Source organism: Arachis hypogaea, chromosome 4 (genome assembly GCF_003086295.3).
Source record: "Arachis hypogaea cultivar Tifrunner chromosome 4, arahy.Tifrunner.gnm2.J5K5, whole genome shotgun sequence".
In the NCBI taxonomy this organism is placed as follows: Eukaryota; Viridiplantae; Streptophyta; class Magnoliopsida; order Fabales; family Fabaceae; genus Arachis; species Arachis hypogaea.
Genome location: NC_092039.1, coordinates 122,700,793 through 122,844,971, shown reverse-complemented (window position 1 = coordinate 122,844,971; position 144,179 = coordinate 122,700,793). Strand labels below are relative to the sequence as shown.

At 31.5% G+C, this 144,179-nt stretch overlaps 13 protein-coding genes, 2 long non-coding RNA genes and 1 pseudogene across 23 annotated transcripts; 6 read left to right on the top strand and 10 right to left on the bottom strand.

Moving 5' to 3' along the window:
* The first annotated feature begins 26,366 nt into the window (after positions 1-26,366).
* Positions 26,367-32,641, top strand: LOC112797769 (wax ester synthase/diacylglycerol acyltransferase 11). 2 transcript variants are annotated; one of them, XM_025840851.3, is made up of 5 exons: positions 26,367-26,641; positions 27,209-27,778; positions 28,671-29,024; positions 30,655-30,792; positions 32,269-32,641. In XM_025840851.3, exons 1-5 carry the CDS (start codon positions 26,444-26,446, stop codon positions 32,425-32,427), a joined length of 1,419 nt encoding a protein of 472 aa, XP_025696636.1. In that variant the 5' UTR covers positions 26,367-26,443; the 3' UTR covers positions 32,428-32,641. The 2 variants fall into 2 exon arrangements, with proteins under 2 accessions (XP_025696636.1, XP_072092283.1); XM_072236182.1 differs by lacking the exons at positions 30,655-30,792; positions 32,269-32,641 and adding an exon at positions 29,936-30,535.
* Positions 28,553-36,142, bottom strand: LOC112797770 (uncharacterized). Of its 3 annotated transcripts, none has more exons than XR_003199865.3 (6): positions 35,880-36,142; positions 35,298-35,608; positions 35,147-35,225; positions 34,891-35,062; positions 33,410-33,600; positions 28,553-28,875 (listed from the first exon to the last, which is right to left on the bottom strand). It is a non-coding gene; the product is annotated as an uncharacterized lncRNA (long non-coding RNA). The 3 variants fall into 3 exon arrangements; XR_011881502.1 differs by having other exon boundaries at positions 35,298-35,604; XR_003199867.3 differs by lacking the exon at positions 28,553-28,875 and adding an exon at positions 32,755-33,085.
* Positions 36,143-49,152: 13,010 nt separating this feature from the next.
* Positions 49,153-54,321, top strand: LOC112797768 (wax ester synthase/diacylglycerol acyltransferase 4). Its single transcript, XM_025840850.3, has 5 exons — positions 49,153-49,415; positions 49,981-50,550; positions 51,444-51,797; positions 52,705-52,842; positions 53,940-54,321. The coding sequence occupies exons 1-5, from the start codon at positions 49,218-49,220 to the stop codon at positions 54,099-54,101; spliced, it is 1,422 nt and encodes a 473-aa protein (XP_025696635.1). The 5' UTR covers positions 49,153-49,217; the 3' UTR covers positions 54,102-54,321.
* Positions 54,322-55,054: 733 nt separating this feature from the next.
* LOC112797767 (uncharacterized) lies at positions 55,055-60,405 on the bottom strand. Its single transcript, XM_025840849.3, has 5 exons — positions 60,000-60,405; positions 59,852-59,901; positions 56,724-56,847; positions 56,365-56,472; positions 55,055-55,886 (listed from the first exon to the last, which is right to left on the bottom strand). The coding sequence occupies exons 1-5, from the start codon at positions 60,175-60,177 to the stop codon at positions 55,267-55,269; spliced, it is 1,080 nt and encodes a 359-aa protein (XP_025696634.1). The 5' UTR covers positions 60,178-60,405; the 3' UTR covers positions 55,055-55,266.
* A 1,770-nt stretch (positions 60,406-62,175) lies between these two features.
* On the bottom strand, positions 62,176-66,197 carry LOC112797766 (uncharacterized). Its single transcript, XM_025840848.3, has 4 exons — positions 66,027-66,197; positions 64,429-64,901; positions 63,373-63,979; positions 62,176-62,714 (listed from the first exon to the last, which is right to left on the bottom strand). The coding sequence occupies exons 1-4, from the start codon at positions 66,168-66,170 to the stop codon at positions 62,250-62,252; spliced, it is 1,689 nt and encodes a 562-aa protein (XP_025696633.1). The 5' UTR covers positions 66,171-66,197; the 3' UTR covers positions 62,176-62,249.
* A 1,526-nt stretch (positions 66,198-67,723) lies between these two features.
* LOC114924045 (uncharacterized) lies at positions 67,724-72,440 on the bottom strand (annotated as a pseudogene).
* A 251-nt stretch (positions 72,441-72,691) lies between these two features.
* On the bottom strand, positions 72,692-75,037 carry LOC114927600 (uncharacterized). The gene is made up of 2 exons (XM_072234580.1): positions 73,282-75,037; positions 72,692-73,182 (listed from the first exon to the last, which is right to left on the bottom strand). Exons 1-2 carry the CDS (start codon positions 75,035-75,037, stop codon positions 72,692-72,694), a joined length of 2,247 nt encoding a protein of 748 aa, XP_072090681.1.
* A 654-nt stretch (positions 75,038-75,691) lies between these two features.
* On the bottom strand, positions 75,692-94,408 carry LOC112797764 (uncharacterized). 2 transcript variants are annotated; one of them, XM_025840843.3, is made up of 6 exons: positions 94,197-94,408; positions 93,308-93,789; positions 84,281-84,887; positions 81,751-83,676; positions 81,132-81,613; positions 75,692-76,942 (listed from the first exon to the last, which is right to left on the bottom strand). In XM_025840843.3, the coding sequence occupies exons 1-4, from the start codon at positions 94,281-94,283 to the stop codon at positions 83,209-83,211; spliced, it is 1,644 nt and encodes a 547-aa protein (XP_025696628.1). In that variant the 5' UTR covers positions 94,284-94,408; the 3' UTR covers positions 75,692-76,942; positions 81,132-81,613; positions 81,751-83,208. The 2 variants fall into 2 exon arrangements, with proteins under 2 accessions (XP_025696628.1, XP_025696629.1); XM_025840844.2 differs by having other exon boundaries at positions 81,751-83,673; positions 94,197-94,407.
* LOC112795372 (uncharacterized) lies at positions 76,492-81,840 on the bottom strand. The gene is made up of 3 exons (XM_072234579.1): positions 81,751-81,840; positions 81,132-81,613; positions 76,492-76,942 (listed from the first exon to the last, which is right to left on the bottom strand). The coding sequence occupies exons 1-3, from the start codon at positions 81,838-81,840 to the stop codon at positions 76,492-76,494; spliced, it is 1,023 nt and encodes a 340-aa protein (XP_072090680.1).
* A 4,580-nt stretch (positions 94,409-98,988) lies between the features above and the next one.
* On the bottom strand, positions 98,989-101,259 carry LOC140184504 (uncharacterized). Its single transcript, XR_011881499.1, has 4 exons — positions 101,088-101,259; positions 100,942-100,996; positions 100,725-100,853; positions 98,989-99,263 (listed from the first exon to the last, which is right to left on the bottom strand). It is a non-coding gene; the product is annotated as an uncharacterized lncRNA (long non-coding RNA).
* A 5,821-nt stretch (positions 101,260-107,080) lies between these two features.
* LOC112797765 (uncharacterized) lies at positions 107,081-109,125 on the bottom strand. Its single transcript, XM_025840845.2, has 2 exons — positions 109,087-109,125; positions 107,081-108,731 (listed from the first exon to the last, which is right to left on the bottom strand). Exon 2 carries the CDS (start codon positions 108,701-108,703, stop codon positions 107,234-107,236), a length of 1,470 nt encoding a protein of 489 aa, XP_025696630.1. The 5' UTR covers positions 108,704-108,731; positions 109,087-109,125; the 3' UTR covers positions 107,081-107,233.
* A 268-nt stretch (positions 109,126-109,393) lies between these two features.
* LOC112797763 (thioredoxin-like fold domain-containing protein MRL7 homolog, chloroplastic) lies at positions 109,394-114,983 on the top strand. Of its 4 annotated transcripts, none has more exons than XM_072236180.1 (7): positions 109,394-109,740; positions 111,940-112,933; positions 113,030-113,114; positions 113,210-113,321; positions 113,572-113,808; positions 114,320-114,381; positions 114,654-114,983. In XM_072236180.1, the coding sequence occupies exons 2-5, from the start codon at positions 112,035-112,037 to the stop codon at positions 113,676-113,678; spliced, it is 1,203 nt and encodes a 400-aa protein (XP_072092281.1). In that variant the 5' UTR covers positions 109,394-109,740; positions 111,940-112,034; the 3' UTR covers positions 113,679-113,808; positions 114,320-114,381; positions 114,654-114,983. The 4 variants fall into 4 exon arrangements, with proteins under 4 accessions (XP_072092281.1, XP_072092280.1, XP_072092282.1 ...); XM_072236181.1 differs by lacking the exon at positions 109,394-109,740 and adding an exon at positions 110,247-110,402; XM_072236179.1 differs by lacking the exon at positions 114,320-114,381.
* Positions 114,984-118,071: 3,088 nt separating this feature from the next.
* On the top strand, positions 118,072-128,128 carry LOC112795370 (uncharacterized). The gene is made up of 4 exons (XM_072234578.1): positions 118,072-118,701; positions 119,095-121,205; positions 121,545-121,625; positions 127,642-128,128. Exons 2-4 carry the CDS (start codon positions 119,548-119,550, stop codon positions 128,126-128,128), a joined length of 2,226 nt encoding a protein of 741 aa, XP_072090679.1. The 5' UTR covers positions 118,072-118,701; positions 119,095-119,547.
* A 227-nt stretch (positions 128,129-128,355) lies between these two features.
* Positions 128,356-129,981, top strand: LOC112797762 (uncharacterized). Its single transcript, XM_029298004.2, has 2 exons — positions 128,356-128,891; positions 129,514-129,981. The coding sequence occupies exons 1-2, from the start codon at positions 128,376-128,378 to the stop codon at positions 129,979-129,981; spliced, it is 984 nt and encodes a 327-aa protein (XP_029153837.1). The 5' UTR covers positions 128,356-128,375.
* A 3,997-nt stretch (positions 129,982-133,978) lies between these two features.
* On the top strand, positions 133,979-138,990 carry LOC112797760 (translation factor GUF1 homolog, mitochondrial). 2 transcript variants are annotated; one of them, XM_025840838.3, is made up of 12 exons: positions 133,979-134,392; positions 134,829-135,579; positions 136,000-136,156; positions 136,274-136,328; positions 136,544-136,611; positions 136,684-136,788; positions 136,871-136,942; positions 137,488-137,601; positions 137,780-137,920; positions 138,003-138,062; positions 138,260-138,461; positions 138,666-138,990. In XM_025840838.3, the coding sequence occupies exons 1-11, from the start codon at positions 134,063-134,065 to the stop codon at positions 138,423-138,425; spliced, it is 2,019 nt and encodes a 672-aa protein (XP_025696623.1). In that variant the 5' UTR covers positions 133,979-134,062; the 3' UTR covers positions 138,426-138,461; positions 138,666-138,990. The 2 variants fall into 2 exon arrangements, with proteins under 2 accessions (XP_025696623.1, XP_025696624.1); XM_025840839.3 differs by having other exon boundaries at positions 133,980-134,392; positions 138,670-138,990.
* A 46-nt stretch (positions 138,991-139,036) lies between these two features.
* Positions 139,037-141,576, bottom strand: LOC112797761 (WRKY transcription factor 72A). Its single transcript, XM_025840840.3, has 4 exons — positions 141,445-141,576; positions 140,690-141,160; positions 140,497-140,610; positions 139,037-140,112 (listed from the first exon to the last, which is right to left on the bottom strand). The coding sequence occupies exons 1-4, from the start codon at positions 141,493-141,495 to the stop codon at positions 139,387-139,389; spliced, it is 1,362 nt and encodes a 453-aa protein (XP_025696625.1). The 5' UTR covers positions 141,496-141,576; the 3' UTR covers positions 139,037-139,386.
* Positions 141,577-144,179: the final 2,603 nt, after the last annotated feature.

Here is a 144,179-nt window from a genome sequence, read left to right as displayed (position 1 = left end):
ACTCAAGTAACACAAGTAATTGGTGCCTATGCAAGAGAAGTATTTCTCTGGATATATTTCCTATGTACCCTTTTAAAAGGATACTTTTATTGTGGAACTATAAATTAACGTGAATGTTTTTTACTGGTACATTGTTAAAAAGATGTTGTGTAGTGCTACAGAAAAAATTAGAGGAATTTGATCGAAACCGATAAATTCATGAACAAAAGAGAAGGATAAGATCGATACTCTAATAAATAATAAGAATAAACTACCAAAACTGACCCTGAAAGATTTAAATGCTTACAAATCTTACCACGAAAGAGAGGAAACTAATTTGTAATCCCGTATACGCAGTCGAACGGTAGCAGCAGTCTTTTTGGGTCTGCAAGTTCATGGATGAAGGGTGAGAGTGAGAGCAAAGTTGATGGCAAATGCAACTGTGGTATGGACGTGGTTCTCCTTGAGTTTGGCACAGCTACTAATTCTGGGAGATGGGTTATTAGTTGTCCTCAATGGAAGGTGCGTACAAGGTTAATCTATTTTTTTTCATGGTGCTGGGGTTTTGTTGATACCTAGGATTTATGTTGTTTTCATTTGCAGACAAAGGATTGCCAATACTTTGTATGAATTGAAGGAGAATGGATAGGGTTGGCCAAAGCTCTAATCGGAGCAAAGAAAGATGACATCCATGGCACTGGAAATGCGAATGTGACGAGAAGGATATGAAGATTGTGATGAAGCTAGGTAGTGTTACAGGGAGAATTCATTCTATTGGATTGTGGCTTGCATTTCTATCGGTGGAGTTTTTGTTGTGTTTTACCATGATTTTGCTCTTATTTCAGGATGTAGTTGAGGCTTTCTAGGTTTAGGAATGAATGTTCTTGGGGATGGGTGTGTCTGGGTTTGGAGGCTGAGTATGTGTTGTTGGTAACAGTGTTTCTTTCTTGATATATGTACCCCTGTTCGATTTTAAAATTGACAGATGTAGACTTAGATGGTCATATATTTTCCTATTTGTACCCTTATTTTAATTGTACTGTGACATCGATGCAGTTTTCATGATATAACCTGGAATACGCAAATACAGATAGGGGAACGATAGTCAGAACTTAAGTAAACTACAGTACGTATAGACCATTATCACTCCCTAGACTAATTATTCAACAAGAGACAGTTCAAACCTGTGATGCAGTATTTGAAGCATTATCATTGGAGGCCTCTGCTTCCGCTGCTTCCAACGTCTCCTCCCAGTACATCTCTTCTTGTAGTTCATCATCTTCATCTATATCCATTGGTGCTCCTTGAGGTGGTGGCCCTCTGTTACTTGCCATAGCATTTTTCTTAACTTCACAAGTCTTTGCATTATGACCCGTCTACAAATGAACAGGAGGATGATTATTAATTATGATTATCCCAAAAAATTTGAATACAAATTAAGCAAATTACCTTTAGGCACTATTTGCAAGTGATCTGGCCATATTTTCTCTTTGTTCTGTATGGATCAGGATTGGTTGCAAGTGCATCTGACCTTGGGTCTCTTTTGTTTAGGACTATGGGCTGGTCTTTTATACACAGGTGGTAAAATTGGAGCCATATTAACCTTTTCCCAAAACTCTTGGCTTAGAACAAGTTGGATCAGATACTCATAGCAACAGTTAACCAATTATGTCCATAATCCTCTAGTCTACGATTTTAGTAGGCTAGTGCAGCACAGGCATACTTGCATGGCAATCCAATCAATTGTCAAAAGTGACATGTACAAGTTCTTCTACCCAGGTGGACACTCACCTTTGATGGCAAGCACTGCACTTCGAAGACATCACCATTGTCATCTCCAGTAGGAATCGAACGCCACTTGTTACTCTCTCTTTCCAGTCTACTCTGCTGCACTGGTGTTATCCTGCACCTCATATATAACACATATATTTTATAAGGTATATAGTGAAGGAACCTCATATGTAACACATATATTTTATAAGGTATATAGTGAAGGAAGTGAGAGTTGAACCCACAACCTCTCTTATATAATGACTTACAATAAGTGAAAAACCACTAAAACTAGTTAGTTAATTTAATAATTTAAAGCATTAGTTTTTTATTTTTTATGTTATTAATATGTATAAAATTCGAAATGATTGAATTTTATATTTATTTTAAAAAAATTTGATATTTTTACGGGTAGAGTAGGATAGAGTAGGATTTAGAATTTTTGGATGCGGGTAGGGTTAGGATTGAGAGATTCTCAACCCGTTGGTAGAATATGGTAGAATTTTAATAAAATTTTCAACTCGCGAGTAGGGTCCAAACCCTACCCTACCCTACCCATTCCCGGCCCTAATTAACTCTAAATCATTTAACAATACCATGTTATTAAATATTACATAGGTAATCATTATAAAAATCAAACAAGTTTGTCTCCAAGATAGTAAAAAATTTTTGATTAATTATCAAAACAATTTTAATATTATTAGTGTATGAAAAATATATTTTTTTTGAACTAATATTGATTTCAATTAATGTTATGCACGCCATAACACAAACTTAATGAACATATGGGTTTATTATTATTATTAGAGGTTTAATTAGCTTTAATGAGTACAGATCCATCTTCAAAGGCACCATATTCCCACATCTTATATCACCCACAAAGTGGGCTATATGTGAAAGCTGATCAAAACTACAATCAAATTGAACTTGGTGATTGTAAAAAAGCAAGTGGGTGGAATCAAGAGGGAGAAGATCAAATTGAATGGAGATCATTGTTTGAAATCTCTTGGAACAGAAGGTGATCCTGCTGTTGTCTCATCTGATTGTTCATCAAGTGACTTAAGTAGTTCTTGGAAGTTCATATCTGATTCTGGTTTGCATTTACAACACAACAATACTGGATTGTGCTTAGACAAAGATAGAAACTCATCAATATTAGTCACAAATAAATGCATTTGTGTTGGAGATGATACTGGGTGTTTGGATAATCCCCAGAGTCAATGGTTTCAATTGGTTCCAACAAATGTTGAATAAATATGTTGTTTTTATCATAATTATATGTTGTCATAGAGGCCATTATGTGGAGAAAATTATCATCCTCCATTGGACGTTAGTGTTTTATTCATATTTATAAAAAATGAATACATTCATTCTCTTATCATTTATTAAATGAAAGGAAAAGTCTAGGGGCAGCAGTTTTAATTTCACACCAATCTCACACCATCAAATTATCATTGATGGCTAATTGATGGCTAATAATCACAAAAATTGCTAGCCCTAGCATTGCTCTAAATGAAAATAGCATAAAGTTAGGAAGTCATTATTTGACCACTTTAGAGGGAGTCTAATCCACGATGATAAAGATTTTGTAAGAAAAACAATATCCAACATTTCAATAAAGGAAAATTTTATGGTGAGGACGCCGAAAATAAGCATGTGATATTGACGCTACGTTTTAAATTTAGATGCTAATGCATATAAGTTTTATTGATTGTGAAGCAATTCTGAATTTTTTTCGTTTTTATTTCATTCTTCGCAAGTGAGATTAATGATATTGATTTATGATTAAGTGTTCATATATGAGGCATATTTGGGTCGGATAAAAGAATTTATGTAATGGGCTAAAGTGGAAGAGATGCTTTTTATAGAGTGTAGACTTTAATAGCCATCATTATTTGAAATAAAAGAGAAGGAAAGACTGTGGAAAAATAAAATTTATTTAGGTTGGATAATATAATTTTTTATTGTACAAGATATAATAGGCACAAAAATATAAATGATGAATAAAAGAGGGGGAAATAAAGATTAGAATTTTAAGTTAAATAATTGAAAAGAGTAAATAATAAACTTAACTATCTTTTTTAACATGTTATTTTTTTTAATATCACGCATATATAAGTTGATGCAGTTTATGTTAAGTAAAATGAGAATATTTTACCTTTTTAACTTATTATAAATGTATTTTAAAAAATCTGTAAAACTTGTATCTTATCATATATAAACATGTTATAATATTATATTTATATTGTCTATTATATACAACTGTTAAGGTGAAAATTATTCACATTTTACTATTAATAAACAATATCCAATATAACTATGAAAAAATATTAATATTAATATTCATATACTTTGTGCATAAATTTATGACACAAATAAATTTTATGGCAATATAATTTAATTCTATATTTACACCAAATAAATAAATTTAAATTTAAAAAGCTAAAAATTTAGCTTTTTAATTAATGAATATTTTGAATCTAATTATATTAAAATGATTATTATTATTATTATTTTGTAATATTTTATAACGGTAGTTGGTTTAATCTATTATATATTATCAAAATTAATTTGGGATACTTAGTAATAAGGCTAGTATGTCATGTTTGTAAAAATGTTTTTAAAATATTCTTTTCAATATTAAATCAAATCAATTATAATAAATAAATTATCAAACGAATTGATTTAATCAATTCATATAATTGAATAATTTTTAGATAGTATTTATTTTTATAATTTTAGTTAGAATAATAGAAAAATTTATTTTGGTTAAAAGTCAAAATTAATAATACTAATCGTCTCATAACTATAGTTAATTTATTTATCATATTGAGTTAGATTTTAATTAAGTTGGATAACAATAATAAGCACGTACTCTAAGATACTCCATTATTCGTTTTTAATTTTAAATTTTGTATTTATTCATATGACTAATTTATTCTTTTTAGATATTTTTTCTCTATCTCAATTTTATTTTTTTCACTAAGATAAGATTCAGATCACACTTTCATCAAGAAGCTATAAAATTATTTTATTCAGAACCAGCCGATCAAGATGACAACACCTCCTGAAGTTTGAATCTGAATATAAGGCATCAGACAGATGAAAGTGTAGTTCAAGATGCACAGCCGCTTATGCTTATTGTATCGCTGGATTCGCATCACAATGACTTTTGGAAATTCCACAACATCTTGAATTACACTTTCGTCTATCCACATTCAGATTCGAAATTCAGTCAGTAGCGAGGTATTATCATTTTTTATTGAAATCGTGGTTTGGATCTTATTTTAGCGAAAAAAATAAGATTAAGATAAAAGAAGAAGACTTAAATAAAATAAAATTGTCATATGAACATATATAAAATCTAAAATTGAAAATTATCAATGGAGTACTTCAGAGTACGTATCTATTGTTGTTATCTACTAGTTATAGCTATTAAAAAATTAAATTTGCTAAAATTTAACTCGATATGGTAAATATTAATAAGTTATAGTTCAAATAGCATAGTCTTTTTATACTCAATTAAAAGGTTGAGTTCGAATTTCCTATTTTTAGTAAAAAAAAAATTCAATATGGTAACTAAAGTTACAAAAATGAATATTATCCAAAAATTATTCAACTATATGAATGGATTAAATCAATAAATTTTATAATTTATTTATTATAATTGATTTCATTTAATAATCAAAAAGAATAAATTTAAAAATACTTTCACAAGCATGATATGATGGCTTTATTTTAATAATATATAATAAATTAAATCAACCACTATTATAAAATATTATAAAATAATAATAATAATCATTTTAATATAATTAAGTTCAAAATATTCATTAATTAAAAAACTAAATTTTTTACTTTTTAAATTCAAATTTATTTATTTGATGTAAATATAAAATTAAATTATATCACCATAAAAATTATTTGTCATAAATCTATACACAAAATATATAAATATTAATATTAACATTCTTTTTGTTTTTTCACGGTCACAGTGAATATAAACAATTCTCACCTCCATGATTACATATAATAGACAATATAAATATAATATTATAATATAATTTTATACGATAAAATACAAATTTTGCACAATTTTTTAAATACATTCATAATAAATAAATAAAAAAAGCAAAATATTCTCATTTTATTTAATATAAACTACATCAACTTGTATGTACGTGATATTGTATGTACATGATATTAGAAAAAACCAACATGTTAAAAAAGATAGTTAAATTTATTATTTATTCTTTTATTATTTTTTAAACTTAAAAGTTTGATCTTCATTTTTCTCTTCTTTTAATCATCATCTATATTTTTGTGTCTATTATATCTTGTACAATAAAAAATTATATTGTCCAACGAAAACAAATTTTATTTTTTAACTATGTCTTCTCTCTTTTATTCTAAATAATAACTACTATTGAAGTCTAAACTCTAAAAACAAAATCCCTTCCACTCTAACTCACCACCTAAGGGTGTTTATTACAGTACGATGATAAATTCATACGTACCGATATAATAAAAATGTGGACAAGTTAGAATAAGACATGTGGATTATGTTTTCCACGTCAATAATTAATTTTTTTTTTTAAATATAAATTATATCAATACTTTTACTAAATCACCCTTATACCTTAAAAAAAATAAAAAATAAATTTTATTTAATTTTAATAAAAAGACTTAAATATCTTTTTCTTTTCATTTGGACAAAAATCACCTTAATCCTTTTAATTTAATCAAAATTCAATTAACTTTAGTTTATAATTTTATATCTGAATTAATTTAAAAATTAAAACAAAAATACATTTCATTATTCATATACACTACAAAATTATTTTATTTCTGATGAACCCTAATCTAATTTCTCCTTCCCTATTGATACCCAGAAAAAAACAAAAAATTCTAAAGAGTAACCTCACCCTAATTCCCTACCAGACAGCCGCATTCTATAATCATCCTCTCCCTTTCTCGTAGCCGCGCCTCCTCCCCGTCGGTATTCACGCATAGCAGCACGCACCAGCAGCCGCTAGCCGTTCTCCGTCTTTCTCCTCTCCTTCTGGACAAAGAAGAAGAAGAACCCAGTTCCTCCAGCAAAGATTTTTTCTGACGGCACCGTCGGCTCCGTCGCCGCTGCAGCTCACGGCACCGCTCTCGTCGTGTACTTGCATTTCTTTGCCAACATCATCCAGGTTCCTCAGCAAAGACTTTTTCCCTGTTAATTTATCAAATAATTTCTCACATTCTTCGTGCAACCTCTGCAAAATATTGAATTGCAAGATAATTTCTCATTCTCATGTTAACAACGACATTATTAATACTAATACCAGTATATGGTCCCAGCTCAAACACCCCTATTATATTTTCTATGCACCACTTGTGTTTGTGAAAATGGGGTAGTGAAAATCATCCTCATTTGAAACTTGTGTTTTGGGGGGCATGTTTGGTTTGGTGGGGTGAAGCTTATGTGAAGTTTTTTTTTTTAAAGTTGTTTATGAAGGAGTAGAAAAAGAGGTTCTTTTTTGGGTGGTTTATGTTTAAAAACGTAGAGAGTGGTGTAGCATTAATGGCTTTCTTAGAAGAAAAGGTTAAAACTTGTGGTGTTGGTGTTGTTGCGGGGTGAAACTCTAGTTGCTGGGATGAAGCACCTCAAGGAAATGCAAGAGCACTCTGTTTTGTAATCTTTGTTTTATCTTTTCACTTAATCTTTTCCTATTAATTAATCATGGATGGTTAATTATATGGTTTCATCATTCATCAAGCTTAATATTTCACCCTTAACCTTTTTTGCCTTCTTTTTATGATGATGGTAATTTCAGGGGTGAGAAAGACTTTGAATTCAGAACTGTGGCATGCTTGTGCTGGCCCTTTTGTCTCTTTGCCTCAAGTGGAAATTCTTGTTTATTACTTACCCCAGGGACATAGTGAGGAGGTACATCTCTTCTTCTGATAGCAAATGTGTGAATGTTTTTTTCTATAGCAAATGTGTATCCATTTTAAACATGGGTTAGGGTTGAGTATAATGAGTCTAGTACTATGATTAAGTCATTAACAGAATAGAGTTAGAATGGTAAATCGTATTAACCTTTTGCTTTTAAGTAATTTACACAATTTACACAACTGAGTTGATCGACAAGAAGACAAATGTTGAAAGCTTACCAGGTTCAGAGTTAGTCTTCTCTTAATCCAATAGTGACAGGCATAATTGTCTAGCACAGTTCACTCGATATAGATAAAAGTTATAGTGCAGTAGACATGTTAGCCAGATGATCTCTGCTTGTCCAGCCTATGCTAAATCCTCCGTCTCATTTCTGAAGATTCCAATTGTAGAGTTAATCATCTCATTTGATTAGATGAATGGTTGCAGGTTTTGGAGCAAAGAAAAGGAGGGCTCAAAGCGACCACATAGCGAAAATTGCTTTACCAGATTTGGTCAAGTATTTTGATGTGCCAATTGTAGAAGTTTTAAGAAATCTGAATATTAGGATTACAGTTCTCAAGAGAAAGTGCAGATGGTGAAGATGGCATGGTGATTAAGATGGATGGAGAGCTATGGCAATCTCTAGAGTCTTGTTTTGTTTCCATTATTCTTGCGTTGTCGTCTGCAGATCAGGCAAAGGTTTTAACTGAATGGTTGGAAAATGAGTGTATTCGGTATCCGGACCTAACTGAGGCATTTGAAGTACAGTGCTATAGGTCTAAGGTAGCTAAGAGAAGATTGTCATTGCTAGGGGATGATCATGCCATGACCAACTCCATTTGAAAATTTCACAGATTCGGTTTCTTTCTAATGAACTACTTAGAACTGCTTATCCAAAGATTCCTATCCTAGTCAAGTCAAGGCATTTAGAAGAGAATATGAACCCTTTTTTTCGGCTTGTGAATGAAAATTTTGGTAGTAGCCATCTAAATCTGATCATCTCCATTCACTACAACAGTTCAATGTAAATTATATTGTAGATTTTGTAAAATGTTAGTTTTAACTATAAAATTTAGAAAATGTATTATAAGATGATTGATTCAAAGAGTAAACAAAATCTCTATGCATGATGATAGTAGACTGGTCTCACTTGGTATATTCTAATTACAATGGAGCATGCTCAAATCAGTTATTGTTGTAAAGTTGTTGAGTATTTTACATCATATGGAAGGTTCTGAATAGTAGACTGCCGAAACAAAGTATCATAGTGCTGCATTATGAAGCATTTTTGTTTCTTAAATACAGATATATGAATCTCATTCTCCGCACACGCTCTAAACAAATAGATTAGGCACTTCAATGGCTGGAGAATTATGCAGAAAATATATATATATTACACCATATCATATCAATCGAGGAAAATATTTAATTTGGTATCTTTTATCAAAGTAAACTTTTATGACATTGCCCATATCTATCCTACCTTTAACAAGTTACAAAAATAATATACAACCTCATCCAACAATACACTCTCTCAAATCCTAAAGCTATACCTAAAGTAAGAACTCAAATGGTTCTATGCAAGGTATGAACTATAAAACCTATGCTAAAGTAAAGAATAATATTCCTCCTAATTCTTGAAAGCAATATGAAAACACCTAATTCTAATCAAAATCGGCTGCTATCTTGATTCATCTTTCTTCTTCAGATCAACAATATCTGACTCAGGCGTGATGGATCCTTTGTTGGATTTGGCTCAAAATGGCACAGATAAAGGAAAAAGGAAGGCAGCACAATTGCTAGAACGCATGAGCATGTTCCTTGAACAGTAGAGTCAAAATGAACTGAACCTACATGGTCTCTCTCAGAACTTTCATCAAACACCCTCCACGCAAGCTCAATTTTCCCACACCTAAAATACATTTTAACCAAACAGACCTTAATATATAAATTAGCATCAAAACAGACCTGAAAAATTAATCAATTAGCTCCAGTTGATAAAACTAAACAGCTATGGTTAAAGCACGAATATATCGAATTAACACCAAAACCATAGGATATGTCACATGCAAATCAAATCTGATAAATCAGAGAAAAATTAACGGAAAAAGAAAGAATGAGATGATTCTGAAAAACAAAGCACTAAGAAAGAAGGAGAGTTTTGGAGAGAGAAATTGAGAAGTATTGAAGATAACCAGAGGGAAATTAGAGCTGAACCCAAACACTGCCGTCTTGGCTGAGGATTCCTGCGGAGGAGAGGTGGTTGCCTTCAAGTTGTTCTAGCACCTGCAAAAAAACAGACAACAAAGAAAAAATATCCATAATCACTTATCTTCATGTATGATTATAGTTTAAACTAACTTCATGTAAGCTAATTAAAAAGAAAACACACCATCCAATAAGCACAAATACTTATATTTGTATGGACTTACTTTTGGCTCTCAATTATACGTACACAAGCAAGAATAAATTCACAGAATAACTCTAAAATTTCATATGCCTCCCATATATTTTGTTCTCGAATGATATGCTCCACTTATTTAAATCAATGCAATCAAAAATACAGCAAAGAAAATGCAGAGTGAGCTAAGATAGAATAAAATTAACAAGCAATATGAAACACTAAATAATTACCCGAATTCTAGCAATTGCCTCTTGGCCATCCTGAAAGAATTGGGAAGCATTTGCTTCAATTGCGTATCTCTCGTTTTGCAGCAGCTTAATGCGTGTCATCAACAGATTAAGACATGTTTTACTACATCTTCAAAAGTCAAATAAACTCCTTGGTCTTATTATTATTTCAATCTATGCCGTGGTGGTTGCAAATTGCAATGAGAAATGATATGTGGGAATTAAGTGAGAATGTGACTTAAAAAGAAAATGAGGCAAAAAGTGTTAATTGGTTGCCTTTAATTTTGGTACAAGAGACAAGCAATTGATGACAAGGAAAATAAATAAATAAATAAAAATAAAGTGAAGGTTAAAGAATCAAGCTATTCCGATTCATATTTAATTCTGCAACTCTCACATCCACACACAAGGCACAAAATTAAAACTACTACTAAAAGGGAAGCTTCATGTCATGGCTGGGTATATGTACATAACACCCTCTTTTTTTTTGTTTTTTTTTTAAAAAGTACGTATATCTTCTTAAAATAATATAGTAGTACATGCTATATAGTCACAAAATGCATTCTAAACTAGGAATAAGTTTATATCATTGACAATATGTGCATCGGTGAAGCTAGGAATTTACCAAGAAAAAACATGGATGAGAATTGCAGAAACAAAATGATAAGTTGATAACTATCATATAGAAACATACTCTAGTAAACAACCAAAACAATATAAATTACAAACAGTATCTATGGTCGGTATATAAGCTATATATCATATCAAATATATATATAATCTGTACATGGGTGATTAATAAAAAAGTAATTTTAGGAAAAAAAACATGGATGAGAACTGCAGAAACAATTTGTTTACATCATTGTTAATCATAGATGAGAACTTATCACTTTTTTTTATTAATCAATTTCTGTATCATAGGATAATTATCAATATTTGCAGGATTATTTTTTTTAGCAGACTAATCTTTCGAGGATTAAAATAGTGATATACTTGAGAAAAATTCAGCTTTGTGCTAAAACAAAATCTCCGTAGAAAGGTCTCATCCATAAATTACTTCAAGTTATAGAAAAATACTGCCTAACACTATAACAGTAGGAGATAATATCAGGTCATTTTAATATGAACACACGTGTAAATTGTGTAAATTACTTAAAAGCAAAAGCTTAATACGATTTACCATTCTAACTCTATTCTGTTAATGACTTAATCATAGTACTAGACTCATTATACTCAACCCTAACCCATGTTTAAAATGGATACACATTTGCTATAGAAAAAAACATTCACACATTTGCTATCAGAAGAAGAGATGTACCTCCTCACTATGTCCCTGGGGTAAGTAATAAACAAGAATTTCCACTTGAGGCAAAGAGACAAAAGGGCCAGCACAAGCATGCCACAGTTCTGAATTCAAAGTCTTTCTCACCCCTGAAATTACCATCATCATAAAAAGAAGGCAAAAAAGGTTAAGGGTGAAATATTAAGCTTGATGAATGATGAAACCATATAATTAACCATCCATGATTAATTAATAGGAAAAGATTAAGTGAAAAGATAAAACAAAGATTACAAAACAGAGTGCTCTTGCATTTCCTTGAGGTGCTTCATCCCAGCAACTAGAGTTTCACCCCGCAACAACACCAACACCACAAGTTTTAACCTTTTCTTCTAAGAAAGCCATTAATGCTACACCACTCTCTACGTTTTTAAACATAAACCACCCAAAAAAGAACCTCTTTTTCTACTCCTTCATAAACAACTTTAAAAAAAAACTTCACATAAGCTTCACCCCACCAAACCAAACATGCCCCCCAAAACACAAGTTTCAAATGAGGATGATTTTCACTACCCCATTTTCACAAACACAAGTGGTGCATAGAAAATATAATAGGGGTGTTTGAGCTGGGACCATATACTGGTATTAGTATTAATAATGTCGTTGTTAACATGAGAATGAGAAATTATCTTGCAATTCAATATTTTGCAGAGGTTGCACGAAGAATGTGAGAAATTATTTGATAAATTAACAGGGAAAAAGTCTTTGCTGAGGAACCTGGATGATGTTGGCAAAGAAATGCAAGTACACGACGAGAGCGGTGCCGTGAGCTGCAGCGGCGACGGAGCCGACGGTGCCGTCAGAAAAAATCTTTGCTGGAGGAACTGGGTTCTTCTTCTTCTTTGTCCAGAAGGAGAGGAGAAAGACGGAGAACGGCTAGCGGCTGCTGGTGCGTGCTGCTATGCGTGAATACCGACGGGGAGGAGGCGCGGCTACGAGAAAGGGAGAGGATGATGATAGAATGCGGCTGTCTGGTAGGGAATTAGGGTGAGGTTACTCTTTAGAATTTTTTGTTTTTTTCTGGGTATCAATAGGGAAGGAGAAATTAGATTAGGGTTCATCAGAAGTAAAATAATTTTGTAGTGTATATGAATAATGAAATGTATTTTTGTTTTAATTTTTAAATTAATTCAGATATAAAATTATAAACTAAAGTTAATTGAATTTTGATTAAATTAAAAGGATTAGGGTGATTTTTGTCCAAATGAAAAGAAAAAGATATTTAAGTCTTTTTATTAAAATTAAATAAAATTTATTTTTTATTTTTATTAAGGTATAAGGGTGATTTAGTAAAAGTATTGATATAATTTATATTTAAAAAAAGAAAAATTAATTATTGACGTGGAAAACATAATCCACATGTCTTATTCTAATTTGTCCACATTTTTATTATATCGGTACGTATGAATTTATCATCGTACCGTAGCAAACACCCAAAAAAAATCCCTTCCACTCTAACTCACCACCTAAGTTCTTTTAACTAGCCTAAATATGTCTCATACATGAATATTTTTTTGTATTATTTTTTTTCTGATGTTACCTATATATGAATACTATATCACGAATTAATATCATTAATCTCACATTCTCACTTGTCAAAAAAGAAAAACGAAAACTCCAAATTACTCCACAATCAATGAAACTTACATGTGTTACAGTCTAAAATTGACACGTAATATTAATATCACATGCTTATTTTCGGTGTTCTCAAAAAAAAAAATTTAAATTTAAATTTTTTATTTATCAGTTAAATTTTTTAATTTTTATTTTTTTTATCCTAACTTTTAATCTAAACTATCAACTAGGTTTCAGTTTGACTAATTGATTTCTGCCGATTTTATCAATTCTAAAACGTTTTTTATAGTTCTTTAAGCGAATCAAACCGCAATTTTCATTAATTTTTATGACTGATCGATTCGAATTTATTTTTAGAACCCTTTATTTATTTATAACATATCTGTCACACATTTAAATATTGTAATTTTTTTCAATTTTTTATATATATTTTGTTAAAAATATGACCATTCATGTTAATTTAATTTTTTTTTAACTTAAATTTTTGAATTAGTGGTTTCACCATATGATATTAAAATTCTATGTTTAATTTTTGATTAATCCCAAAAATAAAAAAAATTGTATAAGACAAATAAAAAAAAAGACCATGTAAAAATAATACAAATACAAAAGAAATTCTTGCTTAAAAAAAATATTAAAAATATAATCAATTGTGATATTTTTTTCTGTTTAAATTTTTGGAATAAATAATTTTATGATACGTTTCCGTAACTTTCAAATCCAATTTTTTTTTGGTTAGATAAATCCAAGTACTTATAACTAGTCATAGGATTATTGGCGCTCATGTTAATTTCCAAAAGCTTTCACACAAAAGGAAGCACTTAAACAAACTACTCTAAATAAAAACCATGAGCAGCGCATTGTCACGGTAAATTTTTAGAAGGTTAGATTTAACAGTGTTTGTATAGTTTTCTGGAGTGTTTGAGAATACTCTAGATGGTTCCGGAACGTTCTAGAATGTCCTAGAAGGTTTCGAAATACTCTAGAAGGTTCTAGAAGACTCTGGAAGGTCATAGAGTATTCTAGAAGAGTATAGATGTATATAGAAGTATAAAAAGTGGTATGGAATAATCTAGAAACATTTAGAGAGTTGTGGTAGGATAGATATTTGTAAAGAAGGTTTTGGATGATTAATCTGAACCGTTGATTAGATTTAATCCTAACCATCCATTGAGGAGGTGGATGGCTATAAATAGGGGTAAGAGTTAGAGTTTGGGGGTGTGTGAATCATTTGTAACAAACACTTGAGCAATAAAGTGTTCTTTCCACCAAAGCTTCCTTTCTCTTGTGTTCTCTTGTGTTCTTAGCTTTCTTGCTAAGTATTGAGGGTTAGGCTGACTTGGTCTTAGCTCAAGAGGTTGAGTAAGTCCGAGTGCCGGCACGGTAGCGTTGGAGTGTGTCCAAGGCCGTGACAACTTGGTATCCGAGCAAGGTTCGAGAGGGAGCACAAGTGGTTTGTGGGTATGGCTTCAAATATCACCATGGAGCATGTTGAGTCACAAAGGGGAAGGGATACTATTCCTTCTCAATGGGGAGGCAAGAAGGTACGTTCTTCAAGTGAGCCTAGAGGTAAGGACTCTAACTTCTTAGAAGAAAGAGTTTCTATGTTGGAAAATCTTCTATCCTCTATGGATGAGCGGTTCCAAAGGATAGAACATGACAAGGAGACCCTCGAGGCTCACGTGTTAGGAGAACTAGATGCTTTCAAAGAAAGCATGCTCCAAATCGAAGAGAAGCTTGAGAATTCCTTGAAGTTATTTGAGGAAGTTCGAGTTTGGTTCGAGGAGGCGAAATCTCGACCAACCATTATAAGGGAGACGACAAAGATTGATCTCCCCAAGCCAAAGGAGTTCAAGGGTGTAAGGGACGCTCGCGAGGTGGAGAACTTCCTATGGCAAATGGAGAGGTACTTCGAAGGCCAAGGGGTGGTCGAAGAAGCAATAAAGGTACGCACTGTAGCTCTCTACCTTTCTGATAATGCTACTTTGTGGTGGAGGAGAAAGTGTGTAGATATGGAGAAGGGTACTTGCAACATAACCACATGGGAAGATTTCAAAAGGGAGTTGAAAAGACAATTCTTCCCTGAAAATGTGGTTTATGAAGCAAGGAAGAAGTTGAGGGAGTTGAAGCACAAGAGTACAATTAGTGACTACGTAAAGGAGTTCACTACTCTCACGCTTCAAATCCCCAACTTAGCATCAGAGGATGCATTGTTCTTCTTCATTGATGGACTCCAACCTTGGGCAAAGCAAGAACTACAAAGAAGGAATGTTAAGGATGTCGATGAGGCCATCGTGGTGGCTGAATCACTCACTGAGTATCATAGGGGAGACTCTAAACCCAAGTCTTCCTCCAAGCCTAGTTCTGCTAAAGGTGGGGGAGACAAGGGGAAGAGTTTCTCAATCAAGAAGAAAGGAAAATACTCTTCAAAGAAAGAGTACGAGGAAAAGAAGAAGGCTTTCATGCCCAAAGGAGGATGCTTCGTGTGCAAGGGACCACACCAAATGAAGGATTGTCCCAAGTTAGGGACTTTGGCATCTATCGTTGAGGAACGAGAAGCTCAAACTCAAGTAACTGAGTGTGTTGGATCTATCCAACACATAAATGCTGTGAAGACCAAAGAGGCAAGCACTGCAGAAAAGAAAGGCTTGATGTATGTCAAAGCCTTTATCAATGAAAAACCTGTCATGGCTATGATCGACACTGGTGCTACACACAACTTCATCACGCCTGATGAAGCAAGGAGGCTTGGGTTGAAGATCACCGAAAAGAATGGTTGGTTCAAACCCGTGAATACCAAGGGTGAATCCCTTAATGGAGTAGCAAAAAGGGTTGAGATGACTCTTGGTTCTTGGAAGGGCCTTGTGGATTTCTCAGTAGCACCCATGGACGATTTTAAAATAGTCATCGGACTCGATTTGCAAAGGAAAGCAAATATAATACCTATGCCATACTACGACGTAGTATGCGTCATGGAAAAAGGGTCTCCATGCATGGTCCCTACAATCTCAAAAGTTGGAGGAATCCCGATGCTCTCAACCATGCAACTCAAGAAAGATTTCAAGAAGGAGAAGATGATGTCTTTGCTACAAGAGGAGTCAACGTCTAAAGGAGAAGTTGTTCCCCCTAAAATCAAGGAAGTCCTTGAAGAAAATAAGGATGTGATGCCTCTTGAGTTGCCAAAACAACTACCACCTATGAGGAAGGTGGACCACAAGATTGAATACAAGTCAGGCAAGACTAATGTGGCAGCAGATGCGCTGAGTCACAAAGATGAGTTGGCGGCCATTTCTATGGGTATGGTTGAAGGAGATATTCTGCATACCATCAAGGAAGGGTTGCATCACGATCCATTAGCCAAGAAGTTGGTGGAGTTGGCTAGAGAAGGTAAGACCAAAAGATTTTGGTTAGAAAACAACCTTCTCTACACAAAAGGGAGAAGACGATACGTTCCTAAATGGAAAAATCTGAGAAGGAAGTTGGTAAGAGAATGCCACGACACCAAGTGGGCTGGTCACCAAGGTCAGCGAAGGACCTTAGCACTCATTGAATCTTCTTATTATTGGCCTCAAATGAGAGATGAAGTAGAGAGCTATGTGAAGACTTGTCTTGTGTGCCAACAAGATAAGATTGAAAATAAGACACCAAGTGGGTTGTTGGAACCTCTGCCTCCATCAGAGCGACCGTGGGAAAGTGTCTCTCTAGATTTCATCTCTGCCTTACCGAAGTCCGAGGGGTTTGGATCTATTCTCGTGGTAGTGGATCGATTTTCGAAGTATGCTACCTTTATACCTGCCCCTACTGACTGCACTGCAGAGGAAGCAGCACGACTATTCTTCAAGAATGTGGTGAAGTACTGGGGATTGCCTAAGAGCATCATTAGTGATCGAGATCCACGCTTCACAGGACGACTATGGACAGAGCTGTTCAAACTCCTTGGGTCGGAGCTTCATTTCTCAACAAGCTTCCATCCTCAAACCGATGGGCAGACTGAGAGAGTGAATGCCTCACTCGAGTGTTACTTGAGGCATTTTGTAAGCGCTAATCAGAAGGACTGGACAAAACTCCTCGACATTGCTCAGTTCTCATACAATTTGCAAAGGAGCGAGTCCACAGGGAAGAGCCCGTTCGAGATTGTGACTGGACAACAGCCGCTTACACCTCACTCTCTTTCTTCTTCCTACTCAGGGAAGAGCCCTGGAGCTTATCATATGATTAAGTCTTGGGAAGAACAAGCAGATGTCACTCGTTCTTACCTTGACAAAGCTGCAAAGAGGATGAAGAAATGGGCTGATAAGAAGAGGAGGCATGCAAGCTATCAAGTGGGAGACAAGGTAATGATTAAACTTCTTCCACAACAATTCAAAGCCTTTCGCAAGGTTCATAAGGGCTTAATTCGCAAATACGAAGGGCCATTTGAGATCATTGGACGTGTTGGGGAGGTTGCTTACAAAGTACAACTCCCTCCCTCTATGAAAATCCACCCGGTCTTCCATGTGAGTATGCTTAAACCATATCATGAAGACCAAGATGAACCGAGTAGAGGTGACTCGAGTCGTGCTCCGCCTGTGGTGATTAGATCCTTCGATAAAGAAATCGAAGAGATCTTAGCTAATCGCGTTGTGAGACGAAGAGGGGTACCACCAAGTATTCAATATTTGATCAAGTGGAAAGGGCTCCCGATAACTGAAGCTAGTTGGGAAGCTCGTGAAGATCTGTGGCAATTCCAAGAACACCTAGAGCGCTATCATGAACAGAACGCGACGAGGACGTCTGCGCATTAGGTGGGGGAGAATGTCACGGTAAATTTTTAGAAGGTTAGATTTAACAGTGTTTGTATAGTTTTCTGGAGTGTTTGAGAATACTCTAGATGGTTCCGGAACGTTCTAGAATGTCCTAGAAGGTTTCGAAATACTCTAGAAGGTTCTAGAAGACTCTGGAAGGTCATAGAATATTCTAGAAGAGTATAGATGTATATAGAAGTATAAAAAGTGGTATGGAATAATCTAGAAACATTTAGAGAGTTGTGGTAGGATAGATATTTGTAAAGAAGGTTCTGGATGATTAATCTGAACCGTTGATTAGATTTAATCCTAACCATCCATTGAGGAGGTGGATGGCTATAAATAGGGGTAAGAGTTAGAGTTTGGGGGTGTGTGAATCATTTGTAACAAACACTTGAGCAATAAAGTGTTCTTTCCACCAAAGCTTCCTTTCTCTTGTGTTCTCTTGTGTTCTTAGTTTTCTTGCTAAGTATTGAGAGTTAGGCTGACTTAGTCTTAGCTCAAGAGGTTGAGTAAGTCCAAGTGCCAGCACGGTAGCGTTGGAGTGTGTCCAAGGCCGTGACAGCATGCACATGTAGCTTCTAACAAAATCATCAATCGTTGTCTACAAAAGTTTTTTTTCCTATACGTACTATATCTTGGCAATATCTTTTCTCAACTAAAAGGGTGAAAGAATCCTATTGCTTACCTGGCATGTCGACAAAACAGAGAGATTCACATCAAGGACGGATAGTGTTGTTAATTCACTATTATTATCATATTTTTTGTGTTTTGGTTACAATAAATAATTAAATACTACCTAGCAGGATATTTTGGGTCCTCTAGCATTTAATATAATAGGGTATTGCTTTATTTTGGTATTAGAAAAAGTAGTTTATTAGGTAGCACAGCAACCCAACAAAACTTCGGACAAAACAAATTTGGACGATTGTTGAATTTTATTACATGAATTAATTAAGATAATTAAGATTTTAAAAATAGTTATATAATATTTAAACAATTTTTAATCCTAAGTAGTTATACTAAGACAATGGACAAAAAAAGAAACATTAATAAAAATATAAAATGTGTTTTATTATTTGAATTTTGTTATATCATCTTTTAGAGTCATATATATATATATATATATATATATATATATATATATATATATATATATATATATATATATATATATATATATATATCTCGAGAAAATTATATACAACTCATCATAATTTTATCAAACTAGTAAATATCATAAAAGATTTTTATTCTAATAAAATAATTTAATATGATGAGTTATTACTTCTAAAAAGAAGGGACGTAAGAAGATGTGAAAATGATTTAATCTAATTAGATTTGATTTTGTCTGAATTAGGTCAATAAAAATGATCGGTCCAATATGTAAAACATTTTGATTGTCACAAAATAAAAAAAGAAGGCGAGCACAAGATACATTAAAGAACTTCAGCAAATTAAGAATCCATAAGTGTTCACAGGTGGTGTTAGCAAGAGCGTGATATTTGATTTCGATCGAAGACCGAGCAATAGTGATTTATTTTTTAGTATTTCATAATACTAAAGAATTCCAAAAAAAATAGCCAGTTAAAAACCTACGTGTATCCGGACAATCGATCTAATCTGAATCGTTAAAACTACAAATTTAGAGATTAGAACTTCGAAAAAAAAAAGTCCCCTGCTAAGACTACTGGTCTTAAGATGCCGAAGGACACGGACAGTTGCTATGTAATGAGTTTGAGTTGGTGTAGCCGTGCAACTAAAAATTAACTAAGTTGATGAGTTGCATAAGTAATATCTGGATGAGTAAAGATTAAATAAATCAAGAGACTAACAAAGCGACGATAAACAAAAAGATCTAAGGCTCCGTTTGGTTGATGTATAGAATGAGACATAGACACAAAGACACAGACATTAAAGACATAAATATAAAATATTTGTGTCTATGTATTGTGTTTGGTAAAAATAATGAACAAGACACAAATATTTGAAAAAGACTGAATTACCCTTCATTTAACCATAATTTTGCTAACACCACTGCACACCCATCACCTTAAACGCTACATATCATTACTATTAAATTTTTATTTCTTTCCATTTTTTTTTCTAATATCATCTCAAATTATCATTTAAATATTAAATATACAATTTTTTTTTAAAAAATAGAAAACCAAAACCTAAATTTATCAAAGATTAATTAAAATTCAAATAAATAAAAAATTAAATGTATAATTTTTTTTGAAAAAAACAGGAGAACAAATTTGATTATAAAATCTAAAAGAGGAAGTAAAAAAAGAAATATTTTAAGAAATAAGAGGATAAATTTTGAAAATTTAAAAATTGAATAAGGGTAAAAGAGTAAAAAATTAGTGTCTCATAAGTTGTGTCTCAGTGTCTCATCAAATTGGAGGTACATAAATTTAGTGTCTCCGTATCCATCCGTGTCCTCCCATATCCATCAAAAATCTGTGTCTTACCAAACCAAACAGCATACATGTGTCACCGTGTCCATATCATTGAGACATGGACATCAACCAAATACTACCTAAAAGAAGAAGACTGTCATATTGAAAAAGTTTAATTGCACTATCTTAAAAACACTAATGGGCTTAGCTTCTAAAAGACCAAAATGAGTCCAAAGGTTTAAGTAGTATTTATGCTTTGAAAGTGCAATTTTTTTACTAGAGTGAGCCACCTCAATACCCAAAAATATTTTAAAATTTTAAAGTCTTTAATTCTAAAATAAAAGTCTAAGGTCCGTTTAATGGCAGTCATAAATAGAATTTTCAGTAACCACAATATTATCAATATATATTAACAAAATAGTAAATACATACTTCTCTATCCACAATTTTAATAAATAGACTATAATCGAAAACAATCAGTTCATGCCCACAAGAAAGAAGATGAATGAAAATATTTTCATACCACGTTCACCTAGACTGACACAACTCATACAAAGATTTATAGAGACGACTGAATTAAAAGACTAGAAGAGAGGTCCGATGGCAGCTCTATGTATACCAATTCGAATAAATCATTATGGAAGAAGAATGCATTATATATTGATATCTAGCTACTGAATTGGCAATTGTTTAATAGAAGCTAAAGCCAAAACTATGTGGACAGTGACTGGTTTGACAACCGGTAAAAATATCTCCAAAAAATTACCTCTTTAGTCTGTGTGAAATCTTTGGCCACCAAAGGTGTTTTGTATCTTTCAATTGAGCCATTTAGACGACATTTGATTTTATACACCCATCGACAGTCTATGGGTTTTACTTTTGAGGAACACTGTAACACCATTATTATTAGAATGTCATGCTTCTGGTTGCATCACTCTAATAGCGAGAATATTACGACAATTTTTAAATATATTTTTACATATAGTAAGAACCTTTAATTGATAATCGCATTGACTTTTTTTTTTTGAAAAATCAGAATATATATGTATGTGTATATATATGTACAAAATCATATCGCAAAACCACAGCTCCTATCCCTCTTTATAAAATTATAATAATAATAGTAAAGGCGAGGAAAAATATCTAAGATAATACAGTCATAAAGCACAACCCAACATGCACATAATTCTCTTCATAAATTTTTTCGTCCGTTTCTTAAAAAAGATAAAGATGTAAAAGATGAAAATCTAATCACACGGTCTCGCTAGTAAAATTTTAGGATTGTTATAGAAGAATATACATATATGATAAAAAATCTATTTAATAATAATGATCATTACTCATCTTATAAACCTTTTTCTTCGATTTAAATTTATTCCATTCTTAAATCATCTAATTCCTTACTCATTAAATTCTCTAACCTCAATCCTAATTTTAAAGTCATGTGATTATCCATTTAAAATCAAAATCATCAATCACGCCACCACAAGTCAATATGCATATCAAATTTTTATCAACTTATTAATATATAACTTATCAAATTACAACCTCCATCCCAAATAATTACGGTATCTACCTCAAATATAATCAAACCACGACCTCTAATCCAAAACATAATCAAATCACAGACCTAATCCCAACGAGTTTTTCATCTTTTTGGATTCATCATATCACTGACTTCAGCACTTTTTCAACGTTTCGTATATCCAAACTAATTTTTCATTTTTTTTCTTAAAGCGAATTTATCATGTAGCAAAATTATTGAACCAACAACACATACTGAAACTATCTTAATAATTTTATTATATCCCTAATTGCCACTCTTCCCAAACTCTAGTATCAAATAATTACTATTTTTTACCTTTTAGTTAATTAAGGTGTCATTATTTATTTATCTATTGAAATTCTTGTATTTCGTTTGGATTATTGTAATTCTTGACTATCATGAAAAGCTAAGGTCAAAATTATAAAATTCATGAATATGTTATCTCGTTTTTTAATTGGAATGGATTTATTGAGAAAGTCTAGAGGGTCAACAATTTTGTTAAAATTTAACTAGCATTTAACCATCAAAATAAAATAAATAATCCTGCATTATTGGATGTAATCTCCCACCGTTAAACACACTTATAATGATTAATTGATAGCTATATATTACAATTTCTGCTAGCTCCCTAGCACTCCTCGGATTTATTTTTACATAATGTTAATTATTTAGTTTGTTGTGTGCATGCTTTGAAAATTAATAATAATTAAACTAGGCCTGCTACTTATTTCTTTCTCTTAGATTTGTATGTAATTATATTATATAATTTTTAATTATGTTTGCGTGGGATAAGGTAATCATGAAACTTTGACCAATGTATCTTGCAGCTCGGATTGTTTGTTGACCATAATTCATGAACCCAGTTACCATAAGGAACATATCGTGAATATCTATGAAATAGTTTTTTTGTTTCTTTCTCTTGTTTGCGACAAGTTACAAATCTAGAGGATCCATATTTTATAGTGAAAATAGTTGAGACGAAGTTGTTAATAATAGATTGCCGAGAGAAATAGGTAAAAGAAATTTCCACCCAAGATTTAATAATTGGTCCATTCTTAGCCTAGGCAAAGTTAATGATATAATTATTTATGTTGTCTTTTTTTATTAGTTTAAATTTTTGAGATAAATAATTTTATAACATGAGAATTCTGTGTTTAAAAGATCAAGAGTTTGATCTTTGATAAATTCCAAAAAAAAATAGCATAAAAAGAAGACTCTTGCTTGAAAGAGAATATTAAAGATATAATTATTTATGTTATTTTTTTATTAATTTAAATTTTGGGATGAATTGTTTTATTTTATTACATATGCTAGATGTAGTTCCATGATATTTTCTAACTCGATAGATCAATAATTAATCCGTTATCCGTCGTAAATTTAAATTTTATTTAAAAATTTACTCTTGACACAATAAATTGTTACATACACAAGACAAAATTTAAACTTAATTGTAGTTATATAATAATTTGTAACCATGCCACTAACATCCTTGTGGCTCATATCTCGGTGCGTTACGTTGAAGTCTTGAATTCGGGTGTAGTATATTAAAAGATTTAGATCCTCTAAATTTTAAATTTTATTTTAGAAAATAAAATATGATTATTATCATTTATTTTATAAGTAGGATAAAAAAAATATAAAAAAATATTTAATCATAAAAAATCTTACTTTATTCTTTAAAGTAAAAATATAAAATTTAAAAGATCTAAATTTCATATTAAAAATTTAAAATGCATCGTGATCTTTTATTTCAACTAAAGCTTCATCTGCAATTAGGATTAACTTTTTTTTTGTACACTGAAACTTTTTTGTCCGCAACTAGGATTAATTAATTATTAGAACTAAATATCCCGTTGTTTGTTGGCATGTATTTAGGGCAGTGGGAGTGCACGATTCATGGTTTCTGAATATTTATTTTTTTGGATTGGTGAATATTTTTATTTTGGGTTTGCACCAGGGTATCTATCGGGCTGGAAGTCTAATAATTAATCTTTCGGATATTGCAGAGGCAAAGTGGGCGACCCTTCCAAGCAAGTAAGCTCCATTTCCATCCTCCAGTGAGTATCGAACCTGAAAGAGACGGTTAAAGAATACAGACTCTCATCCATCTGTGCCAACTTGCGTTGGTCGGTGAATATTTTTATTAGAACTACGTTTATGTAACAAGTATGTTAGTGGGCCGGACATGGGCTTGAAAGAAATTAATCTAAGTTTGTAATATTGATATATCATTCATAAAGTAATTAATCATATATATAAAAAAAGGTGATGTATGAAACGAATAAACGATTGAATTTATTATTATTTAGCAATATACATGTCGTTCAAGCGTTTTGTGGTTGTATAAATGGTCAGGTTTTGTTATTTAATTTTGGTGGTTAATAGTTGGCTAACAATTAATAGTGTGACTGCCATGGATGGGGCTGTAGTGATTGTTGAACCTAATACCAGGTGTATATTATTGTTAATTCCCAATTGTCAATTGTATGTATGTCATCCTTTCAGCCATGAATTGAAAGGAAAAAATAAAGCATCCACAAAATAATTATTTTATTTTACTATTTAACTATATATATCAGCTCAACGCGCAACCCTAAACTTTTTGAGTTTCTGATTTCCATATATTCCAAACGTAGGTAAATGAATGCGTATGAAAGCGAGTATTTTGACTTTGACAAAGACTGCTACATGTGTTGAACAAATTAAGAACCGGCCATAATGAAAATAATAATAGAATAAAAAAATATTATAAATATACACTAAAAATCAGTCATTAAATAAATTATTATATATTTATATTATATATATCTGGTCGATTTTAATTTCGTAGGTCTGAGTCAGAATTTGTTATTTATATTTTAAAATTCTAATCCATATGTGTATATTTTAAATTTTTTTTTGGAAACTTGCTTATTCATCTATGCGTAATTTTTGTGAGTGATATATTTTTTGTTTCGTTTTTTATTAACTTCTCGAAGTTATAACTTTTTTCAGTTATATTATATTAATAATTTTTATTTTTAGAAGTTGTAGCATTTCACTGTCCCTAATTTATATCCTAAACGTAAAATTCTGTGTAGTAGAGTATTACATTATGTTTATTCATTTAATAACTTTTTTCACACTTAATACAGTTAATTAATAGAATAAATATAAAAAAATTAACTTTTAATTAGTTAATACTAAAATTTTGTTTTTAAATTTAAAATTTAAAATTAAAATTAAGATTTAAAATTTAAAATTTAAAAAATAGTAAATATTAACTAAAAGGAGTTGCTAATAATAATAATAATAATAATAATAATAATAATTTACCTTGTGTCTTAAAAGTATATTCTAAGAATATCACAATCAAAATATTTTAAATTTTTTATGTATTTTATATATTAAAAATATAAAATACTATTTTTAATAATTTTTAATAAAATATTTTTTATAATAATTTTAATGTTTATTTTTAGAACACATTTTAATAACTAAAAAATATTATGTGAAATGAAAAAAGTAACAAAAACGTAACTTTTTTTAAGTAAAGACACGTGATAAAGTTATTAATTAAAATTTTTTTGTAAAAAAATAAAAAAATTTAAATTTTTAATATATTTATTGTGTATTTATTAAAATAAATTATTTAAATTTTTTTATTAATAATGATCTTTTTATTTATTCTGTTTGAAAAAAAAAAAGTCAAAACTCATATAAGAGAGAAAATCATAAAAATGCACAGATCGAGGCTGAAATTGGCCGACAGTTTAATTGCGTACTATTGGCGGTTTGAAAAATGCACGTAACCCAAATTGCATTAAAGGCTTTTCGCACACAAAACTTGATAACGTCTGAACTACTTTTTAAAATTTTATTAAATATAAAAACAGGTTCAAACCGTATCAAAATGCAATAAATAATAGCACATTGATTTAATTGAGTAAAGGTTGCCAACTTACCATTATTGAAATGCGCATATGAAAGTGTTTCTACACCTAAAATAATTTTGAGTATATTATTATTATTATTATTATTATTATTATTATTATTATTATTAAAAAACTAAGAAATTTATATCAAAGCTTACTATTTTTTCTACTATTGTTATTGAAACCCTTTAAAAATAAAAATAAAAATAAAATAAAAATTTACAGAGGCTTGAGTGTTGAACAGTAAAACCTTTCTTGTAACTAAATTGACACCTAAATTTCTGGTGACTTTAGTTGATCCGTCACGCTTAAACGTGTTCATAGCAAGAAAAACGACCAGCAATTCAATTTTTATTACTTAAATAATAACCGCCTTGCTGTCACAAAGTAATTGAGCCACGTGTCTTTCTTTTTTGACTTATCCTCACCTTACCTTAATTATTTCCTCATATACATCCCATAACGCACTATACTATATATAGTAGTTGCATTTCCTCTCAAACTCATGTCCCAATTAGCACTTTATCAGCATATAATAAAGTGGTTTTAATTTGGAATAGCAAATATAATTATTGTTATGGAATATCATGAAATAATAGAGGAGGGAGTAGAACCAGTTAGTCCTGTAGGACAATATTTCAACAGCTCTGCACTATGCATATACATTATTGGAGTTATAGAATTTGAAGTTCCAATTCATGGTTTGCTAATGCAGGCTATGTCTCTTCTCAAACATGTTTTTCTTCCCATCAATCCACGCTTCTCCTCCATCATGGTAAGAAACAAACACATTGCTAGCACTTTAGTTTTTGTTTAAATTTTTAAATTTTAAAAAATATTATTCATATCATAATATCTAGTCTTTTTCACTAGTTCGATTTCTATTGGACTTTTTTTCCTAATAAAAATAAATTTTATGAAAAAGGTTGACCAAAATATTCTTATTTTATTTTTATTTTATTTTCAAAATATTGATAATTTTTTGTTGACTCTCTCTCTCTCTATATATATATATATATATTAAAAAAATTCAAAATATTCATAAAACATTAGTATTTCAGTAATTTTAACCATTAGTTCGTTTCAATTAATATTATATATATTTTATAATTGAAACTAACCGCGTTGTTTTAGAAATATTTAAAATTCTTTTTGATTAATTTGTTTATTTATATTGTCGTCACTAAGAAAACTCGCTAATTTGCGACGATTTTTGACTTTCATTAAATGTATATATTTGTGTCATACTATTTAATTGCGGCGGTTTTTTAAGAAATATATTGTGACAGTTTTTTTTTTTTTCAAATTTTAACATTGACACATATCTTATATATGTTTCAAGGTGCAAAACAAAAAAGGAGAGAAAAGATGGAAGAAAGTTGATATAAACTTGAAAGAACATGTGAGAACCCCAATATTCCCAAAAACACTAGAATCAAATGACAAGTGGTTTCAAGATTACTTATCAAGAATATCAATGGAGGAATTACCACAAAGCAAGCCCTTATGGGAAGTTCACATAGTGAATAGCCCTACAAGTGATGCGCATGGGAGTGTGATATTCAAGCTTCACCATGCACTTGGAGATGGCTACTCTCTAATGGGTGCACTTCTATCATGTCTTCAAAGAGCTGATGACCCTTCTCTTCCTTTGTCTTTTCCAACTCTCAAGCCTTCAAACCAAGAATCTAAGTCCACCAAGGGAATTTGTTCAAGCTTTTCTTGGTTGCTGTCTTCGGCATTTTACACCGTGGCAGATTTTGGATGGAGCATGTTGAAGAGTAGCATCATTAATGATGAAAAGACACCAATTAGATCTGGGAATGTTGGTGTTGAGTTTCAACCGATTTCTATATCAACCATGGCTTTCTCTATCCATCAAGTCTCGGATATCAAGTCTAGGCTTGGAGTGGTAAGACCATTATGACAATTGTTTATTAACTAGATTAATTTAACTAATTTAATTACTTTAAGAATCACACCTTCAATTAATGATAAAAAAAATAATGATGAATACATTGGCACTATATATGACACAAGATAAGAACGGATAACATTTTTTGGATCAGACTTGTTAACATGTACCTTAAAATCCCCAATGAATTATAGCTCGAATGGCATAATCTCTTCATACTCATCTAAAAGGTCGCGAATTCAAATCTCCTTATCTTTAGTGAAAAAAAAACATATACCTTAACATCATATTTTAAAAGCATTATAAAAAAATAAATATTTTATTAAAAATTATTAAAAGATGAGTGTTAAGAAATCAGCAGATTTTGTAATTTATAGTCATCAATTATTAGTCATCATTAATATTTTTAATTGTGAGAAATTACATTTAATAGTGTGAAATTACTCATTTTTCTTTTGTTAATTATGTATTGGCCAAATTTTAATAAAAATGCTGACCTCCTAAACTTTCACTTATCAAAAATATAAACACCTCTTTACTTTGAGATTGAGTAAGTTTAATTCAATTTTTAAAAGTTAATTTATGAAATAAGAAATATCTCACTCTTATAAACTATCTAAAAATAAAGGTACAAAATTTATATTACATATCTTTTATGTCTAAAAACGATCATCTGAAATATAAACGTGTAACTTAATAATATTTGTTTTATTCTGATTTTGTCATAATAATACAATTTTTTTAAAATATTTGACTGACAAAAGAAAGTACATTAATAGTTATATTTTTAATAAAATATATAAAAAAATTAAAAATTTATTATTATATTATTATATCATTAGTGATCCTTTTTGGTTGTTTAATATATATGTTTGTATACAAAGTGCAGACAATAAACGACGTAGTAACTGGAATAGTGTTCTATGGGACAAGATTGTATATGGAACAAATGAACTCCAAATCAAAGACAGCAGAATCCACTGCATTGGTGTTACTGAATACAAGAAACATTGAAGGATACCAATCAATCAATGATATGCTCAACACCAAAGCCAAGGCTCCTTGGGGCAACAAAATTTCCTTCCTGCATGTTCCTATTCCCAAATTAAAACAAAGTAGAAGCTCAAATCCTTTAGAGTTTATTTGGGAAGCACATAACATAATCAAGAGAAAGAAACAATCTTTAGCTGTTCCTCTCACCAGCACACTATTGGAAATGGAGGGTAAATTCAGAGGGCAAGAGGTAATTTGCAACATTATTATATATTTGGCTAATTAAACTAATTAATTTTGATCATGATGATAAGTTTTTGTACATAGAATTCTGATATCATGTTATAAAACCACTCATCTCAAAAATTTACTGATGAGAGAAATTAACATTAATGGTTATATCTCTAACAATAACAATATTTAAAAGTTTTTATTCTTCTAATATATTTAATGCATAGATATTTATAAACTTATTACTAAACTTTTTATGATAATATTGTTAAAAGAACATTTTTATTAGTAAGACCCTGAAATTTTTTAAATAAAAAGTAACCTAGCTGTAAAAATGGAGATATAGATTATCTCATCACAATATCTCATGTGCTTGTCTAATATACCAAATACGGATTCATGGGACAATATCAAATTTAAAGTATAAACCTTAATATTAATAAAGTATTCTCTAATATAATATGGTTTATTGGTTGGTCAAAGTTGTTGTATGGAGTAGAGTAATAACTAATTAAAAACGTTCAAGGAATCATGGGACATACGTACACAATAAAAGTATAAACCTTATTAATAATAGGAAAAATAACCATTTGTACCCATAAACTTTACGAATGCTGACAAAAATACCCATTAAAAAAGAAAACTAATGTTGTATTTATCAAAAATGGATTCCGTATGACAAAAGTACCTAAATCCAAAATTTATGTTGACTTTTTAATAAAATACCAGAATTACCCCCACCATTATCTTCAACCCCTCCTCTCTTCTTTCCCAAATCTCAAACATCTCAATTGCCTAAAAATCATAATCTCAATACCTAAAAATTCCAAATTATCATTTTTCTAATCCTAATCTCAATACTCCTTTTAACAAATTTCGACCCTCTCTTTATTATTTTCATCAATTTTGCCACTTGTTTGGAATAAGAAGAGACAAAGAACAACAACACAAACAAGAAAATTCAAACTATGGAGACCTCAGAAGCATGAAATTCTCTTCATCTTCTTCTACTACTTCTGCTGCTCAGAGAAATTCAAGTAATTCTAGAGTTCTGTGTCACAATCCAGCTACCATTCCACCAAACATTTTTCCAGCTGAAGCAGCTTGGTTGCAATCTTTCTCCAATGAGACAGAGAAGGAGCAGAACAAGCATGCCATAGCTGTGGCAGCAACACAAGCTGCAGTTGCAGTGGTTAGGCTCACCAGCCATGGAAAAGGTACCATGCTTGGTACTGGACATGAGATTTGTCGTAAAATTGATAAAAAGAATAAATAGAGGGTTAAAATTTGCTGAAAGGGGTATTGAGATTAGGGTTGAAAAAATGATAATTTGGAATTTTTAGGTATTGAGATTAGGGTTTTTAGAAAATGGAGGTGTTTGAGATTTGGGAAAGAAGAGAGGAGGGGTTGAAGATAATGATGAGGGTAATTCTAGAATTTTATTAAAAAGTCAACATAAATTTCGGATTTGGGTACTTTTGTCGTACGAAATTCATCTTTGATGAATATAACGTTAATTTTCTTCTTTAATGGATACTTTTGTCAGCGTTCATAAAGTTCATGGTACAAATGGTTATTTTTCCTTAATAATATTATTAATCTTTTATGGATGTTTTAATGGTTTTGGTTGACCAATAATGTTGTTGTAGGCAGTAGCTAAACACATTTATGGGACATTATCAAATTCAAGTGCGGTTATTTCAAACTTAGTTGGACCACTACAACAAATGGCTTTAGCTAATCATCCTGTCAAAGGCTTGTATTTTACTCTTGCTGGTGGACCTGAGGTATACTGTTAATTAATTAATTAATTAATTAATTAATTAATTAATTAAAGCCCATTCTTATTATTACCTATCTATAAAGTACAGACGCTTTATTGAGTTGTATGTCTATGTATGTCTATGTATTGGACACATTTCAAATAATATGGTCTACTGTATCTAACTGTGTCTTAATAAAAAATAAAAAATAAAAAAAATTTGGATACGTTTGAACATACTTAAATATCATCACATGTCAATGTGTTCACAGGGACGGATATAAGGGGGACGAGTGACGGCCTCGGCCCCCAACTTTTTTTAAGAGTAATAAATTATTATGTATAATTTAATTTTTTTTTAAAAATATTTAGTATTTAGTCTAGTATAAATAAAAATTCAGTCTAATTTAAATATTAATAATTTTTAATATCTAAAAAGTAAGTAACAATATTAAAGAAATCTGAAAAAGATATTATTACTAATATTTTTTAATTAAATAAAAAATTTCAAATATCATAAAGTGAATTCTTTTTTTTTTGTAGTCATCTTTTTTTATTCATTTGGTATTAATTCTCTCTGTTTCAACTACTACAATTAAGAGATCTTTTTCAACTATGAATATTGTGAAAAATAACTTAGAAACAAAATAAAAGATGAATTTCTTGATAATTTTCTTTTAATTATATTGAAAAGAAAATTACTGAAAAATTTTACACAAATTCCATTATCGGTGAATTTTATGATATGAAGAATCGACTATTTCGTTAGTAAAAAGTATGCATATATTTCTTTTTACTTTAAAATATATTCTCTGTCAATATATTTTTGTAACACATCTTATATTATATAATTTTTTTACATAATTTTTAATATTATATGTGTTATTGGTCTCCCCCATAATATCATTTCTGGATCTGTCCATGTGTATCCAGCCTTATTCTTATCATGTATTCTTAAAATAAATTTAGAAATAACTTAGTATATATTATTATTTATTAAAACAAAAAATATTTTAAATATTTTATATAATTAAAATAAAATGTTAAAATTAATTAAAAAATTAATTTATATTTTAATATTAATAAAATGTCACAATATCATTACGATTTATTTAAAAAAAACTTTATATTTATATATATGCGTATCCTTGTATTTTATAAAATTTTAAAATTCGTGTGTCGACGTATCTCGTGTTATATCGTGTTCTGTATCTGTGTTATATCAGTATCCGTGTACCATAGTTACCTATTGATCCTATGAGAAATTTAAAGCTGTGTATTAGAATAAATAAATTTAATTAATTTTGTTGAATGTAATAGAATTGGAAGACATGTTAAGAAGGCATTTTCACTTATATTCTTACCTTTTTTATTATCTTATTTAAACATTCTTTTTTTGGACATCAACGTAAGACACAATTTAGGACTTATATATATGTTAATAAAAAATAGATACACTTTTTTGTTTTTAATTTTTTATTTTTAAATTTGTGGTGTTCAGAGTCTTGTCATTTCAATTATGAGTTATATGGGAGTGCTAAGAGTTACCTTCAAGACCGAAAAAGATTTTATAGATGAACAAAAATTGAAGTCATGCATGCAAAGTGCATTTCAGAAGATACTCAAAGCAGCAAAGGAAATTTCCGACAAAACCAGATAGTTCCTCAGAATGAAGGTTATTAAAATTTATTGTATTTAGTTAGAATTATTGGAATTATTTTTTATGTCGCCTTAATTATTTTATTATTCCGTAAATGAGTTGAAAGTTAGTAAAAAAACAAGCCCACTCTTAATATAATGTTTATCTTAATTTGTTTGAGATTTAATTAAATGTATATCATTTGTTTGTTTTTTTAATCTTACTAAATTCTTTATATTTTGGGTCAGAATGTTTTTGGGGGTTAACCCGTTTGATATGATCTGTTTATTTTCTTGGGTTGAAGTTTGATATGATCTTGACTTCTTTAGAGATTATAAACCCATTAACAAGATTCCGAAGCCCAAATTAATTGATGAGCATTGCTCTCTTTTACTTTACATACACGTTCTCTCAAACCATATTATAATGGACTCAGCGTTACGGAGTTGGGCCTTTTCCGGTTTGACTTTTATTTTTTGATAAAGATATTAACAAAATTAAGTAAAAAAAATTATAGAAACTAATTTGGGTTAGTCAAGTAGTCAGCTCACTTATCCTCTCAAGCAAGTGTCGAAGATTTGAATTCCACCTTATGCATGCAACAACCTATTGGTCAGCGATAGACTCTTGAATTGAGCTCAAATCCGTGATAGATTAGTCCTTGTCAGGCTGAAGGATACTATGGGTAAACAAAAAACAAAAAATTATAGAAAACTAGTTGCCAAAAAAATAATATGAAAAGCATGTATGTGTCATCTGTTATGCATTTTGGATAATAGGGCCAAGTTGTAATGTTGAGAAGTTGCCAATGATGAATATCGCTTTTAACACTTCAATAATATTATAGTTTGAATCAGTCTCAATTTATACTTATTATTTTTCTTTTAATAAATAATAGAATGATCAATTCTACTACTCACATAAGCAAAAGATGAGTAGAACAACAATAACAAATCAAAATCATCATAATTATAACAAATAATAGAGTTAAAAGAAAATTAACCTTGTTCAGAGTGTGCTCTAGAAGCTTCTCTGCTGCAAGTAATTTTGAAACTCTTATCAACAGCGGAGAGTGAAACACACTTTGAAAATTACTTTGTGCAGTAGTTAGAAACCGACACCAAACAACGTCGCTTCCTGCACCAGAACCTTCTTCATTGAAGAGCCTCTAAACACTTTAGGTTTCAAATAAATCTGCATAAAAACAGCGCGATTTCAGTTCCAAAAACTCTCTCTATAGTGTAATTGTATAGTGGCTTCAAATTTCCAATTTTAGAAGCAGAACATAGATGCTAGTAGCATGCAAAGAGCATAGTGGAGATCATTATGAACACCTTAGTGTTTGTTTGTTTTAATCTATACATGCGCCTAAGTCCCTCTTGTTTCATGATTCCAATTCCAAGAATAGAAAGCAGGATCCATGACCAATTCATTCCCCTAATAATGATAATGACCCTTTTTTCATTTATATACCTTAACCGTCAAATTCCTAGAGAATTATGGTATTGTTAGGGACATCCAGGAATGTTTAAGACTTGTTTAAAGTTCATGAGTTATCTGAAAAGAAAAATTAATTTAAAGTGTTAACTGGTAAACTTAAAAGTGGAGATCACGTGTAGAACAGACCAAAAAAGAGAAAATGATGACAACCACTTGGCATCTATTTATTAGGATTCATCCAAAACCTTGTAACTAGATTAGTCTACGAATCTTCGCTTTAAAAGGAACATGCATAGGGAAGGGGTTCAATTATGGTTTAGAGGCTTATGGAATTTTCTCTTAACTCGTAGTGAAGCTTGCCTGATTCATTTCAACTCACATGATTGCCCTTTAAATTCAACTAACTAAAGCCGGTTTGAGAAAAAAGAGGTACATGGGTGATCAATCGTGAGAAAAAGGGGAGGAAAAAAACAAAAATGTACAATCGATTGAGAATTAGAGAATCTGAAAAATTAATTCAATCGAATGAGATCAACATGCTCTTTTGATCACTCAAACCACTCAACCTTGTTTCTCAATTCCACACTCATCACAACATGCGAAAAGTACTCGAGATGTCTATATAATAAGCAAGTGTATACTTTGATTAGAATTATTTTTTACAATTATTTACAATCTGGTCTCATTACTTAAGAGAAAAAATAACAGAGCAATCCATTCTTGCTGATCATATACAGATGTATGTATACTCTTATTAGAATTATCTTTTTACAAGATAAAATTAAAATCTGCTAGTTAATTAAGATCAATTAGCTATCTAGCTAGTCAAATCTCAAGTGTTCAAATAGTTAAAGTTATGACAAAAACATAAAAATGAATAGCCAGCTGAGCTTGCTCATAGTAGAACAAGTCGCATGAATCAAATTCCTAACTCTAAACAGCAACAATTAACCCAAGTTAGTAGAAGATATAGACAAACTCTTGTTCAGAATTCTGAACCAAGAATGTAAACAAGAAGGAAAGATCAGTTATTAAAGAACGAACCAGTGAAAGGGGAGAGGCCGCGATAGCTCAACTTGGCGCACAATGGAGGACGGTGGAACTGTTTCACGCACGATTGATGAGAAGCTCAACTTCTACGCCGGTGAGAGAAGCATGGATGGCAGCTGGGTGGGTTTCTGGAATTGTTGGCAGAAGCTTGAAAAATTGGGGGTTTCTGCAAAATTGGGGCGGGGGGTCGATTAATGGTTGTAACATGACAAGGGGGAATGGACAAATTGAATTATGATCAGATCCTCACCTGGATGGGTTCTTCCGCTGATGAATCGGGGCTCTGCTCCTGCTCGTTTGGCGCGCTACCAAAAACAACTCGCGGGTTTCTGAACAATTGGGGGGAATCAATTGCTGGAAGTACGAAAAAGGGAAAATTGAAACAATGAATTGAAACTTACCTAGCGGCATTTCTTGAAGTGGTCGCCAGGTATGTTGCGGAACGAGGGGTGGGCGTGTTTCGCGCCTCTGCTCCTGCTTCTCTTCGAGCCAAGAAGACATGCCAAAACGAGGAGGCTTGAAGATATATATCCCAAATGAGCGGCGATTTTCACTACCCAACCGCTATCCAGGGGTGTTTTGGAGCTTCTGCCAAACCGCCACTCACCTTTGCCGCTATCCTTCGAATGAGCGGCGATTATGGCCAAGGCCACTATTTAGTCGCTGCTATCCTCCGCCTCTGCCGTAGTGGGTGTAGAAGATGAGAACCTAACTACACTGTCTTATTAGTGGAGTTTTAAGATTGTTATAGAAGGATATACATATATAATAAAAAATTCATTTAACAATAGTGATCATTACTCATCTTATGAATTTTTTTCTCCAATTTAAATTTATTTTATTTTTGAATCCATCTAATCCCTTACTCATTAATTCTTTAACTTCAATCTTTATTTTAAAGTTATGTGATTATCCATTTAAAATCAAAATCATCAATCATACCACCACAAATCAATATACATATCAAATTTTTATCAACTTACCAAAATATATAACTTATCAAATTACGATCTCCATCCCAAATAGTTATGACATCCGCCCCTAACATAATCGTCAAACCATGACCTCGATCTAAAATATAATTAAATCACGGCCTAATTCCAACTAGTTTTTCATCTTTTTGGATTCATCATATCACTAACTTCAGCACTTTTTCAACGTTTCATATACCCAAACTAGTTTTTCATCTTTTTTTTTTTTAAGCGAATTTATATCATGTAGCAAAATTATTGAACCAACAACACATAAGGATACTATCTTAATAATTTTCTTATATTCCTAATTGCCACCCTTCCCAAACTCTATTATCAAATAATTACTACTTTTAGTCACCAAAAAAAATAATAATTACTACTTTTTAGTTAATTAAGGTGTCATTATTTATTTATCTATTGAAATTCTTGTATTTTGTTTGGGTTATTGTAATTCTTGACTATCATGAAAAACTAAGGTCAAAATCATAAAATTCATGCATATGTTATCTCGTTTCTTAATTGGGATGGATTTATTTTTACATAATGTTAATTATTTAGTTTGTTGTGTGCACGCTTTGAAAATTAGTAATAATTAAACTAGGCCTGCTACTTATTTCTTTCTCTTAGATTTATATGTAATTATATTATATAATTTTTAATTATGTTGTTAGTGATATAATTATTTGTGTTGCCTTTTTTTATTAGTTAAATTTTTGGAATAAATAATTTTATGATATAGTATTAAAATTCTGTGTTTAAAAGATTAAGAATGTAATCTTTGATAAATTTCAAAAATAAAAAAAAAACATAAAAAGAAGACTCTTACTTGAGAGAGAGTATTAGAGATATAATTATTTATATTATCTTTTTCTATTAACTTAAATTTTAGGATGAGTGGTTTTATTTTATTATATATGCTAGATGTAGTTCCATAATATTTTCTAACTCGGTATGTAGGTCAATAATTTATCCGTCATAAATTTAAATTTTATTTAAAAATTTACTCTTAACACAATGAATTGTTACATACACAAGACAAAATTCAAATTTAATTGTAGTTATATAATTTGTAACCTTGCCACTAACATCCTTGTGGCTCGTAACTCGGTGTGTTACATTGGAGTCTTAAATTCGGGTGTAGTATATTAAAAGATTTGGATCCTCTAAATTTTAAATTTTATTTTAGAGAATAAAGTATGATTTATTATTATTTATTTCATAGGTAGGACCAATAAAAAATATAAAAAAAATATTTAATCATAAAAGATCTTACTTTATTCTCTAAAGTGAAAATATAAAATTTAAAATATCTAAATTCTATATTAAAAATTTAAAAGAGTCCTGCTAGGGAGACAATGAGGTATCTATACAATATGTATAATGGGCTATTTATTAGGTCTAATATATATTAATAATATAAATTAAACATTATTATCCCTAATTTCTAGTTGCTTTTTGTGATTTCTAATTCCAATTTACTCCAAATTCTTTCACATTAACCCTTCATCACCCACCATTACCTACCCTCCAAAAAACCCCTTTCTTCGTCGTCCCGCCGTGTGCGCAGCAACCTGCGTTTTACTGCTCTATTTCTGCGTGACGTGTAGCTTCCGTTCCTGCCGACTGAACTGTCGCGCTCCGCCTCCTTGCGCCAACGCCCTCGCCGGAAGAACCTCCGTCACTCCTCACGCGGCTGAACATCCGTGACTTGCAACTGTCAACGTCGTCGACGTGAGTTGCAGCCCCGAACCCTGCGCTCTCATCATCCCAGCGCTGTTGCCTGGGTCTTGTTGAATTACTCGAAGAATAAACATCCACGAAAACTGAGAAAGTGAACATCCAAAATCATACAAAAACGAACATCCAATGTGAATGTGTATAAATCATAAGCAGCAATCATCGTCTACAACTAAGCACCCAAGAATAACCATCCACGTTCACAGAGAAAGTGAACATCCGGCAACAGGAAGAAGACACAAACCGGCTGTGATGGAGGCGCTGGACGTCCGGGTTACTACGGAGCTGCGAGCTCGACTCACACAATATGCGCGTCCTCCCAAAGTACGGCGGCTTGTGCGGACGTCGGCGCCAGTCGGAAGAGTGTCGGCGCGATATCCGACGGCGACTGGTAACCGTGGCGGCACTGTACCAGTTTTTGCTTCGAGAAGAGAGTGAGAGAAGAGTTTACACTGTATTGAGAGAGGGAGATAATCCTAATTTGATTCTGACAGGAATTATGATTTGATTTAAATTTTAAACAGAAAACTACTCAAAATTAATTAATTGCCATAAGTACTCAAAATTAATTAATTGCTATAACTAACGGAAATCATGATTTAATTCAAATTTTAAATTGGAAACTACTCAAAATTGATTAATTGTCTCTAATTTAATTATAATTTTAATTTAATCCTATTGTATATATTGTATAAAACATACATTGGTTCCTCATATTTTTTCAATTTAAAATGCATCATGATCTTTTATTTCAACTAAAGCTTCATCTGCAATTAGGATTAACTTTTTTTTTGTGCGCTGGAACATTTTTTGTCCGCAACTAGGATTAATTAATTATTAGAACTAAATATCCCATTGTTTGTTGGCATGTATTTAGGTAGGGGTGGCAAAGCAGGCCGGCCCGCCTCAATCTGTCCCGCCTCAACTAGGCCCGTCTCATAAATGGGGCAGGTCGGCCCGCTCCGCCAATTAAAATGGGTTTAAAATACTAGCTCGTCCGCTTTATGACGGATTGGCGGGTCGGCGGGCTAGCCTGCTTGACTTTTTTTTTTTTAAATAAAATTCATTAAAATTAACAAAAAATAATAATTAAAAAATAAAATACAAATAAAAAATAGTCAAATTATAATATAATTTTTTTACTATCTTTTTTTTTTTAATTTCTAACTTTAATAAAATTGTTCAAAATAATATTTGTTAATAGAACTATCTTTATTTTAAAAAACAAGTCACATAATTCGAACAAATATACGAAATTGTAAAATATAATAAATAAAGTTAATAACTAAAAGAATAATAAAAATAAAAACAAAGTGTTTAAAAATTTTATAATTATTAATTTTATAATAATAATCATTCTTTTATTTAATAAAAAAAAGAGAAATAAAAATCTTCGACCTGGCGGACCGGCCCGTCCCGCTCCGCCAAAATCCGCCAATTTGGCGGTGCGAGTTTGGCGAATTTTTTTAATTGAACGAACTCCAAATCTTAGCCCGACCCGCCCTTTTTAGCGGGTTTAGCGGGTCAGCCCTACGAATTCAACCCGTTTTGCCACCCTATATTTAGGGCAGTGGGAGTGCACGATTCATGGTTTCTCAATATTTATTTTTTTGGACTGGTGAATATTTTTATTAGAACTAAGTTTATGTAACAAGTATGTTAGTGGGCTGGAAATGGGGTTGAAAGAAATTAATCTAAGTTTGTAATATTGATATATCATTCAAAAAGTAATTAATCAGCATTAATCATATATATAAAAAAAAAAGGTGATGTATGAAACGAATAAACGATTGAATTTATTATTATTTAGCAATATACATGTCGTTCAAGCATTTTGTGGTTGTATATATGGTCACTGGTCAGGTTTTGTTATTTAATTTTGGTGGTTAATAGTTGCTAACAATTAATAGTGTGACTGCCATGGATGTGGCTGTAGTGATTGTTGAACCTAATACCATCCAGGTGTATATTATTGTTAATTCCCAATTGTCAATTGCATGTATGTCATCCTTTCAGCCATGAATTGAAAGGAAAAAATAAAGCATCCACAAAATAATTATTTTATTTTATTATTTAACTATTTATATCAGTTCAACGCGAATTAAATTTTAAAGTGGTCTCTAAAGTTGCATTCAAGTCTTGAGTAGTCTATAAACTTAAAAATTACTCATATTCATCCTTAAAGTTGCACTCTGGAACTCAGACTCGTCCTTCTGGCACATTCCAACCATCTAGCGCTACTGAAAAGCTGAGTTGGCCTCCTTCGTAACACGTTGGCAAAGAAACGGCTAGTTGATGTGGCAAAAAAAACTTTTCTGATTCAATTTAGTTCCTCAATTCAAGTTAAAAATCCTAATTCCCAATTTTAAAGAATCATCTCCACAGTGTTCACACTCTTCTTTTCTCTTCAATTTTCTTCTCTTGTCTTCTCCAACTTCAAAACCAGACGGTTATGGTCAACGCGAGCAATCCATAATATATCGATAAATCTTTTATAATTTATAGATTTTTGTAAATATTATATTTTATTAATTTAAATAAAAAAATCTGTATAAAAAAATTCTAGTATATAAAATTCTATTCTTGCTTCATTAACCATTAACAAGAGACAAACTTACAAGTTGTTGGATGAAACTAATTCATGATTTAGATTAATATTTTTTATTAGGAATTTCACATCTCTAAAAAACAAGATAAAAAGTTTATAAATATACAATGTTTTTTTCACTTCATGAACTAATTTTGGGATTGAGTTGATTGGTTCTTTTACAATGTTCTTTCCATTCCGATAAAAAAAAAAAGTTACAAGTTGAATGTGAATATATTATTCTGGGTTGTCACTTGGCAATGGCAGGGTAGGGGCAACACGTATTAAAATAAAAGCATAGCATCAAGCCGTGGCTTCTCAAGTGATAATAAACCATTCGCTTTATTAATTTATTGGTTTTACAGTTGCTTTTATTTTTTCTTAAATAAAATAACTGAAATCAAATACCAGAATAAGAAATACTTAGACTCAATATATTAAAAGTTAAAGATGCATGATCATATATATCTAAAGAAAAAACATTCTCAGTGTTAGAATTTTATGATAATTACTGAATAGTAAACTTGATATTCAGATGTTATTCATGTGTGAATGTACAATGAAGAGTGCCTATTTAAAGACTAAGAATACAATCTAATCATAACGATGAAATCAACATAATATCAAACTAAATAAACATAAAATAGTGGGTTCCTGTTAGAGAAGTAAATTTGTGTGAGGTATACAATAATTGTTCTTCTATATTTTTTTAGTTAGAAAGCACATTTTATCAGCTTTTATAGGGTCGTTAAAATAGGCTAAACTCATCGAGCCAATCCGTTTACCCGTTTAAATGGGCGGGTTTTATCTCAAAAAATAAGCCCGTTTAAATTTCGGACTAAACGGGCTGAGCCCGATTAACCCGAAAAAAATGACGGGTTAAACGGGCTAGCCCACGGAATAAACGGGTGGCCCGTTTAAATTTTTTTTTAAAAGTAGTACTTTTAGCTAATATTTTTCTCGATCCGACCCGAAAATTCGACTCATCAACTAAAAAAAATTTATTATTTTTAATGGTTTTTGACCTAAAAATGGTATTTTTTATCAAAATATTTTTCAAAAAATAAAATAAAATGATAAACGGGCTAGTCCGTTTAACCCATCGGGCTGACCATAAACAATCCGGACTAGAAAATTCTAACCCACGAATAAAGCGGGTTTAAACGGACCAGCCCGTTTAACCCGCAGACTTAACGGATCGGGCCTAAATGGACTGGGCTAGCCCGTTTGACAGCCCTAAGCTTTTAGAATTAAAAGCCATCTTTGTGAAATAAATAGTGGAAGTGTGAATGAAAATAGGAGCAATTCAATCTATAATTCTCACATAAAATTTCAATTAAACAAGGTACTTCTTTTCAATACTCAGGTACTTTTGTAATAGAAGCATTGAATGTTAAAAAAATAGAATACTGATAAAGATTCGTTTATAATTTGAAATTTTAGATGCAAGAAAAAAAGATCTAATTGCCTAGATTAGTAACTAACTAATCAGGAACTCATGCAAAAGAGGACATAAAATCTGTGAAATATAAATCTCGAAGATTATCATTCTTAACTCAGCAATAAAATGCACACCCATATTAAGAATGAAACCTCCCTGTAAGAAAGAATAAAAAGATGACTGTATATATGAAAATTTAGTAGGATAAAAGAGGAACAAAATATTGTGTTGATAGTATGAAGTTATTTTAAATCACCAAAATTTACACTCTCCATTTGTATTTCATATATAAGAACAGAATCTCAACCATATCGCTACTATACTGGTTTAATTTCAAGATATCATATATTTTTCAGTTCTTTTATTTCTTGCCAAGTATAAGCCTATTGAAGTGATATAAGGCATCAGGGTTATGTGACAAGAAAACCTGGAAATAAATAGAATAGCACGCATCTATTAACCCCATATTTAATAGCTGCCTCTCAAAATAACCATGTAGCATGTATCTGTTTCATAATTTGGAACTTTATTTTGTTTTTGTGAGAGATCAGGATCATTTGACTGAGAATATTCATTAATAAATAGAATGACATCCAATAATTTATTTTGTTTCATTGTGGATTGCTCACGTTGGTCATAATCATCTGGCTTTGAAGTTGGAGAAGACAAGAGAAGAAAACTGAAGAGAAGAGAAGAGTGTGAATACTGTGGAGATGGTTCTTCAAAATTGAGGATTAGGGTTTTTAACTTGAATTAAGGGACCAAATTGAATCAAAAAAGTTTCTTTGTCACGTCAGCTAGCCGTTTCTTTGCCAACGTGTCACGAAGGAGGCCAATTCAGCTTTTCGGTAGCGCTAGATGGATGGAATGTGCCGAAGGATGAGTCTGAATTTCGGAGTGCAACTTCATGATTGAATATGAGAAACTTTTTAAGTTCAGAAACTACTATAAAACTCGAGTACAACTTTAGAGACCACTTTAAGACTTAACTCGCTTAACGCGCAACCCTAAACTTTTTGAGTTCCTGATTCCATATATCCCAAACGTAGGTAATAAAGGAATGTGAATGAAAGCGAGTATTTTGACTTTGACAAAGACGGGTACATGTTTTGAACAAATTAAGAATCGGCGATAATGTAAATAATAATTGTTATGATAAAAACAAATTGAATGCCCATTTATGAGTTTGGGCGGCTAACCTTTCTTATATCGAAGAAATAGCTTTCCAAAACAAAATGAAATTAATGAAACCAAATAGAATGCTTTTGTACGCCTATAAATAGGCATGACCTGATGCAAAGGAGAGAACAACAGCAATAAGAACATCCCTTCTCTCTCTCTTTTACTATCATATTATTCTCTTTATACACTCTAATAAATTCTCTCTTTTATCTCTTTTATCTCTCTGCGATTTCAAACTATAATATTATAATATTAGTAAATAGATAAACTACTTATATTATAGTGAAATAAGAGCATATTTATATTACTCTATTTTATATTTATTTCTCTTCATTATTTATTTATTTCACAACACGTTATCAGTACGAGACTCTGATCAAATTTTTAGGAAGGTTCAGGTAACAAATTTTCATTATGTTGAAGCTCTCTCATATTGAATTCAATGCTCTTGATATATCTGGAAACAATTATTTATCATGGATACTAGATGCTGAAATTCATCTTGATTCAATGGATCTTGGAGATACCATTAAGGTTGAAAATAATGCATTCCAGAAGGATAAATCCAAAGCCATGATTTTTCTTCGTCGTCATCTTGACGAAGGATTGAAAAATGAATATCTCACATTAAAAGATCCTGCAGATCTTTGGAAAGACCTTGAAGAAAGGTATAATCATCAGAAAACGGTGATACTTCTTCAATCCCGATATGAATGGATGCACTTGCGTCTACAAGATTTTAAATCTATAAATGAATATAATTCTGCAATGTTTCGAATCACCTCACGAATGAAATTATGTGGGGAAAAGATATCTGATAATGATATGTTAGAGAAAACTTTCTCAACTTTTCATGCCTCGAATGTGCTCCTGCAGCAGCAGTATCGAGAAAAAGGATTTAAAAAATATTCTGAGTTAATTTCTTGTCTTCTTGTTGCTGAACGCAACAATGAGTTGCTTTTAAACAATCATGAAGCGCGCCCAGCTGGCGCCGCCTAATTTCCTGAAGTAAATGCGGCAAATTACTCCAGAAGAGGTAAATGGCAAGGTTTTAATAACAAGAAAAATTATGGAAGGAAAATGAATTATATTCAAAAGAGAGGATCTCACCAGAAGTGGGATAAAGAAAGAAATATCGGGCAGAATAAATTAACAGAGGATAAGTGTTTCCGTTGTGGTGGAAAGGGTCATTGGTCACGTACTTGTCGTACCCCAAGACACCTAGTCGATCTTTATCAGGCATCTTTGAAAAAGGACGACAAGGGAAGAGAGTCAAATTTCGTTTCAAATGATGTTGAAAATTCTACCACTCATTATGATGTATCTGATTTCTTTGAGGATCCTTAAGGAAATATTGGTCATTTGATCAATGATGGAATAGTTTAATGTGTGAGATTGTTAAGTATTCATGTAAATAAATAATGTAAAGAACTTATTGTTAAGTTTTATTTTCTATGTATTTAAGTTTCAAATATGATGTATATAAATAATGAAATATTAACATTTATGAATTTTGAAACCATTAAATATGTCATGTTTTTAAAATAAAAGTTTAGTATATGACATTATTTTTATGTGCAGTATTTCTTAGAAAAATAATTTCGATTAAATATTCAATTTAACTGTGCATACTACTCATTTTATTATTATTTGTCTTTGAAGAGAATGGCAAGGATATGTAATGAAGATGTATGCCTTGCGGATAGTGCATGTTCGCACACTATTCTCAAAAGTGATATATATTTTACCCATCTTGTGCCAAAAGAAGAATGTGTTAATACTATTATTGGCTCAGACAATGTGATTGAAGGCTTCGGAAGAGCTATAATTTTGTTTTCCTGAGGAACAAAATTCATAATAAATAATGCACTATTGTCTACCAAATCTCGAAGAAACTTGTTGAGCTTTAAAGATATTCGCTGAAATGGATATCATATTGATACTATGAATGAGGGAAGTCATGAGTACTTATGTATCACAACTAATGATTCAAATAAAAAGGTTATATTAGAAAAGTTGCCCTCACTTTCATCTGGGTTATATTATACCAAGATTAGTGCAATTGAATCACATGCCACTGTAAACCAGAAGTTTACTAGCCCAAATGAATTCATAACTTGGCACGACCGATTGGGTCATCCGGAAACAACCATGATGAGGAGAATTATTGAAAACTCCCATGTACATTCACTAAAGAACCAGAAGATTCTTAAAACTAGTGAATTTTGTTGTGCTGCATGTTCTCAGGGAAAGTTAATTTTAAGGCCATCACCAATAAAGATTGGATTTGAGTCTCCTGAATTCCTAGAAAGGATTCAAGGTGATATATGTGGACCTATTCATCCACCATGTGGATCTTTTAGATATTTTATGGTCCTAATAGACGCATCTTCGAGATGGTCACATGTATGCTTATTATCTTCTCGCAACCTGGCATTTGCGAGATTATTGGTTCAAATTATTCGATTAAAGCACAATTTCCAGAAAATCCAATTAAAGCAATTCGTCTTGATAATGCTGATGAATTTACTTCTCAAGCTTCTGATGCTTATTGTATGGCTAATGGAATAAGTGTTGAACATCCAGTAGCTTATATTCACACACAAAATGGGTTAGCAGAATCGCTTATTAAACGCCTCCAATTAATTGCTAGACCCTTGCTTATGAGAACAAATCTCCCAACCTCGGTTTGGGGTCAAGCTATTTTACATGCCGCAGCACTTATTCGTTTGAGGCCAACAAGTTACCATCAGTTCTCTCCCATGCAATTAGTTTTTGGCCAGCAGCCAAATGTTTCCCATTTAAGAATATTTGGGTGTGCGATATATGTTCCCATTGCACCACCTAATCGCACCAAAATGGGACCCCAAAGAAAATTGGGGATATATGTTGGATATGATTCTCCCTCTATAGTGAGGTATCTTGAGATACAAACTGGAGATGTAGCCCGGTTTGCGGATTGTCATTTTGATGAATCAAAATTTCCAACATTAGGGGAGAGAATAAGCTTCTTGAAAAGGAACTTAATTGGAATGCATCATCGTTGATGCATTTAGATCCTCGATCAGGGCAATGTGAACTAGAAGTTCAAAAGATTATACATTTGCAAAGAATAGCAAATGAATTGCCTGATGCATTTTCCGATACAAAGAGAATAACCAAATCTTATATATCAGCGGAAAATGTCCCAATTCGAATTGATGTCCCAGTTGGACAAATTGCCACCAAAGCAAATACACGCTAGAAGCATGGCAGGCCTGTCGGTTCCAAAGACAAAAATCCTCAAAAGAGAAAAGAGGTAAATACTATTCCTGTTGAAAAAGACATAATAAAGACACCTGCCGTTGTCCAAAATTCTGATATAACGCCAGAAGACGTTCAGGTACCTGAAAATTGTAAAAATGATGAGATCTCGATAAATTATGTCTTTACAGGAAAGAAATGGGACCGAAATAAGACAATTGTCAATGAAATATTTGCATATAATGTGGCATTAAATATCATGCATGAAAATAAGGATCTTGAGTCAAGATCAGTTGAAGAATGTTGACAAAGAAATGATTGGCCAAAATGGGAAGAAGTCATGAAGGCTGAATTAGACTCACTTACAAAACGTGAAGTCTTTGGACCTATAGTCCGTACACCTGCAGATGTAAAACCTGTTGGATGCCGATGGGTATTTGTGAGAAAACGAAATGAGAAAAATGAAGTTGTGCGCTACAAAGCCCGACTTGTGGCACAAGGTTTTTTACAAAGGCCCGGTATAGATTATGAAGAAACGTATTCCCCTGTAGTGGATGCGATAACATTGCGTCATTTGGTCAGTTTATCTGTATATCATAAACTGCATATGCATTTAATGGATGTAGTAACAGCCTATTTATACGGCTCATTAGATCGGGATATCTATATGAAAGTCCTTGAAAGACTAAAGATATCTAAACCATCAAATGAATATTCGCAAGGGTTATACTCAGTCAAATTGCAAAGATCTTTATATGGTCTGAAACAATCTAGACGAATGTGGTATAATCGTCTTACTGAGTATCTGGCCAAAAATGGATTCAAGAATGATGATATCTACCCTTGTGTTTTCATAAAGAAATCTGCATTTGCATTCATTATAATTGCTGTGTACGTTGATGATTTAAATATCATTGGAACTCCTAAAGAGATTCCAACAATTATAAAAACTCTAAAAGAAGAGTTTGAGATGAAAGATTTTGGAAAGACTAAATTTTGTCTCGACCTGCAGATCGAGCATACAAAAGATAGAATCTTTATTCATCAAACAACATACACAGAAAAGATCTTAAAGAGATTTTATATGGATAAGTCACATCCATTAAGTACCCCAATGATTGTAAGATTTTTAGATGTGGAAAGGATCAATTCCGTCCTAAAGAAAAGAATGAAGATATCCTTGGTCCTGAAGTACCATATCTTAGTGCCATTGGAGCGCTAACGTATCTTGCTAATAATACGCGACCTGACATATCATTCGCGGTGAATTTACTAGCAAGATATAGTTCCTCTCCAACCAGAAGACATTGGAGTGGAATCAAACAAATTTTTCGATGTCTTCATGGAACGGTTGATATGGGATTGTTTTATCCCTATGGATCCAAGTCACAACTAGTTGGCTATGCAGATGCCGGATACTTGTCTAATCCACATAAATTGAGATCTCAAACAGGATACCTGTTCACATATGGTGGTACAGCTATATCATAGAGGTCCACGAAACAGACGATAGCAGCAACCTCTTCTAATCATGCTGAAATACTGGCGATTCATGAAGCTAGTCGCGAGTGTTTTTGGTTGAGGAGTCTGATTCAATATATTCTATCATCATGTGGACTGATTGATCATAAGATAGCTCCAACTGTCTTGTTTGAAGATAATACAGCATGCATTGCTCAACTTAAAGGCGAATATATCAAAGGTGATAGAACAAAACATATTTCTCCCAAATTCTTCTTCACTCATGATCTTCAAAATCAAGGGACTATTAATGTCCAACAGATCCGCTCAAGTGATAATCTGGCAGATTTATTTACAAAATCACTCCCAAAATCCTCCTTTGAAAGATTGATACAAAAAATTAAAATTTCTTCATCTTCTCCAATTTCTCTAATCATTCGTGCCCCCCTCTAAACAAAATATATCAAAAAAATAAAAATTCAATCGTTCTTCATCTTCTCTAATTATCTCTCTGAAGCAAAGCAATGAAAATTCCAAACCAAAACCCTAGGTTCTTTAACCAAATGCAGAACCTTATGCAATTAAAATTATAATAACTAGCTACAAATTTTTCACATAAACTAGTATGGTTAAAGGGTTTTGGAAAAATCAAATTTAAACCTTTAAGACTTCAAACTTAAAAAATAACTTTATCCAACTAAAATTATATCATAACTGGCCTCAAAATCCCTTCTTCCATATAAGCCAGTAAAATTAAAGGGCGCCTGAATTAAAAATTCCACCTTTTGGGACCAAACGTGACCTGAGGCAACGAAACATAAGTTCAAAGAGGGTTGATTGCATTAGGGATAACAAAAGATTGGATTTTTTACTCAGAATGAAGGATCCATTTGGAAGCAGAGAAGGAAGAATTGGTTGAATTTGCGGTTTCGTCTCTGAAAATTTTGGAAGGAAGGGAGTGCCTTAGAACTTCGAAGAGCACGTCAGCGGCAAAGAATCTAGGATTTTGGTTTGGAACTTTCACTATTTTACTTCAGAGGGGTAATTGAAGAAGATGAAGAACGATCGATTTTTTGTTTTTTTGATATGTTTTGCTTAGAGGGGGCACGAATGATTAGAGAAATTAGAGAAGATGAAAAAAATTTGATTTTTTGTTTTTTAATATATTTTTGTTTTGTTGTTTAAATTATTTGAAACTATAAAATTAGGATTAATTGAATTCTAAAATTTCGTTTAAAAGGATATTTTTATCTTATCAAATAAAAGAAAGATGTTTAAGACTTTTTATAAAATTAAATAAAAAATATTTTTTAATTTTATTTAATTAAATAGGTGTATTAGTAAAAGTGGTGATATAATATATATTTAAAAAAACAAAAATTAAATATTGATGTGGAAAATAAATTCTACGTAACTTGTTATTATTTGTCCATATTTTAAACGTATCGGTACGTATGAATTTATCATCGTACCGTAGCAAACACCTTCAATTTTTAACACTTAAATAATAACCGCCTTGCTGTCACAAAATAATTGAGCCACGTGTCTTTCTTTTTTGACTTATCCTCACCTTACCTTAATTGTTTCCTCATATACATCCTCACCTTATCCTATATATAGTAGTTGCATTTCCTCTGAAACTCATCATGTCCCAATTAAGTGGTTTTAATTTGGAATAGCAAATATAATTATTGTTATGGAATATCATGAAATAATAGAGGAGGGAGTAGAACCAGTTAGTCCTGTAGGACAATATTTCAACAGCTCTGCACTATGCATATACATTATTGGAGTTATAGAATTTGAAGTTCCAATTCATGGTTTGCTAATGCAGGCTATGTCTCTTCTCAAACATGTTTTTCTTCCCATCAATCCACGCTTCTCCTCCATCATGGTAAGAAACAAACACATTGCTAGCACTTTAGTTTTTGTTTAAATTTTTAAATTTTAAAAAATATTATTCATATCATAATATCTAGTCTTTTTCACTAGTTCGATTTCTATTGGACTTTTTTTCCTAATAAAAATAAATTTTATGAAAAAGGTTGACCAAAATATTCTTATTTTATTTTTATTTTATTTTCAAAATATTGATAATTTTTTGTTGACTCTCTCTATATATATATATATATATATATTAAAAAAATTCAAAATATTCATAAAACATTAGTATTTCAGTAATTTTAACCATTAGTTCGTTTCAATTAATATTATATATATTTTATAATTGAAACTAACCGCGTTGTTTTAGAAATATTTAAAATTCTTTTTGATTAATTTGTTTATTTATATTGTCGTCACTAAGAAAACTCGCTAATTTGCGACGATTTTTGACCTTCATTAAATGTATATATTTGTGTCATACTATTTAATTGCGGCGGTTTTTTAAGAAATATATTGTGACAGTTTTTTTTTTTTTCAAATTTTAACATTGACACATATCTTATATATGTTTCAAGGTGCAAGACAAAAAAGGAGAGAAAAGATGGAAGAAAGTTGATATAAACTTGAAAGAACATGTGAGAACCCCAATATTCCCAAAAACACTAGAATCAAATGACAAGTGGTTTCAAGATTACTTATCAAGAATATCAATGGAGGAATTACCACAAAGCAAGCCCTTATGGGAAGTTCACATAGTGAATAGCCCTACAAGTGATGCGCATGGGAGTGTGATATTCAAGCTTCACCATGCACTTGGAGATGGCTACTCTCTAATGGGTGCACTTCTATCATGTCTTCAAAGAGCTGATGACCCTTCTCTTCCTTTGTCTTTTCCAACTCTCAAGCCTTCAAACCAAGAATCTAAGTCCACCAAGGGAATTTGTTCAAGCTTTTCTTGGTTGCTGTCTTCGGCATTTTACACCGTGGCAGATTTTGGATGGAGCATGTTGAAGAGTAGCATCATTAATGATGAAAAGACACCAATTAGATCTGGGAATGTTGGTGTTGAGTTTCAACCGATTTCTATATCAACCATGGCTTTCTCTATCCATCAAGTCTCGGATATCAAGTCTAGGCTTGGAGTGGTAAGACCATTATGACAATTGTTTATTAACTAGATTAATTTAACTAATTTAATTACTTTAAGAATCACACCTTCAATTAATGATAAAAAAAATAATGATGAATACATTGGCACTATATATGACACAAGATAAGAACGGATAACATTTTTTGGATCAGACTTGTTAACATGTACCTTAAAATTCCCAATGAATTATAGCTTGAATGGCATAATCTCTTCATACTCATCTAAAAGGTCGCGAATTCAAATCTCCTTATCTTTAGTGAAAAAAAAAACATATACCTTAACATCATATTTTAAAAGCATTATAAAAAAATAAATATTTTATTAAAAATTATTAAAAGATGAGTGTTAAGAAATCAGCAGATTTTGTAATTTATAGTCATCAATTATTAGTCATCATTAATATTTTTAATTGTGAGAAATTACATTTAATAGTGTGAAATTACTCATTTTTCTTTTGTTAATTATGTATTGGCCAAATTTTAATAAAAATGCTGACCTCCTAAACTTTCACTTATCAAAAATATAAACACCTCTTTACTTTGAGATTGAGTAAGTTTAATTCAATTTTTAAAAGTTAATTTATGAAATAAGAAATATCTCACTCTTATAAACTATCTAAAAATAAAGGTACAAAATTTATATTACATATCTTTTATGTCTAAAAACGATCATCTGAAATATAAACGTGTAACTTAATAATATTTGTTTTATTCTGATTTTGTCATAATAATACAATTTTTTTAAAATATTTGACTGACAAAAGAAAGTACATTAATAGTTATATTTTTAATAAAATATATAAAAAAATTAAAAATTTATTATTATATTATTATATCATTAGTGATCCTTTTTGGTTGTTTAATATATATGTTTGTATACAAAGTGCAGACAATAAACGACGTAGTAACTGGAATAGTGTTCTATGGGACAAGATTGTATATGGAACAAATGAACTCCAAATCAAAGACAGCAGAATCCACTGCATTGGTGTTACTGAATACAAGAAACATTGAAGGATACCAATCAATCAATGATATGCTCAACACCAAAGCCAAGGCTCCTTGGGGCAACAAAATTTCCTTCCTGCATGTTCCTATTCCCAAATTAAAACAAAGTAGAAGCTCAAATCCTTTAGAGTTTATTTGGGAAGCACATAACATAATCAAGAGAAAGAAACAATCTTTAGCTGTTCCTCTTACCGGCACACTATTGGAAATGGAGGGTAAATTCAGAGGCCAAGAGGTAATTTGCTACATTATTATATATTTGGCTAATTAAACTAATTAATTTTGATCATGATGATAAGTTTTCTGTTATATCATTACTTCATTAGTTTTACGGTGATTATTTTGTTTATCCTGTTGGAAAAGATTTTGTCACTTTTTACTCCAAATATATACACATTAAAAAAAAAAATAAGTCGGTAACTTCAAAAATATTTAGAATGTTAGTACTACTAATTAACCTTTAAAATCTATTAAACACTTAATGTAATTATAGATTAATGAGTTGTTTTGAGAATGAATATGTGTATATATTTACTAATATTGATGATAACAATATTTAAAGATTTTATTCTTCTAATATATTTAATGCATAGAAATTTATAAACTTTTTACTAAACTTTTTATGATAATATTGTTAAAGAACTTTTTTATTAGTAAGACCCTGAAATTTTAAATAAAAAGTAACCTAGCTGTAAAAAATGGAGATATAGATTATCTCATCACAATATCTAATGTGCTTGTCTAATATACCAAATATGGATTATTCATGGGACAATATCAAATTTAAAGTATAAACCTTAATATTAATAAGTATTCTCTAATATAATATGGTTTATTGGTTGGTCAAAGTTGTTGTATGGAGTAGAGCAGCTAATTAAAAACGTTCAAGGAATGGGACATACGTACACAATAAAAATATAAACCTTATTAATAATGAAAAATATTTGGTAACCAAAAAATATTAGTCAAAATTAACTAGAATTTATCTTACATTCATTAATTGTTATAATAATTAACGATAATTAATAAATATTAAATAAGACAAATTTTGATTGTTTTTTTTTTTTTTTGTCTTCCTAGCATCATTATTAATCTATTATGGATGTTTTAATAGTTTTGGTTGACCAATAATGTTGCTGTAGGCAGTAGCTAAACACATTTATGGGACAGTATCAAATTCAAGTGCGGTTATTTCAAACTTAGTAGGACCACTACAACAAATGGCTTTAGCTAATCATCCTGTCAAAGGCTTGTATTTTACTCTCGCTGGTGGACCTGAGGTATAATGTTTATAAATCAATTAATTAATTAATTAATTAATTAAAACCCATTCTTATTATTATCTATCTATAAAGCACGACACTTCGTTGAGTTGTTGTGTACGCGTGTCGATCATATTTCGGACACGATATTTATCGACACTTGTTCGACACGCATATTTGCTATATTTAACTATGTCTTAATAAAAAATAGGATAAAATATATTTTTTTGTCCCTGAAATTTGACAAAAATTTTAAAATACTCCTAAGTTTTTTTTTGTTTTAATTTTGTCTTAAAAGTTTTCGATTTGCATTAAATATACCCTTGATGGCTAATTTTTCAAAAAGTTTAAAACTAATTCAACAACAATTTCATAAGAACAACCCTCAACACTTGCAAATCAAGCATAATTTTCATGCATTATTGTTAGATTGGTCTTAATTTTTTTGAAAATTTAGCCGTTGAGTGTATATTTGATGCAAATCGAAAACTCTTGAGACAAAATTGAAACAAAATAAAACTTAGAGGTATTTTTGAAACTTTTACCAAACTTCAGGACAAAAAGTATACTTTTTCTAAAAAATAAAAAATTCTTCGTCGGACACGTTTGAACATGCCTAAATATCATCACGTGTCAATGTGTCCAGCCTTATTCTTAACACATGTATTCTTAAAATAAATTTCGAAATAGTATATATTATTATTTATTAAAACAAAATATTTTAAATGTTTTGTATAATTAAAATAAGACACTAAAAATATTATTACGATTTATTTAAAAAATATTTTATATATATATATATATATATATATATATATATATATATATATATATATATACGTGTCTCTATATCTTATAAAATTTTAAAATATGTGTGTCAATGTGTCTCATGTAGTGTATTAGAATATATAAATTTTAATTTTGTTGAACGTGATAGAATTGGAAGACATCTTAAGAAGGCCTTTCACTTATATTCTTACCTTTTTTATTATCTTATTTAAACTTGTTTTTTTGGACATCAACGTAAGACACAATTTAAGACTTATATATATGTTAATAAAAAAATACTTACACTTTTTTGTTTCTAATTTTTTTTTGAAATGTGTGGTGTTCAGAGTCTTGTCATTTCAATTATGAGTTATATGGGAGTGCTAAGAGTTACCTTCAAGACCGAAAAAGATTTTATAGATGAACAAAAATTGAAGTCATGCATGCAAAGTGCATTTCAGAAGATACTCAAAGCAACAAAGGAAATTTCTGACAAAACCAGATATTGATGAGTTCCTCAGAATGAAGGTTATTAAAATTTCTTGTATTTAAGTTAGAATTATTGAAATTATTTGTTATGCCGCCTTAATTATTTTATTACTCCGTACATGAGTTGAAAATTAGTAAGAAAAAAAAGCCCACTCTTAATATAATGTTTATCCTAAGTTGTTTCAGATTTCATTAAATGTATATCATTTGTTTGTTTTTTTAATATTACTAAATTCTTTATATTTTTGGGTCAAAATATTTTTGGGGGTTAACTAGTTTGATGTGATCTGTTTATTTTCTTGGGTTGAAGTTTGATATGATCTTTGACTTCTTTAGAGATTATAAACCCATTCACAAGATTCCGAAGCCCAAGTTAATTGATGAGCTACTTTACATATGCGTTCTCTCAAACCACATTATAATGGACTCAGCGTTACGGAGTTTGGCTTTTTACGGTTTGACTTTTTTCATAAAGATAACAAAATTAATAAATAAATTTATAGAAAATTGGTTGCCAAAAATATAATATGAAAAACATGTATGTGTCATCTGTCATGCATTTTGGATAATCAATTCAATTTATAGAAATTACCATGCTTCTAATTTTGTTCTTGCTACTGATTCTATACTTTCTTATCTCACCATGCGTCTCTTCCTTCCGACAGTTCCATATATGCTTTTTCAATTTCGTCTGCATTTTTATTGCACTCTACGCGCTCTCTCTTATCGCGCATAACAAATAAAAATAATAAAAATTTAATAGAAAGCAATCATAGTTGTTGACTTTTACCATATCTCTCTTAAATTATCAAATATAAAATAAAAAAACTTATATTTAAAAAAATAAGTATTTTTTAAAAAATTTTATCAAATCAAGCCTAAATTCCCACAATATGACAATACATAAATAAAAAGTTAGAAAGCAAGATAAAAAACTAGGTATTGATGAAGGGTTATAAAGTATCACTAATAATTGTGATAATAATAAAAACCGTTCTTATTTTTTATTGCAACAAACCACAAGAACTATGGATGAAATGTGAAATCATGTTACACGAATTTATTAAATCTACGATGTATTAGATTAAACTCAATGCATTATGCACTAAGGTAATTCAATCGTATAAATTTGAATTATAACAAAATTACCTTAGAGCATGATGTACTAAATTCAACATAGTACACCTAATATGTGGAAAATTTAAAGAGCATAAAATGCTTGTAAGGCTTTTGAGGGGTGACAATAGTTGAAGGGAAATTTGGGTGATTCACTGAATCAGGAAAAGCTTGACTCTCCAAACACAATCCAGCATGAGATTGATACACATATCCACCTTTACCCTTCAAATTACTAAGGTAGTTCCCGGTATAAAACTGCAAACCAGGGGCATTTGTGTAAAGTTCCAACACCCTGCCTGATTTATGATCCTTAACTATTGCTGCTAGCTTGATTTTCTTCTCACTATCAAGAACATAGTTGATGTCATAGCCTTTTGTTGAAGCTAGCTTGTTAATCCTGCTTCCAACAACTTGTGGCTTGAGAAAATCATAGGGTGTTCCTTTCACTGAAGCAAATTTTCCTGTGGGAATGAGTTTGCTATCAACAACTGTGATCTTTGAACCAAAGATTTGGACAACCTCGTCAAGAATGTTGCCACTGTTTTGACCTCCTAGGTTCCAATAAGCATGGTTGGCTAAGTTCACTGGGGTAGCTTTGTTTAATGCTTTTGCTTTCATCACTATGGCCAAATGGTTTTTCCTACTTAGAATGTAGCTCACAGTAACTATGAGATCACCAGGGAATCCTGAAATAATAAACACAATGCAATCTCATGAATATTAGTATCGTTTAACTTAATTTAGTTCCTAAAATTAATAGTATAGTCTTAGAATAATTTTAAATATATTTTAAATATTACGGATTTACGGTTCAATTCTCAAATTAAGTTTAAAATTATAGTCGGTCAAAAAATTTTTTTAAGAGCATGTTAGCTCATAAAAAACATAATCTAAATCATATTCACGTAGAATCCTGTGTATATCTTACATGAATTTATCTAGATTATTTTAAAATTTATTTTTTAAATATTATAAATAAAGGGCTTAACACGTATCTAAAATATGTTATTTATCTCTAATTATTATTTCGCTTAGTTAGACTATTACTGAGTTGAGTATCAGAATCTCTTATAGGTATACTCGACCACCATGAAAACGCTAATAAATTATTATAATTTTATTTCTGGCCAATCAATTATTAGATGATTGTGGTTATTTGTTTACCTTCTTCACCATCAAAACTATAGTAACTGAAGGTAATACTTGGGTTCTTGGCATCTCTTTTGTAGCTTTCCACTTTCCAAAGAACATCACTGAATCCTCTGGTTCCACCTAATTAGTAAAAGCCAAGCAAAGTAGAATGAGCATGCATTTTCTAAGAGAAATATAATAATTAGTAATATCAGAGAGACAAAAAAAATTTATTTTTTATTTAATATTAATTAATTTTAACAATAATTAATAATACTAAATAAGATAAATTTAACTATTTTTTATTAATTTTTTTGTTACCAAAAATTTATATAACTATCCATAATATAAATATTTTATTTAATGTTTGAATTTAATTAGATTAAGCATACCATGAAGTGTATTGTTTCCTTCATTAGCAACTAATTTGTAATGGACTCCGTTTAGAGTAAACTGAGCTCCTCCAATTCTGTTTGCAACTCGCCCAACAGTAGCACCAAAGTAAGTTGTACCATTCTGCAAATTATTAAAATCAAAATATGTGACCACTTTGATTTTGGTATATTTATTTCCAATCCTGTTACATCTATATTTTTTAAAATAGATATTATTTGATAATAGTATTTTTCTTAACAATTAATATATGTTTTTTCGTTAATTAAAAACAATTTAAATACATAATTAATTAATAATAATATTTTTTTATAAATATCAAAAGTGATCGATGCAGGAATGTATGTTATTATTGATTTCTTTTAATTAACCTTTTCTACAACTCTGCTCACCCTTTTTGCTAATCATTATCCGCAAAATATAAAATATAAAGAAAAATAATGATACAACGCCCTAGAAAGCATCTTAAACATACAATTTAATATAAATTTAATTATTTTGTTGGTGTTTATATATAGTTTTACTAAATTTGTATATAGAATTTTATAATTTTTTAATGAGTTTTTATATAATTTTTAATTTTATAATTAATTTTTTTATATAAAAAAATTAAAATTAATAAAATATTTTTTTAAAAAATATATGATTAAATTTTTAATTGTAAATATTTGTAATTTACAAAAAAAATATTAAATTAATTTTAATATTTTTTATATTAAAAAATTTAATTATACAATTAAAAATAATATAAATATTTAATTAAAAATATAAAAATATAGTTAAAAATTTAATAAAATTATAAGAATCATAAAAATAGTTGCCTTTTTAATATATTCAATGTCTTTATCTTCAAAAAGTGATTAGTTCTTTCTTCGTTTACTAATTAATAGAATAAAATCATTTTCCAAGAATAGCATGCTCAACTTTTGCCTTTTGGGAGAGAAATGCGTCCCTAGCTACATAGTACATAGTACTAAATAATATATTTTTTCAACAAAATATAGTAAAACAACATTTTAAAATAAAAATATCAGTTTTTTAAATGAAAATAAAAATACTCTTCACTTAGATATTTTCGAAAAATAATTATTTCTTTTTAAAAGATGAAAGAAAGCACGACTGTACCAGTTTCCTTTAATATCACACATGAAGTATTCAATCTACCAAACAGTTAAAATAAAATAAAATTTTCATGTTTCTTTTTGGTACAACATCAAGTTTTCATGTGAGAAAAATAAAATCAAGCTAGAATTAATCATTTTATTTCATTTTTCATCCATATTATCATGCGAAACCGATAGTCATTATTCTCATCAATTATTGAGCCAAAAACATAATTGGAACCATCATATATGGCTCCTGTTCCAATCTACACAATCACTACAACAATATAGATTATTTTTTAGGGTTATAATGTGTAAAAGAAAATTAAAATTTGTCAAAAAAACAAATTTTGACACTATTTTAACTATGAAAATATGTTAATAAAAGTTTTGTCAAAAATAGTATTTTTAACATATAAGCGATTGTGAAAAAAATTTAAATCTTATTTTGATAAATATTGGCTGTCAAAAATAATTTGTTAGAAAATTTTGAGAATATATTTTCTGTGATACTTATTAATTGTCAAAAATACTATTTATTTTGACACTTATTGACTATAAAATATTCTCAACAAAAAATTTTAACAAAGAATGAGATGTGATCTTGAAACTAAAGAATAAATTGAGATTTTGAAGATAAAAAATGAGTAGTATAATCCTAAACTGAGAGCAGTGTGATGTCAAAATTAACAGAGCTCAAAGAAGAAAAAAATAGTAGAGTAAATTGAAAACAAATGAGTGTCAAAATTGAGGAGTAATTTTCTACGGTCAAATTTTTCGTCAAGAAAATATAGAAAATTTGACATTTGTAATATTTGTCAAAAATATATATTAATTTTGACATTTAATTATGGTATTAAAAAATAAAGTGTCAAAATAACTCTATTTTTTTGTAGTGAATGCAAGTATTATATAGACAAAACTCACGTTGTGGACCATTATTTGTATAAAAAATTATATTATTTTTACATCAAAAATATTAAAATTAACAGAATATTTTTTTATATATATGTAATCAAAGTCCAAATTAAATTTTTAATTATAAATACTTTAAATTTACAAAAAAATATTTAATTAACTCTAATATTTTTTACTATAAAAAAGACTTAATTATAAAATTAAAAATTATATAAGACCCAACCAATTAAAAATAAATATAAATACCTAATTAAAAATTTAATAAAATTACAGAGACCAACGACATAATTAAACTTTAAATTTTTAATAGATAAGGAAAAGAATTCATAAAAAAATTAAGGAAAAACAAAGTTGAAAATTTTCAAAGTTATTAAAATGCCAATGGTGTATTTTCTTTTTTATTCAAAGTTAAATTTAATTGTGGACCCACATTTTCTATGGATTAATTGAGTCTACTAAAGTATTAAACTCCTAACCTATATCATTCTCCAGTAAGAAAATACAAATTTAGAACCTTAGCTTATTGAGAAGTAAAACAAAACGAAAATAATAATTTGAAAATTGGTATATGATTTTCGCATAACAAAATAGTTTGATAAATTCACTTTTTCCCAATTTAATATTTCTATTCATTTCATTCAAAAGTTATTTTTTACTTCACATAAAGAAAAAGAGAACCAAACTCTTTTATCATTAGACAATTCGTAAAACGTTAGTTGAATAGTTGATTATTCTAAAAAATAATTAATTATGGTTGAAAAGACGCAATTGCTGACTATAAGTCACATTGTTTTGAAGGATAATACCAGCACATGATGACAAACTATAATATGAAACTTATGTATATCATATCATATTTGTCTTTATTCTTATCTTATAATTAATTATCTCTTAAATCTTATTATAGCTGTCACATGTTTGAGTCAACCCAATAATATTGTTGAAAAAATGATGAGGAGAGATTTTCCTTATCTCTAACTTTTATGCACCAAAAAATAAAGCAGAAGAAAGGTGTATAGGAAAATCTGAAATAAACTACAAACAATAAACAAATTCAAGAACAAAATTTTATTTCTTTTGGTATGAAAAATACAAAATAAACTCACAGTGTAATCCTTGATTGACTTATATCCAAGAATAACATCACCCAACTTTCCTGAAAACAGAGACAAAGTGGAAGGAACAATTAAAATTCAGAATTATTATTACTCACAAAATTAGAAGCATTATTAATAAAACAAAATAATTAAATACCATTCTTATCAGGAAGGGTGAGAGACAAAATTGTTGCACCCCAATTGGTAACCTTCAAAGAAAGGTCACCTTTCTTGAGCTCAAAAACCCCAATCTTTTGATGCTTGGAAGAACCATTCACAAGCCCTGAAGCTGAGAAGAAGAAGAGACATAGGAGCAATACAGAGATCTTGGTCATAGTGTTTGCACAGGAATATGAATTTTGTTATAAGAATTTGAAGGTGTACTTTGGAGTTATGTAAAGGGGGTCTTAGGAATCTTGTGATTGAGTAAAAGTGTTTGTTGGGAATGGACAGCGTGTAGAGAACATTGCAGTTTGTGGTTTGAAGCCAAGGTTTATATGAAAGTGTGAGTAGGCTTAGTTGGGCCTAATGATGGACCCAACACATGATGTTGTATTGTTGTGATTCTGAGTTGTAATGGCATGTGGTCCATTTAAATGGGATGGTCTCCGTGGTTAATTTATTAGTCTAAATTTAAGGGTTGAAAGTTAAAATATTGTTTTGTGTATATAGTAATTTATTGGTTATTGGTTAACAACAAACTATTATATAAAGTTTAGTATCGCAACAAATTAGTATTTAACTTATCAAATTAAGAAATACCGTGAAAAAAATGACATGTGGTCCCCACTTCTGATTTCACGGGTCAACCAACGTGTTTGTACTTTGTATTTTCAAGGGATTTTTTGTAAGGCAACGAGATCCTAGACATCCAAGCAAGGATAAGGTAACATGTTTAAAGATTTAAAAATTTTCATTAAAATTTAATTGGGATGAATTATATATAATAAAATAATATATTTAATTATTCATGTGTAAAATAATATATTTTAAAAAATATATTATTTATATTTTATTATTTTAAATTGATTAATTATTAAAAATAAATTAATTTAACTAATTCACTGAATTTTTTTATCAATTATTTTATTTTTAACCAATTTGCTTGTAATTAATTTTTTTTGTCATGAATAAAATTGGTTTAAAACTAGTTTTTAATTAACTTGATTAAATCGATCAGTTCGAACTAGTTTTATGATTTTAGTAAAGCTCTTAGGTCCTTTATGGGAGAAATATAATATCGAATTTGTTCTCTTTTCTATTATTAAGAGAGATTATTGACATTAATTTAGCAAGCTTAATTCTAAGGTTAAGTACGTTTTTTGTTTTTAAGGTACAGGTAAAAAAAATTTCATCTTTTTTGGACCAAAATCGAATGGAGATGACAACAAAAGCAGAAACAGAAGTGAATCGTGAACAATTTTTTTTTCTTTTCTTCTTTCTCAATAGTAGGAATACTATTTTTTTATTTTTTCTTTTTTTTGTTATAGATAATTTAATCCAAAATTGTAATATTTAAATAAAATGGATAATTTTAAAATTTAGTTTTAAATTTTAATAATAATTTTGTATAAAAAACAGTTTTTTTTTAAAAAAATCGACTTATATCTTAAAAACCAAAATCGTATTTTAACTCTTAATTCTACTTTAGAAGTTAATGTAAAGAATGAAAGTTGTTTAAAACTTACAAATGCTATGAAAACTTAACCTACAACAACTATAAAATAAATTGTAATATTTTAACTAAATTCTAACAATTAGTTAACATAGTGAACCTGTTTAACACCTGTAGTAATTGTTGATATCTTATTTATAGACAACTTCAGAGTTGAGACACAGATAATTAGTCTTAAATAAAACTATTAGTTTGATTATTAGAAGATAAAATTAGACTATTATTAACCAACTTGAGTTAGTTTTAGTGGTAAGTTCATTAATTCGTTTAAGTAAGATTGATGATTCAAATTTCACTTTGTACTTATAATAATTCATTAGTCCATAATAAATCCTTAAATAAAATTATAACATACGATGGATTAATCTTTGTTATATCAAGACGAGAGATACCATGAAAAAAAAATTGTTAGACTATTATTGTAAATGTGTATTCAAAGTTGAAGTCTTATCAGAGCTTCTTGGGACAGTCTTCAATTAATGAATAATGCTTAATGGGCTTTATGACAGGCTAAGTCGGACCGAAATTGTGAGAAATAACTTACCCACAGGATTGACCAAAAATATTTAATACCAAAAATAGGTTGACCAAAATAATTCATTGATCAATATGATTTAGTGACAAGTACACCACAAAATGTTGGCTCTAGCTCTATATATATTGCACCTAAAGTTGAGTCCATGTTATTAATTAAGAAACACTACATAGTACATACCAAGTTCCCGTTATGATTTATTTTACTTTGACACAAAATGCATAAAGAAAGGTTCCAGAAGTGAAGTTGCCAAGATACAATCCAATACCAACCTTATACCCATTACCGAAGTATATACATCCATCACTAATTGACATTCCACCAAAAACAGTGGCACCAGTCTCATAAGACCAAACAATTTCACCCCTCTTTGCATCAATTGCATAAATAGGACCCTTTCTATTTGTGGAACCAGCAAACACAATGCCATTAGCCACACTAACAGGCCCACTAGCGGTGGCATTGCTTGGGTTTTCTACTGACCATAATATTGTGCCACTATTAGCATCCATTGCCACCCAACCACCACTAGTTGTGGTCTTGTTGGAGGGTTTAAGAGTGAAATTTTTGGCATCAGAATTTGCAATGTTGGTGTACACTATCTTTGTGTCTGTTGCTGCCCCCCAGTATCCACCTCCTGAAAGCCCACCTGGTCCAGCTTCCTGCTCACATTCATATAACATAATAAATAAATATTTTTGAGAATGCCTGATACTTATTAAAATCTTGATTTATCTATCTATTTTTTTACCTATATATCTAAAATAATTATGGACTTAAAAAATAATTTTCTTATTAATATTAGTAGTTAACTGTTGCAAGACTTAGTTACTTACTAAAGAAGTGTTGAAGGAGAAAAATAATCAATTAATACCTCTAAAAGAACTAAAACCTTGAAAACAAATGGTTTCATTTAATATTATTTTTTTATCTATTTTTCAAAGGAATATAAGATTAGACTTTCCCTTGTTAGTTGATAAGAAGATATAAAATTCTATAAAATTATGATAAAATGTAATTTAATGTACCAAACATTAAATTATAAAATATAAGCATTATAGCTTAATAATTGTATATTTGAACTCGTAATTTTTAAGTCATAAAAAAATAATTCAAAAGGTGAAAACTATGTGCAGTTAACTTCACGTGAATTTGATAGCGAGAGTCGTTAAATGAAAATTTAGTTAAATCATTTAACTTATTTAACAACTCCCTCAACTATTAACTTCACTTAAAGTTGACTACACGTGATTTTTTACTAATTCAAAAATTATTTCAAGAATATTTTTTTTATAAAAATGTTAATTTTAAATTTGTTACCGTTGACCAAATGATGGTGCCATTGTCCCGGTGCAAAGCCCAAGCAAAACCACTCTTTTGCACAGCAACAACAATATCTTCCTTTCTTCCTTTTACATAAATGGTGATCATCAATGGTGCCTCAGAAAAATCAGCATCTGGATTAGGACCTGGTGGACAATTAGGAGATGAAGATAAATTATTGCACGCAAAGAACCAAACATCATACCCTCCCAATTGATGATACCACTTGATTTCACCATTGTCCAAATCCAAAGCAAGAATCGAATTCGAGTGATTCTCCTCTTCAACACACTCGTCGGGGTGTGTTGGCCGTGTCGTTTGGTTGTTCTGTTTCTCTTGACACTCTTCAACACGCAAAGGCGCCGAGTACAAGTTTCCGGTGGCAATGTAAACATGGTTCCTTGCCTCATCAATGGAAGGGCTACTTCCCCACACGGCGGCTCCGGCGTACTCTCCTAGCTTTCCATGGTTATCTGGCAGCATGTAGGTTTGCCACAAGATGGCGCCAGTGCAAATATCTAGCTTTGAAAAGCTTCCCCGGAATGTGCAACATTCTTCAACGCTTTTCAGTTCTTCTAGTGAGGATGTACCTACATAAAAAGCCCTGGATATAGAGGTATAATAGTTTTAGATATATAAGTAGTCAGAAATTTACGAGTAATTGTCTTCATTTTAATATTTGATAATTGTTAGAGTTGTTAAACGAGGATTTAATCAAATTTATTAAATTATTTAACGATTTTTAATAATTAAGTTTGCATGAAGTTAATTCTATGCTTCATTTAAAGAGAAAAAAAAAGTTCGTATAAAAAATTTTAAAAATATTATTTATACACTAAAATTAGCCACTAAAATCAATAATTAATATATTTGTGTATAAATACATGTGTGATTTAATTTATTTTCAATGTAGATTTATATTCTAACATGTATTTTATACTAATGACTGATTTTAGTAACTGATTTTAGTATACACGTAGTATAACTAAAAAAATTATACAAATTCACTCTTGAAATTAAGAAGAGATATATATACCAAGTTATATTACCAACCCTTTATAATAAGTTCCGGACATGGTCACAGTACTTGAATCATGACTATCCAACCTTGTCTGCCAAACTAACTCTCCAGTTAATCTCTTGAGAGCAATAACCACAGCAGGACCATAGATTCCAACAATCACAAATTCATCAGCTATAGTTGGTGTTGCCCTAGCCACTGTCCAATTAACACCACCAACCAACCCTGTTGGTGTTAACCCTGTCAGTTCTTGCAAGTTTTGCTTCCAAACAAGGCTTCCATCACATGCTCTTACTGCAAACATTTCACCATTCCATGATGGAAAATAGAGAATTCCATCAAAGATACATGGGGTTGCAGTTATGTCTTTCCCTGCATAGAATTTCCATTTTAGGCTTAAGTTTGAAATGGTTTCACGGCTGATTTTGTGTTCTTTGTTGGCATATCTTCTATTGTATATGTCCCCACCGTGGTTTATCCAATTTTGTTGCTCTTTTGTGGAAAGCTTAAACAGAAATCATTTAATACTTAGCAAACTCAGTTTAATGGAATAGTAACTAATAGTATATACTCGTCAAATTATATTCATAGAGAAGAATAAGAATAAAAAACTAATTTTTTAAGATTATAAAAATTTTCAACTATTTCAAACTTAAGAATTATAAATTTAATATTTAGGACTTAATTTTTTTATTTAAATTTTTAAAAAAGTTAATTAATATTGACATAAAAATTTGACTTTTTAGTTGAATTTTTATCTAATGGATAAGAACAAAAAAATTTCATAAATCGATGAGAATGAAAATGGATTTTTTATTTTTATAAATTAAATAAATGTAATAATTATCAAAATAAATAATTTTAAAAATATTTATCGAAATAAATATTTCTTTTTTTATCTAATTTATACCGGAAACGAGATAATTTTGTATGTATCTTGTTTACCCGGTAAATGAGATAGGAATGTGATACGTGTTTATCTCGTTTACGGTGTAAAGAAGATATACATATATCTGTTACTGTTTACACTGTAAACGAGATATATGTATTTTTAAAAAAAAATAAAAAATAAAAAATATTAATAATATCAATAATTCAAACTTTGGCATGCAATTAGTACAAAAAAAAGTTGGTAGAAGAGATTAAAATGGATATATTTGATCAATTTTAGTTCATTGTAAACGTGTTAATTCTTATCATTTAAAATTGACTAAAATTGATCAAACATATCTATTTTAATCTCTTCTACAACCTTTTTATGTACTAATTGCATGTCAAAAGTTTGGAGAATTGATATTATTAATATTTTTTATTATTTTCAAATTTCTTTTTAAAAAAAATACATATATTTCATTTACACTGTAAACGAGATAAATACATGTTGCATACATCTTTTTTATCTCGTTTACAATATAAAAACGATATACATGTAAAATTATCTCGTTTACACTATAAACCAGATAAAAGAATAGTATTTATTTCAAAAAATATTTTTAAAATTATTTATTTTTGTAATTATTATATTTATTTAATTTATAAAAATAAAAAATTCGAATGAAAATTAATTTAAAGTAATTAAGTATATAGTACAGGGAAACAAATTAAAATTGAGTATAGTATATATCCTTACGTTAAGAGCTTCGGATAATGAAATTGCTAACAGGCAGAAAACAAACACAGAGATTACAAAGCTGGCCATTTGCTTCAAATAATGATGCAACTCAAATGTAACCGTGAAAGTATTCAAAGTGTTTTCCACCTTTAATTTGCACATATATCGTTATAGGACCTAGACACTGCTTCAATTGATGCATCTAACTCATGCACCAAAAGGCCTCATTTTATAGGCTCCAAGAACAAGTACTGTAGTGCCGGCTATCACCACCTATTGGAAGTGCCGAATTTCTTCCAAGTACGGTGCCTAACTTTCTTTGAATTTTCTTTTATTTGGTTAGTGTAATATTATGAAGAGTGTATGTGTGATATGAGTGTTGTGAGGAATAAATATTGAAAAACTTTTTAGTACTCGTTGGTTATTATAAATTAATAATTATAGTAGAAAAATATTTCATTGTGATTATACTATATTAAAATTAAGATTAAATATAGTACATTTTCGAAATTTGGCCCGTTACTTTTTTTGCTAATTTTAGAATTTTTTACATTAAATTCAGAATGTTATTTTAATATAAACATAATACGAATTTTACTATTTACTGTAAGGATATTATTCATTATTGTATAGTATTATTTACTTGGGTTATGCTACTTATAAAATACATATAGAAAAGAAATTAAACTACACATGTATTTATATATAAATATATTAATAGCTAATTTTAGTTGTTGATTAGTGTACAAATAATATTTTTGTATTTGCTTATATAATTAAAAATAAATTAAATCACACATGTATTTACTTTTTGTATTTACTGATATTCTATATTAATTTTAGTGTGCGAAATGCTTCCACACACTTATTATCCATAAAGCTGTGTTTATTTATAGAGATAGAATACTGAAACATAGACACAAAAACATAAAATTGTGTTTGACAAAGAAGATATAGATAGAAATATTATGTCTAAAGATATGAAATTAGTGTATTTTATATTCATCCTACTAGAGGAGACACTAACAAAAAATATAACTTATTTTTTTATTTTTTTATTATTTTTATTAATTTTTTATTATTATATTTTTCGTCTCAAATTTTTTGAATAAAAAAAATTTATAATTTTTGATTTATTACTAAATAAAATATAAAAATACAAAATTTTATATTTCTGTCATTTATGCTTTGTCTTTAATGTGTTAACTTGTCATATTTTGAGAAATAAACGCAATCTAATATATATATATATATAGAGAGAGAAACCATATATAAAAGTATCGTTTTCCCTGACTTTTGTTTTGGATAATATTATGAGAAAATTGTTCTCTACTCAATCTCAAGATCAAATTGCAGGAATATAATAAAATTAGAAGTGTACTTATATATGGAATTAAAAAACTTCAAGAGGCTACATTATAATATATAGTCACACGTCTTTTCTTTTTATAATATATATATATATAGGATAATATAACACCAATAGTTATATTTCTAATACTTTCTAAATCTCCATTGTACACATTGTACACTTAGGCTATTGGTTTCCTATACTTTCTCATATATATATATATATATATATATATATATATATATATATATATATATATATATATATATGATCAAAATCCAACATTGAGTCCATGACTAAGTTTCCTTTCTTTCCATCATCAGAAATGAAGGAAGATTATTACTTTGGTGGTGGTGTATTTTGCTTAGACACAAAATGCATAAAGCGAGGTTCCAGAAGTGTGGTTCCCAAAAAACAATCCAAGACTAACATTATACCCATTTCCAAGGTATATACATCCATCACTAATTGACATTCCACCATAAACAGTAGCACCAGTCTCAAAGGACCAAACAATTTCACCACTCTTTGCATTAATTGCATAAATAGAACCCTTCCAATCTGGGGAGCCTGCAAAGACAATGTCATTAGCCACACTAACAGGTCCACTGGCACTGGCATTGCTAGGGTTTCCAACTGACCACAGTATTGTGCCACTACTAGCATCCATTGCCACCCAACCACCACTGGTTGTGGTCTTGTTCGATGGTTTAAGAGTGAAATTTTTGGCATCAGAGTTTGCAATGTTGGTGTATATCATCTTTGTGTCGGTTGCTGCCCCCAGTATCCGCCTCCTGCAATTCCACCTGGCCCAGCTTCCTACACAAATATACATACAAAATCAAATTAAAGGACGAATTTATTTATCACTCCCCCTATATTATCATACAACAACAACAACAACAAAGCCTTGTCCCACTAAGTGGGGTCGGCTACATGAATCAAACGACGCCATTGTGCTCTATCATGTATCATGTCTACAGTGAGACTGTTTACATGTAGATCTCGTTTGACCACCTCATGGATGGTCTTCTTAGGTCTTCCTCTGCCTTTCGCCATTTGTCCATCTTCCATCTCATCCACCCTCCTGACTGGATGTTCTATCGGTCTTCTTCTGACATGTCCAAACCACCTGAGACGTGATTCAACCATCTTTTCCACAATGGGTGCTACTCCAACTCTCTCCCTTATATCTTCATTCCTTATTTTATCCAATCGCGTATGACCACTCATCCATCTCAACATCTTCATCTCTGCCACACTCAACTTATGTTCGTGCTCCCCTTTAGCCGCCCAACACTCCGTACCATACAGCATAGCCGGTCTTATAGCGGTGCGATAGAATTTACCTTTAAGTTTTAAAGGCACTTTTTTGTCGCATATAAAACCAGATGCACTCCGCCATTTTGACCAACCTGCTTGGATCCTATGATTTACATCATGTTCAATCTCTCCATTATCCTGTATGATGCACCCAAGATACTTAAAACTTTTAACTTTTCGTAGGGTGTTCTCTCCAATTTTCACCTCTATATTGGAGTTTTCCCTTCTCAGACTGAACTTACATTCCATATATTCCGTCTTACTACGGCTTATGCGCAGACCATACACTTCTAGAGCTTCTCTCCATAACTCCAACTTCTTATTTAGGTCTTTCCTTGACTCTCCCATAAGGACGATATCATCGGCAAAAAGCATGCACCATGGCACAGGCTCTTGGATGTGCTCTGTGAGTACTTCCAAGACTAATGTGAAAAGGTATGGACTTAAGGATGATCCCTGGTGTAATCCTATACCAATAGGAAATTCCTCTGTCACACCACCTTGAGTCTTCACACTAGTTGTGGCCCCATCATACATGTCTTTAATTGCCCGAATATATGCGATTCTTACTCTCCTCTTTTCTAAAACCTTCCATAAGACCTCCCTTGGTACCCTATCATACGCTTTTTCCAAATCAATAAACACCATGTGTAGATCCCTTTTATTACTACGATACCTCTCCATCATCCTTCTTAATAGGTATATCGCTTCAGTGGTAGATCTGCCTGGCATAAATCCAAATTGGTTCTCTGTTACTTGTGTCTCTTTTCTCAACCTCCGTTCTATCACCCTTTCCCATAACTTCATAGTATGACTCATAAGCTTAATCCCTCTATAATTTCCGCAACTTTGTATATCCCCCTTATTCTTGTAGATAGGTACCAAGGTGCTCTTTCTCCACTCATCAGGCATCTTCTTTGACCTTAAAATCTAATTAAAAAGCTTGGTTAACCAGTTGATGCCTTTTCCTCCAAGACCCTTCCAAACCTCAATCGGGATATTATCAGGTCCTACTGCCCTGCCATTTTTCATCTGCTTTAGAGCCTCTTTTACCTCGAAGTCTCGAATCCTTCGATAGTAGTCAAAGTTTTGATCTTCTTCCCTTGTGCATAATCGACCAAGGCTCGGAAGAGTCTTCTGTCCCTCATTAAATAACTCGTAGAAGTAGCTCTTCCACCTTTCATTAATCTTCTCCTCTTGAGCCAACACCTCTCCATCCTTATCCTTTATGCACTTAACCTGATCCAAATCTCTCGTTCTTCTTTCCCGGCTCTTTGCAATTCTATATATACTTTTTTCTCCTTCTTTCGTGCCTAAAGACTGGTAGAGACCCTCATATGCTCTTGTTCTTGCTTCACTTACAGCCACTTTTGTCTCTTTCTTAGCCGCCTTATATTTTTCCCAGTTATCTGCATTGCGGCATAAAGACCACTCTTTAAAGCATTCTCTTTTTATCTTTATCTTTTCTTGTATACTCGCATTCCACCACCAGGACTCCTTGTCTCTTGGTCCTATTCCTTTAGATTCACCAAAACTTTCTTTTGCTGTTCTTCTAATAACTTCTGCCATCTCCCTCCACATCTCTTCCGCGCTTCCATTCCCATCCCACTTTGCCTCTTCTCCTACCCATCTTAGGAAGCTTCTTTGTTCCTCACCTTTCATCCGCCACCACCTCGTCCTTGGGTTCTTCGTATGATGTCTTTTCCTCAACTTTTGCTCAACGCGAAAATCCATGACGAGCACCCTATGTTGTGTTGTCAAACTCTCTCCCGGGATAATTTTACAGTTAATGCAAAATTTCCGGTCGACTCTCCTCAACAAGAAGAAGTCGATTTGAGAGCTTGTCATGCCACTCTTATAGGTTATAAGATGTTCGTCTCTCTTTTTAAAACATGTATTTGCGATGAGAAGATCAAAAGTTGAGGAAAAGTCTAAAATAGTTTTACCCTCGGCATTGATCGCCCCGAAACCATGGCCTCCGTGAATACTCCCATATCCAGCCACTTCTCTCCCAACATGGCCATTTAAATCTCCTCCTAAGAAAATCTTATCTCCCAAAGATATGCCTTGAACCAAACTCTCTAGATCCTCCCAAAACCTTATCTTGTGTTGTTCGTCCGAACCCACTTGCGGTGCATAGGCGCTAATCACATGGAAAGCACCTCCCTCCACCACAAGTTTGATAGAGATGATCCGATCTCCCACCCTTTTGACATCAACTACGTCCTTCTTCCACTGCTTATCCACAATTATTCCGACTCCATTCCTATTCTTCACCTTTCCTGTATACCAAAGTTTGAAACCAGAAGAATCCAACTCCCTAGCCTTTGCACCAACCCATTTCGTTTCTTGTAGGCACATAATGTTAATCTTCCTCCTTGTCATGGTGTCCACCACCTCCATGGACTTTCCTGTTAGAGTGCCTATGTTCCATGTCCCGAATCTCAACCTTTTGTCGCTTCGACCTTTACCTTTTTCTTTGTGAACTAGCTTATTTACCCTCGTCCGTTCACAAAAACGCGAGAACCCTTGCTCATTTAACACTACATCCGGGCACCGATGCAGCGGCTCTTGCTTTGACACCGTACTCGAGCCATACGGCGCGTTACTTCCGGGTAACGACCTAGCTTTAGCGCAATAATGTCTTTGATTCATGTCATGGGAGTTCGGCTATATTTTTACGTTGGTTGCCGAAGACCTAACACAACCCTCCTCCTTTATCCGGGCTTGGGACCGGCTATGTACCGCAAGTGTAACATAGGCGGAGTTCCCTGTATTATCATAATTAGTATATATTAGTTTGGTTTATATTTTATTATGTTCAATATCTTTTTTAAAATATTATTGTTAAAAAAGAAAATTTTTACATTTTTTCTCATAAAATCCTAAAAGAAAAAAAATACTCAAAATAAAAATACAAACCAAATAAATCTATAATGTGGTTACTGGCTATTTAGCTAATGGTTTGGCGATGGATGAAGTTAATCGTTGGTTGATCTCTTAAAAATTAATCGTGGTTAACTAAATCAGTCGCTAAAAAATAAATCTGTTCGAATTTTAGTTAGTAACTCTATTGTTACAATAACCTCTTGTAATGACTTTCGAGTAAAAAGTGTTTCATGAATTTTTTACACACATAAATTAATAAATTTATTTATTAGAGATAATTTAATGCTTATAATGGTCAAATAATGACCAAAATATTAAAAATCATTCTTCAGAAATTTCTCCAATATAAATCCTTCTGAACAATAATTGCTCACATAGAATGCCTTCTTACAATAAATTAAGATAATAGTTAAAAATTATTAGATTGTTTGATCCATTTGATTAAATATTTTTTGTTTTCTATATGAAGAAGTATATATAGAATTAATGGAGTATATATATAATGTGTATAATAAAAATTTAAAGATATTTGATTCAATAGGATATCATATATTTATTATCGTTAGTACCGAATGATTATTTTAGATAATATAAATGTATTATGTTTAAAAAATTAATAATATTTTATTTTAAATATTTATTTTTTAACTCATATTAAGTCAAATACACAGTCCACTACTCCACCATATGTATTTATAGTCTTTAAAAAAGTAGCCGCCACTACTTAAAAATACGAGAATCTTAAAATTTGTTACCGTTGACCAAACGATGTTGCCGTTGTCCCGGTGCAAAGCCCAAGCAAAACCACTCTTTTGCACAGCAACAACAATATCTTCCTTTCTTCCCTTCACATCAATTGTTATCATCATCGGTGCTTCAGAAAAATCAGCATCTGGATTAGGACCTGGAGGACAATTAGGAGATGAAGATACATTGTTGCACGCCAAGAACCATACATCATACCCTCCAGTGACGGATCCAGAAAATTTTTTCAGTGGGGGCAAAATATATATAATATAATAATAATTTTTATAATTAATGTTATAAAATATGAATATTTTTTAAATTATTTAACCAATAAATTAAAATAAAATAATAATTCAAAATAATAACAAATAATTTAGAATTCCATTCTTCTAGGTTTCATATTTTGAAAAGATTGAATAATCTTTTCATTGTCAATACAATCAAATGTCTCTCTTTCTATGTATGTCACTAAACAATCATTTAAAAATTCGTCTCCCATACGGTTCCGAAGTCGACTCTTTATGATGTTCATAGCAGAAAAAGTTCTTTCAACTGATGCAGTTGCTACGGGCAAAACTAAAGCTAACTTCAAAAGAAGAAATACTAATGGATAAACAATATTTTTTCGAGTCTCAACCAACTTCTGAGAAAGAGCACCAATTCCATTTAAGTCTGAGAATTGATCATCAGAACGCACATCTAGTATGAAGTTCTCAAGTTGACTGTCAAGTGCCAAAAGTTGAGTGGAAGAAAATTCTAATGGATAGAATTGAGCTAACTGGATCAACTTCTCCTTATCAAATGCAAAAAATGAGTGTCTTGGATTCAAACAAGCTATGCAAAGAAGCAATTCAGTATTCACCTCTGTAAAACGATTATTGAGTTCTTGAAGTTGTCTATCAACTACTTGATAGAATATCTCAACTTGAAAATGATGCAAATTTGATATCTTTTGAGCTTTGCGTCTTGATCTTCCTTGTGACACAAATATATCATCCATGATTGGAACAGTAATATCATGTTTGTCACAAAACAGTGAGACTTCGTCAAGTAAAAGAGACCAGCCATCATCTCTTATATTTTGCAACCGTTGCTTAGACACTTTGACTAATGCCATAGCATTTACAATGTCTTGATCATTCCTTTGTAACGCTTGAGATAACTCATTAGTAACTCCCAAGATATTTTTCATCAAGTGCAAGTTGAAAATGAATTCAAAGGATTGAATGACATTCAATAAATGACATGCTTCAACTCTTTGTTCTGAATTATTTCCATCTTCCTCAACATATTCAAGAACATTAACCACAGAAGGAAATAAAGAAATTAATCTAAGTATAGTTCCATAGTGTGAACCCCATCTAGTGTCTCCAGCTCTTTTTAAAGCTATTTCTTGATTCAAACCACGCCCACTAGAAATTTCTCCACTTTTTAGTGCTTCAATTGTCTTAGTCATTTGACTATCACGAAGCATATCTCTTCGTTTACACGAAGCTCCAACAACATTGCACAAATTAGTTAACAAATTAAAAAGCAAAGCAATTTCAACTTGTTTTTTTGCAACCGTTACAAGAGCTAACTGAAGTTGGTGAGCAAAGCAATGTACATAGAAAGCATAAGAATTTTCTTTCAATATCAAAGTTTTCAAACCATTAAATTCTCCTTGCATGTTACTTGCACCATCATATCCTTGTCCACGTACTTTTGATAAACTTAAATTATGTGTTTCTAATAATGACTCCAATGCTAATTTTAGAGATAAAGCATTAGTATTAGAAACATGAACAAGACCAAGAAAATGCTCCCTAACTTGTCCTTCTTTATTCACATACCTTAAGCAAACTGACATTTGCTCCTTAATAGAAATGTCACGGGCTTCATCAACCAATACAGCAAATAATTCATCCCCAAGATCATCTACAATAACTTTTGTCGTTTCCCTTGCAGCAGCTCTTACAATATCTTTTTGAATTGAGGGTGCTATTAGTTTAAGATTCCCACGAGCATTTTTGAAAGCACGACCAATCTCTTCATTATGTTGCGCAAGAAAGTTTAGAAGTTCCAAAAAATTTCCTTGGTTAACAGAATCATCTGTCTCATCATTACCACGAAAGGCCAATCCTTGTCGCAAAAGAAATCTAATACAATCAATTGTTGCTGTCAAGTGAATTTGATAATTCTTTTTAGCTTGCTCAGATTGTTTTTCAATAGCAGCAGTGATGTGTTGTTTTGGTCTCATAAGTGCTTCACATTTTCTCCAAGCTTGATTATGAGCGCTATCATGAATCCCAACATGAATTTGTAGTCTCTCCTTTTTTTTCCAATTTGAAAAGCCAGTAGTTACAAAAGCATCACCACCTTCAGTCTCAGGTTTCATAAGATAACAACAAAGACAAAAAACAGCATCTTTTGATATACTATACTCTAACCAGTTGCCATAGTCATCAAACCAATTAGGATTAAATCTTCGAAAAGAAGAACCACAAGCAGTTTGCGGAAAATCGTGAGTCCTTGGTTGACAAGGACCTTTTTGCAAATATGCACATCTAACTTTGTCTCTGTCATTCGGGTGATAACTTGAAATCTTTGGTCGTTGTCCTGGATCTGCTATAAGATTATCTACTTCAAATTCTAAAAACCTCCTTTTATTAGAAGAAGTCGATGAATTGTTTTGGAATCCAATCTCCAATGATGAGGTTCTTTTGAAATATTTCTCCATTACTAATAAGATAAAATTATAAATACAAAATTATAAATACAAGTATAAAATTATACACAAATTAAAAATACACTATAAAATTATAAATACACAATTCTACACAAATTAAAAATTACAATATAAAATTATAAATACAAGTATACAACAAAATAATTTAAATAAAACAACAACAAAATAATTTTTAGCCTCTCTTGTCAGCCACTCATTTCTTTGCCTTATCATTACTTAAACAGAATTTGCCTTATCATTGCTTAAAGAGAATGCTTGTGATTTGTGAATTCCAACAAAATAATTTAAATAAAACAACAAGAAAATAATTTTCAGTCTCTCTTGTCAGCCACTCATTTCTTTGCCTTATCATTGATTAAAGAGGATGCTTCATGCTTGTGAATTCCAATCAAGAGGAGGGTATTAGGTAATCAAGCTGCTATGAAAGAATTAAAAATTCCCAATCTGATGCAACAAATAGAATGCTTCATCTTAATCAACAAATATATATCAGATCATTAAAAGGAATCATCAGAAGATTTCTACTTTCTACATCCAAAAATTCAAAATCAATATTAGACTATTAGTTGATTATTGACTGATTTATATTGTTTTCTCGTATTTATACATCAGAACAAATTAAGTCTTCAAAAATAATTAAATCAATGCACAAAAATAATTAACAAATAAATTAATCAAACTAAACTTGCATTACATCAGATTATCAGAACAAAATCAAATATTCAATACAAATTCACAATTAACAACTAAATGTCTAAATCAGTTATCAAACAACAATGAAGCAAATAAGTGAATAAGCAGAATTGCAGATCTGTGAATCATGATTCATGACTGTACCAAAAAAAATCCAAGATTGAATCTGAACAGTTGAACTCTAGGAAGCAAAAGTGTAAAACCCAGTAGACAGTAGCCAGTGACGGATCTATGCGGCGTTCAGCGGCAGCAGGACAAAAGCCAGGCGTTTTCTGTTGAAGCCTGAAGAGTGAAGACTGAAGATTGAAAACCAAAGAGAGAAGAAGATCACAGATTTGCAGTATTCGAAGAAGAAGGACGAACGGATCGGAACCGATCGATGAAGAAGAAGGCAGAAGGAGACGCGGAGATGTGGAGACACGGCAGTGACTCTGGAGACAGGAGGGCAGAGGCCGGAGAGCCAGAAACGTCAGCGGGGAGAGAGCCGTGACACTGGCTGAGACGTGGAGCGGCGGAGTGGCTCTAATATCTGGAGACAAGAGTGCCGACTGACGACTGCCGAGTGCGGGCTGCGACCTGCGAAGTGCGAAGGTTGGAGTTGGAGGCTGCAAAGCTTGGAGGCTTGGAGCAGATGAAGAAGATTGGGAAAAGAAGGGTTAGGGATTTGATTTGGGGTTGTGGGGTCAAAATAAATTATATAGTGGGGGCATTTAAGACATTTTATTATGAAGTATTAAGTAATTTCTGAAATTTCACTGGGGGCAGTTGCCCCCACTACTCAATGAATGCATCCGTCCCTGATACCCTCCCAATTGATGATACCACTTCATTTCACCATTGTCCAAATCCAAAGCAAGAATCGAATTCGAGTGATTCTCCTCCTCAACGCACTCGTCCGGGTGGGTTGGCCGCGTTGTTAGGTTGTTCTGTTTCTCTTGACACCGGCGAACGCGCAAAGGCGCCGAGTACAAGTTCCCGGTGGCAATGTAAACATGGTTCCTTGCCTCATCAATGGAAGGGCTGCTTCCCCATACGGCGGCTCCGGCGTACTCTCCTAGTTTTCCATGGTTATCCGGCAGCATGTAGGTTTGCCACAAGATGGCACCGGTGTGAATATCTAATTTTGAAAAGCTTCCCCGGAAAGTGCAACATTGTTCAGGACTTAAGCCTTCTTCTAATGATGATGTGCCTACATAAAAAGCCCTAGATGGAGACGCAAAGGTAAAAAGTCAGGTAAATCTTGATGTGAAGTTGATAATCAAAAATCGTTAGATAAAAATTTAGTCAAATTAATTAAAGAATAAAGTATCATTTTTGTTCCAAGATTTGGGTAAGTCTCGTTACCGTTTTAAAATTGACTTAATGTTGTCCTGCCGTTAGAGATCCATTAACAGAATTGACGACGGGACAAAATTGAAACGATTTTAAAACGTTAGGTACTTAAATAAAACGAAAACGTTAGGTAGCGTTTGTTTTGAAGTACTGGGACAGAGATTGAGAGACTAAGACTCAGTATCATGTTTGTTGGCTCAGAGACTGATACTAAAATTTCTGTCTCTGTCATCAAAATTTCAGTATTTCAGTACCTCAAAAAAGTAGGGACACAGGGTACTGAAATTTTTAGAGACGGATACTGAAACTTTAATAACATTTTATACCTAAAATACCCTCATTTCAATTAATTAATTCTAATTTTACTCTTTGTACAAATTAAATTAGAGCTTCATTTTTGTTTCAATTTCTGTCTCCCACTTTGCACCAAACAGAATACTGAAATTTATTTCAGTTTCTGTCTCTAAGTCTCAGTCTCTCAGTATCAGTCTTTCAGTCTCCGTCTCTCTACCAAACGCTACCTTAGGGACAAAAACGATATATAAAAATAAATTTTAATTGAATTTTATCTTTCAATAATATTAATTGTTTAATGTACATAGTATTCAATTATTTTTCAATTATACATCTAAATAAATTACACTTAATCACATTACTTTCATTTTAAATAAGTTTTTTTTTATAATTTTAAAGAATTTTGATACATTAGAGACAAAAGGTATAATTTATATTTTATTATATATATATATATATTATTTTTTCTTTTCTGCAAGTTTATATACTAGTCATTCTACAAACATTTCATGATAACTAAAAATCTTTAAGAGTAAAATTATAAAAAAATTTATTTATTTAAAATGAAAGAAATATGATTAAGTGTAATTTACTTAGATGTGATTAAAAAATAATTGAATGCTATGTATAGTAAAAAATTGATATTATTGAAGGATAAAATTAAAATTTATTTCTATATATGTATCATTTTTGTCCCCAACGTTTTCGTCTTATTTAAGTCCCTAACGTTTCAAAATCATCTCAATTTTGTCCCGTCAATTCTGTTAACGGATCCCTAACGGCAGGACAACATTGAGTCAGTTTCGAAACGTTATGGACTTAAATAGGACGATTGAAACGTTAGGGACAACTTTGAGACTTACCCTAAACGTTGGGGACAAAAACGATACTTTTAATTGAAGATATAAATATTAAACTACTCTTTCACCTTAGCCCATGACAACAATAAAGAAGTCTTGTGACCCACAAATTCATCCCAACAGAATACATAAATTCAATTATAATTTTAGTCTTTATTATCTTATCTTTATCTTATCTTTATTTGCTTTTATCTTTCATAGGACATAATACTCTATATATATATATATATATATATATATATATATATATATATATATTTAGTTTTACCCTTATAGTTTATAACACACTTCAGTACAATTCAATCAATCAATAATCAATAAAAGTTCTTTTCTTTATTTTTTCTATTCTTTCACAATTTTATCAATAAAAATAATTTATATATTAAGGTTTTATATATAATGGTAATTTCAGTTAAGTTCTAAGAATTTAAAATTTTTAATATATTGAAAGAATTAACGTTAATAATTAATGACGTCTTTGTCATAATATATGTAATAAAATCACCTTTTTTTTAGTTTAAATCAATTTAAAAAATACATAAATATTTATATAAATATTTTTTTATTTATTATATATTATTTTATTTTAAAAAGTAATAAAATAATATTTTATTTTTTTTAATCATAAATTTTTTTTATTATATTATAAAATTATTTTTTTTAAAATTTAAATTAATAAAAAATTATGTAAATAATTATATCCCTATCAATATCATGTAAAGAACTTACGCCATGCGGCCACTTATGATGAAAAATACCTGACCTTTTTTTACACGAATGCATGCATAATAATTATTTGATCATCCATTTCTTTTAGCAGAAGCAAAAAAAAATTAGTTAAAATTAATTAGAATTTATTTTATTTAATATTTATTAATTGTTATAGTAATTAGTAAATATAAAATAAAATAAATAAAATGAGTTTGGATTGTTTTTTTGTTTTCTTAATATTATCGTTTTTTTATATAAAATCAAGTCAACTTTAATAATAAAATGAACAAAATATTCTGTGATGTAAAAATTATTTTTTTTTAAAGATTATGAGACTCAATTCAATTGACCAAATAAAACCTTAAATAATTATATAGTGGGCCATTTTCATTGAGTGACATAAGTGACTGATCCAGAAATTTAAGAGTGGAGAGACCAAAAATTAAAATATTGTATAATCAAATATAATACTATATATTTAATAATAGATATAATTATAATTAATTTTTTAATTAAAAAATTAATAAATATTTATCGAATAAAAGAATTATCTCAGTTTTTATAATTTTTTTATAATTTTTTATGGTTTTACATCTAATAAAATATAAAAATATATTTTTTTTAATATTTTGTTAATTAATTTATTTTATTAAGTATTTATGTGACAGTGAGTTATTTTTATGTTTTATATCGTTAAAAAATAGGTTTAATTATTCTATTGGTTCTTATAATTTCGGAAATTTTTAATTAGGTCACTGTACTTTTTTTTCTTTTAGTTGAGTCCTAGCATTATTTTTTTAATTGGGTCTTTATACTTTTTTTTTCCTTTTATTTGGTCTCTGCACCATTTTTTTTTAATTAAGTCCCTATAAATTTAAGCCAATTACTACCAAGATGTACCTAATTAAAAAAAAAATTGTTACAAGACCAATTAAAAGAAAAAAAAATACTTTTCGTACTTTTATAAGATACAAGAGTCTCATTGGTTTAAACTTTAATGTGCTGCAATTTCTTTCATCTCGATTTATTACTCTTTTTATTTCAATATATTTACCATGTTTTAAACAAATTTAAATTTTAAAATAAATTTTAGTTTCTAATTACAGATTGATTATTTTCAAAACACTCTTAATTTAGTTATGATAACTAAGTAACTATTAATCATATATTTTTTTTATTTTATTTTACAAGTATGATCGTATATTTATATTTGAGAAATCAATTAGATAAGGAATAATATGTTTCAACTTTTAGATTGCGAAAAATATAATAATTTTTTCTATTAATTCTGTCTAGAAATGCAACATATTATTAGGTGTCGTAATTTTTATACAGTTTTTACTTTTTTTGCATAAATTAAATTATGATTTTTTTATTCGGATATTTTTACTTTATTAATTTAAACTTATTTTTATTGTTTGATTTTTCATTATTATAAATTTATAAATGTTATTTATTATACGAATATTACATATAGCTTAAAAAATTTATTGACCTAGCACAATTTATATGTATTTATATTTGTTACTAAATCATTCACGATTTATATATTAATGAATTGTGTAATTTTGCTAGAAAATCGTAACAACAAATAGGACGGTTCATGAATAAAGAATAAAACTCATTTACTCACAAAAAAATATATATTACAATTATTCACAAAAAAAATTGTGGTAGTTTTTAATTTATTATTATTCTTAAATTTTTAATAAAACCCAACGAAGTATAACTCAAATAGCATAATCTCCTCATACTCATCTAAGAAGTTGCGGGTTCGAGTTTTTCTATCTTCGATAAAAGAAAATAAAAAAATAAAATCTTATTACAATTTATTTATTATTTTTCTTAATAATATGATTTTAAATTCTTAACAGTTATTCACACACAAAAAATTGTGGTAGTTTTTAATTTTTCATAAGAATTTTATTAACAGATGTGCTAAATAAGAACAAATAATAAATATCTTAAGAAATAATAAATATATTAAAAAATAGTAAATTTCTTATATTTTTAAAGGTAAAAATTCAAATACAGATATACAAATATTTTTAAATAAATTTATATTAATTTTTAACTATCAACTTCATATATAAAATAATAAAAAAGTTGAAACTTCTTTTGTTATATAAAATCTTACATTTTCAATCAAAGCATCAAAATTGTTAATTATGGTCTCAGAAGGGATATATACAAACCTTTTATAGTAAGTTCCAGACATTGTCAAAACACTTGAGTCATGGCTATCCAACCTTGTTTGCCAAACTAACTCTCCTGTTAATCTCTTAAGAGCAATAACCACAGCAGGACCATAGATTCCAACAATCACAAATTCATCAGCTATGGTTGGTGTTGCCCTAGACACTGTCAAATTATTAACACCAGCAACCAACCCTGTTGGTTTTAATCCTGTTAGTTCTTGCAAGTTTTGCTTCCAAACAAGGCTTCCATCACATGCCCTTACTGCAAAGATTTCACCTTTCCATGATGGAAAGTAGAGAGTTCCATCAAAAATTGATGGGGTTGCAGTTATGTCTTTTCCTGCATAGAATTTCCATTTTAGTGTCAAGTTTGAAACGGTTTCAAGGTTGATTTTGTGTTCTTTGTTAGCATATCTTCTGTTGTATATGTCTCCACCATGGTTTATCCAATTTTGTTGCTCCTTTGTGGAAAGCTTAAACTGAAATCATTCAACATGGTAAACTCACTTTAATGGAGTAGTAGCTAGTACTATATGAATAAAAAATTAATTGTAAGTAAGTATATAGTATAATTAAGGATAACAAATTAAATTTGTTACATAGTATATATCCTTACATTAAGAGCTTTGGATGAGAATGAACTTGCTAGCAGGCAGAAAACAAACACAGAGATTACAAAGCTGGCCATTTGCTTCGACGATACCATTCAATATGCAAATATTATAATAATGCAACTTAGATGTAATCGTGAAATTATTCAAGTGTTTCCACCTTTGCACATATATCCTTATAGGAGGACCTAGATATATAGTAGCTATATAAACAAACTTAGTATCATATGCTCTATTTTTGTCGTTTGACTTTGGTTTTCGATAAAATTCTGAGAAAATTGTACTACTCTCATTCTCTCAAGATCAGATTAGCAGGAATATAATAAAACTAGAAGTGGACCTAGAATTAAAAAACAAAAGAAGCTATAATATATAGTCACACGTCTTTGCTTTCTAATATATATATTTGCTTTCATATGTTGTTGTTGAAGCATTTGAAGAGTCATATCATATCATTATCATATATATAAGTATCATTATCACTATTTTAAATTGAAAATTGCATCGCTAATGTGCTATAACTCAAATGGTATAGTCTTCCCATACTCACCTAAGAGATCGCAAGTTTGAGTTTTCTTCTCTCTGCTGCCAAAATGTTTTCAAATTTTTTCTTTGACCCATTTTAAAAAATCCGTATAGTATATAAATTGCTAACTAAATAATTAAGTTTGATGAGGCAATTAAGTAATAGGTGGTGGCCAATTTGTGCAATAATTAAAGGCAGAGTACCATAAGATGGTTGCATTTATGTAGGTCAGGGTCTTACTTTGCTTCTTGTGAGAACTTCTCTGCATCTTTTTCACTCTGCCTTTTGTGTGTAGTGTTTTTGACACTAACTCATTTTCAATTCTCTCACAGAAATGGCGGTTGGATAATTTAGCAAACTTGCTGATTCTTCAAAGAGTTTGACAAAAAGTGTCTGAATAAATAATAAGCTATTTAATTTTTGCAATAAATATCAAAACCTTTGTTTAGGGCGATAACAAAATTCACCCCTGAACATTACATAACAGCATAGGCCAAAAAAAAAATCATAAAGAGAGACAATTAACTAAGAAAGAACTTTGTTTCACTCTTCCATAAGAAAATCCCCATCTTCCTCCTCACTCAGATCAAGAGCAGCCATCACCTCATCAAGCGGAACAGAAGGTTAGACTATTATTGCAAATGTGTATTCAAAGAGAGCTTCTTGGGCCAGTCTTCAATTAACGAATAATGCTTAATGGGCTTTGAGACGGGCTAAGTCAGACCCAAATTGTGAGAAATAACTTACCCACAAGATTTACCAAAACAAATTAATACCAAAAACATGTTGACCAAAATAATTCATTGATCAATATGATTTAGTCACAAGGACACCACAATAAATGTTGGCTCTAGCTCTATATATATTGCACCCAAAGTTGAGTCCATGTTATTAATTAAGAAACACTACATAGTACATACCAAGTTCCCAATATGAGTTATTTTACTTTGACACAAAATGCATAAAGAGAAGTTCCAGAAGTGAAGTTGCCAAGATTCAATCCAATACCAACCTTATACCCATTACCGAAGTATATACATCCATCACTAATTGACATTCCACCAAAAAAGGTGGCACCAGTCTCATAAGACCAAACAATTTCACCCCTCTTTGCATCAATTGCATAAATAGGACCCTTCCTATTTGTGGAACCAGCAAACATAATGGCATTAGCCACACTAACAGGTCCACTAGCAGTGGCATTGCTTGGGTTTTCTACTGACCATAATATTGTGCCACTATTAGCATCCATTGCCACCCAACCACCGCTAGTTGTGGTCTTGTTGGAGGGTTTAAGAGTGAAATTTTTGGCATCAGAGTTTGCAATGTTGGTGTACACTATATTTGTGTCGGTTGCTGCCCCCCAGTATCCACCTCCTGCAAGCCCACCTGGCCCAGCTTCCTGCTTACATTTTCCAAAATGCACCACACTCTTATTATTGGAATTTATATAGAAGCTGCATCAAGTTCACATATAACATAATACATATTTTTTTAACAAAAAAAAAAACATAATAAATATTTTTGAGAATGCCTAATACTTATTAAAATCTTGATTTACCTATCTATTTTTTTTACCTATATATCTAAAATAATGATGGAATTAAAAAATAATTTTCTTATTAATATTAATTAATTGTTGCAAGACTTAGTTACTTACTAAAGAGTAAAGAAGTGTTGAAGGAGAAAAATAATCAATTAATACCTCTAAAAGAACTAAAACCTTGAAAACAAATTGTTTCATTTAATATTTTTTATCATTATTATTCAAAGGAATATAATATTAGACTTTCCCTTGTTGGCTAATAAGAAGATATAAAATTCTATAAAATTATGATAAAAGGTAATTTAATGTACATCGCACGCTAACGCAGGACTTAAAAAAAATATAAGTATTATAACTTAATAATTGTATACTTGAACTCGTAATTTTTAAGTCACAAGAAAATAATTCAAAAATTATTTGAAGAAATTTTTTTCTATAAAAATGTTAATTTTAAATTTGTTACCGTTGACCAAATGATGGTGCCGTTGTCCCGGTGCAAAGCCCAAGCAAAACCACTCTTTTGCACAGCAACAACAATATCTTCCTTTCTTCCCTTTACATGAATGGTGATCATCAATGGTGCCTCAGAAAAATCAGCATCTGGATTAGGACCTGGTGGACAATTAGGAGATGAAGATAAATTATTGCACGCAAGGAACCATACATCATACCCTCCCAATTGATGATACCACTTGATATCACCATTGTCCAAACCCAAAGCAAGAATCGAATTCGAGTGATTCTCCTCTTCAACACACTCGTCGGGGTGTGTTGGCCGTGTCGTTTGGTTGTTCTGTTTCTCTTGACACTCTTCAACACGCAAAGGCGCCGAGTACAAGTTTCCGGTGGCAATGTAAACATGGTTCCTTGCCTCATCAATGGAAGGACTACTTCCCCACACGGCGGCTCCGGCGTACTCTCCTAGTTTTCCATGGTTATCCGGCAGCATGTAGGTTTGCCACAAGATGGCACCAGTGTGAATATCTAGCTTTGAAAAGCTTCCCCGAAATGTGCAACATTGTTCAATGCTTGTGAGTTCTTCCAGTGAAGATGTACCTACATAAAAAGCCCTATAGATATGGAGGTATAATACTGTTAGATATACAAGTAGGCACACATTTACGTTATTTTTAGGGATAAGTATGATTTTGGTCCGTAACGTAGAGGTTGAAAATCGATTTCGTCTCTTGACCTTTTTTTTTCACTTTAAAATAGTCCCCAAAATTTTATTTTGTTTTAAAATCGTCTTTCGGACAAAATTACCCTTCTTTTTTCACCCCAAAACCAAAATCAACCACCACCAAAACAGAAGTCTATATCCAACCAGAACCACCACCACCACCATCAATATCATCATGGTCATCATCATCATCATCATCAGAACTTTTTCTAAAATCAACCAGAATCAACCAAACACCCAAATTGAACAAGAACCCACCACCACCACCATTATTATCATGGTCATCATCAATTCAAGCAACATGCACTTTGAACAATAATCCACAAATTCAGCAACAACAATATTCCAAATTCAAATTTCAGCAACAACAATATTCCACAAAAAATTTCACAAAAAATTCAAAAATGTCACAAAAAATCCAGAAGAAGAAGGTGGTGCGGTGGTGCAGGACGGCAGGAAGGCAGGGAGGCAGGGCGGCAGAGCAGCGGTGAAGAAGTAGGAGGAGGAGGAGGAGGAGGAGGAAGAGGAGAAGGTAGTGCAGTGGTGCGGTGGTGCGGCAGGACGGCAGGGCGGTGGTGTGGTGGTGCGATGGTGCGGCGGTATGGTGGTTCCCTTCTCTCCTCCCTCCTCCCCCCTTTTTTTCTCGCGCCCTCCTTTCTTCCTCTCCTCACCCCCCGCTTCTCTGTATCCCTTTCTTCTTTTTTTATTTATTTTATAATTTTTTAATGAGGGATAATTTGGTAATAAAAAAAATAAAATTGGTAAAAATAACGATTTTAAAATAAATTAAAACATTTGGGACTATTTTATAGCGAAAAAAAAGGTCGAGGACGAAATAAATTTTCAACCTCTACGTTAGGACCAAAATCATACTTATCCCTTATTTTTATGTGAAGTTAATATTTGACAACGATAAAATTTTTTAGAGTAATAAATTTGACTAAATTAAAAATATCAAATGATACAAACGAAAAAAGATATAGCCCCCTCTCTCTTAAAGGAAGTCACGATGCCTACATGAGGGTCGCCGCTGTCCCAGGGCTAGAGTGACCATCCCCTACTTGCCTCTTTAACCTTCTCATCTTTTCTTTTCCTTCTCTTTTTCTCTTCCCTTACTATTTATCTATTATCTTCTTTATTTTTATAATTACATTTTTATTTTCCTTCTTCACCGGTCACATCACACCACTGCCACTTTACTTTCGTCACCATCTCTTCATCTTTTCTCCCGTGCGCCCCTTTTTTCTGGTTTTGATTTTTATTTTTGTTTCTGTTTTTTCTTTTAGATATCTGGATCTGATCCAGATTTATATTTCTAATAACTGCGTTATAGTTGTTCTCTCTTCGTTGTGATATATTAGATTCTTTTTATGGTATTTTAAAAAGAAAAAGTATATGGTACTAATATATTATCTACTAACTTATTGCCAACAATAATTAATTATTATATTTTAAACTCATGTATAAGGAGACACATCTAGGAAATATATATATAAAGATACTTCCATTAGACACAGTCATAAAAAAAATATTTTTATTAGACACATCTACAAAGACACTTCCGTTAAACACAACCATAAACAAGAGTTGGCAGAAATTAGTAGAAATGCTGTTGGTAACTGTTAGAGAATCATTGAATCAATTTAAATCAATTAGTATCGTTTATATTTATATAGCATATCTGTATATTAATTATAAGATTCTATATCTTTATTACTTTAATTCATTTAGCACCTATAAATACCCCTTGTATATTGTACTTTTCATGAGACTGAACATACACAAAACACTTTCTTTAGTTTGGTCTCTTGTTTCTAACATGGTATCAAGAGTTTAGGTTCTTTTTTTTCAAAAACATTTGGTTTATACCTCCGTTATCTTGTTTCACCGGCAGTACTTTGTCCTTCGTTTTCGACTTCTTCCCGACGCCTTGGTTCGTCACCGCCGCCACCTTCGTCTTCTACTCGTTGCAAGCTTTCGAACGCCGCCTGACGCGTCCTCACGCACCGCTAGAAGTCTGGTCACTGCTTCAGGTTCTCCCTCCCCAGACGCCATCCAAAACCTTTGGATCCACGCCCAGGATCAATGGTCCCAGATAGCGCCACGTGTCGTCGCCAGCACCCACGTAGATCCACCCAGCCCGCATCCAACCCGACCCAGACCGACCCGCATTCTCCAACCCGCTACCAGCTCAGTGCTCACGTCAGCGCTGACGCGTCTCCTTCCTCCTGTCGTGTGTTGCCACGTGTCTTGCTCTGCTGACGTGGCTGCTGACGTGTCCGATAGTGGTGCCCTCCCTAAGGTTTTTTGGTGAGCTCTTTTCGATTTTGTGATCTGTTTCCTCATTTTCTGCTCTAAAATTGCAGTTTTCTCTCCTCTCCTTGATCTCTGTGACTACTATTATGGAAAAGTTAGATGTTTTTGCTGCCATAGACAGAAAGGGTAAATTCTATCGAAATTGTAACCGTTCTGGGCACCTCTTCTCCGACTGTCATTCTGTTGAATGTCGCACATGCCATCAGAAAGGTCATATTAGCTACCATTGTTCACAGCTGTTCTGCCGTTACTGCAAGCTCTTAGGACATTTAATTACTGCCTGCCCTACTCGCCCACCACGTCCTGATCCACTCAACTCGTCTCCTATCTCTCTATCTGATATTGCATTCTCTTCTTCAGCGTCTTCTCTCTGTTTCTGGTAATACCCCTGTTACTTTTTTGACTCCTCCAAGTAATTCTAAATGGTACTTTGACTCGAGTTACTTTAATCACATGTCTCCATTGCGTAATATTTTCTCGTCCCTGTCGACCACTACAAATGAACCTTCAGTCAATACTGCAAATGGCTCCCTCTTGCACGCAACACACAAGGGTTCTATATCCCAATCAACTGTTAATCTTCTTGATACTTATTATATTCCCAAATTAAACTTTAATCTTATTTCTGTTGGTCAACTTGTTGATCTGGGTTTTGAAGTCACTTTCTCCGTTTCTGGTTGTCGTGTACAGACAAATCATCGGGACTGGACGTAAGGTCGGAAGGTTGTTTGAACTCAAGAATCTTCATACTTCTCTTGTACCAAATCTCTGTGCTGCTTCTTCTCCCTCTACCCTTCATTTATGGCATCAACGTCTTGCCAATACTTCTTTAGGAAAACTGCGTCCTCTTGTGTCTCAGAGTGTTTTAGGTCAGGTTCTAAATGAATATTTTGATTGCATTCTTGCCAAACTGCCAAACAACCTACTCTATCTTTTCACAATAATTCATCTCTTGCTTGCTCTCCTTTTGATCTCATTCACTCTGATGTTTGGGGCCCCGCTCCCACTGCCTCTATAGGCGGAGCTCGATACTTTGTCGTTTCCATTGATGATTATTCTCGTTTTACTTGGATTTATTTGATGACTAATCGCCATGAGTTACCTCCGATCTATATCAACTTTCCTACTATGATTAAAACCCAGTTTTCCAAGGTCATTAAGGTTTTTCGACATGATAATGCTATGGAATACCGTGATTCCAAACTCTTAACCTTTCTTGCAGTACATGGTACTTTGTCTGAGTTTTTTTGTCCTGGTACGTCTCAACAAAATGGTAGAGCAGAACGCAAACACTATCACATCCTTGACTCCGTCCGTGTAATGCTCCTTTCTTCTTCGTGTCCTGAGCGTACTTGGGGTGAAGCTATTCTTACTGCTATTCATGTTATCAATAGACTCCCTTCTTCTGTTCTTGGTAATGTTACTCCTTTTGAGCATCTTTATCATACCTCCCCAGATTATAGTTCTCTTCGAGTTTTCGGTTGTGTATGTTTTGTTCTTCTTCTACCTCATGAACATAGTAAACTTGAACCTCGGGCTCGTATGTGTTGTATTCTTGGTTATGGCACTGAACATAAGGGTTATCGTTGTTGGGATCCTCTCTCTAAACGTATTCGTATATCTCGTCATGTTGTCTTCTGGGAGCATCACATGTTTTCTCGGTTCTCATCCTTTGAGTCAATTCCTACTACTCAATCACCTTCGTTTACTAACCCCAATGTTGATCTTTTTCCTAGTGATGATTCTACAGATTCTATCTCGAGTGACCCTCCACAGCCTCCTGTTCTTCCGTCTTCTCCATCTCCCGATGATTTCAGGCCGGACGATGATCCTGCTCCTACCGTCATGCCTCCTCCTCCTGCTCGTTCTTCTAGGGTAAGAAATCCTCCTTCTCATCTTCTTGATTATCATTATTTTTCTACTATCCTTCATCAACATGAACCTAAGTCATTCAGAGAAGCCTCCACAAATCCAAATTGGCAACAAGCAATGCAGGAAGAAATACAGGCACTTGAAAAAGTACACACTTGGGATTTGGTTTATCCTCCTTCTGATCAGGAAGTTGTGGACAGTAGATGGGTATACATGATCAAGACCCGCTCTGATGGCTCTATTGATCGTTATAAAGCCAGCCTGGTTGCTCAAGGTTGTACGCAAGAGTATGGTATTGATTATGAAGAGAATTTTGCTCATGTCGCTCATCTTACGTCTGTTAGAGCTTTTCTTGCCATTGCCGCGGTTAAAAAATGGTCACTTAGTCAGATGGATGTGAAAATGCATTTCTTAATGGGGATTTGACAAAGAGAGTCTATATGAAACCACCTCCGGGATATCCTTGTCATGCTAGTAAGGTTTGTCTCCTTCGCAAGGCACTTTATGGACTTAAGCAAGCTCCTCGTGGATGGTTTGACAAGTTCAGCACTACCATATGCAGTCTTGGTTTTACTTCTAGATCTCATGAGAATTCCCTCTTCATTCGTAAAAGCAAACGTGGAGTTGTTCTTCTACTTTTGTATGTTGATGACATGATCATTACTGGATATGATGTTGATAGTATCTCTGATCTCAAGGCCTCACTTCACCGTACCTTTGAGATGAAAGATCTTGGTTCTCTTATCTATTTTCTTGGTCTCGAGGTCATCTCCACTGATGATGGCATCTATCTATCTTAGGCTAAGTATGCTTCAGATCTTCTTGCTCCCGCTGAGATTACAGATAGTCGCACTGAGTTTACTCCTCTTGAGCCTAATGTTCGATTTACCCCTATGAATAGCACTGTTTTGGATAATCCAACTCTCTATCGACAGTTAGTTGGGGGACTCGTCTACTTGACTATCACGCAACCAGACATCGCCTATCCGGTTTATGTACTTAGCTAGTTCTTGTCAGCTCCTCGTACTACTCACTATGCGACAGTTCTTCGCATTTTTTGCTACATCAAAGGCACTCTATTTCATGGTCTTTATTTTTCTGCACATTCCTCTTTGTCTCTTCAGGCTTACTTCGATGCTGATTGGGTTGGTGATCCCACTGATCGTCGTTCTACTCCTGGTTACTATTTGTTTCTTGGCGACGCTCTCATTTCTTGGCGTGCTAAGAAGCAAACGTTCACTGCTCGCTCAAGCACAGAAGCTGAATACCGTGCCCTCGCTGACACCACTGCTGAGGTTATCTCAGTTCGTTGGCTTCTCGAAGATCTGGGTGCTCCTCAATCGTCTCCTACTGATGTTTTTTGTGATAATCGCAGTGCTATTCAGATTGCACATAATGATGTGTTTCATGAACGCACCAAACACATTGAAATTGATTGTCACTTTGTTCGGCAACGTATCCTTATTGATGTTGTTCGTCTCATTGCTGTTGGAACACTGGATCAGACTGCTGATATCTTCACGAAAACTCATCACCCGACTCGTTTTCAGACTTTGTTATCCAAACTCAAGCTAGTATCCTTAGCTCCCACTTGAGTTTGAGAGGGGATGTTAGAAAATCATTAGAATCAATTTAGATCAATTAGTATCGTTTATATTTATATAGCATATCTGTATATTAATTATAGGATTCTATGTCTTTATTACTTTGATTCATTTAGCACCTATAAGTACCCCTTGTATATCGTACTTTTCATCAGACTGAACATACACAAAATACTTTCTTTAGTTTGGTCTCTTATTTCTAACAATAACATAGTGGAATTGTTTTAAAAATGGTATTTCAAGTATGGGATGAAAATATAATGAAAAACTTTTCTTCCATAAAAATATTTTTAAATTTAAGAAAGTTTTGGATCTATTCGAAAAAGAAAATAATATTTGTCTATGTTGTAAGTTTGCAACACTTTCTATGTAGTTTTAAAAATAATAGAAATTATAATTTATCTTTTTTTGTTTTTAACATTTTTGTAATCGAATTATGTATTTACTCTCGTATCATAATTTAACATAAAACTTATTCATTTTTGTTTTTGTTTTAAATCTTATGTATTTTCTTCAATTTGTAAATGTTATCTGGCTATTTTTTTGAATGAAAGATTTTTTTGTTAATTTTTTTATTAAATTATCATCTAACCGTTTTTATTTATCAATAATTTTATACAAAAATAACTGCATATGTATACCAAAAAAATTCAGTAAAATTTGAAAGAAGTTAAAGTTAACTAATGACAACTTTGTCTTAAACTCTTACGTACGTAAAATCTATGACGATAAAGGAGACACACAAAAAAAACAGCTCCCAAATACAAAATAGTGTTGGTCTCTAACCTTGTTATTTCTTAATATGCACATGCATATCAAATTTAAAGTCAACTTTAATAATGAAACGTATAAAATAATTTATGAAAATAAATAAAAAGATTGGTTACGTGAAGTCCACGACGACACATTCAATTGACAAAAAACCCCTAAGCAATTATATATATAAGATTAATTGGCCATATTGATTGAGTGTGGCATATACAGAAATATTTGATAATTAAAAATTAATACAAAAAAATCAAAATTTTTATTTAATATTTATTAAATAATATTAAATAAAATAAATTTGATCTATTTTTTTATTTCTTTAATATTATCGATAATATTATTATAGAATACTCAACAATGAAACAAAAATAAAGAATTTATTTCTTAATTTTGAAAAGTGCAAGAGAGCCTCACTAATTCACTATTCATTAGCTTAAAATGCTACAATTTCTTTAATTTCATCTCATTTTATTAAAAGTCTTATTATGTCTTTTTTATTTTTCTAAAATAAGTCTTATTATGTCTTTTTTATTTTTCTAAAATTAAAAGTGAGACTCGAATCCACAATTTCTAAGTGAGTATAAAAAAATTATGCCATTTGAACTATAGTTCATTAGTAAAAGTCTTATGTCTCTTCTTTTTATTTTATTTAAAGTTATGAGCGAATTTCGAATCGACAACTTCTAAATGAATATGAAAAGTCTATACCGTTTGAACTATAGTTCGTTGACAAAATCTTATGTCTCTTATAAATATCTTCTTTAGATAATTTATAAATATATAAAATATTTCTCATTTCATAAACTAACTTTTAAAATTAAGTTAGACTTAATCTTAATTTTAATATGAAACTAACTTTAATTAACGATTTTTCTTTTCACACGTTACACCTTTTTATTTCAACACATTTGTCAACTTTTAAACAAATTAACATTTTAAAATAACTTTTCATTTCTAATATATTGAAATAAAATAACTATTTTCTTAATAACATTCTTATTTTAATTATGATAATTAATAAGTAAATATATTCTTATTTATTTATTTAGTGATAATTTTGTTTATTGATATAATATAACGTTATATATTATTAATTAAACTATATTTGTTATTTTTCTTAATAAGAATGGAGTAGTTTTAAATTTTACAAGAACTTTATTGATATTAGGAGTCCAATTTTTTTTTAAAATTTCCCCAAAAATATATAAATATTCATAGATAAAAAAAAACTTTTCAAACTTCTAATACATCTTATAGGAATAAAACTCTTTTAAAGTGATTAAACTTTAATTTTCTTTTTACTTTACCCTCATCGTATATTTTGTTATATTTTACTAAATTGTTTAACGTAACACATGTTAACTATTATTTTTATAAGAAGATATATTTAGGTAAGTAATAATTATCTTTTTCTATATGATATAATAAGAAGTTAAAATCTTCTTATAAAAAAAATAAAGATAAGGTAAAAACTCATGTACAACTATATATATATATATATATATATATATATATATGAAGTTAATAGTTAAAAATCATTAAATAACAATTTAATTAAAATTATCAAATCATTTAACGATTCTCAACAATTAATTTTGCGAGTTTTCACAAAAAAAAATTTATATAAAAAATTTATTTAACGATTCTCAACAATTAATTTTGCGAGTTTTCACAAAAAAAAAATTATATAAAAAATTTATACAAATTCTAAAAAAGACTCTTGAAATTAAGAAGAGATATATATACCAACCCTTTATAGTAAGTTCCGGACATGGTCAAAGTACTTGAATTATGACTATCCAACCTTGTCTGCCAAACTAACTCTCCAGTTAATCTCTTGAGAGCAATAACCACAGCAGGACCATAGATTCCAACAATCACAAATTCATCAGCTATAGTTGGTGTTGCCCTAGCCACTGTCCAATTAACACCACCAACCAACCCTGTTGGTGTTAACCCTGTCAGTTCTTGCAAGTTTTGCTTCCAAACAAGGCTTCCATCACTTGCTCTTACTGCAAAGATTTCACCATTCCATGATGGGAAATAGAGAATTCCATCAAAGATTGATGGGGTTGCAGTTATGTCTTTTCCTGCGTAGAATTTCCATTTTAGGCTTAAGCTTGAAATGGTTTCTAGGCTGATTTTGTGTTCTTTGTTGGCATATCTTCTATTGTATATGTCTCCACCATGGTTTATCCAATTTTGTTGCTCCTTTCTGGAATAAAGCTTAAACTGAAATCACTCAACACTTGTAAACTTAGTTTAATAGAGTAGTAACTAGTAAGCATAAATACTCATAAAATTATATTCAATTCATAGAGAAGAATAAGTATAGAAAATTAGTTTTTAATTAGTTAATATTAATTTTTTTTTAAATTACAAAAATTTTCAAGTATTTAAAACTTAAGAATTATAATTTAAAATTTGATATCTACGACTTAAAATTTGTCATTTAAATTTTTTAAAAAAAGTTAATTAATATTGACATCAAAGTTTGACTTTTTAGTTGAATTTTTATCTAATGGTGGATAAGAACAAAAAAATTTCATAAATCGATGAGAATGAAAATTAATTTGAAGCAATTAAGTATATAGTACTGGGAAACAAATTAAAATTGTTACATTGGTATATATCCTTACATTAAGAGCTTCGGATAATGAAGTTGCTAATAGGCAGAAAACAAACACAGAGATTACAAAGTTGGCCATTTGCTTCGATGATACCATTCAATATGCAAATAATGATGCAACTCAGATGTAACCGTGAAAGTATTCAAAGTGTTTTCCACCCTCTAATTTCCTCATATATCGTTATAGGACCTAGACATTCCTTTAATTGATACATCTAACTCATGCACCAAAGGCCTCCTTTTATAGGCTCCAAAAACAAGCACTGTAGTGCAAGCTATCACCACCTATTGGAAGTGCCAAATTTCTTCCAAGTACGGTGCCTAATTTTCTTTTAGGTAAAAACTTAAGTGCAGTCAATTTTATGTGAAATTGATAGCTGAGAATTGTTAAATAATTTAAATAATTTGACTAAATTTTCATCTAATAATTTTCAATTATTAATTTTACGTGAAGTTGACTCCACCTGAATTTCAACTTTCTTTTATTTCGTTAGTGTAATATTATAAAGGGGTATGATATAAGAGTGTTTCGAGGAATAAATAGTTAAATACTAATTTTAATTAGATAGACCCTTTATTACTCATTAGTTTAATTTTATATAGAATGGTAAATTCGGTTAAGTTCTAAGAATTTAAAATTTTCAATGTATCGAAGGAACTAAAGTTAATAATTAATGACGTCTTTGTCATAATATATGTAATAAAATAACTTTTTCTTTAAAATTTAAATTAATAAAACAAGACACATAAATAATTATATGTTTAACACATCTCCTTCAAATATTTTTTTTAATATTTTGCTTGAATATTTATATAGATATTTTTTCCTTTTTATTTGTTATATACTATTTTTTTCTTTAAAAGATAATAAAAATAAAATTCTAATTTTTTAATCATGTAAATTTTATTATTATATCATAAAATTATTTTTTTAAATTAAATTAATAAAAAATATATAAATAATTATATCCCTATCAATATAATGTAAAGAATTTACGCCTTGCTGCCAATGATGAAAAATACATCACCTTTTTTTTTTACACGGATGCATGCATAATAATTATTTGATCATCCATATCTCTTTGTATATAAAATCAAAGTCAACTTTAATAATAAAATGAGCAAAATATTCTGTGATATAAAAATTAAAGAATATGTTTAAAGATTATGAGACTCAATTTAATTGACCAAAATAGTGGGCCATTTTCATTCAGTGACATATATACATATAGAACACTCAACAGTGACAACTGACGACACAAAAATAAAGAATTCTTTTCGTACTTTTATAAGATACAAGAGTCTCATTAGTTTAAACTTTAAAGTGCTGCAATTTCTTTCATAGAATTTTATTACTCTTTTTATTTCAATATATTACTTATCATGTTTTAAACAAATTTAAATTTTAAAATAAATTTTCGTTTCTAATTACAGATTGATTATTTTCAAAACAATCTTAATTTAGTTATGATAACTAAGTAACTATTAATCATATATTTATTTTTATTTTATTTTACAAGTATGATCGTATATATATATATATATTTCAGAAATCAATTAGATAAGGATAATATTTTTCAACTTTTAGATTGCGAAAAATATAATAATTTTTTCTATTAATTCTGTCTAGAAATGCAAAACATTATTAGGTGTCGAAATTTTTATATAGTTTTTACTTGTTTTGCATAAAATAAATCATGATTTTTTTTATTCGGATATTTTTACTTTATTAATTTAAACTTATTATTATTGTTTGATTTTTCATTATTATAAATTTATAAATATTATTTTTATAGGAATATCATATATAACTTAAAATTTTATGATTCATTTTATTTTTATCAGATAATATTTGATGTGTTAATAAGTATGAAGTTATTTGTACATAAATAGTAATAGAGTATTGGATAATGCTTGCCTCTATTTATAAATCATGTTAGACTAGTGGATTTTATTTACAACTTTGATGAGTTTTGATGAGTTTGAAAACTCTAAATTAATATTAGTGATGACTAAACATTATTAATATGATTATCGACATAATTATCAATTTGATATGGATTTATATGTGTTAATTTTTGCTGTACATATTTTGATGTTGGGCCGAATAGGAAAGAAAATTGTTGCAAGCCTAATTGTGTTAAAAATACATTTAATATTGATACAAAATTATTTTGATCCTTATGGCTAAATTGTTGTTATGTTATTTGGGTCAGAATTTGTGATATAAGCCCAATTAAAAATTTATGTCTCAAGACCAAAGTATTTGGTCTGAAACTAATATTAAAAGAAAGCAAGGAATGCTTCTAACGGATCCCATTTTTAATTTGGGATGGATTTCAAATTCAATTAACTTGCATTAGAGACATGAGAGAGATTTAACACTTGATTTGATGGACATCATCAATGCTACACGCTACCTAAAGTAAGAGAAATGGGAAACTTAATTCACTTTATCACATTCATTAATTATTGTTCAAGTTTCTCTTTCTTTACTCTCATCTCTCTTCTCCTACTTCGGTCACTTCACAGATAAAGCATGAAAGCTATGGCTAGCTACCGAAAGGAAGGAGAAACAAGCAACAAGACCATCGCAATGATGACAAGAAAAAGAAAATAAAAAGTATGTTGTGACTGAGATCTTCACCAAGAAAGGTAAGATTTGGTGAAGTAAGCTCAAACTCTCCATACCAAAAATGGAAGAGAAGATTTTGGTCAGAAGAAGAAGATCCTTGAGGGATGGCTTGTCTCAACTTTTTAATCAACTACCACAGGAGGTAGCTACTGTAGCTACGTGGAGAATTTGCAGAAGTTTGAGCAGAAAAAATTGTCATGCATCAAGAAGCATCAAGGACTAGGAGTCCTTCTTGGAGTGCAAGCAAGGAGGGATGGCTCGAATTGATGAAGCTTGGTGTAAAAGGAAAATACAAAGGTAATTGCATGTTGGTTAAAGCATTCGGTTTTTTTCCCTCTCTCTCTCTGGCCGAACCGATTTTTCTTGAAGAAGAAGAAGTTTAGCTTGATCCAAATGGTTTCAACCATGGAGGCTTCCCCCTATATAAATAAGGGAGAACAACCAGGGCTTGAAGAAAGGAGTGAGAGTGCAAGGTACAGTGTTCACATAACTACTTAAGCTAATAGAAGTTCTTCTCTTTCAATGTATTCTGTTTTGTATTTTTCTATTTAATTTTGTCTGTCTTGAGTCTCATGGAAAAAGACAAACAGTGAGGTTTGTAAGAAAAAGCTATAGAGCGAAAAAAGGCAGAGAGTGCAAAATTAAAAGAAAAAGCCATAGATGTCCTTAGAGGTCATTTGTACATCTGTGTTGTGTTTCATGATTCTGTGGGAATCCCCTTGCAAATTGGGTTAGCACTTAGCAGTTGGAAGTTTGGCAGTGACCAAGTCAGATTCAGTCTTTGGGTTTAGATTCTGGACTTGTCCTGGATAGGAAGGGTAGTTCTTAGGGAGAATTGGTGTTTGTAATCAAGGATGATTATAGTGAAATTCCATCATTATTGTGATGGAGACTGGATGTAGGCTGCATTGCACTTTGCAGCTGAACCAAGATATATCTTGGTGTAATTTTCTCTCTCTTCTACTCCATTTCTGATTCCGCTGCACAGGAGACAAAACTGAAAAATATCTCCTGGCTGGTCACAAGACAAAACGAAAAAATCTCGTGGCTAGACACGAGACAAAAATAAGAAATATCTCTTCAAGTGATCTGAAGGACAGCAAAGGCTACTAATCCAAAAAGGGGTTAAAATTCAACCCCCTTCTCTTAGCCACTGATAACCATCATAACTTTAAAAAATTTATTGGCCTAGCATAATTTATATGTATTTATATTTGCTACTGAATCAGTCACGATTTATGTGTTTTTTTTGTAAAATACAATATCCTAACTTGATTTATATATTGATGAAGAAAAATATTATTTATTTTTTTAAATTTAGTTTTTGGCATAGTTGTTAGAATTGAATCGGTAATCTAATCGATCAGATTACTGGATTATTGGTTTAATGGACGGATCACTGGTTGAACTGATTGATCCGGCGGTCCTATATAAATAAAAATAAAAAATAATTAAAAATTAAAAATTAAAATTTAATATACATCATATTTTCACTAATATTTTAAGAATATCTAGCTATTCTAAAATAATATGAAATATGAACAATAAGTATTTTGTTAATTTTACTTTATCATAAAAAATTTTATTTTGTTTTTATATTAAAATAACTGTTATTTTTAAATTTTAATAATTTATTAATTAGTTTATATCTATTATTATACTATTATATACTACAAGTATTTATTCAAAAATAATATTAATAGATATTATATAATTATGAAAAGAAAAATAAATGAGTTTATAATTATTATTAAATAAAAATATAATTAATTTAAGAATGAGCGAGTTTATAATTTAAATTAAAATTTATTAAATAAAAATAAATTATTTGATAAAAAATATCTATATGTATTATAATTTTCATATATATTAAGAAGAAGCATGATAGTGTGGTGATTGTGAAGGAAATGTCTCTTATATTGAGGATGACAGTGTAACACCCTACCACGCTAAGCTTTACGCTTAAGCCGTAAAACAGAGGTGGTGTGGTATTACGACCTCTAAAATCAAATAAGTACATATAATAGTAGAAGAATTATAATATGCTAGGAGCCGCGAAGAAAAGAGGAAACAAAATCGCAAAATAAAAGCGCAACGCACAAGGAACGGGTTAACCTGCGTGCTAAGGAAACCATAACTATTAAACATACGATAACAGAAGTAGGAATAGAGTGCCAAAGATACAAAATAACAAGCTCCTAACTCAGCCTGCGAAGTCAAGACTGGCAGGAGAATATTTACATATATATACATACATATCCAGAACCCAAAAGTACATATACACAATCCTGCCTCTCCATAAACCTCTAGGAGGATCAAAAGAACAAGTTATGCGGAGAGAAAACCAAGTATATATATACACATCATAGCATAACAAAATAACCCTGTAACCACTCCGCTTCAAGGGTCCAGACGCCTAACGAGATGTCTCTCGACCTGCATCTGAAAAACAACAACATAGTATGGAATGAGAACCGGAGGTTCTCAGTATGGTAAAGGTGCCACACACATAATATATAAGGTCCTGGGAATGCCAGAGGCAATCCTAGAACGCCGACACTCAGATTATAGAGCTTAAAGTATTAAATAGAAGCCATAAAAGGTGGTTTACTAAGGATATTTAAACCTAACTTAACTTAACCTTAAATCTAAATCCCATTCTGTCATTCTTCCTTACCTCCAACTCCATCATGCATTTTCATAGACAAGTAAACAAACAAAGGCAAGCACAAGAAGGTTACAAGTACTGCAGATAACAAATATACATTTAACATGGCAAGTACATTTAGGCACACCCAGTTAATACACAAGCAAGTAGTTCAAGTAATATGCATATGATGCATGCCTGTCCTATGGCTGATGAGGCTCATCTGTCGGTTATCCAACCAACCCGACAAGTCTGAATTGTACTTAGACTGTCCCCCGACGTGCATCCCCAAGAGTCTATGCATAGTTTTTCTCAAATAATCAATAATACTCAACGGGGGTAACATTCCCGGGAATTTATATAGTGCCCGGTCACACACTTACGTCGTAGGGTCAACAGAGTATCGAGTTTTCAACCTGGTACACGTGGTGGCAAGCCACGGCACTTAATCCAGGGAATCTCGTATCTCAGATTATTCAAATTCATAAGCCATATAAATAATTCAATTATAATTTATCAACTTCAACATCATTCTCAATCGCATTTCATTCATCATCATACATCAATCCTTATCCTTCATTATCACACCTCCCATTCCGTCCATCAATAGTTCCAATTCAAAACATAACTCATTCTTTTCTAAATGAATCAAACTTAAAACATACTCATTTTCTTAATAACTCTAAATCAAACCATATAACCTTTGAATCTAAATCTTTTTGAATAATCATATAAACAAAATCTCTAATTTTTTATAAAATTTCGGCAGCATCTCCTCTAAAACTCGGACTTTGCCACCCTTTTCGGGTCCAAACCTGCTTCCTTTTCAATTCAACATATCCTTCCTCATTATCATAACAATCTCCACAAAAAATCTACCTCAGATCAACAATTAAACTCATGCAATATTCAAATCCAACAACCAAAATTCAACTAAGAGTCATAGTTCACAAATCCTAGGCTTTTAACACAAAATACCTCAAATCAATAATTCACCGAATCATTAATTAATCAACAAGCACCAAACCAACCATGTTCATCAACAATAACATTCAACTATAATTCTCTCCAAATTAACATAACAACATTCACCATCCAAAATTAATAACTAATTATCCAATAAACTTCAACCAATTATATTCATCGACAAATTACTAAATATTAAACATACACCTGCATTCCAACTTATCCTATGGTCATCTAGCCTAAGTTTTCACAGAACATTATATATTAAATGCAAGAAACCTAAACCATACCTTAGCCAATTTCCACGTAACGACCAAAGCTATTTATTCAAAACCAAGACAGCCCCTCAAAACTTAACTAATCCGCTTCCTCCAAGTTCCAGTATTCACAATTTCAATCTCCAATTATTTATTCACAACCTAATACACATTCATAACACATATATATATAATTTAATACTCAAAGCTCAAATTCAATGAAAATAAAATAGAATTATCGTATCCTCACCTTACCCAAGCTTCACATAAGCAAGAGTGAACGTTTCTCTCAAGCTAATTGGATCCTAAAACATCAGAAATCAAAGAAATTCAATATTCCCACTTCAAATTCGAAAATTGGGGGAAGATGAAGCTGAGAGTGATTAAACAAGTTACCAATGAAATTGTTCCGGTAGAAATGTAGAGCTCGATGCGGTGGACGCGTGGCCGCAAACGGTGCGGCAATCAGAGCTCGGACGGAGAAGTTACGGGGGTTGGAATGTTACCGTAAGGGTTCGGGAGTGTTTTTCTCCTCCCTGGGCATTTTCACGCTGCAGCTGGTGAAATGGAGAAGAAGGGCTTTCGGGCTCATTAAAAGTGTGGGTCCGGTTGGACCGACAGCCCGGTTCGGGCCCGGTTCAACCGGTTCGGCCCGTTCGGTCCAATTTTGGACCGTTTTCTTCGAAATTGGTGTCAAAATTCTCGTTTCGATGAGCTCTATCCTAATTTAATATAATATTCACATTTCTAATCCTCCTTATTAAAAACTAATTTATTAACTAATTTAACCGGGGTTTACAGACAGCGTGGTGATTGTGAAGGAAATGTCTCTTATTGAAGATGAGGACAAATGTTTGAACCCTACCTCAAACATTTTCAAAATATTTTAAATTCTAAACGGTTTGATTGGATCGGTCTTTATCAAATTTGACCAATTTTATCAGTTTACTCCAAATTTGATCGATTCGTTTTGATTTTTTATCTTACGATCCAAATATTAGATCGGACTAATATAAGATCCGATTCACCAATTTTTCGGTCGAACAAACCGACCAATTCGATTTTAATAACTATAATTTTTTTATAAATTTTTTTAAAAATTTATTATTATTTAATTAATTTAAATACATTTTATAATTGAGTGTATACCCATTTTGCTCCCCAAAGAATTTTAGACTGGACACTTTAGTCCCCAACTAAAATTAATTACTCGATTGGTCCCTAACAATTAATTCCGTCAGTCACTTAGGTCCTTTACTTTGTTAACTCTAACGGAGGACAAAATAGTCCCTGACAACTCTAACGGGAGACAAAATGGTCCCTGATCTCCTCTGTTTGGAAACGGCACTGTTCTCTCCCAATTTCCATCATATCTCGCATAACACTAGCAGTCTAACAATGTAACTTCAAACTACACAATGCACACTCTATAAATTTAATGTTCACAAAAAAAAATCCTCAACTTGTTCTCAACCAATTCATATTCAGGAAATTAATGCCTATGTCTCTCAACTAATTATCGTCTTCGATGGATCCCATGAATCTTGACAGCAAGTTTGATTTGTTAAGACCCGTCATCGTCGTTGCCATCTCCCTCCTCCTCTGCCCTATCATCACCATGACCACATTGTCCACCACTCCGATCGCTTCTTTCAACTTCTTCTCTGAACCAATGTTTTGTAATCGCTTCAGTTTCCATATGAGTGGCAACAACGACATTGCTCGCTGTACTAATAGCTTGGATGTGAGGTCAAAGCTGTCTGCCAAGTTGGACTCTGGAAAAGAAGGAATGAAGCATTCGGTGTCTATTTCAAATGAGAATTTGCATATGATATCGAAGGAGAATCTTATCATGATGTCCTAATGTCCAATAATCTGTATTGCTTGCCGGAGAGTGGAAAAAGGTGTACTCTTGGAATAGTTGTCGAACTTGGTCTTGAGGATGTCGTGGACGTGTCGGGGTTGGAGGTGATTGATAAACAATTATTTCATGGTTTATCTTGTACTCAATTGAGTGGATTTTATCAACTCTTTACCCACTTATTCATACTATTAGCATGGTTACATTTGCCTTCCTAATTATGTGTTTTGATTGAAAACATGCTTCTTTGGCCTTAAGTTCCCTATGTTTAATCCTCTCTTATTACCATTAGATGCCTTGATATGTGTGTTAAGTGATTTCAGGGATTACAGGGCAGGAATGGTTTAGAGGATGGAAAGGAAGCATGCAAAAGTGGAAGGAATACAAGAAGTTGAAGGAACTGCAAAGCTGTCCAGCCTGACCTCTTCACACTCAAACGGTTATAACTTTTGCTACAGAGGTCCAAATGACGCGGTTTCAGTTGCGTTAGAAATATAACGTCTAGGGCTTCGATTTGATATATAATATGCTATAGTGGCTCTGACGCTAGGCGACGCGACCGCGTGCTCCATGTGGCCGTGTCACAGGGACGAAAAACCAGCGTGGCAGATTTCTTCTCCAGCGATTTCTAGGCTGTTTTCGACCCAGTTTTCAGCCGAGAAAACTCAGATTAGAGGCTATAAAGTAGAGGGATTGCATCCATTCATATTAGGCTATCATAATTCATAATTTTAGTTTTAGATGTAGTTTTTAGAGAGAGAGGTTCTCTCCTCTCTCTTAGGATTTAGAAATTAAGATTTTTAGAAATTAAGGATTTAATTTAGCTCTTCATATCAGGTTCAATATTCTTTTATTTTGATTTCTCTTCTACTTTGATATATTTTAATGCTTTTATTTATGTTTGATTTATGTTGCCCAATTGGCTTATGAATATTTTCCATGTTAGATTTTACTGCTTTGAATGAATTGGAGGTATTCCAGATATTTATGATTTTACTTAGTTTTTTATATTCTTGGCTTTAATTGATTAACTGGAAGCTCTTGAGTTATCAACTATTCATGATTGATTGTTATGTCGGTTAATTAATTTGAATCCCACTAACTCTAGTCTCTCCTTAGGAGTTGGCTAGGACTTGGAAAATCTAACCAACTGATTCACTGGACTTTCCCTTGCTTACGCAAGGGTTAACTAAGTGGGATTAACTTCCATTCTTATAGGAGTAACTAGTATAGGACTTCCGAAATTTCATATCTTGTCAAGAGTTTATTTTACAGTTATTATTATTTTATTTTAAGTGTCATTCAACATACCTTTTACCTTAAACCAAAACCCCAAAACACACTTTTTCATAACCAATAATAAGAACATACCTCCCTGCAATTCCTTGAGAAGACGACTCGTGATTTAAATACTCGGTTATCAATTTTAAGGGGTTTGTTACTTGTGACAACCAAAACTTTTGTACGAAGGGATTTCTGTTAGTTTAGAAGCTATATCTACAACGCGAATATTTTTATAAATTCTTTACTAGCAAAAATCCTAACGTCAGTGGTGTTATCGAAGACGTGGAAGTGGATGCTTTTGGTGGGTGAAGTGTAGAGGAGGTGGATGTACCAGTCACAAAGATTTAGTAAGTGTGTGGTCCATGACATGTCGAGGTAGGTGCGACACGTGTGACAATTACACCATGGGTTAATCTTGGAGCTAAATAGGAGGAAGGAAATGATGGAAAAGAAGACTGTGAAGGTGAAGAAGGAGAGTATGAATGTTAGAGTTATGCGAGATATGATAAAAATTGGGGAAGAATAGTGTCGTTTTCGAATAAAGGGGTCAAGGATCATTTTGTCCCTTGTTAGAATTGTCAGGGACCATTTTGTCCCCTGTTAGAATTGTCAGGGACTATTTTGTCTTCCGTTAGAGTTAACGGAGTAAAGGATCTAAGTGACTGACAGAATTAATTGTTAGGGACCAATCGAGTAATTAATTTTAATTAGAGAGTAAAATGTCCAAATTGAAATTCTTTGAGGACCAAAATAAGTATATACTCTTTATAATTTTACTAGAAAATCGTAACAACAAATAGTACTATTCCTGAATAAAGAATAAAACTCATTACTCTTGTAGCGCTTTATATAAATTGTGACAAATGACATATATGTAATGGAATTTTTAGTTTGGCACAATCTGATAAATATAAAATTTTTTATTTTATTTAATGAAAAAAATCTTATTACAATTTATTTATTATTTTTCTTAATATGCTTTTAAGTTCTTAACAATTATTAACAAAAAAAAAAAATACTGTGGTAGTACTTAATTTTTCATAAGAATTCTATTAACAAATGTGCTAAATAAGAACAAATAATAAGTATCCTACGAAATAATAAATATATTCACAGAAAAAGTATTTTTTTAAATTTTAATGGTGAAAATTCAAATGCAAAAGATGCAAATATTTTTAAATAAATTTTTATTATATGTAAACAATTATACGTGAATTTTTATCATTTTTAATACAATAAAAAAAAATTGAAAACTTCTTTTGTTCTATGAAATCTTACCCGGTGTACAGCATTACGCACTAATTACCAAATTCTTTTTTCAATCAAAGCATCAAAATTGTTAATTATGGTCTCAGAAGGGATATATACAAACCTTTTATAGTAAGTTCCAGACATTGTCAAAACACTTGAGGCATGGCTATCCAATCTTGTTTGCCAAACTAACTCTCCTGTTAATCTCTTAAGAGCAATAACCACAGAAGGACCATAGATTCCAACAATCATAAATTCATCAGCTGTGGTTGGTGTTGTCCTAGATACCGTCCAATTAACACCAGCAACAACTCTGTTAATTTTTGTTGATATTTTATTCCAAAAACATTAAATTAGACTAAAAAAAATAAAAAAATTCATCCAAAAAAAGTGGCATCCTTTACTTATTTGAAATATCTTTTCTTTATCTAGAAAGGAGATTTCAATAAATTTTCAAGAATAAGAAAACGGTCATCTATCATCAAAGGTATAACTATTTTGAAAAGGTGATTATCTTTCTACTATAAATATACTAACAAAACTTTAAGTGTCCAATCTACTAAAAACCTGTCTAAAGTATTTATTAATTTAAGTATCGGAATCTCTTGCAGATACCACCCTTCATCTCCTCACGAGAAATTCAGACGGCGACACTTTGACACCAGCACAAGTTGAACGTTGCCTCTGTAGGAGTTTGGACCTCACGTTCAAGCCCAAATCACTGTTTCAGGTAACTCCCAGAACATTAACGTCATTGTCGAGGACCTGAAAGATTACACCTATGTATGGCGGACAACCAGTATGAAGACGGTCATACGAAATTTGAGTCAGAACTAGAGTCCCATAACGATGACCTGACACTTGCATTACCTCCACTCTGAGAGAGAGAGAAAATGCCCCCATGGGGAGGGAACGTCAGGAAACCATCATCCACGACAAATTCATTCGAAAGTTTGCCCACCTGAGGACGAAGAACCTCCCCATCCGATGGAGATACTAGGGTTGGTTTACGGCCATCGTGGCCGACTGGAACAACTTGAACAGGAGGCTGCATGACAATGGGAAGCAGAGAGAGAATTACGAAAAGAAGTACGATGACAAAAAGAGCTGAAAGAAAAACTCTCAAAGTTAGAAGCCAACCTTCGAAGACAGAACAATCGGGTAGATCGGGAGAAAAGCTCTCTTGGAGGAGAAGATCCATTTGTTGAAGAGATCATGCGGGTCATGGTTTCCAGAAATTTCAAGACCCCTAACATGGATCTCAATTGTTTGTTACAAATGACTTACACACTCAAACTCTAACTCTCACTCCTATATATTTATAGCTATCCACCTCCTTATTAGATGATTAGGATTAAATCTAATCAATGGTCTAAATTGATCATCTAAAACTTTTACTACAAATATCTATCCAATCACATTTCTCTAAATACTTCTAAATTATTTCATACTATTCTTCATATTTCTGTATACATCCACACATTTTTAGAATACTCTGAGAATCTTTTAGAATATTCTGGGACCTTTTAGGATATTCTAAAATGTTCCGGAACCATTTAGAACATTCTTAAACACTCCAAAAAAATATACAAATAACATTACATTTAACTTTCTAAAATTTACCGTGACAATCAGACAAATTGTGGCTACTGCTAAAATGTTTTCAAATTTTTTCTTTGACCCGTTTTAAAAAATACGTGTAGTATATAAATTATTAACTAAATAACTAAATAACTAAGTTTGATGCGGCAATTAAGTAATAAGTGGTGGCCAATTTGAACAATAATTAAAGGCAGAGTGCCATAAGATGGTTGCATTTATGTAGGTCAGGGTCTTACTTTGCTTCTTGTGAGAACTTCTCTGCATCTTTTTCACTCTGCCTTTTGTGTGTGGTGTTTTTGACCCTAAGTCATTTTTCATATCATTCAGAGAAATGGCGGTTGGATAATTTAGCAAACTTGCTGATTCTTCTAAAGGTTTGACAAAAAGTGTCTTAATAAAATAATAAGCTATTTAATTTTTGCAATAAATATCAAAACCTTTGTTTTGGGTGATAACAAAATTCACCCTCTGAACATTACATAACAGCAAAGGCAAAAAAAAAGGTCATAAAGAGAGAAAGTTAACTAAAAGAAAGAACTTTGTTTCACTCTTCCATAAGAAAATCCCCATCTTCCTCCTCACTCAGATCAAGAGCAGCCATCACCTCATGCAGCGGAACAGAAGGTGCCTCTTCGCCTTCTGTTACTGATAGGTTGAACCACAGTTCAGGATTTTCTTTATAACCCCTTAAGAACTCTTCATAATCCTTGTTCTTCTTGTCGTTTTCAATTTCACCCTTATCATCAACCTCCATGGGAAGTGACTTGAGCTTCCACAACTGAGGCTTCAAGCGCTTCTTTCCACTCTTCTCTTCATAACTCTTATTCACTAAAATTGCTTCAGGAAGGACAAGTCCTTTGGACTTGTACTTGTCCAATTCAATGTCATTAGTGTTAGCAGCATACAGATCATAACCAAGAGCATAATCACCAGGCCTTAAAAGATTTCCCAAATGAGTCTTGATGGAAAATATGGTGTCATTCTTACCAAAATCCGACATGCGAGCAACTTGAGCCTCGGCCAGAACATACTTTCTACCATCAATAGTTGCTTCAGCCGAATTGATAACATCCAAATCCAGCACAATGTACTTAACCAACTGCCGGCTAGTGAGCAAAGACTTAAAGGATGCTCTCCAGTACCGATCAGCATCCAAGAAACAATGCCTCAATGTAAATGGATCAAGCAAAACAATGTTGTTGGTAACCTTGGTGCAAATCACAAGGGGACCAAAATTTCCCATACCAGCAGCAACTTTCTGAGGAAGACATATCAAATCCTCGCGACAAATTGGAGCGATTTCAACAGAGAAAGTGTATTTGTAATTGTAGTTGTTACTCTTAGGATCATGAGACACAAGTTGCTTATCGCCACGGCTGCCCAATCTCACCGGAGAAACTTTCCCCAAAAACTCAACAAACTTAGCACCATGGCTCCAACTAGAGAAAAAGAAATCAATTCCATTATCCACCTCTTTGATCTTTTTAGCCCTACCAGCAGCATCATGCTTCAGAATCACCTGCTCCAAGTAAAAGAAAGTTCGCCTATGCGAAACGTGTTGCCTAAGTTGCACAGCTGTAACCCATTGATCAGGGTTACCCTGCACCCTGGAGCAAGATTCACACATTTGCTCCCTTTGAACATATTCAACAATATAAGATTGCTCAAGTATTACTCCATTGATAATCTCCTTCTGAACCTTTAGCTTGACTTTAATCCTTTTCGAATGAGGCTCGGTCCAGATAAACTCAGCATGCACCATCCTCACCTTATTCGAATTCAGATCCTTCTGCAGCTTCTTCAAGCAGAAGGCTAGGAGCTCCTTGGATTCTAATTGGATTTTGATCCAATTTCTTGGTGGCTGTAGGTACCTATCACATTCAGGGCAATGCTTGAGCTCGAAATGCTTTCGAAGGCCTTCGGTAATGTTGTTTTCGGAGCTCAAGCAATTCACACACATGTTTGCAGCATTTAGCTGCATTCGGATTCCACATTTGCAGCAGAAAACAATCATAATGAAGCAAATAGAAATTTATTCCCTTCTGTTAATGAAAACAAAAGAAAGAAAAGGCATTAGCATGCAATGCAATAGATACACAAAGAATTGCAGTTGTGAAGATTCAAAATTTTGTGTGCGATGAATGCATTGGAAACACGGAATTTTTAGTTTGCCAATCAAAACTTGAATCGGAGATTGGAGAATACTTCTAATGTGATGATCGCAGTTTTTTTTTATATTAAAAGAAAACAAAAACGAGTATTAGTGTATTCCATTCGTAACATCATGCATGCGTGAAAACTAACTAAGAAGCTAATAAAACGAAGAGAAAGACGAATCCTTATTTATTCAATTATGGATTTATTAAAGAAAAGAGCGAACTTGGAAGAGGAACGTACTGTGTAGAAGAAGACGAAGGTGAAGGGTGTGGTAACAAGAGCAAAACTCAGACTGTATAACATATATGGGCTTTAGGCCCAAAAGGTGCATAAGGGTTTTTGGTAAAAAAAAATCAGGTCAATTTGAAAGTTGTAATTCGAATTCACAAATATCAGAACCGGTCATTAAGTTTAATTTTGAAAAAGTAATTCTGACATTACCGATTATATTTCCTAATTCTATCGCAACAACAGTAAATTAAATATTTAATTATTATTTAAAATTTGATTTTATAGAATTGCTTATGATTATGAAAATATTTAAAATGTTATTAACTGTGGGTAACTAGGTACTCCCAACCAAAACCCCAACTCTTCTGACTCACTGGGGAACGTCTCTCTCTCACTCAATTCTCAGACAAACTCTCTTCTCTCTCATTGCCACTGCCCACTAGCGTCTTTCTCAGTCTCACTCGAGTCGTCTCAGTCACGCTCGCCGGAGTCTCGTCGTTCGTCTCGTCTCGTCGCCGGCAACAGAAGCAACTCGTGGGGTCGTCGCTTGCTTCGTCGTTCGTCATCGTCTGGTTACGGGTCCTCGCAGTCGCCAACTCGCCGTGGACCGTGGACGTTTGGTGAATCCCTGCATCATCGCTTCCCCTGTTTTGTCGTTTCCAGGTTTTCATTCTCCCTGTATTTTGAGATGTTCTTGAATTGCTAATTAATTAATTTGCCTTGTTGCTGTAAATCTTGAATGAACTAGGATTTGCTGAATTTGTTGCACTTGTTGCCGAAAATGTCACTGAGCTAATTTTTTTGTTGATGAAAATCATCATTGAGTTAAATTTGTTGTTGTCTTACTGAAATAATAACTTAGCTAAATTTTTTGTTGCTGAAAATTATCATGGTTGAATTTGTTGTTAAAAATTATCAATGAGTTGAATTTGTTGCTGTAAGAATAGACTTGATTCTTACATAGGCAGTATTCTTACATAGACAGTATTGGTCAAGCTCCGAATTTGTATGATGAAGGTATAGATGCCGACTTTGAGATCACTCCTTGGACTAGTTTTATTTATTGTGTAATGTCTGACAGTGGGTTTTCTAATTACATATCTCTTTTGTCTTTTACATCATACAACCTTTTTTGCTGTTTCTTCAATAGGGCTGACGTGGGGACACAAGAACCATCTAGATAAATATGTTATAAGCGGTCATTGCACTGAATGAGTTAGAGATAGCTCATTCTCTATCCTCTACTTCACTCTCTTTATTCTGCTTCATATACCCCCTTTCTTTGCTGAGAATACACTGATATCTTTTTCTACGCAAAGTCTAAGGTTGTTTTTCCCAGATTATGTGATATTATGTAGCTTTTTCTTTATCATATCACACTACAAGATACTAAATCTAATTTGTTTGATAACATTTATGTGTTAACACCAGTTTCTTTCATAGACAACTGTTTTGATACCACTATTATCCAATTTTATATATATCTTTGTTTTATCAGGTCAAAGTTATCACTGATTTGGCCTATGAGCTTTTGATTGTGCAGAATATATATATTTTTGTCATGTATATTGAGTTTATCTATATTGGTATATGCTTTATGCATTGTATCTCAGGTTAAAGCTATTAGGACAAAAGCAAAACTTGGTTTGTATTATATTATCTCTAAAATTTTGAACTTGCACGCACTCTTATGGGTCAATAGTTTTTTCGATACATGAAACTTTCAGGGGTGATGTTCCTTTTTACTTTCCTATCTTATGTTAAATATTTTCTACTGTGTACTGAAAAAGAAATTAATTTGCCTATAATGCTTATCTCAAAAGCATCTTTCAAATTCTACTTATCATCTTTCCCTATAAATCCTAAATGATTTCCTTGCATTCTAACCATTCGACCTGAATTCATTGTGTAGTATGTTATAATTTGTGGGAGATGATATGGGTCTTTAGTGTTTCTTCTATCCAGTTTCGGTTTGTATTTCTCCACTTTAAATTCTTGTTCTTTCCTCTTCTTATGATGGTTTTGGTATCTATTATTTCTATCTGCCTCCAATCCATTTTTGCCTTGATTTCTACATGCAAAAGGTTTCTTCTCTATCAAAAAGATCATTGAGTTTTTTATTTAATGTTTGCTCCACCTATAACTAAGTTAATTAAACAAAAATAAAATCTTATCTTCAAAATGAACTAAGGGTTCGACATCAAAAAAGAAAATTAAACTAAGGGCTTTTAAGATATTTTTTTAGGCCTTTAATTCTTTATCAATGAATAGACAAAAAATAAAAAGACAGCGCTAAGCTAAGCCCCTAACTTGTGACCCATACGATACAAAAACCCCTAAGGTCAACAACAAACAATCGGGTATCAGTAACTACCAGACCTATCACACAAGACAAGAATGAGGGAAAGCGCCAGTACCATTTGTTGATCCATCTACTCTAATACGTAGCACCTTCACTTGAATAAGTTTCATTCCTACAACACTCAAAAACAGTGGAGAAAACACCATGCATTACTTTAAGTTTAGATATACATGATTTTCTGCTAGGCGCTTAGAGCATACCAGGTGTTTGATGAAATGCTTTATAGAAGATTCCTACACTGTCTTTCAAAATTTCAATTAATCACTACATCTATGAAACTACATGTGCTGTTGCATGCATTGCCCGCTAGTCAGGGATGCGGTTCTTCTGTTTCGTACTCATGTTTGTTTAATTCTGTTTTACTTGGTGAAAAGTTCTTGGAATTTTGTGATTTTAATATGTTCTGTTCTCTTTGCGTAGTCGTGCATTAAATGCTGCCAAAGCCTTTGTTTTATGAATTATGATAGTGATACCCTTCTCCTTTTCTTCTTTGACACCAGGCTAAGCAGAAACAGGCAGACAGAAGCTTAAAATGTGCTTTCAATGACAACCTTGTGTCCTGCTTGATTGGTTGCTTTACAGTAAAGTAATCAAAATGCTGTATCTCCAAACTAATGTCCTTCCTAGATGCCCTTCTCCTTTTTGTAACACAAAAATGGATGCTTGTTTGCGTCCATTATCATCAGTTAATGTTCAGAATTCTAGTTTAGAATCTAGTCATGCCATTACTCGTTTGGGATTCTTGTTTCATTCCCCTGTATCTACCCATTGCACATGGAAGCAATTATCTTGCTATGCTTCAGGAGAATCTCCTTCAAATACTGAATATGATTGTGAACCTAAACCTGGCTCTAACAAAAGTGCTAGGCCTAAGGCTAAACCTGGCTCTAACAAAAGTGCTAGGCCTAAGGCAAGAACACAGTCCTCAAAAGATGTGGCAGCTGGCAATGGTAAAATAGGTTCTGCTGATGCCTTCCCTTCAACAATTCCAAGGAAGTCAAGGCGTGGTCGTAGAAGTGAAGCAATGGCAGTGGAAGATTACATACGTGGTTCGCTTGAACGCACATTTGAAACAATTCGGCAGCAAAAATCAGATGTTTTGGAGGATCCGGACAACATAATGAAGGATAGAGTCCGTGGCAATTCTGAATCCAAAAGTAGTGATGATGATGACGATGATGGTGAAGAGGAGGTGAAGAAGGACAATGAAGAAGAGGAAGATGACGAAGATGACGACGACAGGGTAAAGAATATGGTGATTGAGGAAGAAAGTGAAAACTGGCCAGTGGATGCAGATGTTGGGTGGGGAATCAGAGCTTCTGAGTATTTTGAGCAGCATCCAATCAAGAATGTTGTTGGAGAAGATGGTTATGAAATCGACTGGGAAGGAGAGACTGAAGATTACTGGGTTCAAGAGATCAACTGTTTGGAGTGGGAGACTTTCGCTTTCCATCCCAGCCCATTAATTGTCCTTGTATTTGAACGCTATAACAGGTAAACTCCCCTATTCTAAATGATATAGTGTATTTTCATCACTAATAAAAAAAAAGCATGAAAACCAGCCTTTGGTGTTTGAAATTGTTATTCCAGAGCAAGCGATAACTGGAAACTTTTGAAGGAGCTGGAGGAAGCAATCAAAGTATATTGGAACGCCAAAAATCGGTTACCTCCTCGGGTATAGTCAATCTTTTCTCTTATATAGCTAAGCCACAAACTTGCTAGAAGCCTTAAACAGCAGTTCATATAACGCCCTGAATTTTCTGTTTATAGGCTGTTAAGATTGACATTAACATCGAGAGAGACATGGCTTATGCCCTAAAAGTTAAAGAATGTCCTCAAATTTTATTTTTGCGGGGACACAGAGTAGTGTACAGGGAGAAAGGTGAGATCGCTGCTCTTTCTATTCACCTTTTAAACAGAGAAATATTTGTACATTCATTTTACCTTGTACATTGAAGAGATTTAAACCTCATTCCATGTATGATGCACGAACGGATACAAATAACATATCTCTCCGAATATACTAGGTCACATACTCACATAGTATTTGTTTGGTTGGCTTCCAAGACAGCATTCTCGTTGTTTTAGGTTTTTCTTTTCATAATGAAACACTGCTCCTGATGCCATTGCAGAACTGAGAAGTGCTGATGAGCTGGTTCAGATGATTGCATTTTTCTATTACAATGCAAAGAAGCCTGCCTGGATTGACGACAAGGCCTTGCCACGTTTTCGTTTTTAATCAAATCTCAGGAATGCCATGTAGTCCTTGTCAACTTGAAGGTTGTATTGTCGTTGTTGTGATACAACCAAATCTGCAGCAATATTTTGTTTCACTGTGATCTTGTATTAAGGAGAAGTAATTAACTAAGGTGAGTTTGTGTCTATATTTTCCAATCAATCAAAATTAGAGCTGTTTTTTCATAAGGTGTACTCAAATTTGGGTTATGTTATATAATTATATAGATGTTTTCAAAATATTAAACATACTAGTTTGCATTGACTATTTCACTTAAACCAGAGTGTTTCTCACTGCATTGTTTTCTTTCTGTATAGGGTTTACTGTTACTCTCACAATACACTAGTACCCCTTTTTTCATGCCATATGGATATATTGGGAAATTATATGAAATATTTAGGGTAATTTACACTAATAAACTGAATGCGGTATAAAATTACGCAGATGTCCTAAATCAATTTTCGTTACACGTCTTTCCTAAAATATCTCTATGTAAATCGAATCAATTGTATTCGATTTAGCTATAATAGTAGTAAATCGAATTAGCTAGATTCGTTTTACTGTATATATGCTGCAGAAGTAGTAAATCGAATTAACTACATAAATCGAATCTAGTTAATTCAATTTATTATCTATTTTTACAGACTATGGCCCGCCCCGGATTTTATAAATCGCCGGGTCACATATTTTCATCAAAACCGGGCAGGTCAGTTTTGTTGGTGTTAATATTATCATATTCTATTTGGAATTTACATCCTGAGAAGCAACATAAAATGTATGGGAAGCATTTTGTTCTTGATGGTGAACTTGTAAGCCATATTTCAGATCTGATAAGTCATGAATAACAATCTAAGCATAAGTTGCAGAACTTATTTTAACTTATTTATCTATTTGTGTGCTAATTTGAGTTTTATAGCTTCCTTATCTATCGATTTTGTTGAGCAGTAGTCTCATAAAATTTACTCTATTGATATATAGGCTGATATGACCAAAGATGAAAGAAATCTTCTCATGAACTTGAATATCTTCAAGGATTCAACGAGGAGGTTTATGTAGATATTGGACGCATTTGTTCTTCTTAGGTTTATGAATATTTTGATTACTTGCTGCTAATTAGTACACATTTAGTTTTACTTATTTTCAATTTTATTTTCTGAAAAGTTATGGAAACATTCCTAGTTTCCTTTATTTATTTAGTTATGCTTATGTTATGCATTTGTTCCATCTGTTTTGAATATATTTGTCAACTTCAAAAGTTTAAAATTTCACATTCATATACAATTATGAATTAATCATATCGTTCCAATATATACAAGCCGTGCATCACTTGGTACTTAACTAGTTCTGTTATAAAAGTCAACACCATTATTTTAGATAGGTTTATGCAAATCTCATATTATTATTAATAAATTAAGTTGGATTTGTATTGTTAAATTTCACGCCACTTATCAAATTTTGGTGTCCATTTGATGTCTTAAAAAGTTAAAATACATCCTTTTTGTTAGAAATAACCATTGATTAATAAAATGATAAATAGTCATGCTACACATCTATGTAATTTTGTATCTAAATTCATTCAAGTTGGCCCAACACTAAAAAAACCCAATACCATTAAATGAAACGTGAAATACAGGCGTCTAACCCATATGAAACCGCTCTTGCCCAACGCTTCTTCTCTTCTTCTTCTCACATTCGTTTACGCACGGAGCGTCTTCTTCTTCATGTTCCCTCTCCTCCTCATTTTCCTCTTTCTTTTTCGCGTTCCTTCTTCTTCACGTATTTTCTCTTTATCGTCATTTTTTTGTTGATGTTGTTGTTGTTGTATTTTTTGTCTTTTCTTCCTCTGTGGTGAAGAACAACCAAACAGTGCCTAGTCATAAGGATGAGTGTGTTGAGGCTGATAACCACTCGGATTCAATCCTAGCCCTTGATTTGGACTCAGGGGAGATCAAATGGCATCATCAATTGGGAGGGTATGATGTGTGGTTTGCATCATGCAACAATCTATCAACACCAACCGCAAATATTTAACGAATAACTTTTGTCCAACTACTATGGATAAACATGTTAGAGTATTTTTAGATACATGGTAAAGTAAATTATACCTAAATATACTTATTTATAATAGCTCTACGAGTTATACACAAATTAATTGTTCATATAGTATTGGTGTTTGAATATTTTGTCTCTAATATCTTCTATCTTTTATTATGTAAAGGAGATTTTTTGGGGGGAGGGGGGAATTTGGTGGAAAAAAAATTCTTTTTCTAAAATACCGTTATTATACATACCTATAAAAGAATATATTTTTGTTATTTCAAATACTTGAACCAAAAACTTCTTGATTAAAATATAAATATTTACCATTTAAACCAATCTCATATTTATTATTATTAAATATAATTATTTTATAAAAAAAAGTAAATTAATAGACATACCATTGCCTATTAATAATACGTCGGTAGAATTAGAAATACAAAGATAGTAAATATAAAATTTCATTTGGTCGTAAAAAAAAATATAAATTCACAAATTTGTTATATTTTTTAAAATAAGAACATAGAAATTTATTTATTTGTATTTAGCTAGCAGGACCAGTTGGATCGGGAGGAGGAGGAACATGGGGAGCAGCCACTGATAAATTTAAGGGTTTACACTTTACACCAACAACCCCAACACAGATCGCAAAAACTTCACTCTTGTCCCATCCAATGAAATTACGACAAGTGGCGGATGGTTGGCACTTAATGCTAGTGATGGCGAAATCCTATGGGCCGTGGCTGATCCAAGTAACATAAATAATCCCATAAGTGGGCCTGTGAGTGTTGCCAATGGTGTCATGTTTGCAGCATCAACAAGCCCAAAAGGCCCAATATATGCCATTGATGCAAAGAGTGGAGAAATCTTATGGTCTTATGAGAATGGTTATGTTGGTGTGGTTGGTGGTGTCTCAACTAGTGATGGTTGCATTTATGTTGGTCAGGGACTTAGCTTATTTACTTTCTATTAAGGTTATAACAAAACTGCTGCAACTTCACTCTTTGCTTTCTGTGTCTAAAAGTGTAGGAGACATTATGGCTGTGTTTAAAAAACAGAAAAGTATAGGTAACTAATAATAATTAGGGTTAAGTATTTTTTTCGTCCATAAAGTTTAAGATGAAAATTAAATTCGTCTCTGACCTTTTTTTTTGTTATTAAAATCATTCTCAACGTTACAAAACATTATAAAATCATCTTTTTTTTATTTATTTTACCAAATTACCCTTAACAATTAATAAAAATAATATTAAAAAATAAAAATAAAAATAAAACCCCACCCACCCCTCACCGTCGCCACCGCCATCTCATCTTCTTCACCCTTTACCACAGAGACTACTTAACAACCACCCGCTTCTCCCACTCTCCATCGTCCACAACTCAACTATTGTTATTAACTTCCAATAACCCATCTCTTCTTCTTCTTCGTCTTCTTTAGGTACTCTCAGCTTTCAGAACATGCTGCAGCAAGCACCACCTCCAAGGGAGGAATGAGTCCAAAGAAGTGATGGTCAAGGAGAAGCTCTCTACACTACGTTGCAGAAAATACACTACTCACAAATATTGCCGCCAAAGTTGAATTTGGAGAAGAAAATTGGTGTTCTGAAAGAGTTGAGAGAGAAGATTCAAGAGAAGGAAAATGAAGTTTTGGAATTAGGGCAAAAGATTAAGAAAAAGGATATTTTGGAATTGGCAACTGGTTATACTGTTATTGCAGCTGCTGCTGTGTCTTCTATGTTTATTAAGCCTATGAATTTTGATTTCTTGTTGAAAAGTTGGAATATTTGTTGGTTGTTAGCACTTTCTTCTAAAGAATTAAAACATAATTTTGTGTATTGAGTTTGCTCGCTGCTTGATCTTCATAATAAATTTAAGTTGATAACTAATTTTTTGATGTTAAATATTGTGTTATGATTTTTTTTTTCTGTTGTAAATCATTCTGGTGAGGGTGAGGGTGAGGATTTTTTTTTTAATTTTTGTTTAAGGATAAAATTGTCTAAAAAATACTTTTTATTAGATAAAAGGACGATTTTATAACGTTTTATAATGTTGAAGATGGTTTTAATAATAAAAAAAGATCAGGAACAAATTTGATTTTCACCCCAAACCTTAGAAACGAAAAAGATACTTAACCTTAATAATTAAATTAAATATAGCATATATGGTGAAATTGCATATAGACAGATATATTCATCAATGTTTAAAACAATTTACTAGCTACTATATATGTTATTGAATATATCAATAATTTATCTCTTCACAAATAATTTTTGTTTAAAAAAAGACCTTTTAATGCAAATATTTACAGAAAAACTAATTTTTATAAGTATAACCAGGGACGGATGCATTCATTGAGTAGTGGGGGCAACTGCCCCCAGTGAAATTTCAGAAATTACTTAATACTTCATAATAAAATGTCTTAAATGCCCCCACTATATAATTTATTTTGACCCCACAACCCCAAATCAAATCCCTAACCCTTCTTTTCCCAATCTTCTTCATCTGCTCCAAGCCTCCAAGCTTTGCAGCCTCCAACTCCAACCTTCGCACTTCGCAGGTCGCAGCCCGCACTCGGCAGTCGTCAGTCGGCACTCTTGTCTCCAGATATTAGAGCCACTCCGCCGCTCCACGTCTCAGCCAGTGTCACGGCTCTCTCCCCGCTGACGTTTCTGGCTCTCCGGCCTCTGCCCTCCTGTCTCCAGAGTCACTGCCGTGTCTCCACATCTCCGCGTCTCCTTCTGCCTTCTTCTTCATCGATCGGTTCCAATCCGTTCGTCCTTCTTCTTCGAATACTGCAAATCTGTGATCTTCTTCTCTCTTTGGTTTTCAATCTTCAGTCTTCACTCTTCAGGCTTCAACAGAAAACGCCTGGCTTTTGTCCTGCTGCCGCTGAACGCCGCATAGATCCGTCACTGGCTACTGTCTACTGGGTTTTACACTTTTGCTTCCTAGAGTTCAACTGTTCAGATTCAATCTTGGATTTTTTTTGGTACAGTCATGAATCATGATTCACAGATCTGCAATTCTGCTTATTCACTTATTTGCTTCATTGTTGTTTGATAACTGATTTAGACATTTAGTTGTTAATTGTGAATTTGTATTGAATATTTGATTTTGTTCTGATAATCTGATGTAATGCAAGTTTAGTTTGATTAATTTATTTGTTAATTATTTTTGTGCATTGATTTAATTATTTTTGAAGACTTAATTTGTTCTGATGTATAAATACGAGAAAACAATATAAATCAGTCAATAATCAACTAATAGTCTAATATTGATTTTGAATTTTTGGATGTAGAAAGTAGAAATCTTCTGATGATTCCTTTTAATGATCTGATATATATTTGTTGATTAAGATGAAGCATTCTATTTGTTGCATCAGATTGGGAATTTTTAATTCTTTCATAGCAGCTTGATTACCTAATACCCTCCTCTTGATTGGAATTCACAAGCATGAAGCATCCTCTTTAATCAATGATAAGGCAAAGAAATGAGTGGCTGACAAGAGAGACTGAAAATTATTTTCTTGTTGTTTTATTTAAATTATTTTGTTGGAATTCACAAATCACAAGCATTCTCTTTAAGCAATGATAAGGCAAATTCTGTTTAAGTAATGATAAGGCAAAGAAATGAGTGGCTGACAAGAGAGGCTAAAAATTATTTTGTTGTTGTTTTATTTAAATTATTTTGTTGTATACTTGTATTTATAATTTTATATTGTAATTTTTAATTTGTGTAGAATTGTGTATTTATAATTTTATAGTGTATTTTTAATTTGTGTATAATTTTATACTTGTATTTATAATTTTGTATTTATAATTTTATCTTATTAGTAATGGAGAAATATTTCAAAAGAACCTCATCATTGGAGATTGGATTCCAAAACAATTCATCGACTTCTTCTAATAAAAGGAGGTTTTTAGAATTTGAAGTAGATAATCTTATAGCAGATCCAGGACAACGACCAAAGATTTCAAGTTATCACCCGAATGACAGAGACAAAGTTAGATGTGCATATTTGCAAAAAGGTCCTTGTCAACCAAGGACTCACGATTTTCCGCAAACTGCTTGTGGTTCTTCTTTTCGAAGATTTAATCCTAATTGGTTTGATGACTATGGCAACTGGTTAGAGTATAGTATATCAAAAGATGCTGTTTTTTGTCTTTGTTGTTATCTTATGAAACCTGAGACTGAAGGTGGTGATGCTTTTGTAACTACTGGCTTTTCAAATTGGAAAAAAAAGGAGAGACTACAAATTCATGTTGGGATTCATGATAGCGCTCATAATCAAGCTTGGAGAAAATGTGAAGCACTTATGAGACCAAAACAACACATCACTGCTGCTATTGAAAAACAATCTGAGCAAGCTAAAAAGAATTATCAAATTCACTTGACAGCAACAATTGATTGTATTAGATTTCTTTTGCGACAAGGATTGGCCTTTCGTGGTAATGATGAGACAGATGATTCTGTTAACCAAGGAAATTTTTTGGAACTTCTAAACTTTCTTGCGCAACATAATGAAGAGATTGGTCGTGCTTTCAAAAATGCTCGTGGGAATCTTAAACTAATAGCACCCTCAATTCAAAAAGATATTGTAAGAGCTGTTGCAAGGGAAACGACAAAAGTTATTGTAGATGATCTTGGGGATGAATTATTTGCTGTATTGGTTGATGAAGCCCGTGACATTTCTATTAAGGAGCAAATGTCAGTTTGCTTAAGGTATGTGAATAAAGAAGGACAAGTTAGGGAGCATTTTCTTGGTCTTGTTCATGTTTCTAATACTAATGCTTTATCTCTAAAATTAGCATTGGAGTCATTATTAGAAACACATAATTTAAGTTTATCAAGAGTACGTGGACAAGGATATGATGGTGCAAGTAACATGCAAGGAGAATTTAATGGTTTGAAAACTTTGATATTGAAAGAAAATTCTTATGCTTTCTATGTACATTGCTTTGCTCACCAACTTCAGTTAGCTCTTGTAACAGTTGCAAAAAAACAAGTTGAAATTGCTTTGCTTTTTAATTTGTTAACTAATTTGTGCAATGTTGTTGGAGCTTCGTGTAAACGAAGAGATATGCTTCGTGATAGTCAAATGACTAAGACAATTGAAGCACTAAAAAGTGGAGAAATTTCTAGTGGGCGTGGTTTGAATCAAGAAATAGCTTTAAAAAGAGCTGGAGACACTAGATGGGGTTCACACTATGGAACTATACTTAGATTAATTTCTTTATTTCCTTCTGTGGTTAATGTTCTTGAATATGTTGAGGAAGATGGAAATAATTCAGAACAAAGAGCTGAAGCATGTCATTTATTGAATGTCATTCAATCCTTTGAATTCATTTTCAACTTGCACTTGATGAAAAATATCTTGGGAGTTACTAATGAGTTATCTCAAGCGTTACAAAGGAATGATCAAGACATTGTAAATGCTATGGCATTAGTCAAAGTGTCTAAGCAACGGTTGCAAAATATAAGAGATGATGGCTGGTCTCTTTTACTTGACGAAGTCTCACTGTTTTGTGACAAACATGATATTACTGTTCCAATCATGGATGATATATTTGTGTCACAAGGAAGATCAAGACGCAAAGCTCAAAAGATATCAAATTTGCATCATTTTCAAGTTGAGATATTCTATCAAGTAGTTGATAGACAACTTCAAGAACTCAATAATCGTTTTACAGAGGTGAATACTGAATTGCTTCTTTGCATAGCTTGTTTGAATCCAAGACACTCATTTTTTGCATTTGATAAGGAGAAGTTGATCCAGTTAGCTCAATTCTATCCATTAGAATTTTCTTCCACTCAACTTTTGGCACTTGACAGTCAACTTGAGAACTTCATACTAGATGTGCGTTCTGATGATCAATTCTCAGACTTAAATGGAATTGGTGCTCTTTCTCAGAAGTTGGTTGAGACTCGAAAAAATATTGTTTATCCATTAGTATTTCTTCTTTTGAAGTTAGCTTTAGTTTTGCCCGTAGCAACTGCATCAGTTGAAAGAACTTTTTCTGCTATGAACATCATAAAGAGTCGACTTCGGAACCGTATGGGAGACGAATTTTTAAATGATTGTTTAGTGACATACATAGAAAGAGAGACATTTGATTGTATTGACAATGAAAAGATTATTCAATCTTTTCAAAATATGAAACCTAGAAGAATGGAATTCTAAATTATTTGTTATTATTTTGAATTATTATTTTATTTTAATTTATTGGTTAAATAATTTAAAAAATATTCATATTTTATAACATTAATTATAAAAATTATTATTATATTATATATATTTTGCCCCCACTGAAAAAATTTTCTGGATCCGTCACTGGGTGTATGGTTTTTCTTGTATTAATTTGTGGGTAATGAATGATTTTTTGGTACATTATTTTTGTATGATTTTTGGTCAGCGTTGTTTTATAAAATTATAAATTGTGAAATCATAATTTTAAATTTAGTATTTTTTTAATTTATTTTTTTTTTGTTTATGATTTAGGCTGAGAAATTCGACTGATTCATAAAGTAGTAGTTTTAGTCTTTTATATTTAGAATCAATTTTAATTTAATCTTTAATATTTTAAATATTATTTTTATTCCAAAAAATTTTAAACAAGTTTAATATAGTTTTACCATTAAATTTAATACTAATAGTTAATAAAATGAATGATATAGACGTTAATAATATTACTAGTTAAATCATATATTTTTTTATATATTAAAAAAATATAGTCAAAATATTTTTATAACATTTTTCTCATTTTTTTGGTATAAAATTTTAAATCTTAATAATCAATCATGAACGCTTCAAAATCAAAAGAAAATTTTTTATATTAGTGACCATTGATGGATCGATATTACTTACATACTGAAATCGAATGTTATTGGCTATTTAATATGCGAATTGCTTGTGTCAAATTTAATTATGGAACATCGTTAAACCTGCTTAAATATTTTTTAGGATTGAAATAGGAGATTTGAATTTTTTTTTTTTGGATTGAAATATGACGTTTAAAACGTTAGGGACCAAATTAGGATTTGGCCAAAATGTTAAAGACCAAAATAATATTTGATCCCATTAAATAAACTAAACAGGGTTCTCTTGGAGAAAATAATAGAAGGTTTCAAATTATAGTAGAGATAAACGATTAGTTTTAAATTACTAATGTACACGTAAAAATCACTAGTATTTAAAAAAATATATGAATTTACGTAAAAGTAGTAATTTAATATTGTCCATTTAAAACTAGCTCATTATATTTATATAAACCAATACATTTGAATTTTTAATTAAATATGTTCAAATAAAATTTATTAAAATTTTTTATTTTTTTATAATTTTTCATTCTTTTTAATACTAATTTTTTTGTTTGAATACTGATTTAAATATGTTGATTTTTATAAAAATAACATGTTAGTTTTAAATGAACAATTTTAAATCACATCGATTTTTTTTAAAATTAGTAATTTTTTGTTCGTGTACGCTACTCATCTAAAATAATCTTTAAAATTTTAAATTGAACTAAAAAAAATTGAATACAAAAATTTAGTGCAACTATAAATATGGAGAATCAAAGAAGGTAGAAGCAGTACATGAGTAGTGTAGAGTTATTGATAATTATTTAAATTATCAAATGAATAAAAAGTTATGATTATTAAAAAAATGTTACATGGATCTTTTCAATCATTTTTTTATGTAAATCGAATGAGTCAGACTAGATTTAGCTCTCTATGTAAATCTAATCACTCTGTTTTGATTTATGTATGTGTAAATCTAATCAGTCTATTTAGATTTATTAGGATAACATGCATGCATGCATAAATCGAAATAGTCTGATTAGATTTACTAGAACAACATGCAAATATTATAAAATGAAATAGACTGTTTCGATTTATATAAAAAGCTAAATCTAGTCTTATTCATTCAATTTACATAGAAATATGATTGGGGTGATTCACGTTGCATTTTTCATTTTGGATGATTCGCGTAAAATTTGATGAATGTTAGTTTATTAATGTGAATTACCCTTTATTTTATTTTGTTATTTTGGTTATATTATGGACGGTAAAATGATTTCACACATAACAAATAGTCCTGATTCCAAAACTTAATATTAGAGGGACCAAATTTTTAATCTGTAATTAGTAGTTATTATTAATTTTTTAAAAAATTTACAGTATTTTTCATTTTAATTTTTATGTATGGTTTTATTACTCTGTTTGTTGTTATATTTTTATTAAATATTTAATTAAATTTTTATAATTTAAAAGTTTATAATTAAATTTTTATATTAAATAAAAGGATAAAATACTAAATTGTCCTCTACGTTTGGGTCTAATCTTGTTTTGGTCCCTAAAGTTTAAAGTGTCATGTTTAAATCCAAAAAAATTATTTAACTTTAATGTAGTGTTACTGCAAAGTCGATGTTAAATAATTAACCTCACCGTTCTACTAGATTTTTTAATGTCTCCTTCCCTGAAGAAGAGATACAAACTTGAGAGGCACAAGATCAGCAATAGATGCATCACTACGAGCCACTAACCTTAGTTCAAGCACATGGATAATATTGTCGAAAACTCACTTTAGACAGAAAAATTTGCTGGTAGCGACAAGAACAAGGCTATTGTCATCTCTACCGTAGAAAACTCCCCTCAACAATAAAAAATTTTGGTTATATAAGTTTTTCATATTTGAAAACTAAGGTTTTATTAATTATTTAACATTAATTTCACGATAAGACTACATTCAAATTAAATGAAACTTTTTTGTATTCGAATAGGACCTTTTAAATTTTAGGTACTAAAACAGGATTAGGCCCAAACGTAGAAGATCAATTTAATACTTTATCCTAGATAAAAATTATAAATTAAGTTTTTTCAAGCTATTTTTTATTAAAAAATACAAATATTTTAAAAATTTTATTGTTGTATTTGATGTAAAATTTATAATGAAATATTCTAAAGAGTAAATTTTTTAGTATTTTTTATTTACCATCAAAATCCAATCATAAATTTTTAAACTAGTAAAAATTGCTAAAATAATTAATTTTGTTTCTTCGTTAGTTATTTAAAATATGGTATTTTTAATGTCAAAATTAAACAATAAATTATAAATATGATCTTTTTTTATTTTTTCACGTCTTTCAACAAAACAAACTAATAATGTAAACTTTTTTTCAACTGGGTTAGAGGATTAATAATGAACCGGGCTGCAAGTTAAAAGGGTCATTAAGTCAATCTTTTGGTCTAATAAGCAATCACACATTTATCAGGATGACTCAGCTCAAGACATTCAAAACAACTACACTGAACCGTCTTTCACTCTTTCTTATATTCTTCTTTGTACTCTTTTGACATTACACATAATAGAACAGCACAAAATTTATTTTTGTTAGTGATCGGTACACGGTTCACCAGAATACTAATAAAGTGGATGGTATACTTAAAAAGTTTTCCCAAATTATATATAGACCCTAGTCCCTATATCATATACATATATGATTTGGCGTAAAAAAAATAATATATTATATTTAGTAGTCCATTTACTTTATTATAATTAATGAGAAGCTTTATTATTTTTATAATATTTAAAGAGTCTAAACTTTTAAAAAATAATCTAAAACTTATATTAACATTATTGACTCAATTTTTATATACACTCACCTGCTCTCCACCCTCCTTTCCAACTTTTTTAGATGCCTATAAGCAATTGAAGATAATTTTGACTTGTTTTAAGGAGAGAAAAAAAATATACTTATACATTTATTACATGCCTAAGTGTGGGGACATATGCCCATTGATATTTTAAAATATAATATAAAATATGTAAAAAGTAATATGTTTGACTCCATAATTTTTTTATTTTATCCCATATATATTAATTTTATTTTACATTAAGATAAATATTATATCTATTTTTTAAGTATATTTTTGCACTCACTATTTAAATTTTCTGAATAAGTCATTAATTACTATACTTAAACTCACCATTTACCTAATCTCATCCTATCCTATCTACGTTCGTTAGACGATTCATAATCATATGAATCATCCTATTATATTTCTTTATTTTTTTTAATTATTTGATGATCCAAAATTATAAAAGACATTCCTTTCACAATTATGAAGAGATTAAACATTTAAAAATTATTCTTCTCTCAACAAGTGTACTTTTCAAAACTATTAGTTGTGTTCTCGCCAAGTATTTTACCATATAGGCCAAATTACTTATTTCTTGTCCAACAATTTATTGGTTGCATATCTCTTTATATAATACTGACAAAATTAAATTAAAACGTGCAAAAAAGACCTCCTCAAAAAATTAATCTTATATTGACTTCGAGTTTCCCCTCTATCTTTTCTTTCTTTCGCTATAATGACAATATAATGTTTGGTTATTATACATTTTCTTCACTTAATTACAAGCTAACTTTGTTTAAGGGTTGGCAGGTTCATCTCTAGCTATAAAAAATATACATAATAATGAACATAAAAATGAGGACAGATAAATATATTTGCATCTTTTGAAGTTTGTAAAAATTCTACTCAATATCTGTTTACTTATTGATTATTGATTGAGAGAGAGAGTAATGATCAATGCTACTTTTTCCACAATGAGTTATACTTGTTATGCATTTATTAACAAGTAATCATGAATCGTATAGATAAGTAGAGCTGGAAAAGTATTATCCCCTAATGTTATACTGATACACCAAAAAGATTTATTAACCGTGCAATAAGAGAATCAGCTAAATCAAAATAAAAGATCATGACAAAAAAAAAAAAAAACGAAAGGTAAACCATCCAAGGAACAAGCCACCAAGCCACCAAGAAGAGAAGCCTGTGTCAAGGAAAGGGCACTAGGGTGTAATTTTCATAAATCATATCTCGTGGAACGTAAAATTTGATACACACTTCACAATGCTTTCCATTATAAACACATATTACATAAAAAATCTCATCCATCCATATTTTTAAATTAATATTTTAACGGTGCACATTTAATATACACCAGTGTACCAGCAAAGTACACTGGTATAAGTGAAATTCTTCCTATAATCTGAACTCTGAAGAAGCATAGAAACTAGAAGAAACATATTCCAATAGAAGAATTGAAGAAACATAGAAAGTGGATTATATATTTTTGGCACAAGAGAATCCCATAGGAAAACATTTTTTTTTAAAAAATAAAGTTAGAAGAAATGTTAGAAGACTATCATAATTTAAAAATATGAAATAAAATATATTATTAAATTATTAAACTAAATGAATTAGACTAAAAAAATTGAGTTGATGACTAACTTATAACAAAAAAAAAAAAAAAATTCTAATGACCACTTAATATTTTTCTAAAGTTAAATCTAAAGTCAAAAGATTGGCACCGAAATAAAGTACTAAAAAATTTATTTAAGGTCCTCCGATCCATTGGTCTTGATCAAGGCAAAGATGATCAATTTTATTTACATGTATGAGCCTCTTGAAAATTAGTTTCCTTAATATATTCATTTCATCTTGGTAAGGTTCAGTTGCATGCATGGCGGTACCTAAGTTAAGCACGTACTTGGTTTTGTGTTTGTTCTTGCTTTGTGTTCATGCAGCATTAGTCTCTTCAAACTCAGATGTATGATATTTCCTCCTATCTCTCTCATGCTCTTTATACAATTTACTATTTCAAATGAAAAAAAAAAATTTAAGATTCACCAATATTAGCTTGTGACACGATTATTTTCTATTTGCATAACTCGTGTGATGACCAAAATTTTAATTTAGTTTAGTTTTTATTTTATGACTTTTCTATAAAATAACACGGAAAGACACATGATAAGCTATCAAATAGCTGATGGATGAGTTGTTTTTTGAATTGCTTAAAAATAATTTCTATTTTATAAATTGTGAAAATGTAATTTTCCTATTGATTTCTTGATCTTAGTGGCTACATTCACATACAGGACTGGTTGAACCATGGCGGAGATTTGTTCAACAGAAGATATGCCAACAAAGAAGATAAGATAAGTCCTAAAACAGCATCAAAACTAAGTTTGAAGTGGAAATTCTATGCAGGAAAAGATATATCAGCAACACCAGCAATATATGATGATACAATTTATTTTCCATGTTGGAATGGTAACATATATGCAGTGAAAAAAGATGATGGAAAACTTGTTTGGAAGCAAAACTTGAATGAATTGACAGGTTTGAAAGCAACTGGCTTAGTCATGAATGTGAATACCACAGTGTCAAGATCAACTCCTACAATAGCTGGTAATTTATTGATAGTTGGAATGTATGGCCCTGCTATTGTTCTTGGTCTAAACAGAAAAAATGGTAAGCTTGTGTGGTTAACCTATTTGTATCATCATCCTGCGGCACTTATCACCATGTTTGGAACATATTACAAAGGGTTAGTATATGTATGAATTAAAATTCTGTCCATTAAAATTCATATGTACTCTACTTTTTTTCTTTTGAAAGTAATTGTAGTGTCACTTAACTTTTAAATAAAAAATCTTAAGGTTTTATCATATAATATTATAGAAAAAATTTCAAGTGAAGTCTTTACCATAATTATGTGAAATAGAGGTTACTATGTGGCAACATCTTCACTGGAAGAATTTACAACCATTCAGAAATGCTGCATATTTCGAGGAAGCATGGTGAAACTGAATGCCTTCTCTGGTAAACATATGGCAAACCTACATGTTGCCGGATAACAATGGCAAGTTAGGAGAGTATGCTGGAGCAGCCATATGGGGGAGCAGCCCCTCCATTGATGCTCAAAGAAACAATGTCTACATTGCCACAGGGAACCTCTACTCTGCGCCGGCACGAATACTTGAGTGCCAAGAAAGGCAGGGCAACATAACAGAGCCTACTGATCCTGATGAGTGCACTGAACCTGAGAACCACTCTAATTCAATCTTGGCCCTTGATTTGGACAATGGGAAGATCAAATGGTACCGGCAGCTAGGAGGGTATGATGTGTGGTTTTTTGAATGCCGTAATCCTGCAACTCCTGGCTGTCCTCCTTCTGGTCCTAACCCTGATGCTGATTTTGGTGAGGCACCAATGATGTTGACTGCATATGTCAATGGACGAAAGAAAGATCTTGTTGTTGCTGTTCAAAAAAGTGGCTTTGCATGGGCTTTGGATCGCAACAATGGCAACCTCATTTGGTTTACGGTAATTTATGATAGCTTTATCTTTATCATACAGGGATTCATGTCAATATTCTGTGGTAAAACCTAGTCTTAGAATTGATGAGTTTAACCATCTAGTGAAACTCTTAAAATCTCCCAAAAGGGTATCTAAGAAAGACAGGATGGGAGATAGGAAAAAAGAAAATTGAGATTATCATGTTACTATAGAGCTAGTTACATGAATGGTTTTGGTTATTACTCATGTGAAATTATTTTCATGTAAAGATGATAGTTAAGAATCGTTAGATGACAATTTAGTCAGATATGTCAAATCATCTAACATTTCTCATTTATCATCTTCACATAAAGACATTTTCATGTGAGTGGTCATCAATGATTTTTGCACATAATTTCTACAGACAATTGCGGACAACTATATGAATCAACTGAAAATGTATATAGATGTTATGTTTAAGATTATGTCATATAAGTTATAACTGAAGATGTTTTGAATATGAGATTTGTTAAACTGTATGAGCCACACCAGAATATTGATTAACTTACTGAACATTTATGCAGATTTTCAATACTAAGTTTACATATAGTGTAGAGTAGTAACTAATCAATACAAATATAACATATTGATGCTTTTGCCCCTTTTGCAGGAAGCTGGCCCAGGTGGAACAATAGGAGGTGGAATATGGGGTGCGGCGACTGACGAAAAGAGAGTTTACACCAACATTGCGAACTCTGATGACAAAAATTTCACTCTTGCACCATCAAACATAACTACAACTAGTGGTGGTTGGGTGGCAATGGATGCAAGTAATGGGAAAATTCTGTGGTCTACTGCTAATCCTAGTAACAGCTCTTCCATTGGACCTGTTAGTGTTGCAAATGATGTGGTCTTTGCTGGATCAGTAGACAAACAGGGATCAATATATGCAATGAATGCAAATAATGGGAAGATTTTGTGGTCCTATAAAACTGGAGCAAGTGTCTATGGAGGCATGTCCATTAGCAAAGGTTGCATATATGTAGGTCATGGTTTTAATGTTAATCTAGCGTTTGGCCGCTTGTCAGGCGGAACCTTTCTGTTTGCATTTTGTGTGAAGCATTATGATACTAAATGATCAATAGTTAAAAGGAAGATAAAAATTATATTATGTACTGTGCTATGAGTAATGGACACTAAATAAGTTACTAATAAAATGAGCAACAGAAGCAAGTTATATGATAGAATGGCAAGTTGTATTTTGTAGCATTTCTTTTTATGTCTTGCATATGGATTGTTTACTAATATAAGACTCAATAAGTATGTGAATCCCTTCATTTTAAAGTGTATATTGCTTTGACTAAATTTGTACACAAATAGCAAATCAGTACTCGAAAGATGGAGAAGGAAACTCACCACTGTGGTATACTTACACCTTTTCCTTGTGGCGCTAGCGAAAGGAAGAACACTTGGAATCTTTTGACTGCAGCAAGACATGAAGCTGTGGATGAAACACAGGGTTAGGGAAGGATTGTGGACCTCAGAAAGCACCTCTGTCCCGTTTTCGCTAAAATGAATGTTGATGGCTGTTCACACTAGTATGCTTTTAATGTTATCAGCACAGCTTATGACAAATTGATAGATGAAGACATAAGGAATGAGAAGCTAATGCAGAAGAACATTTTGTAATGTAAGTATGTAACTATCAGTGGGGAAATACTACAAACACCTATAAGGCAAGGTGAAAACAAGGTTGAAAATTGTTGGGAATAAGACACAATTCCCCCTTGAGAAAACACCTTTGACAGAGAAATAAAATAGACACAATCACAACACAAGAATTTAACGTGGAAACTCCAATTACCGGAGAAAAAACCACGGCCGTTGTCAAATGACAACCAGAGAATATCACTATGTGAAAATTGTTACAACACATAGACTTCTTTCTCTCACCGGCACCCCAGTACACCCACACTCTTTCAAAGCAAATATCTAACTACACCTCACAACACTCTCTAATCAAAGAGTACAGAGGAAAAGAAAAATCAGATACAAGCTTAAAGTGTTTCTGACTGGTGCAAAAACAAATGAAGAACTTAGCCTCATATTTATAGCCTAGGCCACCCACTCCATTTGCTATCCTAAGCAATGTAGGACTAATTCAACCAAATCCTAACAATCTCCACCTTGATTGAAATAGTCACACATCTTCAGCTTCCATTGTCAACACCGACAATTCTTTGCTGCCATTGTCTATACCGACAATCATAGTTCAGAGAACTATCATACTCCACCATGAAAGTATACTCACTTGGAATTAGACCACTCCAAGCATTTCGCCTTGGTACAGATCGAAACCTTGCTGAAAATTCATGGTGCAACTTCCAAATTGGCTTTTCCTGGAAGTTCTTCAGCCATCGACCTAACTCCGCCACACACCTTGCATCTCAACGCCAACCAATGCCCGTGTGCAATTGTGGACCTGATTGCCACAACTCATCCTTATCCATGGCAGTGCGGTAATACCATGAGGATACTTCTTGTCTTCTAGAGAACATCATCTTCTCTCATAGAGAGAGCAACCAGAGATCTTCTCCTTCAACGCCTTGTGCAAACCTGATTGTATCAACACATCCTTGACTTGTACTTGCCACAAGCCAAAATTGATTCTTCCATCAAATTTCTCTATTTCAAGCTTCACAGCACTTGAATATCCAGACATTGTTGCAACCGTATACTGGAATAGTATAACTCAACTGTAGACCGTGCACTAGGAAGGGTCCCCAGGAAAGAGAGGTGGGTCACAATGGACACACTTAAATACCAAGTCTTTCCTTAGCCAGAACCTTTTCCAAACTGCACTCTCACCGAGTCACACTGCCTTCCAGCAACAACAACAGCAACCAAAGAGATTAGACTAGGCTGCAACCACAGAGCATACTAAGAATAAATCCCACCGAACCGAAGCTCTGATACCACTTGTTGGGAATAAGACACAATTCCCCCTTGAGAAAACACCTTTGACAGAGAAATAAAATAGACACAATCACAACACAAGAATTTAACGTGGAAACTCCAATTACCGGAGAAAAAACCACGGCCGTTGTCAAATGACAACCAGAGAATATCACTATGTGAAAATTGTTACAACACATAGACTTCTTTCTCTCACCGGCACCCCAGTACACCCACACTCTTTCAAAGCAAATATCTAACTACACCTCACAACACTCTCTAATCAAAGAGTACAGAGGAAAAGAAAAATCAGATACAAGCTTAAAGTGTTTCTGACTGGTGCAAAAACAAATGAAGAACTTAGCCTCATATTTATAGCCTAGGCCACCCACTCCATTTGCTATCCTAAGCAATGTAGGACTAATTCAACCAAATCCTAACAAAAATGAACCAAGAAGAGAACTGGCAATTACTCGGTTCTTTTTACCATACTCCTATTGGCGTCTTTTGCTAACTATTAAGTATTAATATAATACTCTGAAGCTTCAACGGAGAAAAAACCCAAAGCTATTGCAATGTGGATGCTTGTACTGAATTTGTATTATTTTGAATTAAGATTTTAATCCATTGAGAATTTTATTAACCTCTGAAGTACATACGCCATTATTATTTCTTGATTAGTCTCTGTTATGTTGTGATAAAATAAATTGAGAGATTGGGCGGCTAACCTAGCCTTTCCTATACCTAAGGAATAGCTTTTTTAAGTAAATTGAAAGTTAATAAAGGTTGAAAACAAAGGCCTGTCACCTGTATAAATAGGTGAAGTCTCCTTTGAGTTTATACACAAGCAATAAAACAAAAATCAATTCTCTCTCTTTCTTTACTGAATACTTTTTTTCTCTTTTTATACATACATACATATATATATATATATATATATATATATATATATATATATATATTACAACTTATAATATTAGTAAATACATATATGAATTATTATTGAGCTAATTATATTAATACTAAAGTCTTCTATTTATACATCTTTATTTTATATTTAATATATTTTTTATTTATTTTACAACAGGTTATAATTTTTTTCCCATAACATTTTTTAACTCGACGGGATTAATTTGTCGCAGATCTAAACTCTATTTAAAGGTTTGTCATTAGTCAATAAACATGCACAATGCGAAATTTAAACCCTACACTTGTTTAAACAGACGAGTGAACTGACCACTTCAGTTTTAATTTTATGTAGGCTAACAATAAAATCAACAAAAAAAAAACGAGACAAAACCCTAGTGACATAAGGAGAAAGAACAAAAATGACAAAGATGTAAGAGATGCTGATTTTTTTTCATAAAAAAATAAATATAAATTAATAAAAATTAATCAAATACCTAAAATCTGCTACTAAATCATACGGAATAGAACTCAAAATAAGATGGAAAATAAAAAAGAAATTTCTCTACCTCAGTTTAATTTTCAGACACTTAAAGAGAATCATTCTACCTCTCCTGTTCACAAGTCATATAAAAACGACATTTTTTATATTCAATTTTTTAAAATGGGTTTTATATTTGCTTCAATTAAAAAAATAAGGTAAAATATAATTTTTTGTTTTTGAAATTTAGTAAATTCTTAAAAATACTCATAAATTTTATTTTGTTTTAATTTTGTTACAAAAATTTTTGATTTGCATCAAATATACTTCGGTGGCTAATTTTTCAAAAAAATTAAGAGAAGTTCAATAATAATTTCATAAAAATAACCCTCAACACAAGTAAATTAAGCATAATTTTTATGTATTATTGTTAGATTTGTCTTAAATTTATTGAAAATTTAGCTGTCGAAAATATATCTGATGCAAATCGAAAATTTTTAAAACAAAATTAAACAAACTAAAATTTAAAATATTTTTAAAATTTTTGACAAAAATATAAAAAAAAATTTACTTTATCCAAAAAAATTTGGCCCACACAACATTTTCAACCCGTCAGTCTTCTCTCCCCACCCCCCATCTCCAGAAAAAAACGTGATGAAAAAAAGTTTTTATATTAAAAGGATTTTGTTTTTGGGCTGCATCACATGCACACACCCAAGAGTATATTTGTTAAAAGAAGCCCAGCCCAATGAGCCCATATAGCAAAACGGCGTCGTAATGAAGCAACCACAAACACACCAGAATTCAGCGGCGTTCTGCTGCTATCGTGTTTCTCTTTCACCTCTCTTGCTTCTGATTCAGTGACTGAAACCCCGAAATGGGTTACCTGAGCAAAACTTCAAGGACTCTAAGGCAATCAAATTACCTCTCTTTATTACGAAATTCAACCCTTTTCCCATTCAACTCATTAAGCAGCACCACCTTTCATCACCAACAGCGTGCACTCTTGTGTTCTCAGTCGCGGCAACAGAACATTAAGGATAAGAGCGCCATAGATTTGAGCCAGTACCCTCCTGAACTCATTCGAAATTTCTCAATCATTGCGCATGTTGATCATGGCAAGTCTACCCTCGCTGATCGACTCCTTGAACTCACTGCTACCATTAAAAAGGGACATGGCCAGCCCCAATATCTTGATAAGTTGCAGGTACTAGAAAAAAGGGAAAAAAATATTTTTTTTTTAGATTTAGCTTTGCTTTTTATGCTGTTAGTATGTTATATGAAACCAGTGTTGCCCAGGTAGTGTGACTATTTTCAATTTGATAAGTGTAATGGAGGATTTTCTAAGTTGTTTAAATTTGTGATTTTTTTAAATAATGTGTATTTGCTTTGTTGCAGTGTTACGTGAAATGGGTGTTATTCAAAGTTGTGATTTTTTTTTAATTTATTTTTTAGTGGAGTATCAATGTAAGCTAAGTAGTCATTGTCTAAAAGTGCTATTGTTTGAAGAATGTGTAGGGTTGAACTAGGAAGTGGAATGAGTTTATTGAAAAAAATGGAAGTTTTGTAATTTTGGTGGAAGATGTTGTAGGTCTTGATTATTTTTTCGGTATAATCATTCATTGGAGTTTGAAATGTCTTAGGTGGAGAGAGAAAGGGGAATCACAGTTAAAGCACAGACAGCAACAATGTTCTATAAGCACAGGACAAATGGTGATGATCATAGTGAGGGAAAGGATTCACCTAGTTTTTTGCTGAATCTTATTGACACTCCCGGTCATGTGGATTTTAGCTATGAGGTGTCAAGGTCACTAGCAGCTTGTCAAGGCGTACTTTTGGTTGTTGATGCCGCGCAAGGAGTCCAAGCGCAAACTGTTGCTAATTTCTACCTTGCTTTTGAGGCCAACCTGACAATTGTACCTGTAATAAACAAGATTGACCAGCCAACTGCTGATCCTGATCGCGTTAAAGCCCAATTGAAATCAATGTTTGATCTTGACCCTAGTGATGCATTGCTAACATCTGCTAAAACTGGAAAGGGTCTTGAGCAAGTCCTTCCAGCTGTTATAGAGCGCATCCCTCCTCCTCCTGGAAAGAGTGATAGTTCTCTGCGTATGCTTTTGCTTGATTCATACTATGATGAATACAAGGGGGTAATATGCCATGTTGCTGTTGTTGATGGTATCCTGCGCAAGGGGGATAAGATTTCATCTGCTGCTACTGGTCAGTCATATGAAGCTTTGGATATTGGTATCATGCATCCTGAGCTTACACCTACTGGAATCTTGCTTACTGGTCAAGTTGGTTATGTTGTAAGTGGCATGCGTTCAACAAAAGAAGCCCGTGTTGGAGATACAATTTACCATACTCGAAACACTGTAGAGCCTCTCCCAGGTATGATTGCTATCCTTTGTCTCTCCAGCCATTAATTTGTGATCTCTTTGCAGGGTGGAAACCAGAAAATTACTTGTTTTCTATTGTTCATTCAAGATATTTCATTGTGAGAGACATGCATGTATGATATTCTTATAGTCCTTTACTGCATCGCATTTCGATTATCCTGAGCCTTGTAGACTTCATTCTCATTTGTTACTTTCATAGTTAATGAACTTACGGAGAGTAGCCTGAGTTCACTGCTTTGCTTGACCATTATTCATTTTCTAAGTAGCCAAATAATCAAGCTGATGTGATATTCTATTTATTGTAGTTTCTTCATAGTTCTCAGTATAATATTATTAAATATAATATCCATGGGATCATATCTTTGTCTTAAATGTCTTGTTTGAATTGACATTTGATAATTTTAAACTGTAGGATTTAAATCAGCAAAACATATGGTTTTCTCTGGTCTTTATCCAGCAGATGGATCTGATTTTGAAGCACTCAACCATGCAATAGAGAGGCTGACATGTAATGATGCCAGTGTCTCTATTACTAAAGAAACTAGCACAGCTCTAGGTTTGGGTTTCAGGTCTGACATCTACTACTAAAAGAGTGGGGGTGGGAATTCAGTTATGTTGAATTTTGAAACATAGCTAGCTAGCAACATGAAGAGTACTTTCTAATGTATCTTTTTGTATTTCATTAGGTGTGGATTTCTGGGTTTACTTCACATGGATGTTTTTCATCAACGGCTTGAACAGGTGACGTGTTCCTATTTGGAAAGCAAATGATAAGTTTAAGCTGAATGCTTATGTTTTGCGAAATTTCATTCCTTCAAAGTTTTTAAAATCTATTTATGATTCATATACATTTTTAATATTATTTGTGTTAGAAGTTGGAATCATCAAGAATTTTATATGTGCATAAATTTTATAAACTTGATAAATTAATATAAATGTTATATTTGTGTAAGCAGGAGTATGGAGCTCATGTTATCTCAACTGTTCCTACTGTGCCTTATATATTTGAATATTCTGATGGAAGGTAGATAACAAAGTTGTGTGTCTCTGATTATGTTTCACTATGATATACTAATATTTAAGGTGTGCTTTCCAGCAAATTAGAAGTTCAGAATCCTGCTACGTTACCCTCTAATCCCAAGCAACGAGTGACAGCATGTTGGGAACCTACAGTATTAGCTACTATAATCATTCCTAGTGAGTAAGCTCTTTTACAACCCTAAGTATAATTTTTGGTGCTTTTGGAGATAATATTATTTATTTTAATTTGTTGGTGATTTAAGGTATGTGGGACCAGTTATCACCCTTTGCTCAGAGCGTAGGGGTCAGCAGTTGGAGTACTCATTCATTGACAGGTACAATTTTTTGCCATGGTTGCATTTCATTGTTATATCAATCCATGAATACATAACGTGAAGTGATTTGCCAAGGATATTAGCTCAAGTCACAAGCTTTTCCTGCGACAAAAGTCGGTACTAGTTTCTAGGGGGTGTCCAAGAGCTGGGTTGGGGTGGGTTAAAGAAGATTTTTCTAAGTTTATTTAGTGGGTTGGGATGGGTGTTGCAATTTCTTTTCTTTCATCCTAACCCACCGAACCCCTTTATTAGTGGGTTGATTTGGGTGGAATCTATGGCTTTGATATCTTTAATATATATATATATATATATATATATATATATATATATATATATATATATATATATAATGATTTTTCAAACCCAAACCAACCCAGGATTTGCTGGTTGGATTATTGGGCCAAAACCCCATGGGTTTGTAAATTAGCCCGAACCGTTGGACACCCCTAGTCCCCTACTAATTTCAACGTTTTGGTGTGTATTACTTTCAATGGACACACTTATGAGTTATGATTGATAATTATGCTCGAGTTTCACTTCCACAGTCAACGGGCATTCATGAAGTATCGCATGCCTTTGAGAGAAATTGTTGTCGACTTCTATAATGAATTGAAGAGCATAACATCAGGCTATGCATCATTTGATTATGAGGATGCAGAGTAAGTTCCCTTGACCCTATTCGTTCCCTATAACCGTGTTCAGGATCGATGTGATATGCCTACTCCTACTTGCTTGAGACATTAAGGCATCCCTGTACACGGGTCAAATTGTATAAGACAATAAATTTGTATATTTCAAGTGCATATTTTATAATACGTTTAACTTGCACAATTACAGTTATCAGCAATCTGATCTGGTGAAACTCGATATCCTCTTAAATGGACAACCTGTTGATGCGATGTCAACTATTGTTCATAACATGAAAGCATATCGCGTTGGGCGTGAGCTAGTAGAGAAATTGAAGAAAGTCATAGACAGGTCTTTTAATATAAAAATAAGTTTATTTGCATCACACTTTGTTAGTTCAACTTAATCACAAATTTCTCTAAATTTTGAGCAGGCAAATGTTTGAGATAACGATACAAGCTGCCATTGCTTCAAAGATTATAGCAAGAGAGACGTAAGATTCTGTTTGAAGTATTATTATGATAATGTGTACTTTTGGATTGCCATAAACCATGTAGCTTTTGATATGAAATTGTTAATCTTGATCAAAGTCTTAATTTAATTATCTTCGCCATTTTATTCCTATAGCATTTATGTTGATGGCTTAAGTCATTTGTTCTGTGATGCTAAAATACTATACCTTTGTTGTAGGATTTCTGCGATGAGGAAGAATGTTCTTGCAAAGTGTTACGGTGGCGATGTTACTCGAAAGCGAAAGCTGTTGGAAAAGCAAAAGGAAGGAAAGAAGCGAATGAAACGCATTGGCTCCGTTGATATACCGCAGGAAGCATTCCATGAATTATTGAAGGTTTCATAGTAGACGTGTTGGAAGATGGTTGCTTATTCAATAGTGGTAATGACTTCTTTTTTACCTATGTTTTCTATGATTATTTTTCTTTTCAAGACTGGATGAACCTTGCAACATGAGGCTACACCATAACCATTGTGTCAACAAAATAAGAAAATTGGTTATTAAACACCTTAATTATGGATGAAGTTAATTTAAGTTCCATGATAGTCATTCCCATAGTAATGTTATTAACCGAATTTTTGTTAGGTAGGATCTATAATATGCTGGCTTCACAAATTCGATGCTAAGGATAGTGCTAGGGACAGAGATGATAAAGGCAATTTACGTGGAATGGCTCCTTTGTAGCTTCTAGCTTTTCTAATTGGAGGTTTCTTCAAGGTTTTGTAACACTTTTAGCTATTATTTTGTTGTTGATATACATGTTACGTGCTCAACAAGCATCAATTTCTTGTTAACATTGTCTAATGTCTATTACTCAAGTCCAAGGATAAAAGGATAGAAATTTACAAGTTAACAATAAATAATGAGTTTCGTGTATATTTTAATGATAATCTTATCATTGATTTTTTCATTGTAATCTTAAATCCTAAACTCTTAATTCTTAATTACTACAATAATGCAATGTTAAAATAGGAATATTTGTAACTTAATATATATGGAAGACTTATACCTTTACAGTTACAGTTTACTGCGAATATGGTGATAAAGTAAAAGTAGTTACAAAAAGGGCATGGAATAACCATGTGCATGATGGTTACAACATTATATTTGGTTCCTTCTTTTTGTTCTAAGTCTACTCTTGTGAGTCATATTGTTTGCGACTTTAACTATTAGGAGTTTAGTTATATTGTTCGCGACTCTAGTCATATTGAACCTTGTCTAGTCGTCAGACCGTGGTTAAGAGGACAAGAGAGTTAATGATTTGTGTTGGTTTCTATCTTCTGAACTTAATTGTTGATGTGATCAACTATGGAAGCATGTCTCCAGCACCAGAACTTGAGGACAACAATCTTTTGAAGTACCCTTCTATGTATCCTTTGTTACTTTGATTGAAGGGAATGGAAGATCCCACTTGAGTTGAAGGTATAAGAATCTCTGTTCCTTCTTGGTTGTTGCAACTTGTTGAATATCCTTGTTGCCCCACAATAGATGAAACTGCAGCAGCTATCACAGAATGAAGACTTGGATCTGTTTTCATTGCTTTTGTTATTGTTTCTGCTAAAAAAGCATCCTTTGGAGGATGTAGAGTTTGGTTCCTTGTGTACTCTTCATAAAAATGCTTACCCCAACTTGAAGAGTTTCTCAACATAACTGGCCTTATTATGTGTGTTTTCTCCTCAAAAGGAATAGGCATTGTGAAAAGGTTAGCAGAAGAAGTGTTTGAAGGTAATAAAGTGTTTGAAGCAGAAGAAGTGAGGTCTAAAGTTACATTATTGTTTGGTAGGAAGACATTTTTTTTTGCTCTTGATTGATCAAACTGCTGACCAAGACATACACCAGTAACACCACTGTGTAGTGTTGACACATTTTTAAAAAATGAAGAATTGTGACTCTCTGAAGAACCTGAAATAAGCATGGAAGCTGCAGCAGAAGTGGTGGAAGCTATAGCTGATGCTGAAAATGGAAGTGGATGGTTATGTGTTCCTTCGTATGTTGTGATCAAGATGGACAAGTCTTCAGCACATCTTTGCACCTGAAAAAAATCATTTCCATGAAATTTGGTTAATCCTACTCCATATATGTGCCTCCAAAAAAACTTCAATTGGACACACAACTTCAATTGTGAAATTGAAGAGTTTGAATACTAAAGTAGAAGCCACACCAAAATCCAAGGGTGCGCCTAGTTTGCATTTTCGTTTTCAGAAATTTCATTTTTGGTGTTTTCTGTTTTTAGGATTTTATGAAAGAAAAAAAGTAGTAAAATTTTGTTTTCTGTTTTTTTTTTTTCATAAAATTCTGAAAACAGAAAATACTGAAAATGAAAACGCATAACTAAACACATCCTTGGAGTGATAAAGTATATATCAACAAGGTAAAATTATTTCGATATCAAAAATAGTTTTTGCTGCGGATGTACCTGTTTCCTAACCGGACATGCCGGCGCGACCGTGCAACGATAGTATGCTCGTGGACATGGATTTCCTTTTGCTATTTTCTGTCCATATTTTCTCCATTGGCATCCATCATTCATCTGTTTGAAAAGCATACCACTTTCTAAATTAGAACAAGAAAAAAGAATGCAAAAAGAATATATCTTAATTGATACTAACCGTAGGAGAATTACATCTAGCTCTAACAGAAACTCTGGCTCTCTTAGCAGCCATTTGATCTGAACTTCCATCATTTGAACTATTTTTCACTTTCACTTGATGTTTCTGTGTTATTGATGACAAAGTTTCTTCTGCTGATTCCTTTGGCAACACACATTTAGAGTCTAATCCAAGAGTTAAACATGGTTTTTCAAACTCTTCATTTTCTTTATTAACCTTGTTTTTGGAGTTGTTTCCAATTCTTGCAACATCTTTGTTATGCTTACTTGGATTCCTTCCAAGGCAAAGTGAAACAAGTTCATGCTCCTCTTCAGTTTCATCACCAATTGTGTTTGTAGCTGAATCACTCACAACTTCTTTGAATGCTTTTTTTGTAAGGATATCAAAGAATTGGAGTTGAAGAGAGTGATAATTCTCTTCTACTCTTTCTGTGATCATCTTCAACCTTCCATTTTCTTCTTTCATCTCACCCTATATTTCATAAGATCATATAATTTTTCTTAAAAAATGAATTCAATATACAAAGAAACTCAATTTCTAATTTTCATTGTCAATTAAAGTTGAAAACCCATTTTTCAAAAGGTGTAGTAGTTTAATTAGCACAAAATTTAAGGAAAGTTTGTTCTTGCTAATAATCCATTTAAAGCTATGATGATTGAATATAATCTCTTGCACTCAATTTAATGAATTTTGATCATAAATACATATATAAGACATAAATTATTTGAAAGAAACTAGTGTTGGACTCAACATACCTTTGTAACAAAATCTTCAAAACTAATGGCACTAACTCTCTTCTCTTCCATTATTGTGATGTCTCTAGTAGTAGACCTCTCTTCCAATTTCACATAATAACCTTACTATATATATATATATATATATATATATATATATATATATATATATATATATATATATATATATATATATATATATATAATTATAATGCCATTGATGCAACATACATACACTACCCTCTTTTATGGCATAAACAAATAATTCTGTAGCTCATCTATCTACCTCCCATTACTCGGCCATACCCTTATTGTCAACACCTATTGCTAAATTAATTTTTGGGATATTTTTTAATGTTATTATTATATAGTTTAATTAATGATATAATGTCAGGAATCTAAAGTCATTAATGAGCTGAAGTTGACAGGGAGAAGAAAATTCATGAATTTTGGCAAACAAGTTGTACATTCCTTAGTACTATAGTCTATATAGACTGTAGTGTTGTAATTTGATTCTTTGTAACATACATCACATGGCTATATGTACGTAGTCAACAATCTTAATCCATTGATATATATATATATATATATATATATATATATATATATATATATATATATATATATATATAATTGTTTTGTCGATTAATTATTATTTAAGAAAGTAAAAGGAAGAAGTTGCATAATGTATGTATGTGAAAAACTTGAAAATAAAAATATTTTTAAAAAAATAAATATATATTTTTTTACAAATTAATCAGTCTCTAAGATATATATATATATATATATATATATATATATATATATATATATATATATATATATATATATATATATATATTTAAGAGAACTTATCTCCAAAGTAGAAAAAAAAAGAAGTATATTTTCTGTGAATATATTTAGATTCAATATATTAATATAATATCTAGATATATCTCGTATTGATTTTATATTTATTTAGTTTAATATTAGATTAATTTTATTATATTTAGATTATGTCATTGACTTATAAGTAGATACTAATTGTTCAATCTCACATGATATTTGAATATTTATCAAATTTACTTTTGAATTATTATCTTAAATTCTAACATTACCATGATATATCAACTATGATAAATGTATTTTACACTTAGATAAATTATTTTTTTTTTTTAACATAGACAAGTTTATCATATAGGAGTAGTCTAATATGTTCTATCTCAATTTATCCATTACATATATCTATTATTATTATTATTATTATAAAAAATATTAAATAAATAAATTATTTTTATAATTAAATTCAACTATATTTTTTTCTACTTTTTATGCATTTTTTTCTTCCACTATTTTTTTTTTGTGTCAATAAGCTGTTGAATTAATTTAATTAAATTGAGTTACTAAAATACCTTCACCACGCAGCACACTTATTATTAAATAAGCTAGAATGACTCTCAATGGGATCAGCATCTTATTTATAAATAAATCAACATGAATATCATTTTAAAAATAACCACATTATTAGGGAATAAAAATATCCACTTCTAATGTGACCTTAAACTTTCGTTGTGCTGTGCTGTCCACTGCCATTGACCCGCTTTCCATGTGAATAATAATGCAACATCTAGTAGACAATTAAAATAAGAAAATGAAAAAAGATAAATATAAGTTTACATTTAGAATAAAAATAAGAAAAAATAATTAGTCACTTAATATTTCTTATTATTAAAATACGCCATAAGTGTTTGCATTAACATGTACAAGTTTATTATAAAATTGGTATTAGTTATTATGTTATGTTGTGTTGTTGCATTTAACATATACATGCGTGCAGTCTGATACTTTAATATTATAATAATGTTATTAATAAAATAAACCACAGCTCCAAGATATGGTTATAATATATAGAATTATAGATAGATATGATCATGGTGAAGACTTTTATACAATGTGCACGACGATCATTTATATTAACTTCAGTTTTAATTTTCTTTTGTTTATATGAATTATAAGTTTATAATAATACTTCAAATGACATCACTATAAATTATAAAGTCTATATATAGTTAGTTAAAAGCGCAAATTAAAATGTCCATATGAGAGTCTGAATGATAAATTGAGAGTCTAAATGATAAATCAACTTTTCACAACTTGAAAATTATTAATAATGTTTGTTAACATATAAAGTATTGAATTTATTATCAATATCACCTTCCAAATGATTGTTGCTGGATTAATTAATATAGCATATGATATGATATGATGAAGTCAATATGTTAATAAAAAAATTTATATCCATGGACCATGCATGGTGTAAATGTAATAAGATATATTTATTCGTGTCATTTGGCCATTAAGTAATTCGAGTTTTTAAGTAAGGTTTCGTTAGAACTTAGAATAAAATAAAATAAATTTAGATTCCACTCCTCAATTTCACTACCATAATTAATTTCACTACCATAATTATTGGAAGCTCGCGGTCAAATAAAAAGCTATGATTGACAAGCACGTTAGCCCCTAAATAACCACATATATATATATATATATATATATATATATATATATATATATATATATAGATATATATATATTGCCTCTTGGAGCCTTTTAGATTTTTGTATTACTCTAATATTAATAACTTTATTTTTTGATAAATCAACAAACTTTTTCATTTTGATTTTAATTAAATAATAAAAGTATTTTTTTAAAAAATTTAAATCGATAGAAAAAGATCTAGATACATAAATAATTGTATTTCTAGCTAACATATTCTC

Coding starts and splice junctions, on each gene's coding strand:
- LOC112797769 (XM_025840851.3), top strand. CDS start 26,444: ATGGAATATCATGAAATAATAGAGGAGGGAGTAGAACCAGTTAGTCCT. Junction 27,779..28,670: donor TCAAGTCTAGGCTTGGAGTG/GTAAGACCATTA, acceptor TACAAAGTGCAG/ACAATAAACGACGTAGTAAC. Junction 29,025..30,654: donor GTAAATTCAGAGGGCAAGAG/GTAATTTGCAAC, acceptor ATGTTGTTGTAG/GCAGTAGCTAAACACATTTA.
- LOC112797768 (XM_025840850.3), top strand. CDS start 49,218: ATGGAATATCATGAAATAATAGAGGAGGGAGTAGAACCAGTTAGTCCT. Junction 50,551..51,443: donor TCAAGTCTAGGCTTGGAGTG/GTAAGACCATTA, acceptor TACAAAGTGCAG/ACAATAAACGACGTAGTAAC. Junction 51,798..52,704: donor GTAAATTCAGAGGCCAAGAG/GTAATTTGCTAC, acceptor ATGTTGCTGTAG/GCAGTAGCTAAACACATTTA.
- LOC112797767 (XM_025840849.3), bottom strand. CDS start 60,177: ATGACCAAGATCTCTGTATTGCTCCTATGTCTCTTCTTCTTCTCAGCT. Junction 59,902..59,999: donor CACCCTTCCTGATAAGAATG/GTATTTAATTAT, acceptor CTCTGTTTTCAG/GAAAGTTGGGTGATGTTATT. Junction 56,473..56,723: donor AGGAAACAATACACTTCATG/GTATGCTTAATC, acceptor TTTACTAATTAG/GTGGAACCAGAGGATTCAGT.
- LOC112797766 (XM_025840848.3), bottom strand. CDS start 66,170: ATGTGCAAATTAAAGGTGGAAAACACTTTGAATACTTTCACGGTTACA. Junction 64,902..66,026: donor CATTATCCGAAGCTCTTAAC/GTAAGGATATAT, acceptor TTTCTGTTTAAG/CTTTCCACAAAAGAGCAACA. Junction 62,715..63,372: donor GCACCATCATTTGGTCAACG/GTAACAAATTTA, acceptor GAATGTGAGCAG/GAAGCTGGACCAGGTGGGCT.
- LOC114927600 (XM_072234580.1), bottom strand. CDS start 75,037: ATGGAGAAATATTTCAAAAGAACCTCATCATTGGAGATTGGATTCCAA. Junction 73,183..73,281: donor GTCACAAGGAAGATCAAGAC/GCAAAGCTCAAA, acceptor ATCGTTTTACAG/AGGTGAATACTGAATTGCTT.
- LOC112795372 (XM_072234579.1), bottom strand. CDS start 81,840: ATGGTATCGTCGAAGCAAATGGCCAGCTTTGTAATCTCTGTGTTTGTT. Junction 81,614..81,750: donor TCTCATCCAAAGCTCTTAAT/GTAAGGATATAT, acceptor GAATGATTTCAG/TTTAAGCTTTCCACAAAGGA. Junction 76,943..81,131: donor TCTGGAACTTACTATAAAAG/GTTTGTATATAT, acceptor GTCTCCATCTAG/GGCTTTTTATGTAGGCACAT.
- LOC112797764 (XM_025840843.3), bottom strand. CDS start 94,283: ATGGTATCATCGAAGCAAATGGCCAACTTTGTAATCTCTGTGTTTGTT. Junction 93,790..94,196: donor CATTATCCGAAGCTCTTAAT/GTAAGGATATAT, acceptor GAGTGATTTCAG/TTTAAGCTTTATTCCAGAAA. Junction 83,677..84,280: donor GCACCATCATTTGGTCAACG/GTAACAAATTTA, acceptor GGAAAATGTAAG/CAGGAAGCTGGGCCAGGTGG.
- LOC112797765 (XM_025840845.2), bottom strand. CDS start 108,703: ATGATTGTTTTCTGCTGCAAATGTGGAATCCGAATGCAGCTAAATGCT.
- LOC112797763 (XM_072236179.1), top strand. CDS start 112,035: ATGCTGTATCTCCAAACTAATGTCCTTCCTAGATGCCCTTCTCCTTTT. Junction 113,115..113,209: donor AAAATCGGTTACCTCCTCGG/GTATAGTCAATC, acceptor TTCTGTTTATAG/GCTGTTAAGATTGACATTAA. Junction 113,322..113,571: donor AGTAGTGTACAGGGAGAAAG/GTGAGATCGCTG, acceptor ATGCCATTGCAG/AACTGAGAAGTGCTGATGAG.
- LOC112795370 (XM_072234578.1), top strand. CDS start 119,548: ATGGAGAAATATTTCAAAAGAACCTCATCATTGGAGATTGGATTCCAA. Junction 121,206..121,544: donor AATATAAGAGATGATGGCTG/GTCTCTTTTACT, acceptor GGCACTTGACAG/TCAACTTGAGAACTTCATAC. Junction 121,626..127,641: donor ATTGGTGCTCTTTCTCAGAA/GTTGGTTGAGAC, acceptor TCTTGATCTTAG/TGGCTACATTCACATACAGG.
- LOC112797762 (XM_029298004.2), top strand. CDS start 128,376: ATGCCTTCTCTGGTAAACATATGGCAAACCTACATGTTGCCGGATAAC. Junction 128,892..129,513: donor GCAACCTCATTTGGTTTACG/GTAATTTATGAT, acceptor CCCCTTTTGCAG/GAAGCTGGCCCAGGTGGAAC.
- LOC112797760 (XM_025840838.3), top strand. CDS start 134,063: ATGGGTTACCTGAGCAAAACTTCAAGGACTCTAAGGCAATCAAATTAC. Junction 134,393..134,828: donor AATATCTTGATAAGTTGCAG/GTACTAGAAAAA, acceptor GAAATGTCTTAG/GTGGAGAGAGAAAGGGGAAT. Junction 136,943..137,487: donor GAGTACTCATTCATTGACAG/GTACAATTTTTT, acceptor TCACTTCCACAG/TCAACGGGCATTCATGAAGT.
- LOC112797761 (XM_025840840.3), bottom strand. CDS start 141,495: ATGGAAGAGAAGAGAGTTAGTGCCATTAGTTTTGAAGATTTTGTTACA. Junction 141,161..141,444: donor TTGAAGATTTTGTTACAAAG/GTATGTTGAGTC, acceptor TATGAAATATAG/GGTGAGATGAAAGAAGAAAA. Junction 140,113..140,496: donor CATGTCCGGTTAGGAAACAG/GTACATCCGCAG, acceptor GATTTTTTTCAG/GTGCAAAGATGTGCTGAAGA.